The sequence below is a fragment of the Dendrobium catenatum genome, unplaced genomic scaffold (genome assembly GCF_001605985.2).
Source record: "Dendrobium catenatum unplaced genomic scaffold, ASM160598v2 fragScaff_scaffold_822, whole genome shotgun sequence".
Taxonomy (NCBI): Eukaryota; Viridiplantae; Streptophyta; class Magnoliopsida; order Asparagales; family Orchidaceae; genus Dendrobium; species Dendrobium catenatum.
Window position 1 is genome coordinate 4,887 of NW_021319284.1, and position 115,537 is coordinate 120,423.

Here is a 115,537-nt window from a genome sequence, read left to right on the forward strand (position 1 = left end):
GTACTCCTTTGGTATCATGCCGCTTACCAGAGAAACTATTAATAGGGTTTGTAGTGGGGGTGATGTGAAACAACATGCGGTGAAACATGAATTGCACGTTAGAGATTAATGAGAGTTTAACTTTGCAATGTTAACGATAAAATCTAGCTTACTCAAGTTGGATTCAAGAAAATTTTTGATAGATTAAGTTAACGGCAGTGATTACATTTAAGAATTACAAGAGTCTTGCAAAAGATAACCAAAAGAAAACTAAATATGCAAATAGCTGCTACTAAAGCCACACGTTTAAAATTTAGACCATTCACCTTGAGGTCCGAAAATCTCTCTTTGAAGTGGAGGTTAACGGAAGAGGGTTGCAAGAAACTTAGCGATACCACTAAGACACATGTGATGCCGAGAGGACTCTTCGCCGGGAAAGAAGCCGGATTTGGAGAAGCCGGTGGATGTCCGCGGATGATCCAATTGTAGTTTTCAAATTTCTCATCTACGACATCCACGAGCGTAGGGAGGATGCGGTTCAAATAGTCTTCGACAGTGTCGTCGGGTCCAAACCCAACGTCGAAGAACGACGAGCGAGCTATATGTATACTTCCGTAGACGTCAAGTACTAAACCAGTGTCCACCTCAGGATCCGCCATGCATCTTGCTTGAGTGCTTGATGTGGTTTCTTAGAGAAAGGCTCCCAAGGAAACAAAAACTGAAATCTGAAGTAATTTCAGTTTTGGAAGAGGGGGAAGGGAATTAATTTGATGAATTCAAAATAATTCTGAAGGGGAATTGATGGGGGCGGTGATGGGAGGAGATTGGGCTGATTTATTGATGTAATTATGTCATTTGGAGGAGAGAGAAGGCCAATGAAGGGGGGCCGACCATATGAGGAGAGGAAGAGGAATTGGAGTTAAGAAGGTGGGGCCCAAGTTTAAGTAAGTAATTGAATTAAATCTGAAATTTTAATTTCAGATTTAATTATGGCTTAAGTAACTTCCCAAAACTTGAAATGAGAGGGAATTCAAATTTGAAAATTGAATTTGGCTTTAATCTCATTAATGGGCTTGTTAATGAATGAGCACCAATTAGGAAGGTGTTTATTCAAAGAAATTAATGGGAATTTCTGGAATTCAAAGTGGGGAGGCGGCAGGAAGGGGCGGATGGGATGACCGGCGGGGATCTGGCCGGCGGGAGGCTGGCCGGTGGTGGCTGCTTTTCTGGCCGGCGAAAATAGGGGGAAAACACAAGGTGGCCGGCGGCTTTGCTGCTTGGATTGGACGGCGGCAAGGGCAAGGGACAAAGGAGATGGAATTTTATGGGGATTGGATGACTACGAATCTACTAACCTCAAGTGTCTTCTCCTTGAGTTTCCGCAAGATTAACTAGCACGAAAACTAGAATTCACAAAGAGATCTAGCATTCTCCGGCGAACTCACTAAGAGAACTTGGAGGGAGGAACTCACAAAGAGAACAAGTAGGAAATTTCATTTCTTCATCAATGCTCTACTATTACAAGAGAAGGACCATATAAATAGGCCTCACAATGACAAAGAAAAACAAAAGACTAAAATGCCCCTTGGGCTACAATAGCTATCAAATACCCATAAGGGCAAAAACGGAAAAACATAAAATAAAATTAAACTATTACATAAAATGATAAAAGTAAAGATCATGATCGTGGCCGTCGATCTCCGTCATCTCCTGAAGGCACATGTGTCAAAATCTGATGTCTCCATCAGGGGGTATGCTTGTTGAGAAGCAAATTCATTTTTATCAAGGATAGATTTTAAAATAATATTTACTGAACTTTTTGTGTTATTCAAAATGTTGTCGATCTGATAGTTGACGATTAGTACAATGATAACCACTACGTCATTGTGGCGGTTCCCTCAACTTGGTTTATCTTCTTCACAAAAGGTGATGGGCGCGTTGCCCATTACGACAGCTCGAGAGGGCCATGCTTGAGTTTGCGCGTTCTTTGCCCATGATGGAGGGCACCACTCTGGCTACGTGTATCGAGTGATCAGGTACCTGCTCATTTACACGGCCCTCAATAAGGGCTTTTCTTGGTCGCCGTCCTGGATTGTCGAGCATAAATTCCTTTAATTTCCAGCTTTGATCAATTCTTCAACTAAACCACGGAGGAAACGACAGTCCTCCGTATCATGGCTGTGTTTTTTGTGGAAAGCACAATACTTAGAGGTATTGTGGGTGTTTGCGATGGCCTTTATTAGTGGTGGGTGCCTGTAGTACTCCTTGTTTTGAATAGCTTCTACAAACTTGATCATTGACACTGTTAGCGGAGGTTAAGTGGGGTAAGTGGGCGGTTGATAGACGACCTTTTCATGATGAGGTCGAGTGGCGTGAGGAAGTTATTCAGCTGTCGATTCTAGTCTCCTTGCTATCCTCAAGGGCCTTTGTTGCGCAGGCACCGGTTGCTACTTAGGATGTCATGGTCGTGTGACAAATTCTGACTTTTGTTTCTCCTTGGGATGAGTCCTTTCGCTCTATTCCTCGATAGGGTTCCTGATGGTGGGTAGCTGTGAGAAATTTTGATGCTCGATTGTACTCTTTAGCCTTCACATGATTATTGGCAAGCTCCAACAGTTTGACAAGAGTCCTCGGTTGCTATCAGTCGAGTGCGTATTTGAAAAGACCTTCCCTTACTCCTTGGATCAGGCAACCGTAGTAATTATGGGCTCCAGATCTTTGACGTTCTATTAAGAATCTTACTTTGAAGTTCATCAGTCATTCCACAAGCTCCTACCTCATCTTCAAAAGTGCGTGTGAATTCTTTTGGTGTATCTGGGTGCTAGCGAATTTTATCACGAACATTTGCTTCAATTCAAGAAATGAGGTGATCACTCCCAAGGGCAGGCGAGTGAACCACATGAACGCTAATTCATTGAGTGTCGGGAATAAAAGGTGACAATTAAGAGTTGTTTATATCTAACAAGGGGGGTCATAGACTCGAAAGTGTCCACATGATTAGTGGTATCAGTCTTGCTACGATATTACTCTAAGTGGGTGATGTAGAACAAAAACGCCGGCTTTGCTACGGAGAGAATCTCCTCTCCAAAATCTGAAATTGTTCCTTGCAAAAACTGAAAGAAATCTGGATTTATTCCAGCTCACAAAATCAGAAAATTTCCTTCAGATTTTTGTTCCAAAACCTGAGAAAATTCTCAGGTTTCAAACTCCCTCTCGTGCAGGACAGCAATTTAAATAAAACAACCTGAGAGAATTCGGCTTTGTGAAGAGGAAAGCTGAGAGGAAAATTCTGGAATTAATTCCAAAGAGAAAAAAAAAAAAACTGTGAGCTGGGAAAGAATTAAATGAGTTCCTAATCCTGAAATCAGCTTTTATGAAAGAATTAGGGATGTGAAGTACTTTCCACGTGAGGGAGAGGGGCCGGCTGAAATGTGGGGAGGGGATTAAGGGATTGATTAGAGGGTTAAATGGGGAATTAATTAGGTAGGAGATATAGGGAGAGGATGAAGTGTGGAATCTGAAATCACGCTCAGATTTTACCTTTATGATTTCAATTGAGCACTTTCCAAAAATAGGTGAGCTAAATTAGGAAAAAAATTTGAATTTCAAATTTTGAACAATTTGAATTTCAAATTAATTCCTAAAATCATGCACTCCTAATTAGGAAATCCAAGGAGAGAGGGGAAAGGATGAGGCCGGCGGCTAGGGAGCCATGGCCGGCGGTTTGTGGTGGATCTTCGGGTGAGGTGGCTGGCGGTTTTTGGTGGAAATGGGGACGACGTTGGTGGACGGAGGTAGAGGATGACACAACAAGAAGGAACCAAGAAAAGTAAAGATAGAAACGAAAGCTAGAAAATAAGAACCGCGAGCCTCGGACTCTTCCGAAGACTGACGGGTGATCCGTTGCCCTTCTCCAAGGGACTTCAAATCACGAGCTCGGACCCATCCTGTGGCTGGTGACATCTTCGATTCCTTCCCATAGGAATTTCACTCTCGTTCTCTCCCAAGAAGAACACAAAAGTGGAAAACACAAAATTTTTCATATCAAATTAACCATCCTTTTACAATAGCTTAAGGCCCTATATATAGGCCATAACATGATAAAATAAAAAATACAAAAGTGCCCCTTGGGCCATAACACTCATATAAAATATCCTAGGGGTACAACAGGAAAATACATTAATTAAGAACTAAAATGCAAAAAAATAAATCATAATTGAAGGTTTAAATCATGGCCGTCGATTTGCGACGCCTCCTGTGATAGATGCGCCAAATCTTTATACCGATGTCCGCATCAGTGGGGCTTTTTAAACCTGAGAGGCAGCCTCGCCTCGACGACCGCCCTTTTAAAGGCATTGGTCAACCATGGCTCCTCTTTCCTTCCTCGCTTGATCGGTGGGCTATAGTCATCATTACTTTTCTAGGTGTGAGTGTGGTCAACAATAGGTACAGTGGCGACTGGCCTTTGAGAGTGTCTCTGGCGAGCTCTCGAGTCAGATGATCACTCGTGCATACCTTTAGCCTGCGCTCTTCTTGCAGGTCTGCCTAAGGCTTCCTGATTGTCTTCATAATTTGCTCTTCCATCTCTTGTAGATCCCGACAAGTGGTGTATTCCATGTTGTCCATGATTCTTGCGAAGGTTGCTCGTCAAGTAAAGTCTATCTTCTGGTCTTTTGCATCAATCCACATCACCACACTTAAGAGCATATTGAATCAATATTTGTTTGGTGGATGATACCAGACTTTACTTGCATATTCACTAAGTGAGCTTGAGAACCTATTAGTGAGAATGGAGGATGGAGAAGAGTAGAGAATAGAGAATGGAGGAGAAATATGCTAGTGTAATCTTAACTATCTCAGTTATGCATACAAGAACAAGCTCAGAGCTAAAAAAGATCTACGAACCCCAAAAAATTGAAGTCCAAAAGTTCTTCAGCCGTTCCTCCTCATCCTTTATTTATAAGCATTTTAAGGGCTACAGGAAATACTATATAGAAAAAAGACAAATAATGTGGGCTACATATAGTTACTCGTACAGTGCTACATGCTAATCTAGGATACTTGGTGCCTTTTGTTTGACCCTAAGAAGGTGAAGTCAATGAGTCAGTAAACTTTCTGCTGTCAGGCGAGCTCCAGAGAGGGCGATAATCCTAAGAGGAGGTTGACACATAGCCAGAAAGTTGTCCGACATTATTTGGTGAGTGACATAAGAGGCTCAGAGTCGCCCAATTGATGAAGGTGAGTTAACTTGAGGCTGGCATGGGTTGCAACTAAATGAGTGAAGGTTCAATGCAGTAGGCGCTTTCTTGTGAATAAGTTTAGCAGACTCAGCGGGATTAAAGGGTAATAACTTGACTGAGATGAATGATGATTTGTTTCCTTGGTGAGGAAACATCTTGTCTTCTAAGTGGATGTGGGTGAGTGACGCCCTCTTTTTGGGCGATTTCTTCTGGTCCATGGGGAGTCCTTGAAGGCACCTATTCCTGAGGAGTATTTTGTCACGACTCACGACCTAGTTGTTACCTGCAATGATACTTGAAGGCAATTAATGGTGTATAGGAACCTATAACCAGATCTTGGAAACCTTGCTAAATAAAGCGAAGTCTCTAGGTAGTGGTTTATTTACAATACAGTTTACCTTTTTAAAATTTGCTCAAGACCATAGCTCTCATATATGAGCTAGGTGTGAATTTTCACATGCCAAATGTCTGACAAATTTGGGAGAGAATGGAAGCAGGAGAGTGACATATTCGAGTGGAGTAGGAAACTGTTGACCAATTGAGCGTGAATGGGAAGTAGTAAGCGAGAGTGGGATTGATTGCGTGGTTGAGTGCTAAGCGCTAGAACAAAGTTATGCAAGCGCAGGAGGATGCACATGAGAGAGATAAAAAGACAAGCGCTTGAGTCTTAGATTTGTGTCAGAGTGCTGGCTTCTTAGCTTGACGCTTGCAGGGGACCAGGGCATTGATGGCATAGGGTAAGTGATGCAAGCAAAAATTTGGGAGAGGGCCCCAAATTTTTGCAAGCAAATGAGACTTCCTATAAATTAAAAGATAACAGAAGATATAGAAAATACTACAAACAAATACAAAATACGATAAACCACAACTTTATATAATAAAAAGACTTACAAACTTAGACACTTACAAACTTTCGAAAATAAAATGACACCTTACAACTCTTGACGCGTAGAAACATAAACATAAACATAAACAAAGATTCCTAAAGTTGCATTTCTTTGAGAAGAAAGATACAGGTGGAGTGGAAACTTGCGGGTAGAAGAAGAGATTAGAAGCCGAGATGAAGATAGGAGGACAAGCTCACAAGCTTTCCTAGGAGAAGGGAGGAATGGAACAAGCTCGCAAGCTTTTCCACGAAGAAACCCGCAGGTTCTATCAAAAAATTAGCCACATAACCATCTCTTTTTATCCCAAAACATCTCCTATATATAGGGAAAAGAGGGCAGCCTAACAGCCACCTAAAAGCAATATTTAAATCCATTAAAATAGGGAAATAGAAGGCCATAAGTCACCAAGAAGAAGGCCAAGAGACAATCCAGATTTCTGTCCAGAAATCACAACAAAACATCACCCAAACATCCCTGCATTCATGCCAAAACAGCCCCCAAAAAGCCACCAATGAGGGCCAGCTGGCTACCCAAAATCAGCAGCCAAAAAGCCCAAAACAGCAGCTGAAAAGGCAGAAAAAACTGCTGCAGATTTTCTGCACAAAAAAACAGAGAAACTCCCATGGAATCCCCCCCCTCTCCCAAACAGCCACTGAAATCAGCCAGCAAGGGGCCCGAAAACAGCACAGGCGACAAAGGGACAGAGCACGTTAAACCAGGCAGCTAGGGGTCCAAGAAACCAGCACAGGAGACAAAGGGACAGAACACGGGAAACCAGCCAGCAAGGGGAAAACCGAGAAGTCAGCACAGGAGACAAAGGGGTCAGGCACGGGATCTCCAGTCAGCCACAGGAACCAAAGGGCAAAGATCCACAATAATGAGCTTCCACTAAACTTACATAAATGAGCTAAACTTTTTACTTCAATAAATGAACTAAAAAACAGCTCATAATGAGCTAAATTTCAGCTCAAAGAATTAATGAGCTAGCAAGCCCAAGAGTAGTCAAAAACCAAAATTTAGGATTTGATTTGATCCCCCCTGCCTATATCAGTAAGTGAGAGAGCAGGTGGTTTGCGTAAATGTGGAAGAGTTTTTAGTGCGAGAAAAAGAGTGCTGGTGGGAAGTTAGGCCAGGAAGGAGAAACAAACATGCGAGAGAGGCATGAAGAGTGGGAGATACTTGCATGTCTTTGTGGACTTCAACATGTGTTAAGACAGCTCTTGCCTTGTTCTTATGTCTATCGTGGAAATGCACTGCAAATTTGAGCTGAATGACTGTTGCAGTTTTAGGCTCACACGACTAGGAGATAAAAACATGGCTCTGAAGTCAACGAGGAGATGAAAGAAGAATCAAAACGGATATGGAGATTGCTGCATGAGCAGTTGAAAAACATAACGTATTTTCTTAAAAAATAGTGGTGCTTGTCCATGGGATTCGAGGAAAATAAAGAATTGAGTTGAAAAACTTGGGAACATGACTTTGAAGAGGCAGTCTAGAGATATGAACAGCATGATAGATGAAATCAGTAATATGATATGGATGAGGGACAACAAAAACAATAATTAATGTATATCTGAAGAGGATACCTTCATGATGAGAGATATTAACTGGCAAATACGTTATGCAAAAGCAATACAAAAAATACAAATATGACTATGGCCATCAAACTTCTAGCAAATTAATTAATTTTCCAATTAATTAGTTATTATTATAGGAAAATAGGTAGCATGTATATTGTAATAAATTATATTAATTCCACTTCATTTTTTAGCCACTTTTTCATTTTAGTTTATCTTTTTTTTTTTTTTTTCATTCACAGTATTCTGTTTTGATATGGCTCCAGAAATTAATTGTTTCTGGAGATGTACTTTTGCACTTGGAGCTAACTAAGTTTCAACTCTGCTGTCACAGGAGGTCACTGATTTGAAAATAAAGTTAGAAAAATGTGAAGCTGAACTTGAAAAAACCAGGAAAGCTAATGAATCGAGCCTTCTTCCATTGTCAATTTTATCTGTTGGCTCACACGTGGAAGCGCTGTACGTTCATGCCTTATTTATTTTTGTCTGTGAATTTGGATTTGCTTTTTGATAGTTTTTTTGTGGAAGAAATTCGTTTTGTGGGAACGTCTGTTAAAGCTGTTGAAGAAAAGAAGGGTGCATTTGGTTGCATCTTTTGTTTTCCAAATATGTTTAGATTTAAAAACAATTTAGAGTGGGAGTATACTAATAGCAAAGCATAATTTTTAAATGGCTGCTTGTGTTGACGAGGTAGTTATTATGATCATTCAACGTTATTACGTGCACTAGTTATGCTTAGTAGGTCAATTTTTTTAATGAACTAACATTGAACTATTGAATTCATGCACATGACTTAGCGTATGACTGAATGGATTAGATACAAAAATATGTTTTGTATAGATTAATAATAATGCAGGGAGGTTAGCTTTCCAGGTATAAGCTGTTTGCAAGAGGGAGTTGATGTTTCTAGTTATACAAGTATTTTTGCATGGCGGTGAAATGTCATACTATCAAGTTTCTTGCAGGGGGGAGGAATCCAGGAGGATTCCAAGATGCTTTTATAAGATTTCCAATTCTTATTTTTCCCAGGAGTTCTGGGAGGATTCCAATGAAGATATACCTTCAGTTTAGTCCAACCATGGGAGGCATTTATGCATTGGATTCCAAAATTGGAACTGCTATACAAGAGGTGTAAAATGGGTCTATAACAAACCTGCAGCTCGTCCTTCTACAAGCTTTGGAACATTTCAAGGGGCTGTTATTTGAAGGAATTAGTTTTCTAAGTCAATGGTTTCTGTGTATTTAAATGTTTATTTTTTGATAGTTCTCAATTGTTACAAATAGGAATTGTTGTGATTGATTGTAAGGAAGTTAGGTTTTATGAATTAGTAATTCCATATTTCTATCTCCCCTCAAACCCCTCTCCATCGCTAGCTTACTTTTCCTGTCTGCTCTTATGGTTATCATCACAGAAGACTTTCTCCAACTCTCTCTACTCTCAAGTTTTGGTCCAATTGCATTAGTGAACTCTCAGCTTGATCTTCTTTTTAACTGTTTCAGATTTCTTCATGCTGCCATTTAGACATCAGGTTCAAAGTCATCTTGTCCAATGAATGTTCCTTTTCTCTGTTTAACGTCTTCCTTTCGAAATGACAATAATTAACACACTAAATAAGACACAAAGTCTAACAATAACAAATAAAAAGGACACAACATGAAACACATGCACGACATCTTACAACTTGAAATAAAAGGACATAACAACACTTAAAAACTTTTATATATTTTAGAACGAACAACACATATAACTCACACGACAAACTATATTTCAGAACATAAAAACACCTAAAAGGTTTTCATTGATTGAGAAGAAAGATATGGGGTGGAAACTTGCGAAGAGAAGAAGTAGATAAGAAGCCTAAGACGAAGTTATAAAGAGGAGAGGAGAAAGGGGGACATAGCTCGCAAGCTATCAAAGAAGAACCTTTAGGATTTCATGCTACAAAAATCATCCATAATCTCTCTTTTAAATGCTACAAAAAAACCCCAATATATAGGTGAAGGGAACTAAATAGCAAAACAGCCGCCTATGATGCACAGACACGGGACACGGCGACACAGACATGACACGACACGGACACGGGACACGGCTTTTTTTGAAAATATATGACACCGGTACGGCGCGGACATGGCAATACATTTTTTTATATGGTGTATATATGTTAATGTAATATCATATTAAAAATGACAAACAATAATAAATGAGTGACACGATAACTTGTCTAGCTTATAATATAAAATATTTCGTACAAAATATCTAGTACAACCACAAAAATATAAACAAATAATCACTTACTACAACATCAAGCATTCAATATTCAACTAATAGGATTAGCTTTAGAGATTTATTTTTGACCTTCAATATCATCATCATTGAATATCACTGCTTTCAACTCTAGTTTAACAAGAGAAAGATTTGTATTTGTGCAAAAAGAGAGGAGATGAAAATACCTTCACTGCCAAAGAGAAATGAAAATGAGAATATTTGATGAATGGGTATTAATTGCAGACGTTGATTTGGTGTTGTGGATAAGAAATTTAGTTTAAATCTCACAAAATATAAGAAATTATATTTAAAAAAAAATTATAAAATATTTAAGATATGCGTGTGGGACATGCGTGTCCAATTTGTTTTAAATATTTTTTTTTAATCGGACACGTTTTTGGTGTGTTCGACAAGTGTCGGAGGAGTGTCGGACGAGTGTCGTGTCGGACATGGTGTCAGACACTGCACGCCTCTTTGAGGAGAAGTGTCGGTGCATCTTAGACAGCCGCCCACTTAAACAATTAAGGCAGAGGGAGGTAAAAAGCCAAAAGACCACCGTCTGGAGCAACACACAAAGGGGCATGCGGGAAACAACCAAAGAACGAACATCGCCGGGGGAAGAATCGGGACAGGCAGAGTAATCAAACAACCCAAAGCAAAGGAACCAGGAAAGCCATGCAGGGACCGAACAACCACAAGGGGAATCGGGAATGCTTGGGGCTTTGCCTACATCAAATCTCCCCTGGTTTAGAGTTGTCATCTCTTGATGAGATGACTTTAGAACTTCCATGACGTGTCGAAGGCGCCACATCCAACACTTGAATTAAGGCCGCATATTTTCTCTGAATCATTTCTCTTTCTTGCTTAAATTGGGCTTGAAGAAGTTTCTTTCTCTTCTCGAATTTTTCTATTCACAAGTACATTTGATATTGAGTTTTATACAACTCGTTCTGGATGGAATCGGTAGAGCTTCCCTGGGATGGGATCCATCTGTTCTAAGGAATAGATTCTTCAAGATCACTTGGTTAATTTTCACCAACTTCAGAGTCGATTTCTTCTTGCTTTGGATCCTCCAATTATCGATGAGGGTTCATAATATATATTTTTTTTAATTTTTTTGAAATAGAAAGGAAGACATCAAAACCTAGGCTCTGGTACCAAAATGATGCAACCAAAATTTATAGGAAGCTATGGTTGCAAAAGCTAAACGTCTTCCTTTCGGAATGACAATAATTAACACAAAATAACACATGAAACCTAACAATAACAAATAAAAAGGACACAACATGAAACACACGCATGATACCTTACAACTTGAAATAAAAGGACTTAACAATACTTAAAAACTTTTATATATTTTCGAATGGACAACACATACAACTCACATGACAAACAATATCTCAGAACATAAAAACACCTAAAAGCTTTTCATTGATTGAAAAGAAAGATACAAATGACGTGGAAACTTGTGGAGAGAATAAGTAGATAAGAAGCCCGAGACGAAGTTATAGAGAGGGGAGAAGAAAGGGGGACATAGCTCGCAAGCTATCAAAGAAGAACCCTCAGGTTTTCATGCTCAAAAAATCATCCATAATCTCTCTTTTAAATGCCACAAAACAGCCCCAATATATATATGTAAAGAAAGGGAACTAAACATCTGCACACTTAAACCAATAAGGCAGAGGGAGGTAAAAAGCCAAAAGACCACCACTTGGAGCAGCATACGAAAGGGCACGCGGGAAACAACCAATGAACGGACAATGTTGGGGGAAGAATCGGGACAGGCAGAGGAACCAAACAGCCCAAAGCAAAGGAACTGGGAAAGCCATGCAAGGACCGAACAACCACAATGGGAATCGGGAATGCAGGGGGGCTTTGCCTACATCAATTTATTCACTGATTTGAGATATAGATGCGGAGTAAAACCCACAAACAATGAGATAAAGATGGGGAAGTCTTGACAAAAGGAGGGGAAGTTAATGGGGATAGTTTCTATATAAACCCTAGCTTCAATATGGTAGTGTTCTTTTAGTTTTATTGAAAAACTCTAGCAAGTATGCTCGGGAAATTAGCTATCCTATCAATTTTATGAAAATCCTAGTTGATTTCATTTTTTTGACCACTTTACCATAATATCCGTATAGTAAGTTGGTGAAAGAATTGTGATAAAGTCTCATTAGACCTTAAAATTTTCATTTGGTAGTTAGGTTGGGAAGCACCAATCCCTCAACCCTTTGGACACTTTTTTGAACACAGAAAGATTTTTGATGCTATTCTTATCCATGAAGGTTTTGAATCATTTTGTTATCCATATGATGTTTGCAAGAGGAGAGAAGGTAGATGAAATTGAAGTTCGGGGGAAGAGTTGAAGGTGAGGTTTTGGATGGAGTTGAAATTTTTAGTTATACACTCAAATTAATTACAGGAGAGAGAGAGGGGGGGGTCTTAAGGTCTTTGATCATGCACTCAAGTTGTATGCAAGAGGGATATTAGCCCTAGCCCGAAATTTTTAGTGACAACTGAGATTCCACCAAAAAAGAATATTTTGACAGATTTCGAATGAAAATCAATGGAACTTGTAGTGAAAAAAGTGATGGAAATGCAACTTCAAAATATATGGATGGGCTAATCAACGGATTTGATGATGCGGACATCCAACCGTCCATGCCAATCCGAGGAGGAGCTGAAGATCGACGACCGAGATCACTTTGCTTTATTTTCGTTTATTAAGTGCATTTTAATTTAGTTTTGCAATTTTCCATTTTACCCTCTTGTTTTATGTAAGCCCAAGAGGCGAATGTGTCTTTTAATTTCTCTTGAGGCCTATATATAGAGGCTCCTTCTCTTGTATTTGGAAGATGGATTATTGATAATGGAAAATTTTATTTTCATGTTGATCTCTTAGTGAGTTCAGAAGGATCTCTTTGTGAGTTCCGACTTTCCCAAGATCTCTTTGTGAGTTCCTGAGGAGAGTTTCGCGGATCTCTTTGTGAGTTCCGAGATTCTCAAGATCTCTTTGTGAGTTCTTGAGGAGAGTTTCGTGGATCTCTGTGTGAGTTCCGATATCCCTACAATCTCCTTTGAGATCTTGAAGTTTAAGAGCGTGAGGTTAGAAATTCCTAGATTTCCCCAAACTTCTCATCCTCTACCAAGCTCGGGCTTTTCCTCCCCAAGTTCTTCTTGCCGCCGGCCCTGTTGGCCCGTCCAGAAATTCACCCGCCGGCCATCCCTCAGGCCGACATCCACCAACCCCCACCTCCCCCTCTCTTCCTCCTTGGAATAAAGAAATTTCTTAATTAGGAGAGGCTCACAATTAATGACAATTCAAATTCAAAATTTGAATTTGAATTAGCATTAATTACTCCTTAAATTCGTCCCTCCAATTAAGCCAATAACCATTAATTTAAATCTGAAATTTAATTTCAGATTTAAATCAATTAATCATTTAATTCTCACAATTAATGACAATTCAAATTCAAAATTTGAATTTGAATTAGCATTAATTACTTCTTAAATTCGTCCCTCCAATTAAGCCAATAATCATTAATTTAAATTTGAAATTTAATTTCAGATTTAAATTAATTAATCCTCCCAATTAATGACAATTCAAATTCAAAATTTGAATTTGAATTATTTTTAATTACTCCTTAATTTCAGATTTCCATTCTCTCTCCCCAAATTGATTTGGGCTTTAATTAATCTTGCCACCTAGGCAAGTATATGGCATTTATGTTTCACATCATTTGATCTGTCAAAATTTTTGACCGGGAAAATTGCCAGTTAGCCCCCTCCCCCTAAGTTATTTTGGCTCTTTTCTGTTGCTTTTCTCATTGCAATCATTCGTATTCTAGCTGAAAATCCTTGAGAAACCTGAAGGAATTTTTTTTTTTTAAATGATAAATTTAGTTAGCACCTCCTCAAAAAGTTCAATCGTCCATACCCAGATACCTCACATTATTGATGATCATTTTGTGTAACTAGCTAAATGACAATAAAATTGAACAAATTTGAATGTATGAAATATCTCATCTTAAACACTATACATTAAAGGTAAAACAAATGTTGCATTAAAGTTTAAAAAGCATAAAAATAGAATGTTTGCTTTACTTCTCTTACTTTTCTTCCGTGTCTTTGGTATCTTCTGTTGCTACTTATTGCTGGCTTTTCGGTATTCACTGAAAAATGTCCATAAATCTTATATGCACATCTAGTAAAGAAATCATTCATATAACAGTAGAGAAAACATGGATCTAACAATTAAAAAAAAAAGAAAAAATAGAGAAAGCAGAAAAATCCTTGATTTAACTGTGAAATCGATGCTTGTTGGAGGTCGAGAACTTGCTAAACCTGTAGTTCTAAGGGGGAGAAGAGTCGATGGGAGCTAATCAGGCTGAATAGGGTGGTTGCTACTTGCTAGAAGATGATAGGGTGGAGCGAATCGAGAGTGCTGCAACTGCTAGGGAAAGAAAAAAGAAAAGAAATGAGAGAAATAAGGAAAGGGATCAGGAAAGATCGGGGAAATTAAAATATACTGATCTCACAAATTCTACTGGAAATCCTAGCAAAAGATTCCGGTGGTGTGGCTGTTAATAGATGTGTGTGGTGAGAAAAACTAATTGTTTAGACTTGGTGCTCGTTACTGCTGCTTTAGAAACAGAGATCAATTTAGAATGTAATAAGCAAGATTGAGACATAGTGTTATTGATCTAGAAGTTACTGGAAATACTTTTTGATGCATCTTTACTTAGCAATTTTTTTTCCAGTTATTGATTTGTTTATCACTAGAGAGGGAGTTTAAGGTAAACTTGAATTATGATGGTCAACCATAGAGTCTATCAAGGCTTTCGTTTGAGTAGATCTAAAACTGAATATATGGAATGTAATTTTAGTAATAATAGATCTAGTGGGGGGATTGTAACTTTTTTGGGCGATCAAGTCATCAATAAGAGCTCATGTTTTAAATATCTTGGGTCTATTGTTCAGAGTGATGCTGAAATAGATGCGGATATTATTAGTAGAATTAAAGTTGAATGGTTGAAGTGGAGGGGAATGCATTGGGCTTGTTATGTGTTAGAAAAGTCCCTCTCAAACTTAAGAGAAAATTCTATAAGATGGTAGTGAGATTTGCAATGATTTATGGTGCAGAATATTAGCCATTAAAAGATAAGCATAAAAGATGAGGATGCTCAGGTGGATGAGTGGCTTTACTCTTAAAGACATGATACGAAATGAGCATATACATGAAAAGGTTGGAGTAGCACCAGTGGAAAATAAGATTAGAGAGAGTCGCTTTAGATGGTTTGGTCATATAAAATGGTGGCCTTCCGATGACCCTGTTAGAAAAGTAGATGTATTAGATTTGACTAATATTAAGATAGGTAGAGATAGAACTAAAAAGACTTGGTTAGAAAATATTATAAATGACCTTTCTTTATTTGATTTAAATGAGAATTTGACCCTTAATATGACACAATGGAGAAAAAAGATTCATCTAACTGACCCCACATAGTGGGATAAACGCTTGTTGTTGTTGTGTTGATTTGTTTGTCGGTTATTCTAAGTTGCTGATTAATTTCTTGCCTTCTCATGCATGGGAAGTCCTTGCGTCTTTTTTGTTGTATAGCACTTATTTCTTGCGGCTGGTTGATATATCCTTCTTATATCTTACTTGTGTTATCTAGTTATGTTGGTTCTTCTCTTTGTTGATTGCTATCCTATGTTTTCATGTGTCTTTGATTTACAGGGTAACCAGTGAAGCTGGATGTGATGTCAGCCAGATGCTTGTCCCTAGGATAGCAGCAGGTGTTTCTGGAACTGCATTGGCTGCTTCATTGCTTCGTGATGGTTGGAGTGTAGGTGTCAATATATATTTTGTTTTATTATAATCTGGACTTTTTAGCCCTTTTATAAGTTTTAGTTTTCTTGACCTTGTTTTTAAATGTCCTCCCCTGAGAATAGCTTACTAAAATGTATGAGAAATATCAAGAAGCTTCAGATGCTCTACGACATGAGAAATGGGGTCGAAAACATGCAGAAGCAATATTGGATCGGGTAATTATTGGTTTATAAATCTTTCAGCATGGTTTGCTTCTTGAAATTTGTCTCTTGTATGAAATCACATTCTGCTGCCAGTTTGCCCATACCTGCACTCACGTTTCAATATCTTTATATACAGATACTGTATTGCTAATTGCATTCCTTATGCACATGCACTTATTGGACTCATTCGTTAATCAAGAGCAGTGTTTAATTGTTCATCTTTTTTTTTTTTTTTCATTTTGTATTGTTAACACTTTCATCTTGTTCTTGCATCGAGTTCTTCAAAACATTAATTTACTTACCTCAATATATGATTGCTTTGTATACTTTAAACCTTCGTCTACTGCAAATATCCATTCATCTAGTTAATGGATTGGAATTTTGTAGGCTATAACTTGGTAGGATCTTATCTGCTGGTTCACTTGGTAGTCTAAGTGCAGAGTTTGGCATCTTTAGTCCATGTATTGAAAAGTGGCCATTGCAAACAGAAAATTTATCAGTTTTTGGTTATTCTTGTTGATTTTCTACCCATATTTAACTTGGTTAGGTCATTGAGTTATTGATGTTTGAGGCATTAAATTATGCTATTTAGCCCTTTTTGCTGAACACTTTAAATAGCTTAGTTCAAGCTTATTATTAGGGATGGTTATTTGTTTGACTTTAGACAGCCCAGTTTGATTTCTAAAATTGGTGGCTAATCCTTCAAATAAATACTCTACCTGCCATTTGAATGGAATTAGAAAACCCTCGATTAGTAGGTACCATCTTCTTCAATGTTAAATAAATTTGGATGAACTACTTTCTATGTCCAATGTCTGTCAGTAATAGGGTTAGATTAGGTTCATCTAACTAGGCAAACTTCCCATCTTCACTGATGTTTGACAGACATCCACTTTATCCAACCTAAGTGGGGATTACGCTGTCACACTTCACGACGCCCCTCACCAAATCACGTAGGGTGCAGCAGAGAAAAACATACAATTCCTCAAATGACCAAAGCTCATAACATAACCATTCCATTTAACATTTAGATCACATTTCACCATATTAATCTATAAAATGGAATTATTCAAAATCATTTACTTCATATGTATATAATTACTATGTAACTAACCACCCAATTTTTTTTTTCATAAGAATAGTTCACATACCTTTGTGTTCAAGACTCATCTTATATCACTATAAAATAAAACATAATTTGAAATTGACTTGAGTCTACTCAGCTTTCACCTTATCCTTGCCCTTTCTATATAAACAGCCGAAATAAAATCTTATAAATTATGAGGCTTAGAAAGATATTCAATTCTAATACAATATTCAAGTATATGAAACACAATACTTACCTGTGTATCAACAAACACTTCTAAGAAAAGAAATATGTCTATAATCTTTTAATAGTAATGATACAAAGGAGGGTATAACATAACAAGTGAAAATGTTTGTACATGTGACAGTTATGCGGATTGTTATTTTAATATCATTCCATATGGTAGTACTATGTTAGCATGAAACCCGCAAGTTTTTGGCTCCAAAAATTCTTCACATTATCTCTCTTTTTTCTCTTCAAAACATCACATATTTATACGAGAAAAGGGGAAGCCAAACAGCCTAAAATACCACCAACCGAACCAATCAGGAAAGGAGAAACAGAAGGCCAGCAGGCAGCCTGGAACAACAGCCAAAGGAACCACATGGGGAAGAGGAACAGGGAACCACAGGGAATAGCACCAGGCAACCATGGGATAGGAGCTAGGCGGAAACCGAAAGGCCAACACAATGTGTGTGTGTGGGGGGGGAGGGGGAATGAACCAAAACTTGCATTTATGAGCTAAAAAGGAGGAGAACTACAAGTAGTAATGAGCTGAAAAAGAAGCAGTAACTAAACATTAATGAGCTAGAAAACAACAAAAACCGAACAGCCAAGCCCAAACCGAGAAGACAACATCAACCCAAGAGCCAAGGCAAATAAATTGCTCCCCCTGCCTACATCAAGGCTTCATATCATACCCTCTCGACAAAATTTTATCCGCTCATAAACCTATAGAGCGAGCTACTTTACTTGATCTAAATGATTGAAAGAAAGGAAAAAGGTTAGCGTGTTGAACATAAATACTAAATATCCAAAGATACTACAACGAATTCATTGTGTGAAATTCACACAATAAATTTGTTGGGAGGCAATTTATTTACTAAATAAAAATGAAAATAAAAATTTGAACAGGTGCCGAAACAATACACCTGCCTCCGAGCCGGCCCCACTTCGCGTGATCTCCCTAACAACGCAAAGCTTCGCTTCTCTAATTTCCCTCACAACATAAAACCACCCTAGTCATCCGCTCTCAGCATTCAAACTCCTCCCTCGCTCATCTCTCTGTATTGCACGCAAACAGAAGCTGAAGCCCCCAACTGCTTCGCCTAGTCCGCCGCCGCTCTTCACTGGCCTCCGCTTGCTCTTCCAACGCCCAAATCCCACCTGAATCAAGCCAACACCGGCCTACCTATGTGCCACCAAACCAGTCTACACAAAGCCTCCTCTTGCTTCCGCCTATTTTGTTTGGATAGTTCTAGCGCTTAACGCATCTGACCGAATACCTGTGCGCTTGAGCCCCTCTCCTCGTCCGACTCAAAGCCATCACTCACGTGCTCAAGTCTCCTCCTGCAACCTAATCCCGTCGTGCGTGAAGCCTCCTTGTGTAAATTCACAGTGCAAAGTTTCTAATTATAACTCCTCAATCCCAACCGAGTATAATATCATGATTGTGTGCAAGTGCTCAAGAAATGGTATATTGCTCTGGTTTATTAGTCTCTAATACAAAGACAACAACGATTATTATTTATAATTTTATCTGTGTATAAGTTAGCGATGACAGCTAGTAGTGAGAGTAATTAAATTAATATTCTTGTATAATTAATCAAATGAAAAGCATGGACAATAAAATCAAGACTCGTTCCGTCGACTCTAAGTCCGACCGAAATGGTTTCAAAATGAAGACCTCGCCGTCGACTTTAAGTCTGGCCGAATGCCTCAGAAATGTACAGGGTAATTAAATTTAACCGTTAATTAATTCAATTAAAATGGTAAAATTGATTTTTAATATTAATTAACTTATTTAATTAATTAATATTTAATAGAAATTAATTAAATAAATTAATCAAAATAATTGATTAATTCAGATTTTTAAAGTTTTCTATATTTACAAATGCATGAGAGTTGAGAAGCTACAAACACTCATCTTCTTCCATACTCTCTTCTCTAAATATTTCCTTCTTTTTAATGATGGTTGCAATCATCATTGCAATTAAATTCATTTGAGTTACTAAAAAGCTTACTACCGAACATGTTCTTCCATTTACTTTTATCCTGCTTCTCATCATTCTCCTAAATATTATCCGGCATAAATTAGAACTTTTTGGAGATCATTTCAATCCAAAGACTATTTTGAAGTGCTTCAAACGTCTCTAAATGAGACATCTCTTTAAGAGATTTCAACATAGATAACATTAAGTGGAAGACTTTGAATTATTGTGGCATTTTATATGTTATTTTCCTTTGAAATATTAGAAGTATCTGGCATTCTCCTTTTGAAATATTACGGCCTATGGCTGTCAAAACATTATCTCTCTTTCTCTAGTTAATGAAATAGCTAAATCAAAATTAATTGACTAGTCAAAGTTAATTAGTCAATTAAATTTAATTGATTAATTTTAAATCAAAGAGCATTTGAAATTCACAAAATTAATTGACTAGCCAAAGTTAATTAATCAATTAATTTAATTGTTTAATTTTAAATCCAAAAGTATTTGAAGTCCGAGGGTTTTAAAATATGATAACATTTTAAATTTGAGAGTTTTAAAATATAAGAGCAATTTAAAATTTGAGAAAAAAATTATATTGAAGAACTCTCATTTAAAATTTGAGAGTAATTAAATTTAAATTGATTAATTGGCTAATTAATTAATTGTTCAATTGAGTTATTTTAAATAAAATACAATAAATAAAAGGGTGGGGGAGGAATCTTTTCCACTAATTGACATATTCAACTCTACTCAAAACAACACAAAACTCAACCAACACTAACAACTCTTAACATAGCTCTCAAACTCAACATATTAAGTCTCTCTAACATAACAACAGCTCTCAAATAACTCACAAAATAAAAGCTCTCATACTCTCCAAACAGAGCAACTCTCAAACTCTCCAATAAACAAAACATTCTGCATGCTCTCCAAAGTTTCTCTTGTATGAGCTCCTGCAAACAAGTAAATAAAGTCAATTAACTTTTGAAAGAACAAGTGCTACGATAAACTTCTAGTATATCGGTGCAAGAAAAGTAATGTACAAAAATAGGAAAAGAAACTATTGTAGCAAGAAATACTAGTGTCGCAACATCTGCAAACTAGTAAGTGTCAAACTAGTAAATAAATTGTTAGTAAACAACTAAAAATCATGGTCTGGTTTCGAACAACTGCTGTTCACTCAAACAACCAATTTCAAACTAATGGGTGGGCATATTTGTTTATAGGTCTAAGTTTTAATACTCTCCAATGAGCAACTTATAAGTGAAGTGATAAGATGAGATGAGAAGAAGAAGGTGGACAAAGCTCGCAAGCTCCTCCAAGAAAATCCCAAGGATTTCTTTTCAAAAATTCATATATCACTCTCTCTAAAACATTACAAAATCCCTCATATTTATAGGTATAAAAGGGGAATACAGACAGCCATAAGCATTAATTAAAAGCTTATTAAATAGGGAATATGAAAAAAACAACAGTCAACTCCAAGAAACAAAGCACCAAAGCAATGGAAAAGCCCCCCAAAAGCCACGGGAAGCAGCCCAGCCAGGAACCGAAGAGGCAGCCGCGGAAACCCAAGAGGCCCGCATGGAACCGAGGCACCAGGCACGGAAAAAGCCACCCAACATGGAAGACCAGCAGCCCACCGTGGGAACCAAGGAGCCAAGGCACGGAAACAGCCAACCCGTGGAAGCCAAGGAGCCAAGCACGGGAAACAAACATCCTAGGGATCCCAAAAGCCATTTTGGAATCCCAAGGGACAAACTAATATTTAAGATATAAAAACTATTATATAATTAAGATAACTAATGAACTAAAACCTAGCTAATAAATGTGCTAACCTTTAGTTCAATAAATGAACTAAAAACCAGCTCATAAATGAGCTAAATTCCAGCTCAAAATTTATTGAGCTAGTAAGCCCAAGGGAAACCAAAACCAACTTATTTTGGGTTTGAGTTGACCCCCCCTCCCTTGCCTACATCAAACTCCCCTTTTTGAGAACTCATCTACGGATGAGTTAGCTTTTGCTTTATTTAGAGGAGGTGAAGGCGGAGCATCCAACTCTTTGATCTTTTCTCCAAACTTTTTCAAAATGTCTTCTTGCTCTTTCTCGAAATGTCTTTGGAGAAATGTCTTCCACTTCTCGAATTTCTGATCACATAAGAACATGTGATATTGAAGCTTGTATAATCGGTCTTGAAGCGGATCTGTAGAATCACCTTCTGCAGGAATCCATCTGTCCAACGGAAGAGGTACATCAGGATTATCTGGATTGATTTCCTCCTTGAATGAAGCCATATTTTTGTCTTTTTCCATTTTTAAAAGAAAGACTCAACAAACAAGACTCAAAAGACTCAACCTAAAAAACTTAGACTCACAAGATTGACAAAACTTACAACAAGACTTGACTTGACAAACCAAAACAAGATTTGACAAACCAACCTAGGACTTCCTAACTTGCTCTGATACCAAAAATGATGCGAGCAAAAATCTCTCCGGGGAGAAGGGCCCCAAGAAAGGATTCTCTATCACAAAAAACAATAACAACAACAAGACAAAACATTTACTTGGTAATAGGGAAGTACAAACTCTTACAATTCAAATTTAAAAAAAAAAACACTTACGAACTCGACTCAACCAAGACACCCTAAACTTGCTTTACTTAAGAAGAAGGATGCAGGTGGGGTGTAAACTTGCGGAGAGACGAAAGAGGTTAGAAGCCAAGAAGAAGGGTGGAAAGCACTCGCAAGTCTTTCCTCGAGAAGATGAGAAGAAGGTGGACAAAGCTCGCAAGCTCCTCCAAGAAAATCCTAAGGATTTCTTTTCAAAAATTCAGATATCACTCTCTCTAAAACATTACAAAACCCCTCATATTTATAGGTATGAAAGGGGAATACAAATAGCCATAAACATTAATTAAAAGCTTATTAAATAGGGAATATGAAAAACCACAATAGTCAACTCCAAGAAACAAAGAACCAAAGCCATGGAAAAGCCCCTCAAAAGCCACAGGAAGCAGCCCAGCCAGGAACCGAAGAGGCAGCCGCGGAAACCCAAGAGGCCCCCATGGAACCGAGGCACCAGGCACGGAAAAAGCCACCCAGCACGGAAGACCAGCAGCCCACCGTGGGATACAAGGAGCCAAGGCACGGAAACAGCCAACCCGTTGAAGCCAAGGAGCCAAGTACGGGAAACAAACATCCTAGGATCCCAAAAGCCATTTTGGAATCCCAAGGGACAAACTAATATTTAAGATATAAAAATTATTACATAATTAAGATAATTAATGAACTAAAACCTAGCTAATAAATGAGCTAACCTTTAGTTCAATAAATGAACTAAAAACCAGCTCATAAATGAGCTAAATTCCAGCTCAAAATTTATTGAGCTAGTAAGCCCAAGGGAAATCAAAACCAACTTATTTTGGGTTTGAGTTGACCCCTCCTTTACCTACATCAGGTTGTAAGACACATCTTTGAACAACTCATAAAGTAGAGTCATAAGTCCCACTTCAAATTAAACCTATGGGCTACTTTCAATTAAAGCCGTAAGTCCAAACCAAAATTTAAAACACTTGGGATACTTTTAAGAGAAGTTGTTAGACCCGCTTCAATTCAAACTCTTGGGACACTTCTAAATGAAGTCATAAATCCCAAACTAAATTAACTTATGGGTATTCAAATAGATGTAAATCCCAAAACACCCAATAAAATTAAAATTCACATCTAACCATCTCTGTCAGCTCGGGATGCTTAAGAGGAGGCAACTAATGATTGCTAATCAGTTTCCCTAAACACTACGATCAATGATTGTGTAACAGCTCAAATGCTTAACTATTGATTTATTGTATTTTTTGGCCTAAGAGCCTCACAGTTTTGTCCTGTTAGTGTAACTTCCCAATAAGTTACCCATCTTAGAATTGCTCTGGGATGAGCACACTTAACTACGAAATTTCTTACGAAAATTTCGGCCATTACACGGAAAGGCGCCTCAATGTTTAAGAGTTAGCTTTCTTTTACTTAAGGGGTTTCATAATCTTCCCCACTTAAGTAACTGACTTCCTCGTCTAAATCTATATCCCAGAATCATCCACCAGGCAGATAGGACTCTAGAGGTGGCCCCTACAAGTTCAAGTGGTGGCTCCTGTTATGTAGCACATTGTCTCATACAGGGTTCAAGATGTGGTTCCAATGGCGTAGCACTTTGTCTTGCATGGCACTTAGCTTACATATTCCGGCTGGTGTATTGATCTGATACCATTTGTAATAGCCCAAACTCTTAGCTATTGAGATATTGTCCGCTTTGGTCTAAGAGTCTCACGATTTTGCCTTGTTAGTTTAACTTCCCAGTAGGTTACTCATCCCATAATTGCTCTGGGATGAACACACTTAACTGCGGAGTTTCTTATAGAAATATCGGCCATTACACCAAAAGGCGCCTTGATGTTTAAGAGTTAACTTTCTTTTACTTAAAGGGTTTCACATATTGTTAGTGTTGGTAGATTGAAACCTACGATATACCCGAGCTGATGGAACCATGGGATCTTCATTGGGTGTACCTCCATTTTCTCTGCAATTGAAACTAAGCACCTAAAAATTTTTCATCCTTAATCGAGAGTTTTTTCTTATGTGTTAAGAGGGGTAATTAATTATGAGTGCTTGCGCTCTTGGGAAGTAAGAACTCCATATCCAATTAAACTCTGATACTACCTGATTAATTATAATTTGACTTAAGTGAAATGGAATCTTACAGCTACAAAGCGGGATTCATGCATTCGTGTCATTTTTCTTGAGCAAAAAAAAAAAAGATAAATAATAATATGGTTGTTAGGTGCATCAACATATAAGTATGTATGACTATATAAATCATATAATACAAATCCTTATATGAAAGATAAATAGCAGTATCATATAACAAAATCACTTATTACAAGAAGTTACTCGTGGAATGGTTTATTGACTCATAATTTCACAGCAGGCAAGAGTATAAAATATATATCACCTACAACTAGTTTAAATGCATTTATACTGATAATATTCAGTCAACTTGCATATTGTTCTAAAAATATATATCTTACCACCGCGGCAAGTTATTTCTTCACTTCTGACACTCCGCAATTTCTTTCACTTATAATTTACCTACACAATAAAAAATTCAAATCCTTCAATTTATTTTTCTAATTATATAATTAAAATCAATTTATTCTAAAATAATATTTTTACCTCAAAACTTCCCCTCATAAACCTGTTGAAATGCTAAATAACAATAGGATACAATCAAAATTAGACATTTTGTCTAAAAATTTTGGGTATTACATACACTACATATCAGTTAGCTAAAAATACATTGTACCTAGTTTATATAGGGTACACTATGGACAATTTTGCCAATATTGGAACAATTTTGCAATTTATGCACTTCATTCTGCAATATTATAGTGGGTGCAAAATAGAAATCCCAAAAGTTTCAACCCCATCGCATTTGATGTTGTCCTCTCCACTCCTATGACCTATCTTTTGCTTGTAGAAAATGACTAGCAAACTTAGAAGATGCGGTGCACTTATATTTATACTTTCTTGACGTGATTGTTTTTTGTGTACTATGTGGATGCTGAATGAACTTCCCAAATTCCCCTTTTTAATTAAAAATGGCAATTTAGTTGTATGTACAGTATCTTTTTCATTCTCCCAGTCAAAATCTTGTTGAGGTGCTAAATATTTAAAGGCTGTTTAACCCTTACGATATGCTTAATTGTTATTAAATTGATTACCATTATTATGTTTTTCAGTAACTTTTTTTATCTATTTAGTGAAGATTCTTATTTTCTGCTTGCATTCAACCTCCGACATCATATCAGTTTTGTTTATGTTTTTTGCACTCTCTTCATTTTTCTTAGTTGACTAATGCAGGTTCTACATGAGATTGAGCAGAAGGCTGAAATGATTTTAGAAGAGCGAGGTGGCTGCTATCTGCAATACTGTTCTATTTGTTTTGTCATCTTTTTTATTTCATGCACTGAAACATGAAATTTTGTTTTTTTATTCTTTTTGAATTTTTATTTATGGATTATTCTACTGCAAAATAGTTTTCATGGAATTTATTCTGTTAGTTTATTTAATCTCTTATTTATGCATCCTAATGTAAAAAGTGAAAATTTTAGTTTTGAAAACCTTATTTTGTTCTGGTGATCTTTATGACATGAATCATTTATGAAATTGTGTTAATGCTAGGCGTCCCTTGGAAGCGACGCACTGTATGACCTGAATACAGTGACAAGTGTGCAAGGGCCGCTGCACCAGCGCCCGGGTGCAGTATTAAATAGGCAAGGGTTCCCACATCAAGGACGAATGTGGGCAAAGACGCTAGTCTATGATACCAAAAAATATGAAACTAAAATTAGGATAGGAACTTGGAATATAGGTTCTCTTACAGGAAAATTAATGGAATTAATAGATATTATGATTCATAGGAAGTTAAATATTTTGTGCATTCATGAAACTAAATGGGTTGAAGAGAATGCTAAGGAAATTGATGATATTGGATTTAAACTTTGGTATTCGGGTAAGAGTCGTACTAGAAATGGTGTAGATGCTATTATAGATAAGAGTTTGAAGGATAATATTATAAAAATTAATAAGATTGGAGATAGAATTATAGATTTAAAGATTGTTGTTGATATTAAAATTGTTAATATTATAAGTGCTATTATTAGTCATGGATATGTATGCAGGAGCTATCAAATCATTAAAGATATGTATGCAGGAGCTATCAAACCACCTTGGTAAGAAAGGAGTTAATAACACTTATATTCAAATCATTAAAGATATGTATGCAGGAGCTATTACTTGTGTTAAAAAACAAGGTGGTTTGATCAAGTATTTTCCTATTTCAGTTGGGTTACATCAAGGATCAGCCTTAAGCCCATATCTTTTTTCTTTAGTCATGGATGTTCTCACTAGACATTTGCAAGTGGATGTACCTTGGTGTATGCTTTTTGCTGATGATATTCTTCTTGTTGATAAGACTGGAGAGGGAGTTGGAGGTAAACTTGAATTATGGAGGCCAACCTTAGAGTCTAAAGGTTTTCACTTGATTAGATCTAAAACGGAATATATGGAGTGTAATTATAGTAGTAATAGACCTAGTGAGGGGATTGTGACTTGGGCGATCAAGTCATTAATAAGAGTACACATTTTAGATATCTTGGATCTATTGTTCAGAGTGATGGTGAAATAGATGGAGATATTATCAGCATAATTCAAGTTGGATGGTTGAAGTGGAGGAATGCATTAGGCTTGTTGTGTGATAGAAAAGTACCCCTCAAACTTAAGGGAAAATTCTATAAGATGGTGGTGAGGCCTGCAATGCTTTATGGGGCCGAATGTTGGCCATTAAAAGAGAAGCATAATACTAAGTTAAGTGTGACAGAGATGAGGATGCTCAGGTGGATGAGCGGCTTTACCCTTAGAGATATGATACGAAATTAGCATATCCGTGAAAAGGTTGGAGTAGCTCCAGTAGAAGATAAGATTTGAGAGAGTCGCCTTAGATGGTTTGATCGCCATAAAATGGCGGCCTTTCGATGACCCGTTTAGGAGAGTAGAGGTATTATATTTGACTTATGTTAAGAAAGGTAGAGGCAGACCTAAAAAGGCTTGGTTAGAAAATATTAGGAATGACCTTTCTTTATTAGATTTAAACGAGATTTGACTTTTAATAGGACACAATAGAGGAAAGGGATTCATGTAGCCGACCCCACGTAGTGGGATAAAGGCTTGATGTTGTTGTTGATCATTTTGCAACTTTTATGTTTAATGAAACACTTGTTTTACTGAATATTTTGTAACATCGATTAAATTTCCTAGTTCACTTATATTAAGATTAGTTAGCTGTCCTGATTTGTTGGAGTAGATACTGTATCCAAAGATTGTTTTGTGAAATTTTCTGAATGGGTTTGAGCTGTACTAGGTTCTCACTTTGCTTTATAAAGCAAGGCGAAATTTTTTTAATATCCTTGGTAGCTTCTTATTTTTGTTAATTTAATTAGATTTATGTTCCTAAACAGTGCTCTAGCATTCTGGTTATCTGTTAATGACTATGGGGCATGCAGCCATGTATATTGTGATCTAGCAAGCTATCGACACTTTTGTGAGTTTTAGAGTTAAAACTCACTAAAATTACTAGCGCTATTATTTAAATTTGATCAGATACGGCTATGCCGTGTCCAATTAAAATATTATTTAAATTTGACCGGACACGCATATCTGGTACGCGTGTCCTATTAAAAAAAATAGAACCGCAATTTGCCCTATTCATTTCGACCATCCGTTCGATATCCATATTCTTTTATGCGGCTTAAAAATTTCGGCGAGCTAGGTTTTTCGTTTTCGCACAGGTGTTCGTCTTCTTCATTATAGTCGAAGGAGCCATTCGACGACGCGAGCATAGAAGCGGACAGGATCATCCTTCATTGACAAAGAGGCTTGAAGACGCGAGCATTAAAGCCGACAGAATCCTTCGTCTACGGAGCGACTCGACAACACGAACACTGAAGGCGACGTGAGCATTGAGGGTTCGTTTTCTTCATTCTTCATTTTCGTTATCGTAGGCTCGGTACCGGAACTCTGTACCGCTCTGTATTCGGCACCGCTCAGTACTCGGTACCGCTCGATACTGCTCGGTACTGCTCGATATTGCTCAATACTGCTCGATACTTGGTACTGCTCGGTACTCTGTACTTCTCGGTACTCGGTATTGCTTAGTACTGCTCGGTACAGGAACTCGGTACTGCTCGGTCGGGCAGCGCCCCCTTGGACTCCCAGCAGAGGCGCAACATATCTACACTTTTAATTAAAAATTTTCATGTTTCAAATTCATGTGGATTAATTTGTGTCGATCCTTCGTAGGATAATGAGCTCTGGTGGTGTGGGAATTGGGTCTATTGATGGTCCTTCAGAGACAATTATTGAAGATAACAAATCTGTGGGGTTATGTGACAAAAATAGGTAAAACGTCATAAGGGGGTGAAAATATTGCATTCAAATGCAATTTTTGTAATGCCACATACGAAAGATCATATTATAGAGTGAAAACTCATTTGTTGAAGATTAGTGGTCATGGAATTAAAGTATGCCTGAATATAAGCTCATCACAAATGACTGAATTGCAAAGAAAAATCAGTGAAGCTGAGCAAACGAGTAAAAAAGAGTTTTCAAAATATATTCTACTTCCAAGTACTCATGCTTTATATTCTTCATCATCTTCTTCAGTTAGAAGTGATGACAATACTGTTAATAAGGGGCCTTTTCGGATGGAGGGATTTGAACCAAAAACAAGAAAGCATGTTGTAGATAGTGCTTTGGAGAAAGCATTTAATTTACAAATGAGAGAACAACTAGATGGAGAGATAGCTAGAGTGTTTTACTCAGTTGGACTTCCTTTTAACCTAGCAAGAAATCCACATTAAAAGAATGTCTTTACCTATGCATGCAATAATAATCTTGCAGGATATGTGCCACATGGATATAATGTCATTAGAACGAAGTTGTTGCAAAGAGAGATGGATAATATTGAGAAGTTGCTCGAGCCTACTAGAGGAGTATGAAAGGAAAAGGAGTTACTTTGGTTTGTGATGGATGGACAGATCCACAAAGAAGACCACTTATCAACTTCATGGCTGTAACAGAGAGCTATTTTATGTTTATCAAAGATGTAAACTGTAAAGGACAGTACAAGGATAAGTTCTTCATTTCTAATTTAATCAAAGAAGTTATAATGATGGTGGGGCCTTCAAACATCATCCAAGTCATTACTGATAATGCACCTATTTGTAGAGTTGCAGGTCTACTTGTAGAGCAAGCCTATCCTCATATTTTCATGACACCATATGTTGTGCGTACGCTTAATCTTACGTTGAAGAATATTTGCGCAGTTAAGAATACCGAGGCAAATGAAATCACCTACAATGAATGTCATTGGATAACAATGATTGCTGGAGATGCAGTTGTAATTATGAATTTTATTATGAATCACTCCATGAGACTCTCTATGTTCAATGATTTCTCTAATTTGAAAATGCTTGCAGTTGCTGAAGCTCTGTTTGCCTCGGTTATAGTGATGTTGAGAAGATTAAAAAAAATAATAAATGTTCTTCAAGCTATGGTGATCAGTGACAAATGGTCATGTTATGAGAAAGATGATGTTGTAAATGCTAGATGTATAAAGGAGAAGCTTTTAGATGATTTATGGTGGGATGAGATTGAATACATCATAAATTTCATAGATCCAATTTATGAGATATTGAGAGTAGCTGATACTGATAAGTCTTATTTACATCTCATTTATGTGATGAGGGATTCAATGCTTGCCAAACTAAAAGAAATTATATATATACATGAGAGGAAGGCACTTCATGAAGACTCAAGCTTTTGGGATGTTATTTATGCTATTCTAGAAGATAGGTGGAGCAAACGTAATACACCTTTCCATTGCTTGGCTCACTCACTCACTAAATCCTAGGTCAACATTTTTTATTATTAATTACAATTTGTTGTTTAGTAATTTCAACATTTTTCATTATTTCATTTTAATATTTTTTGAAAATATTCAACTAAAGAATGGCTTCAAGAGGATCCTCAAGGAGTTTATCCACGAAAAGATTTAGAAATTTCAAATATGAGGAAGACATGTTTGAAGTGTTATTTTCCAAATGAGGAGAGAAGAAGTGTCAATATTAGGCTTGCTAAATTTTTTGGTTATTTAGAGGACTTTGGTGACCTAGAGTCATTGTGTGATAGGTGGAGAATTGATCTGAAAATGTGGTGGATTATACATGGAGCTTCAGCACCTCTACTTCAAACAATCGCCATAAAATTACTTGGCCAAGTTTTATCCTCATCTTGTTGTAAAAGAAATTGGAGCACATACTCGTTCATCTAATCAATGAAGAGAAATAAAATTACTCCACAACAAACTGAAGATTTAGTTTATGTGCATACAAACCTTCGACTTCTCTCAAGGAAAACTCCAACTTATATGGAAGGAGACAACAGGATGTGGGATGTTGCTGGAGATGGATTTGAATCTCTTGAGGATATGAGAATATTAGAAATTGCTAATTTTTCACTTGATGAGCCTGAGTTAGAAGCTATGATATTTATTGAAGATGATATAGAAACTCAAAGAAAAACCACTGAATAAGCTAATCTTATCATTCCTTCTATTGAATAGTTGAAATTTCATGTGTTGGACAATTTTTCTTCTTGTTTTTGTTGTTGTACTAGACATTTAAATATTTAATGCGTACTTTTATTTCAATTTTTTTGTCATTTCAAATATTGCACTTTGATTACTTTCATAATTTTTATGTATTATTTATATATTATAATGCCGTATCCGCGCCGTATTCGTATCCTGTATTTTTAAGAATTGACGTGTCCTGTATCCGTATCGTGTCGTATCCGTATCGTCGTATCCGTATCGGTGTAACATAGTAGTTTACCCAAAGACAAGAGAGATACGAACTCCGGTAAGGTCATTTGAATGTTGGAAAAGAAGTGGATAGCAACCACAAGCATTCATGATATTGTTGGACAACAATTTGGAGCTCATAGGTGGCGGGACATCGATAATAAACTACGAAAATTATTGGATAGCAGATTTGAGCATTTAAAACAATTATGGGCAGCCTCCTATAGGGCCTAGGAAGACCTTGGACAGTTGCTGTGGGACATCTGGAGCTTTTGTAAGCAATTAGTGATGTTCCAGGATGCAGGGCAGCGAGTTGTTTGCTGAAAACTGCTGTCTGAGAGCAGGAATTTCTTGGGTTGGAGAGGGACGCGTGATGGGGAGGTAAAGGCTGGCAGGGGCAGCTGTTTTAGGAGAGATTTAAGGAGTATTAAATGGGATGGGGGGTTTAATAGGAGAGAGAAAATCCAAGGGAGGAGGGGCCGGCCATAGGGGGAGGGGTGAATATGTCTAGATGCGATGTATGTGGTTCCCAATGGAGTTAATGTGATTTAAATCAAATCAAATTTTAAATTCAGATTTGATTTAAATTGAGGTAACTTCCTAATGAGGGGTTATTTTCAAAGGAAGGTGTTTGAAATTCAAAAATAGATTGAATCCCAATAATGAATATTTCCTAAATAGCATGGATGTATTTTAGGAAAGTAATTATGAGTAATTTGAAATTTGAAATTCAAATTTAGGGGAGTATGGGGAAGATTTGAATAAGTTTCCAAATGAGGTTTGCCACATAGGAAAGAGAATAAACAACCCTTTTTAATTTAAAATTAAATCGGATTGAAATTTAAAAAACTTCCTTATTTGCAAAGTTCTAAATAAGGAAAGTATTCGAAATTTGAATTTCAAATTTCAAACAAGGGTCATTACTTTCTTTTTTCCATGAAGCCAATTAGGAAGGACATTATGACAATTGAAATCATCATAATTGAGGTGGATCCAATGGGGAGGCCAGTGGCAATGGGGGCTTGGGGGGATGACGTCGGGTGTGAGGAGGGGAGGGTTGATCCGCCGGTTGGAGAGGGGAATTTGGTGCTTCTAGAAGGTAGGATTGGAGTCGAGGCGGTAGGAGCGTGGTTGTTGGCCAGTAAGTATGGAGAGGAAGGTGGGTAGAGAAGATGGAAACTAAAATAAAGAACCAAAAACTCACAAAGAGATCGTAAAACCGTGAACCTTTGACTCCTCCAAAGTTTGACGGGTATTGCTTTCACTTACCTAAGGTCTCTCCTCCCATGAACTCACTTAGAGATCAAGCAAAGAAAACAAAATTTCATTCAATATTCATTATCTCCCAATACAAGAAAGCTAACCTATAAATAGGCCTCATGAAATGAAAATAACAAAGACTAAAATGCCCTTCGAGCTACAACACCACATAATCACTCCTAAGGATAAAATGGAAAAAACAGTAATATAAGATAAACTAATACATAAGACATCAAAAAATAAAATAAAATAAAATAAACTCATGATCGCAGCCGTTGATCTTCTGATGTCCTCATCAGATGAATGGGGAAATTGTTGAGGATCACAGGACACACAAGCCAATCAATCTTGGTAAGAATTTTTTAGCACATTTATTTAGAGTTATAACTATTGGATCGTTCTTCTTATGACCTTTAGATTGTAAGCTGCGTGCCTTTTTTTTCCTATTCTGATGTAGGCAAAAAAACAATTCTGTGGGTAATTATTGTTGGGCTGAAATTCATCTAAATGGGCTTGGCCCATGTTACTTTAGCTGTTTGGTGTTTGGAGAGTTGTGGCTGATTGGGGGTAGTTTTTTTGAGCAATTGGGTACTTGGTTCCTAAGCTATCGTGCTCCTTTCTCGGTGTCTGTTCGGGTTATGGCTATTCTGATTCTGGCTGGTCTTTTAAGGGGGCCTAGCTGCTCGGTTTGTGGTTCTGCCGTGCCTTTTCTCTTGAGTCTTTCCTCTGTTCTGGTTGGTTGAATGGGGCGGCTGCTTTGGGTGTCTTTTGAGCTCCTTTTCCCTATTTAAATGAGATGTTGGCTGCTATTGGGAGGTTGTTGAAGTTTGATATTTGTTTCTAAAAATCCGTGGGTTTCGTCCTAAGCTTGGGAGCTTCTTCTTCTAGTTTTATCCTCTATGACTTCTATCTATTTCTTCTCTCCACAAGTTTCCCTTCCATTTTATCCTTCTTCTTAAGTTTTTATAAGTTGTAGTGTGCCTTTGTTTTAATATTATTGTTATCTTGTTTATGTTTGTCTATGTTTTAAGAAAGGAAGGTTGTGTTTTGCCTGTGTTTTGCTCTTTGTTGTCTTCTATTCTTTATTTATTCTTTATAAAAATATGGATAATCAGCAAGCTGAATGGCAACGTATATTTATGCAATAACTGGTTAACCTATACTAACAAATGGAAGCAATGACTAATACACTGGTTGCACTAAGTCCAAAAGGCAAACTTATTTTGAAACAAAATGCGGGATCCAATAAGGTGAAATCTACATTCCAATGAGCAGATTCTAGTTGTCTGCAAAACCCACTTTGGAGAACGCCTATTGATGAAGGTGGTTCTTCAATTAATCCTGATTCAGTTCATAATCTTGGTAGTAAGTTGCCGTGTTTTCCTCCTACGAAGCAACATCCTAAAAAAAGACGAAGAAATGCAACCAGGTTATGCTATTTAAGATGCTCAGTTTACTATTTAACCAATCAATGATGTTGTGAATAAATTTGATACTCAAACAATAGACAGTTGAAGTCATGGATGGATTGGTAGCATGCGAGGAACAATGTATTAAAAAATGATGCAAAACCATGAAAGACAAAATGGAGAAACTGTTATTCTTGAAAGTCAATCTGCTGAAGCAACGTTGCAGTATGTTTATCAACCTGTCTGCTGAATGAAGTAAATATGGAAGAAGAGAAGGTGAGGCAGCCAGAAGAACTGCAATCGGGAACAACAACCATGGAGGAAGTTGTTGATAAAGTCTTTATAGCTCATTAAAATATTAAAGGAAACATGCAACTTATAGAGGATGAACAACTTGAATTGATGAATCTAGCTGCATCAAGTAAAAGTTTATCATCCATTATTTTTCTTGACAAGTATACTTTGGTTAGCAGTATTTTATCAAAAGATGTTGAGCTTTTTGAAAGAGTTGGTTCAAACATATATCATGAAAAATCTTATTTTGAGAAAAATTCTTCAATTGTTGAAAAGATATTAACAGGTAATGCTAAAAGCAAACAGTTGTTGCCCCTTAATATTCCTATTGATGCTGTGGATATCTGTACAGCCCAAGAAAACATGGAGTGCACCAACGACTTTTTGTTGGATGGAATGGATGCCCCCTAGCTGATTTTTGAAGATGGGGAGTTGCAGCTTCATCATCCTGATATCTCTCAGCAAATGATTGAAGCGTTCTCATCAAGAGATGAGATTCTCCACCTGGGGAGAATTGATGTAGGCCAAAAAACAATTCCTTGGGTAATTATTGTTGGGCTGAAATTCATCTAAATGGGCTTGACCCATGTTTCTTTTGCTGTTTGGTGTTTGGAGAGTTGTGGCTGATTGGGGGCTATTTTTTTGAGCAATTGGCTGCTTGGTTCCTGAGCTGCCGTTCTCCTTTCTTGGTGTCTGTTCGGGTCCTGGCTTTTCCGATTCTGGCTGGTCTTTTGAGGGGGCTTGGCTGCTTGGTTTGTGGTTATGGCGTGCCTTTTCTCTTTGGTTTTTCCTCTGTTCTGGTTGGCTACATGGGGCGGCTGCTTTGTGTGTCTTTTGAGCTCCTTTCCGCTATTTAAATGAGATGTTGGCTGCTGTTGGGAGGTTATTGAAGTTTGATATTTGTCTCTAAGAACATGACGGTTTCTTCCTAAGCTTGAGAGTTTCTTCATCTACTTCTTTCTTCCTCTAAGACTTCTATCTATTTCTTCTCTCCACAAGTTTCCCTTCCATTGTATCATTCTTCTTAAGTTTTTATAAGTTGTAGTGTGCCTTTATTTTAATATTATTGTTATCTTGTTTATGTTTGTTTATGTTTTAAGAAAGGAAGGTTGTGTCTTTGCGCTATTATTTTGTCGCATCATATTCTTTCCACCTGCCCTCTTGGGGAATATTTCATTTTTTTAAATAGCTTTGATTTATTTTTATTATAATTTTTCTGGAGAAATCTATAAATACTTTCACATTTTGTATAAAATCAAGGAATAAAATTTAAAGTAATTAATTTCTACTTTTCTATCATTTTAAATTTTATTTGAGTGAGTTTAAGATTTTCATCTCTTTATGTTTGTTCTTTTTTGTCTTTCTTATCATGATGAAAATTAGATTAAAGGAGAACTCTTAGATATTGCAAGTCACATATAGTCTAAATGGTGTAAATAACCTATAAGATGATACCAAATTATGAAGACCTTTATGAAAGTAATGGGAAAGATCCATTATCTTATTGATCCTTTTTCAAAATTGAAATATCAATTTTTTTTTGAGATGAAGCAAATTACATGATTAGCGCATGATCGTGGAATATCATGATGCCTTATATTAATAGGCTATATATAATTGTTCTTTTGTGAAAGAAGTTTGGGACACTGTCAAATAAACATGCTACACTTATCTATGAGATCAATACTAATATTTCTACAATCAAGTAATGTAACATTTCTATTATTAAGTGCTTTAATGCAATAATTGTTTATTGATTTGAACTTGATTATTAAAACGATCTCAAGTTGATATGTTGTGATGATATAATAATTCTCATGTAATTTGTAGGAGAAAAGGTTGTTTGAGTTCAATGTATGACTTTACAATGATTTTGATCATGTTCGTGTCTAAATCTTAATTAGAGAAAATCTACTTTCACCAAATAAGATTTTTTCTCTTATACAAGGAATGACAATATTGCTCGACTCCCCGATTTCTCAGCATCTGACATGAAAACCATTTAACCTGAAGGTAAGGAACTTATTGCTAAAGACATTTTTCTTAAATAAAGGAAAAGCTTTCTTTCGAAGGCAATCCATTGTGTTACTACTACAAAGAAGAAATAATACATAAAAAAAACTTTGACACAAGGTTATGGTGGAAATAAAGAAAGTCACCCAAAAGATAGCTATTTTTGTTAAGTCAGAAGGGCTTGTTTCAAAAGAAATTGATAAATATAAGATAGATTACTGTAGTAAGATTGAAAAGATCTTAATTGTAAAGTCCAGTTGTTGATTTGAGATAAACTTTTGTTTAGAAAAGAAAATTACACTACTAAAGGAAGTTAGAGGAAAGGAAATAATCAATGGTGTTTCCCCCTTTAATTGATTTTTGAGATGTCAATCTTTTGATTTATAAATTTCCAAAATAAAAAACAAGGCACAAAATATCAATTCGGTAGTGATCTTAAAAACAAAAAAGTGCTAAATCTTATTCAACTTTTTGTAAGAATCATATCGATGATGCTTTCTTTTGCTCAAAATAGTATGACTTCTACCTCTTATATTTTTTGTGCCATAAACAATTTCTCTCACTCTTGAATCCCATATCAACTAGCCACTGATCAATCTTGTCAATCTTTTTTCAAACAAATAAACCTTGCCTCAACAATAGGAAGTAAGTGGCTGATGGTTCTCTAAAAATTATCACAAGTCAATAAAATGCTTCAATTTCCTCCACATTTATCCTCAATAGTGTATTGCATGCTCCTCAGTTTTTTTAAATTTTCTATCAATTCATAAAATCATATAGACAAGGACTGCAATGTAATATTTTTTATTAATCATTGTGTATTCCATGATCGCACTATGAGGAAGATGGTCAGGCAAAGTTGAGAAAAGGATGCACTATTTCTTCTTGAAGACAAAAATCACTTGTCATGTTCACAACAACTTTTGGATACATCATTATAAGCCACTTCTTGTTCAGAACAACTGTTTGGATTCATCATTATAGGCTAGGACATTTCTCTTTCAAAACCCTAGAATGTATGTTTCTTTTTTTTTTGGATGTAAATATTAAAAAAAAATTATTATAAGATTTACGAAATTATCAAATATCATTGTATTATTCTTTTTGAAAGTGATTCTAAATCCTATATTCCTTTTATGATTCTTTATTTTGATGTTTGGGGACCTTTCAAAATCCCCCTCATTTATGGAGTTATAGGGTTTGCTAACTTCATTCATGATCGAACATGGAGTTATAGATATATCAAACCATTCCATTGATAACATCAATATGTTTTAACTAAGAATGCTTATGATTATTTTGACGACACATTATCATTTTCTTCCAGAAAGAAGGTATCATCCATTAATCCTCCCTTAATTTCACTTACCAATAAAATGGTGTGGCAAAAAGGAAAGATCTTCTTATTCTAAAATCACTAGGACTCTTTTGTTTCAAAATCAAGTGCTAAAAAGATATTGAGAAATCCTAACTTTCATATTTTTAATCAAAGAATACGTTTAAGGGCAATTTACTTAAAAGTACTATAAATTATCTTGCTGAATTCCTTCTTACAAATAACATCTTCTAAAAATTCTTCCAATAATCTTTTGGTGCATTGCCTATATCTGCATCCTCAAATAACACGGGTAAACTTAATCCAAGAGCCCTCAATGTGTCTTTACTGGATATTCCTTCACTCAGAAAGGGTTAAGTGTTATTAACCTATCATAAAAAATTTATTTGCTTCAAATATACTCTGTTAATTGTATTAGAAATAGTTTAGAAAATTCAATTTTAGGAAGAGATGGATGAATTAATGTAACCGTATACCTGATAAAGAAAGTATAATTATTGAAGGTGTAGTAAGTGCTCTAAGAAGATATATGATGGATATGGAATAAGAGATGTAGAGGTGTGATAGGTGAAGCTCTGGTTAATTTGATTGAAGCAGATGACCTTGCAATAATGAGTATATATTTTAATAAATGAGAAAATTTATAAATACACTTTAAAATATGGTTATCTTACAAATGGACCTTTTCTTTCTAAGAAGGAATGGGAAAAAAATTCCTTTGAAAAAGGTTCTAAGGTGATGTTAAGGGAATGTTTTATTGGAATGGTTGAAGTGGAGGAATGCATCGGGCCTGTTGTGTAATAGAAAAATACCCCCCTCAAACTTAAGGGAAAATTCTATAAGATGGCGGTGAGACTTGCATTGCTCTATGGAACAATATGTTGGCCATTAAAAGACAAGCCTAAAATTAAATCAACTATTGTAGAGATGAGGATGCTTAGGTGGATGAGCGGCTTAACTCTTAAGAGACATAATGCAAAACGAGTATATAATTGAAAAAGTTTGAGTAACTTCAGTGGCAGATAAAATTTGAGAGAGTTGCCTTAAATGGTTTGGTCACGTAAAACGTCGGCCTTCCGATGATTCGGTTAGGAGAGTAGTTGTATTAGATTTTGTCTTTGTTAATAAAAGTAAATGTAGAACTAAAAAGACTTGGAAAATATTAGAAACTATATTTTTTTATTAGATTTAAATTAGAATTTAACTCTTAATAAGACACAATGGAGAAAAATAATTTATGTAGCTGACCTCACATAGTGTGATAAAGCCTTGATATTATTATTGTTGTTGTTGTATAGTCTTAATATATTATTTCACCTGATCTTATAATCTTTTTTATGACCTATGATGTTTTTATATTTTATTCTATCACTTATCCGTCTAGGATTTCTAAGCAGAATCATTTTCTAGATTATCATTAGCTTGATCTAATAATGCGTGGAACTGCATATATTAGTAATTTGTATGGATAAGTTAATCGTATTTATGGTAATATGCAAAAGTAAAATGTCTTATTTCATTTAATTCTCTTCAAATGATTTCTCGCTTACTTTTACTATGAAATTTGTGTAAAAGTGTGCTTTATCGAAGTGGATATTAGTTTGAGCATAATTATTTATTTTTTTGTGTATTTTGTCTTAATAGCTGAGCATGAGAGAATGATAGAAGCATATACTGCAATGAATGAAAAATTGCAGCAGGCGCTTGTGGAGCATGATAGTTATGAAAACACTACAAAGAAATTGATGGTAAATGACCTATTCACTCATTTTTACTTGTATCCACAATAATGGTTTCTACTTTATTTTAAAGGCTGATTTGAGGCGGCATGAGCGAGAATGTTCTATTGCGCAAAAAGAAATAAATGATCTCCAAAAGCAAGTATGTTCCTTCACAACTGATTTCCTACTCTCTTATTATGGTTCTACTGGAGGTTATTTTTTTGTTATGAACATTTATTTGAATTTAGCCCTTCTGAAAGTTAGCGGTGTTTTAAAATAGCGATCGGAACCATATATCTCCTGATTTGTCTTATGTACAATTATTACAGTTTTTTTTTTTCTTTTCAACTTTTTGGCACAGTTATATTATAATTCATGAAGTTAGATTTTTAATGCAGGTAACGGTTTTACTTAAGGAATGCCAAGATATTCAACTTCGCTGCGGAGGTAATCCACCGATACCGATGGAAGATGCTTTGACCACTATTTCTGCAGTTACCGGTGATCTAATTAGTGTTGACACGGTTATTTCTGAACACATTGTTAGTTATGCTTCTTTTCAAGTTTTCATACATCTTAAACTGGAGTAACCCCTTTGTGCTCATACTTTCCTTTTCACAACTTGATGCAGTTGACTTTCAAGGACATAAATGAACTAGTTGAACAAAATGTTAAACTTCGAAGCCTTGTGCATAGACTTTCTACTGATGAGGAGAAAAAGGAAGCAGAATTGAGGGTCAGTTTTAAGCCTTTTAAACAAGTCTCTTTTTAAAAGTTAATTCCATCTGTTTGTTTAAAATATAATATTCTATGAACTTGCTCCTCTCTTTCTCCCCATTCTCTATTCATCCCTTACTCTATATTCCTTGTGTATGCACCATGGAAAACTTTATCCATTGTCATATCTTTTTTGTGAAAAAGACCAATTTAGGGAGAGTTCCTTTATAGACTCTGGAGTAGGGGAAACTGCATTGCAATGCTCTTTAAGCATGCTTGGTGTGGGGCGGGGGATATATTTTTTTTAAGTTTTATTGCTAGGATCTTGTTTAATAAAGTCATAGTGTTGACTAATTTCTCGATACTCTCTTAGAAATGGTGTTATTTCATTTCCGCTTCCTCTTTCCATCATTTTATTTTGATTTGCATATGTTAGTGATGAAATTTTGTTTGTTTATGTTTTGACTATCTTTCTGGTGGATGCTATTAGTATAATTTCCAAGTTGAACTTCAAAGAGTGGCTGATGACGCATCAACTAAGGTTGAGGTTGTCCTAAAAAGATCTGAGGAACAAGCAAGCATGATAGAGTCTCTTCATAGTTCAGTAAGTCTATTTTTCAATGTTCTTTTCTTAAGGCCCTTTTTGCAGTAAGAGCCACCTGGCATTCTCACTATCTTGGAAGGATAACTAAATATCGAGAATCTTTTTTGTTGCTCTAAAGGAATTCTCCTGATCTCTGCAGGTTGCGATGTATAAAAGATTGTATGAAGAGGAACATAAATTCCGGACTTCAAGCTATGCATCTACGACAGCTGTTTCAGGTATGTTTATGGTACTTATTTTAGCAGTTATCAGCTTTTGATCTGTATTTTCTAGTACTTCGAAGTTTTTTATGAAAAATTACACTAGCAGATGTGCAGGGTGTTACATTTGTTTTGTTTTGGGTGAGGTCTTGCTTGGATACTTACAATTACTTTGTCTTTGCATTTCTAATTGAATGTCTTCGATTCTGCTGCACTTTCTATTATAGATGAGGTTGCTTATCTTCCTGTATCTTGATTTCTGAATATCTTGCTCCTTTACTTAGTTTGTTATAATTTTCTTTTTGCTTTTTTAGCTTAATCATATCTGTCTATTTGGTAAAGTTGAATTCATCATTTTTGAAGTCATCATATCGTAAGTTCATTTTGATTTCTATTTGATTAATGCTATCAACATAATTATTTATCTAATTACATGTTGATCCAGTTCTTCTAATTCTAGTTTATAAGATGAATGCTTTTACCTTTTTAATTTTTTTAACCTTTTTAGCTTTAGTGCAAATATTGTCCAATGAAATCTAAGGAATTTTGTGAAGGTTGCACCAGTTTATAGTGCTAAATGAATAATAATAACGTATTGGTAGAACTGGTTTGCAATGCAACATTTTTTTTTATGGTGATGATTTGGTCTTATATACTTTATGGCCATGGTGATAATAAGCAAAGGAGAACTTGACCTTGGACATCTCTGTGAGATTAATGGAGACTTTATTTTTCATAATACAGGACGATATGAGGTTACCCAACTAATCTTTTGATGAACTTTGGTATTTAAAATTTTTTCTTGGTGATGACCAATAACAGCATAGCATGGTACAACCAAACGGAGCCTTAACTTTGGTATTTATAGTATGGCACTACCAAACCAAGCCTTAATCAACTTTGTGTAGGAGAAGATTGATTACAGCACTACATAATGGGCACTAGACATCACTAAACAAATCTTTATTCAGGTTTGGCATTTAAGAATTTGTCTTGGAGAAGACTGGCTACAGCATAGCTTGAAACTAAGGCTTCGTTTGGGACGGCTTTTTTATTTCTTCTTGAAGTAGCTTTTTAGTATAAAAATTAAATTTTTTGTATTAGAAAGTTGCTTCAAGAAGCAAGAAAAAAACTGTCCCAAAAGAAGCCTAAATGAGGCCTAATCCATCTTGGCTTTTATGAATTTATCTTGATGGAGACTAATCAATTTACCAACTCATGATTATTTCCTTGTTTTATGAGGCCATCTGTAAATTTTGTAGATAATCAATTATTGATTTTCGTACCATTTTAGTCCATTTTATGCCAAGTCTTTGAAATTTGTAAATTAAATGAAATCTATTTAGCACATCAGCTCAGCTAAGAGAGTTTTTATTTTTTTGAATCAAAATTTCAGAAGACTGATAATGTTGCAGTAAGGCACTAAACAATTTCACCATTATGTAGCAGGGACTCCTAGATATGATTCCAGGATTCTCATAGGTGCAAACTTCTATAGTTAATTATCTCTCATGATAAGAGAGAACTTTTGATTAGGGCTAGTTGTTTAATTCTAAATACTTAGTGTGTAGTAGTACCAATTTGGCTTTAGATTAAGATATTATACCACTGCAACTTAAAATGGATGATGAGAAATGATGACGAATTAAATTAAGATCCCATGATTCCATTATCCATTTTTGTTATGAACTATATTCTTTTAGTCAGAGGAGGTTGCCGATCGTCTAAAGGTTCGTTGTCAACGCTAATGTGTTATGTCGTTCAAGTGAACCTTATAGACCTGAGGTAAATGTTTATCTAAAGGGATGCATTTATGTTTATCTTATCTTACGAAATGCATTGTATAGCTCAAGGGTTTTAAAGCTATTGAGAACTTATGGGCTTTGTTTGTGATCATAATTTAATGATGTCATTTTCCTGTGAAATCACTCGGTTAGTAACCCTAGGTCATAGTTATTTACTTGTGGTACTTTTGGCATTAAAATTCCCTTTAGAGGACACATGACATGTCCGTATAGCAAGAGGTTGTTTGAGAGTGAATATTGTGATACACTTGATAAGATGTCGACTCTTTATAACTTGAGATTACTTTTTAAATTTATCATGCGCGACAAATGATTAGGGAGGGTGGATAATTATTGCTTTAAATTTATGGCTAGAAATTTAACTTTGTAATATTTTTATGATTTTTTTTGAATTTTTATATTATTGTTTGGATGTGACATTGTAATAACTTGCATTTAGATTTGGGGGTATTTTGAAAGTACCAATTGATATTTGCTTTCTGCACGACCATCATCGGGGTGAAATTGAAGTCAATTAATGTTTGCAGTTTGAAAATTTGATTTTTGAGAATAAGCCCTTCGATTAAGATTTTCTATCAATGTAGCCATTTTCAGTATTTTAAATACAGTCGGATTGAGTTTCTCACTCATGTATCATTCAATTTTACTCGAACACTTTTTGCACTATTCTTATCGATTCTAGTTCTTAAGATGGAGGATCCAAATTGAAATGTGTCTTACAACCTTGTCTTTTTGATAGGGTGGCTCACTCAAGAACATTGCACATCATATGGAGGATTTTTCTTTTAAAAAGAAAGATTTCACAATTTCGAAAGAATGATTGCTTGATTTGTCAAAGCATTTATGTGATTTTTGGAGTGGGTTGAACTTGCCCTAATATTATTTTTAGTCTATGACTCTACGAGCATTCTTAGACGTTAAATTTGAGCACTTAGCATGTTCGCTTTAGCAAATGTGTGTGATGAGGTCATCGCTCTGATATTCCGACATGTGTACCAGTGACGAAATCGTAGATCGACAGCTACGATTCAGAGTCTTTACTTTTGATGTATTTTTATGTTTTATTTATTTTAGCATTTTCAGTTTTCCTAGTTTATCCCTTTGGGTAGTGAGTTCTTATTGTAGCCCTGAGGGCATTTGAGTCCTTTTTTTCTTTTCTTTTTGATTGAGACCTATATATAACAGTTTTGTGCTTTGTAAGAGTTTTAATGAATGATTCAATAGAAATTTGATGTTTGTCTTCTTCATCTTGTGTGTGCATTATAGAGAAGAGAGAGCCCGTGGAGAGGGTGAGCGCAATACCCATCCATCATTGGAAGAGTTCATGGCTTATTTCCTTTCTTCCTTGTTCTTTTTCCCCAACCATCCACCCCTACACCTCCCCCATCCACCAGCCGCAATCTCCTCTGGCCCCCACCACCGGCCACTTCTACACCCCATTCCAACCCCTTGATCCCTAGCTCCCTCCATCCCCACCCGCCGGCCACCCTTGATGTAGAACGGATGTGGGGGGACGGATCATTTGAAAAATTAAAATCTGAATTTAATTTCAGATTTAAAAAAAAGGTGAAGTGGAGGGAAAATTTGAATTTCAAATAACCTTAATTAGGGATGGATTAATTGGGATTTGATGAGGGATGGGGGCCGGCTGTTACTAGGGGTGATTAGAGTTGATTAAGGGCCTTAATGGAGAGGCATTAATTAGAGGGGAGGTGAGAGAGGGGGCCGACCATATGGAGAGGGAGGAGAAGTGTCCACATACAATGTATATGGATCGAGCATTAAATGGGATTGGTGGAATTAAATATGAAATTAATTTCAGATTGAGAGTAATTGGAGGAGGCTCCCTAATGTAGAATTTATTAAATTGGAAATATTTTGAAATTCAAATTTATTTGAATTCAAAATTGAAAGACTTTCCAAATTAAAAAAATCTATTTAGGAAGGTAATCAAGAGGGGGGAATAGGGATGTCTAGGTTCAATGTATTTGGGTTAGGGATTAATTAACCAATCAATTTCAAAATTGATTGATTAATTGAATGAATGAAGTTTTCAAAATTAATGTAATTAATACGAATGGATTTGAAATTCAAATTAGATTAATTTGAATTTGCAATCACTCCAAATTAATGACAACTTAAATAAGGAAACTACGGTTCCCTCCATAGGGAATCTCACTAACATTCTCCCAAAGAACAAAAGTGCAGAAACAATTTTGTTTATTAATAATCCGTTATTTCTAATACAAGAGACGGGGCCTCTATATATAGGCCTCAAAAGAAAATAAACGACAAATTTGCCCCTTAGGCTTACATAAGACAAAACTCTTAAATAAAAGGGTAAAAAGGAAAAATTGCAAAATTTAATCAAGATACAGTTAATAAACTAAAATAAAACAGAGTGATCTCGGTTGTCGATCTTCGATTCTTCCGTTGAATATTGTCCACCGTCGGATGTCCGCATCACCCCTCTTCCCAAGCTCCACCACCGGCCGTAAAACCCCCTTTTTTCCCTTTAATGATGAATTCAATCATCATTATCACTTGCCTAAAATTGTCTAAATAATTTGGGAAACAAATGTCCTTAATTTAAAATTGAATTTGATTGTTTTATCTTTTTCCTAAATTAGAGAGCTCAATTAGGAAGCTCTTAATTTTCCTCCCAAAACCTCCTCACTCTCCCTTAATGCCGCCGGCTCCTTCTATTTCCCACCGCCATTAATTTTTCCCCTTTATGCCTTAATCCTAATTTGAATTTGAAATTAAATTTCAAATTAAATTCCCTCCCAATTTGCTTAAATCTGAAATTAATTTCAGATTTATTGATAGCCCCTCACCTAAACCCTTAACTTAGCCCACAAGCTTCCCCTCCTCCTTGGCCGCCCTCTTCCTCTCCACTTATCCCTCTTGGAAAACCTAGATCTCTCATGAGTTTTGGAGCCAAGGAAAGAAGTCAAACTCCTCCTTCCCTTCTACTATTGGTGCATGGCCGACCCTGAGGTTGACCACAGATTCACCTACAATGCTCAAGGAGAAATCTTCATCTTGCTCTCTCCTTTCTTTGATCCGGATTGGGACTACGAGGATTCAGTGGAAAGCTACATCAAATGCATACTCTATTACCTCGCATAGATGATTGACGAGCAACGACCCACGAGACATTGCCAAATCGTTGGCCGACCAACAACCTCCCTTCCTCTTGCTACTTCTCCGGCAAACAAGACCCTACGCATCATGTGTCTTGTGGTGGCAGCACTTGGGTTGCTCCTGCCCTTTCTCCGCTAAGCCCCAACTTCAAGAGCGAAGTGAAGGAACTCATGGTGAACACTTCTTGATGTTACGCAGTGGATTTTTTTTTTTTGCCATTAGTTTTACTTTTATTTTGTTGCTACTTGCAAGTATTTTGTTAATCTCAAATTGTAATTGCTTGCTATTACTTGATCTTTTGTTGAAAGTTCTAAGAAATCTAACTTGTTGAAACATAAGTTATGATTAGCTAAGTTAAAGTTTAAAGTATTGTTAATTTCCAAAGGCAATCCTTGTTCACTTACATGTTTCACATTAGCGTGGAAGTTTGATTTTTGGTACTCTAAGTATATTTTTCATTGCATATGCATTACACAATTGCATATTATTCGTTTTGATTGTGCACTTGTTTGATACACTTGCATGCTTGCATGATGTTTGATGCTTTTGCATAAGTGTACTAGCACGCTTCACGAGATGAGTCAAATTTAAGGTTGTTTGTATTTTAGTCCAGGCAAAATTCATATTACTTAAAATTAAGAAATTTTATGTATTTGTAAGAGTAATTATGTGTAATTAAATTTTGGCGATTCAACGTGCATTTTGGATGACATGTACACTTGTGGATGTGCTTACAATGTTTCACTTATCTGTTTTTTGATGCATTTGCATAATGTACTTACATGCATTTCAGTGTTCCTACACAATGTACTTCTATGCTTTTTGATTGATAGTATACTTTTATGCTTCACAATCTACTTGCGTGTTTTTGATACATTTGCATGATTTTTGATGCATTTACACAATTTTACTTGCATTTGATTTTAAAAATAGCGACACACTTCTTAGAGTAATTACATACTTCTCAAGGCATCCATGTGCTTCTTGAGGTAATTGTGTATTTTTTGTAGTAGTTTCATGCTTCTTGAGGTATAAAAATATGGTGAGATGCGTGTACAATTTCTAGATATCTAGAGTTTAATCATTTATGTGAACATTTATTGTTGAAATATGTGCAAATTTTCATATTGAAGTTTTAAAGAATGCCTTCTATTGGCTTGCATGTACATTTTGTAGATCTGGTGCTTGGAAGGTTAATATGATTCTTTTCATGCATTTTAAACAATTTCATGTATTTTTATCTTAGCGAGGTTGGCCTTGTAATAATTCATTCCACCTCCTATAAATAAGTGGGGCATTACCTTGCTTATTTTCATATTCATTTGAATTCATTTGTCCATTATGTGGTTGAAAAATTCTTAGTATTTAAGAGGGTTCTTAGAGTGCGGCGATGTTCTAGTTCTTCATGTAGCCAAGTTGTGGCTTTTATTAAAAGTCCCTTATAAGTCTATTTTCAATTCTGTATTAGTGACATTTTTTCTCATTTTGATTTTTTTTCTTTCATTTTATAATATTTTATTTTTATTTTTTCTTTTTTAATTTTAGTTGCATTCATATCCATAAGTCCCTTATTTATTATATTTTTTCAAATTTGTTTAGTCTATACTTCGATAGCCTTACAACATCTCCTTCACATAAATGGCATTTATGAGGAGTCTGGGCCTACATACTACTCCAATGAAGGCGTGCATGGTCAGTGTCAAAAGACACTTTGATTGAAAATTTTAAAACATACCGTGCTAAGAAAGACGTGTAGAGTATGCTCGAGAGATATTCGTAATATGTATTTTCTCTATCATGCTTTGAAAATCGTGCACATGGCGCACTCAATGCATTGTGAGTTTTACATGAGTTTCTCTCAACGTGTTAAGAAAAATATGCATTGTTTTTGCTAGTCATATAAAACTCATCACAATTGGGAATTTAAGAGTTTTTAATGCTTTATGAGTTTGTACCTTTGCACTCAAGCTGGTTGATGATGATAAGGTGATGTGGCGAGATAAAAATATAATTTTTTCTCTTTTATTTGTTTGCCTTTTTTTTTTTGCTTCCTTTCTTTAGTATTAGAGAGGAAAATAGAGGGCAAGAGAATTAGAGAAAAAATGAGAGGGAGAGATAGAAGGTATTTTTTGGTGTTCTCTTTGTGTAGAGAAAGTGATGCGGACATCGGCATGAAGATCTGGCGCATCTATCATAGGAGGCATCGTAAATCGACTGCTCTAATTTAAATTGTTATTTAAAATTTATTTTATGAATTTTAGCTATTATTTCATGTTATTTCCTATTTTACCCCTAGTTTAGTTTATTTGAGTGTTATGGCCCAAGGGGCATTTTTGTAATTTTATTTTATCATGTTTTATGGCCTATATATATTGCGTTCCCGTTGGAATACTTCAAGGGAATTAAAGCCACAAGACTTCTCCCTCTAATCCCCCTAGTTATTTTAAAATTCTGAGAACTTCCTTCAGATATTGGAAATAAAAATCTGGAACTGCTCTCAGATTTTGGAGAAGTGACCCTTTCTAGCAAATCCTTCCTACCCGTTCTGCATCAGAAAGAGGGGTAGAGAGGGTAGGATACAGATAACAAGGGAGTGGGAGAGATTGAAAAGAGAACTAGCAGAGAGTTTTTTCTTTCTCTATCTATAGAGGGAAAAGGGGGTGATTTAGGGAGAGGAAGAGAGGGAGAAGGAGAGTGAGAGAGCAAGCAAAAGAGAGGAGAGAGATTTCTCTCTTTGTTTAAAAATAAAAAAAATGAGGGAAAGAGAGAGTGATAGGAGGGTGACAGATAGATTGAGTCAGACAGAGAAGAGATAACAAGAAAAGGAGTGAGGTGGAGAGAGGAGGTGAGGAGAGAGAGAGAGAGAGAGAGAGAGAGAGAGAGTGTTGTCGTTAGAGTTCGATGTAGGGGTGCTGCGGTGACGAAACTCAATGATGTTAGGATATAGGTGGTGGATTGTGGCTGTGTGGATAGAAAAGAGGGAGTGATCGAGAGAGGAGTGCGGTTGCTGTTACAAGTTGGTCAGCAGCAGCTGGACCTAGGTGGGAAGAGAAGGTAGGTTACATACAAGGAGTTATGGTGGGTAACACTATAGTGTGTATGAGTTCAGATTTTTGGTATTTTAACGTGGGGAAACTAGGAGAGGGAGTGCTATAATCATTCCTCACATTTCTTGAATTTCATGTTGTCGCCTCGCATGCGGATAAATCTTGTGTTTCACTTTTGTGCGGCAATCCTTATAATATGACTGTCTTTTTCTAGGTAAGTTCGATGTTCCATACGTGCTGGTGTAGTTCTTTTTGTGAACATGCAACGTTAGAGTTACTTTTGCATGATATTGTGTCTGATGTTTGACATTTTTGTTGCATCTAATTGAATTGAATGCAAGAGATGCTTCTTTAGTGATTTGACTATTCGGAGATGTTAGCATAATTTTTTCATGAATGAATGATGTTTGAGCGAATTCAATTGTGATTGAGGTATTTTGGGCTTTTTTTCAGGTGACATCATGTTAGTTGGGCGTCGTTCTCATAATGTTCACTCAAATTGGTTGAGAAACGCATAAGTATGTCAACAATTAAATATAAGATAATGGTAAACTGGGTGCAAATGAGTGAATTTGACATTATACTTCTTTCATTCTTTTACTAATTATTGCGTGCCTAGTTTGGAATTTGTCCTTTTTGTTTTTTCAAGTGGTATAAACAAATGAATGTCCGTTTGTAGTAAACAAGCACTTGTATTCTGAGAAGTTGCCACAATTCTGAGAAGTTGCCACATTTAGTTATATTGCGGAATTTTTTGGAAATTGAGCGGCGTGATAGGCCTTGATTGCTGCAGTTTCATGACTTTTTACTGCTTTCTTATCAGACGGAGCTCTCTCAGAATTTCATTGCCTAATTGTTTTTGCCATTTAATTTTTCCAGATGAAGGCAAGAAAGAGCTCATGCTTTTATTTGAAGGTTCACAGGTGAGCTGCTAAGGGTCTGGAAAAGAGAGTTAAGGTTATCAATCTATATTCTATTTAGCCCCGTTCGTTTGCCTTCTTTCAGGAAATTTCCAAGAAAGCATATGAGCAACTCTCTAGTCGTGCCAGAATACTGGAAGAAGATGTAGCAAGATTGAGGTATTATAACTTTTAGCCTATTATCCCTTCTCTGTCCTTCGGATTATACAATCCTCCTTGAAATATTTCTATAAATTTATGCGCTTAGTTTATTTCTACTTTCATTCTAAGCATGCAGTGTATTTCTTTTTTAACGTAATTTTGTTTTCCCTTCTTTAAACATTGAGTTTGAAAATAGTTATCAAACAGGAATTAAACTAACTTGCTCATACTGATTATAAAAAAAAGCAATTTTCCAACTTCGGTGGGCATTGGATTGTCCAGTCAGCCAAGGCTAATGGGGTCTTTGATTATAATATTAGTAAAACTGTTTTGTGTTTGTGTTTGTGATGATGTGCATGGTTATATATTTTTATTGATAAACAGGTGAACTTGTCAGCAGATTGTAGAGTCGCACCTTGATACTTGTATACATGCGTACGTGCATGAGCAAGAAGGCTTTTCTTTTCTTTGTTTAGTTTATAGTTTTCAAGTTGGTTATCCAACGAAAATGAAAACTACTTTAAGTGATTCATGCAGAGATCTTGTTTGTCTTATGAGTCAAATGGATTAGGCTGTAAACCTCTTTAGAAACTTCAAGTTATTTTTTAATGTCAGGTTATGAGATGTCCTTGAGTGAAAGTTAATTGGCATTTATGCTTTTTCTCTCTCCAAAATAATAATAATAATGGAGATCCTCAGATATAGGTTTGACAAACTTAGAAAGGGTTTGTCTTTAACCCTATGAAGTAAGTAAATGGATAGGGCATTATGAACTCTATATATCCTTACGGTGACATGACATGATTGCAAAAAGTAGGGAATGCCATGCAATGATGAAATGTTATATTTATGATTGTCTTATAGAAAATATATAACTTATTTTATTTTCTATTAAAGGCATCGTCCAATGAAGTATAGTTACACTGATATTGCCAGGTCACAAATCTTGGATAAGAAATGTGGAGGGTTGCGTTTTGTAGTTGACAACCAACGTAAAACTTGATAATTATGACATGAATCCTTGAATCCTTTGTGTTAATGCTAGGGCGCTCCCTAGAAGCGACACGTTGTATGACCTAGATACAACGAGAAGTGTGAAAGAGCCGCTGTATCAGTGCCTGTGTGCAATGTTAAATAGTCAAGAGTTCCAACATTATGGACGGATGTGGCCAAAGAAGCTAGTCCTTGAAACTTTTATATTATGGTAGAAGTTGTATTAGAAATGGTGTATGTGTTATTATAGATAAAAATTTAAAGGATAATTGATGAGGACATCAGAGATCAACGGCTACGATTTTTTTTTTAGTTATTTATTTATATGTTTTTGTACTAGTTTATTTTATATTGTTGTTTTTCCATTTATACCCTTATGGGTGGTCATGTAGTGTCGTAGCCCGAAGGGCATTTTAGTCTTTGTTATTTCAAATTTAAAGGATAATGCTATAAAAATTGATAGAATTGGAGACAATTATTGCTTTGAAGATTATTATTGATGCTAAGATTATTAATATTTTAAGTGCTTATGCTCCTCAAGTAGATTTGGATGTATGTTTAAAATAATAATTTTGGAATGACTTAGAGAAATTAAATTAAAAGATTCCTCTTAAAGAAAAAAATTTTATTGGAGGAGATGTAAATGGAGATGTTGGTAGAGAGATAAAGGATTTTAAAAGTATTCATGGTGGCTATGAGTTTGGAGTGACTAATGATGGTGGTAAGACTTTATTAGATTTTGCTCTAACTTATGATTTTTAATTGCTAATACCTTATGTAAGAAAAGAGATGAACATCTTATCACTTATAAGAATGGATATGGTAAAACTCATATTGATTATTTTCTTATAAGAAAAATTGATCGTTTAGATTGCAAAGATTGTGAAGTTATTCCGAGTGAAAGTTTATATACCCAACACCGCTTATTAGTTTTAGATTTTAAGATGAAGGGGCAAAATAGGAAAAAATTTAGTAAAATGTTTTTCTAAGATTATATTGGGCCTTTTAAAAAACACTAACAAAAATATTTTTGAAAGTAAGATTCGAGATCTTAAGATTTTGTCTGTGCATAAAAAATTAAATGTTATGTGGGATAAAATAGCTAGTAATATTAAGAATTTGCAAAGGATGTACTTGAAATTTCAAAAGGAAAAGCTCATAATATTAAAAATAGTTGATGGTGGAATCAAAATATGCAAGGCAAGTTAAAAAAATAAAAAGCTTTATTATAATAATTGGTTTAGATTTAAAGACTCTAAAAATTGGGAAAGATATAAAGAGGCTCGTAAACTGTCTAGAATTGTAATCTGCGATGCAAAGATTTTAGATTTTAATGATTTATATAATAGATTAGATTCTAAAGAGGGGAAAATATATATGTAGAAGTTAGCCAAACAAAGAGATAGGAGTAGTAAGGATTTAGTTCAAGTGAAGTGCATTAAGGATGAAGATCTAAAGATGAAAAAGTGTTTTTTTAGAAGAGGATATTCAACAAAGGTAGATGAGATATTTTGTTGAGCTTTTCATTGAAGATTGTGATAATATGACTAACTTTAATGACCTTAACACTCCAAATGAAAATAGAGATATTTATTTTTATGGGCATACTAGTAAAACTGAAGTTAGAGAGGCTTTAAAGAAAATAAAGTGTTGAAAAACTAGTGGACCTGATGATATATTCTAATAGAGGTGTGGAAATGCTTATGAAATAAAATAATTTTTTGGCTTTCTAAACTTTTTAATATTATTTTGAAGACTAAAAAGATTCAAGATTAGTGGAGACTGAGTGTGTTGATTCCTATATTTAAGAATAAGATGCACAAGATTAGGCGAATTATAGAGGAATTAAGTTGATGTGTCATACTTTAAAACTTTGGGAGCTAGTAATGGAGCATAGTTTGCGGTGTGAAACTAATCTCGAAATCAATTTGGATTAATGCCTGGTAGGTCTACTATGGAAGTTATTCATTTGTTGATAGGGTTGATGGAGAAGTTTAGAGAGACTAAGGAGGATCTGCATTTGATATTTATTGATTTAGAGAAAACATATGATAAAGTTCCAAGAGAAGTGCTATGGAGAGTTCTAGGAAAGAATGGGGTTAATAATGCTTATAGTCAAGTCATTATGGATATGTATGCAGGAGTTGTTACTTGTGTTCAAACACAAAGTGGTTTGACCAAGTATTTTCCTGTTTCAATTGGATTACATCGAGGATCAGCCTTAAGCCCTTATCGTTTTGCTTTAGTCTTAGATATTCTTACCAAACATTTGCAAGAGGATGTACCTTGGTGTATGTTTTTGCTTATTATATTCTTCTTGTGATAAAACTAGAGATGGAGTTGAAGGTAAACTCAAATTGTGAAGGTCAACCTTAGAGTCTAAAGGTTTTTGTTTCAGTGGATCTAAAATCGAATACATTGAGTGTAATTTTAGTAGTAATAGTTCTAGTGGGGGGTTTGTGACTTTGTGCGATCAAGTCATTGATAAGTGTGCTTGTTTTAGATATCTGGAGTCTATTGTTCATAGTGATGATTAAATAGATGGGGATATTTGTAGAATTCATGTTGGATGGTTGAAGTGGAGGAATGCTTTGGGTTTGTTGTGTGATGGAAAAGTACCACTGAATCTTAAAGGAAAATTTATAAGATGGTGGTGAGACGTGCAATGCTTTATGGCCCAGAATGTTGGCCTTAAAAGAGAAGCATAATGTTAAGGTAAGTGTTGCTGAGATGAGGATGCTCAAGTGTGTGAGTGGACTTACTCTTAGAGAAAGGATATGAAACGAGCATATTCGGGAAAAGGTTAGAGTAGGTCCAATGATAGATAAGATTAGAGAGAGTCGCCTTAGATGGTTTGGTCATGTAAAGCTTCAGCCTTCTGATGATCCTGTTAGGAGAGTATATGTATTAGATTTGGCCAATGTTAAGAAAGGTAGAGGCAGACCTAAAAAGACTTGGTTAAAAAATATTAGAAATGACATTTCTTTATTAGATTTAAATGCGAATTTGATTCTTAACAAGTCATAATGGAGAAAAAGGATTTATGCAGCCGACCCCACGTAGTGGGATAAAGGCTTGATGTTGTTTTTGTTGTATAAGAAACATAACAATAATAAAGGAAAAAAATACTATTAATACTAAAAAAATCTTTTGGAGATGTCTGTGTTTGACAAGATGGAAGGAATTTGGAGATTTCTTTCTAGCTTTTAGCTTGCTTCCATGTGTAGAAATTCTTAATAACCCTTCTCTGGCTCCTCCAAGCAACATTCGTTCTCTGGTTCTTCACTTGAGTGCCTGACCCAATGCAAGTTAGTTTGTTGATCCATGTGCTCATGCGTGTTTTTGGCAAAAACCGAATGCAAGTTAGTTTGTATGCATTGGGGGTGTGTTCTTTGCACATATGTGTGGTGCACCTTGTTTTAAATAAAAGTTCTACTATTTGTGTGACCATGCGTTCCTTTATAATGGCTTGTGCCCATTGATTTTGTTAGAAAGTATAGGAGCAGAATATAGGTGTTGGAGTGACTATGATACATGACCGCATTTGTGATGTATTGTGGGGGGGAAAGGTGGTGGGAGCTGGGGTGCAAAGTAGGTGGGCAGCAATTGTGATTGCAGTTTTGGAGATGATGGAGAGAGAGTTATGTGGTGGTGGTAGTGGACAACTAGGGATAATTCTAACCCTGCTTTGTTACCTTGTTAGAGTTGAAGTCATGAAAAATAAAGAGGAGCTCACTGGACGTATGTAACTTGGAACGATTCTCATACTCAATTTAAATCTAATATTATCCAACAAAAGATAAATGAACTTAATATAATAAATTAAATAAAAAAATCAAAGAAATTAAACTATGAAAAGAAATATATAAAAAGCTTCAAAATGGTTTTGTTTCAATTTTGTTATGATCTAGTTTGATTCATTCTAATTGGCTAATGGCAAGTTGGGCTTTTACAAATGATTTGTCCTGGTTATAGTGGCCTAAATTGCATCAACTTCACTGGAGTGCAAAGAACTCTACTCGAGAGATTAAATATTCATATAGTCATACAAGAGATTAGGGATAACTTCTTTAGTTCATCCTTGGTCATTGAAGTATCATAAATGAGATCTGTAGTCTTACTGATGTAAAACGCACATGCAAGGTTGACTAGATTAAGGAAATTGCACACTTAATTTTAGGAGCCACAATAATTATATCATTTATGTTGATTTTAAATGACAAGATAAAATACAAGAGCGGTAAAACAAGATTAGGCTAAATTATATGCATATGAGTTAAGATCATAAAATAGCCAATTTAATCTAACATTGCATACGTGAATGATTTTCAACAATAAATTTCAATGCTAACAATAAGATTTGGCACTATGCAATAATCCCTCACTCAACTCTCTAGTTATCTAAGCTTTAGCGGGGAAGAGTTAGCATGATCGTTGTGAATCAAAATATAACCACGATTGAGAAATAAACCAAGAAGATAAGTGAATTGGGGGAAGAGTTTACCCAAAGAAGGGGAGTTATGATGTTCCGGTGTGGTCGATTATGAGCTTGGGGAAGAGCGGACAACAATTTCTGGACTGGAAGCCTTCATGATGCGGATCAGAGACCTTCTGGACAGCGGGAAAGCCATATAAGGTCACCAAAATGGCTGAACAGCAGCTAGGGACGTCTTAGACAGCAGCAATGAAGGTCAGGACAGCCATTTGACACATGAAATGATTATGAACAGCAACTTTGCAGACCTGGACAGCTGTTCGAGCACTTGAAAATTCTGGACAGCCAAGTTTATGGCTTGGTTTGGCCGTGGGTGGGAAGGGGAAAGGTGGACCGTATTAGGAGAGGGTGAAGTAGAGAGGCCTAGGTTAAAAATCTGAAGTTAATTCTCGAATTTAGAGGGAGGGAAACTTTAATTTGAAATTTAAATTAATTCCCAAATGATGACTTGATTGGGGTGGCATCCAAGGGAGGTTTGATGGGGATTTAATGAGGGTCTAGGTGGCGAATTGAAGAGAGAAAGGGGCTAGAGAGGAGGCCGGCCACCTAGGATGAAGTTTGAGGTGTTTTCATTTAATGCGTGGGCCCGAGAAGGATTTACTTGAGGATTGTTATTAATTTTGAAATTGATTTCAGATTTTATTGTATTTAGGAGGTTTCCTAATATACATTATTAATATGGAAAGCTTTAGAATTCAAATTTGAATTTGAATCTAAATGAAACAACTTTCCAAATTAATAGGGACGTAATTGATGCATTCATGTTTAATCTGTTTTTATTTTGATGTAATTGAACAATATATAGTTGTGTTTTTTTTTAATATTTTTAGCTATCCAATGATGGTGGGCCTCCAATGATCATGGTAGCAATGTGCTTGGCATGGCAAACCATGGGTTTGTTAGTTTTTTGGGTCCACTTCGTCCTTGGGCTTCTTGCTGTTCACGGTTTGCTGCTTGTTGTGCTCTCGGGTTGATCTTGGCTGCTTGGTGATGAGCTGAAATTTTTGGTTACTACTTGGTGTTTGCTCATAAATGCTTGAGCTGAAGTTTAGCTCGATGATTGGTGATTAAATGCACTTCCTAGCTCATTAAATCATAAAGGTATGCTTTTAGTTCAAGCTCATTATTGAAGGATTTATTGGAGTGGACTTGTGTCTCTTCTCCTCTTTTTTGTCTTCTCGGTTTTCTCCTGTTAGTTGGTTTCCCGTGCCTTGCCCCTTGTCTTCTATGTTGGCTGTTCGGGTTCCTCCTGCTAGTTGGTTTCCCGTGCCTTGCCCTCTTGTCTCTTGTGCTGGCTGTTTGGGTTCCTCTTGCTGGTTGGTTTCCCGTGCCCTCTTGTCTCCTGTGTTGGGTGTTCTGGTTCCTCCTGCTGGTTGGTTTCCCGTGCCTTGGCATTGTCTCCTGTGCTGGCTGTTCGGGTTCCTGGCTGGCTAGATTCCCGTGGATATTTGGGGGGGGGATTCGGTGGTTGTCTCTCTGTTTTCTGTGCAGAAAATCTGCTGCTGTTTGGCCTTTCATTTCCCCAATTCCTATTGGATTTGGTTGGAGGTGCTATGGCTATTTGTCTACCCTCTTATGCCTATAAATATGAGCTATTTGGGGATGAAAAGTAGTGTTGAATATTGGAGAAAGTTCTCTACCAAAAACCTGAGGGTTTCTTATCTCTTGGAAAAGCTTGAGAGCTTGTTCCCCCTTTCTTCCTCTCTATTTCGTCTCGGCTTCTTACCTCTTCTTCTCTACGCAAGTTCCACTCCACCTGTATCCTTCTTCTTGAGCTTTGGAAGTGTTTGTTGGCTGAATTTTGGAGACATTTGCTGGAGGAGTTTGATAGGGCGTTGGACTCAGATTGTAGTGGTGGACCCTCGGTTTGCATGTGAGGAAACTTGTTGGACGAGTTTACTGAGGATAGAGTTTTTATTTTTATTTTTTTTCTTCTGTTTCGTTTGATCGCACTTCTCGTTTATCTGTCGGGTTTATGTTTTTTAGATGATTGCTACTATTTGAATCGAGTTTGGTTTAATTTTGTCTGGGTGTTCTCCAATTGGTCTCTTCTTTCTAGTCTTTGCATGCATCTGTAATTTAGGAAAGTAATTAAGGGTGATTTTGAAATTTGAAATTCAAAATCCATGGGTTGGGGATTGATGGCCGGCGGTTGGTGGGGCTTGGGGGAGGCCGGCGGGGAGGGCTAGTTAGGGATTTCGGTGGTGGTCGGGTGAGGGGCAGGTTGGTGGCACAAGGAGAGGCGGTTTGGGTGGGGTTTGATTTCGGGAGGAGGGAAGGGGATGGGGTTTTGGGAGGACGGCGAGTAGGGGCTAGGAGGGGAGATGAAAGTAGAAAAGAACAATTAGAAGAGAAAAGAATGGAGCCGCGAACATTGGAATCCAACAAGATTAACGGGTATTGCTCTCACCCACTTAGGGTTGCTCCTCTCAAGAACTCACCAAGAGATCATGCAAGAAAGTGAAAATTTTCATTCATAAGCATCATTAACCCTCAAGGAAGGAGGGGGGGCTTTAAATAGCCAATACAATGTGACAAATAAACTAAAATGCCCCTTGGGCCTACACATGACTAAACCCTCAAGTAAGGGCAAAAGTGGAAAAGACAACAAAATCATAAACAAAACTAATACATCAAATAATGAAAAATGAACATAGAACAAAGTAGAGAGGCTGTCCTCATCACTTACCTAACTTGAAACTTATGCTCAATATATTTTTTCCAAGTATCACTTCATCTGACACTTTCAACATCTAGTTGATAGGCATAACTGCAATTATGGGATCTATAGGCGCAATAATTATTAGACAAATATCTCATTTAAAAGAATGAATAGGAAATTCTTGAGATTCAAACGTTATTCGATGAGACAATATTTCTTAAATGCTAGAATAAGACTAATAAGCATATTAGAAGACAAGTCCAAAGCATATGCCTGAGAATTGATTTTTTATAAATTTTTGAAGGACCACAAACTCTTATATGCATACTTGATATGCTTCAAAGCATTTGAAATTTTTACAAAACATGATTATGTAAGTCTTCGCTATACTCTTGAGCAGTTCTTTTAATATTCTTAACTTCCACATGATTCTCATTATGCAATTTAATCTTCTTTCTAATCTCATCATGTTAATGAAGTAGATGATTAGAATTTGCTTGCAGTTGGTAAAGATACAAGATTTATAAGCTTTTTAGAGCTAAATCTCTAAATAATCTCAAATGGTGCCTTGTTTGTAGATTTGTATTTAGGGCTATTATCTGAAAATTCATCATAGGAAGATGCATATCTCATTTAGACTTTTCCAGCCAAACGGCTTAATAGATTTTCTAGATTCCTATTTGTTACCTTAGTCTGACCATTAATTTAATGGTCAAATATTGATGAAAACTTAAACTTATTATATAACGTTTTTTCTTCAAGTTCTTTCAGAAATAAGAAACAAAATTTTAAATTTATTTGAAATAAGAAGCAAATCTTATACATTTATTAGAAACTATGCTGTTTTTGGCAACCCATATAAGCTATTTCCGTAAATTGTGTCATTAATACATATGATGCATAAGTAGTCTTTCAGCATAGAACCTCTCTCCTTCTCTTCTTGTTTTCTTCTTTTTGTCACAGCTTGCTCTACCCTCCTTTCTCTGCTTCCGCCTCCAGGTAAATTACGGGAAAGGAAATTGAGAAATGAATGCCAAGTATTAGTGCTTTGGTTTTTTATGTTTATATAAATCAGTTTAATATACTTTTGAATCCTAATTTCATCTCAGTCATCTGTTTTATATCCAGCCGTTCCATGCTGTGTCTAATGGAATTAGGAACCTAGGTACATGACATTATTTTCGATATTCCGTAAAAGCATTGCTAATTACTTAGGGTAATTAATTTATAACATTTTATTTAATAATATTTTATTCATGCATCTATTTATCAAAATGATCATAATAAAATGGAAAATTTTTATAAAAATAATTTTAGTTTTCGGGATGTGGAAAAGTTGGTATAATTTGTAAGAACAAATCTCAATATTAACTTTTCAACATTACACATTGGATGATGATTGATTTGTGGATGGCAAAAATGAAGCTACTCCGCATAATTATAAGGAGATCTCAATGCTAACCTCTTTGATAGAGTAAGTAACCTGATTAGTAGAGTTAATAAAAAGTTACAATCTTAGTTTAAAACTTTATGTAATAGAAATTATTATCTTTAATATTTTCATTATTTTAAATTTAATAAATATAACTATTTATTTTATTGATTAGGGAAAGGGAAGATGGTTGAGATTGAAGATGATGAGGAAAATTGAGATAATGTTGATACAACTAAGGATAAGGGAGAAAAAATAATTAATTATGATGATGATTTTAATGATGGCCCTCTAAATGATGAAGGTGGTGTTTCCTTTTGATTTCATACTTTTTGATCTTATACTTGTTTAAGTTGAATTGGGAGTGTAAGAGACTTTAATTTTAAACTTCTTGTTTATATTTACTTGTTTATCGTAGACTTCATGCTTATTATTTAATGTCCATAGCCTTTTATTACTTATAATTTTACTCTAACCTCTTACTTTGATGTTAGTTGGTACTTATTATTTATTGATTTTTATTAAGATAATGGTGTTATTTTGAGGTTTAAGCCTTGTCTCATTAAAAAGAATCATTAATGCTCGATTACACAATGTCAAATCTATTTTCCATGGGTTCATTTTGATTATCAGATTTATGTTTTAGTACAAAGGTGTAATCCTAAAATTACTCAATTCACCTGATATATGTACTACTCAATTTCTTTTAGGGATTTTTATATTTTAAGACATGATAGTCATAAATGATAGTAAATTTCTTTGGTAGCAAATAATATCACTAATATCTTAATGGTTAAATGCGTGTGCAAAATTTTTAATCATAAGTAAAGTATTTCTTTTCAACCTCATTTAGCTCTAGCTAAAGTCGGCAATTAGGTGGCCAACACCATATTCATCAAATGATACCTAAAAATGTTTTTCAAATTTAGTTTGTCATAGTAAAGTGATGTAATCATCCATATCTTTATTTGTTCAAAAGCTTTGGTAGTAAATAGTGCTTATAATCTTATACCTTTTAAAATATCCATCAATGAAGTAGTGTTGGAATTAAGGCTCTTAATGAACCATCTTTAAAATGCAATTAACCTATGTAAATTTCTAACACTAGAGATTAAAGTGGCGACCAACCAGTCATGGTTTGTCTTAAATTTTTAAGGGATCTTATTCAAGAACCTTAGAAGACACCATAAAGCTAAGAAATGTGCCTTTGACTTCATAGATGTGCACTTTCGGCAATTGATATAGAACTTCTTTTCTTTTAAATTAGACAAAATAATTACCAATGATTATGTTTCTTAATGTCAGTAAAGTTTTAAATCAATATATCATCAAAGTATATCACCATGGATTTGCCAATGAATTGGCAAGTTGCTGATTCGCAAATGTCATGAAGGTACATGGTGCATTAGAATTCGGATATGATGGTACCCTGCCATGTAAATTAAAATTTAAGAAGTATAACAACCCATACATAATGTTATGCTTATGATGTGAAACGGGTAGGAGGCTTTGCGTGGAAGAGGATCTCTCAGCAGCTTTGGGGTTTTCAAACTCTTGGACAGCAGCTCTTCTTGTTGTATTGTTGAAATTCGGCCTTCTTGCAAGCTGGGATAGTCGTTGGGACTGCAGGACAGCAGTTTTGCTAGCTGAAATTTCCTGGACAGCAGCCTGGCGATGTGCAGGAAATCTGGACAGCAACCAACGGAGGAGGAAATGAAACTCAGGTGTGATCGTTGTGGTTGTCGACAAAGAGAGGACAGCAGATTGAAGCCAGGAGAGGTTTTGGGCAGCAGTTTTCTGCTTCCTTGCAATCTAGACAGCAACTTGCAATGTTGGGGAACACCCTGGACAGCTTCTATAAAGCATTGGGAACTTTGGACCACCACGTATGGAGGCTGGGAGCCCTTGGGCAGCAGGTAGGGGCCTTCAAACGCTTAGGATGCAAGCCAATGGCAGAGAATTTCGGCTGCAGTTTTAGGGAGCAAGAGAGTTCATGATTTGTGATCTGTTGGAGACATTAGTAGAGAACCAACAGCAAGGGAAACTTGGGAGAATTTCGGCCAGCAGAGAATACAGGAAGGAAATTTTGCCAAAAGTAATACGTTGCAAATCTGGATAGATTTCAAAGGTAATTTAATAAGGAGATGGGGCCGGTGGCAGTAATGGGAAATATGGGTTTAATGCACTCAATTGTGGTGGGGAATTAATTGGTTGGGGAAAATAGGAAATTCAGTTAATTAAAATCCATTTGAATTTGAAAATCCAAATTGATTTAATTACATTAACTGGCTCTTAATTAAGCAAAGGAAGGAGGAAGAGGGGTTCTACTCAAAGCTACATATCATCTCTTAGTAGTTGGTTGAATGGCAGGAAAAATATGTAGTCTATAATGAAGTGCTTGACTTGGTGTATTCTTTGTATCTGATTTAGGATTGTGTGATTGCTTAGATGAGGACTTGATGCTCATAGCATGAAATGAATAAGTAGAGATGCCATTGAACTTAAATTGATGTTTTCCGCCCATGGTGTATAATATTCATGTTATAAAGCCTAGAGTGATGAGGATATATGCAATATCCATTGCATGCTACTAATAATATGCCAAGCAAAGGATTTGTTGATTTCACATTCCTAATCAATGTTAGCATCGGGTCCATGTAGAGTGCCAAATGTTGAAAAAACATTTTCCCTGATCATTTTGGTAGGATCAATAGGTCGTCATTGGGACAATCATGGCACCTATATTGGTTGTCCTTGTTGAGAATGGATTTGATCAGGAATCTTGCGATGTGCATCACATTAATAAGTCAAGGTAGGACTTTCGACTTGGGTAGGCTCGATGTATTGTTTTGGATGGTTTAAATCCTTAAATAGTTTGCTAGAGATTTTCTAGTATCACGTGAAAGATTTTGTGGCAGCCGTTGGTATTCTAATGGATTCCCCATTTGTAGCTATTTGTGCAAGCAATTTTTTTTTTAGATGGCCTTTTTTAGTTTTGTGCTTATTATTGCTTTCTCTAGGTTCATTTTCTACAGTTGAGTTGCTTATATTTACCAATAAGACTATTAGTGACATGCTTTAAGCCGATCATTTTATACAAGATACTCATTGAAATTAATTTTGACTTATTCAGCAGTAGTATGTAAGTGCAATCTTATATGATATTTTATTTAAGGTTTATAAAGGTGAAATCAAGAATTTAGGCATTTTTGCCTTAGTGAGGTGTGGCGTAAGCCTCGGAAAAAAAAAAACACATAAGATTAAGAATAATTAATAAACATGGCACAGACTATCGGCATATTTACTTAGTTCATCGTCATAAAGACAAACTAAAAATCACATAATAAGAAATAGAAAACATATCCCAATATTATTTGCTAATGTAAAATGAAAGTTAGAATCAAGATTCAAGATATGTGCGCACTTGAAATTTAAATACACTTGAGTGTCAGGATCCACATTGGTTTATCCTAACTTTGAACATCTTTAAAATCTGTCATTATTTGTAATAATTTTATCATCCTTTTATTTAGTCTCATCGGCATAATCAAAATTTTCAAGCAATATTTTTGTAGGATTAGCTTACAATAAAGGTGTGTATGCACACGAGGTGTGGAAATGCTTAGAAATTTTTTGGAAATGAAGGAATTTATTGGTTTACTAAAATTTTTAATATTATTTTGAAAACTAAAAAGATGCCAGATGAGTGAAGATTGAGTGTGTTGATTCCTATTTTTAAGAATAAAGGTGATGCACAAGATTGTGCAAATTATAGAGGAATTAAGTTAATGTGTCATACTTTAAAACTATAAGAGAGAGTTATGGAGTATAGGTTGTGGCGTGACACTAACTTTTCTCAAAATCAATTTGGATTCATGCCAGGTAGGTCTGGGGAAGCTATATATTTATTGAGAAGTTTGAGGGAGAAATATAGAGAGAATGAGGAGAATCTACATATGATTTTTATTCATTTAGTGAAAGCATATGATAAAGTTTCAAGAGAAGTGTTATGGAGAGTTCTACCTGAGAAAGAGGTTAATAATGCTTATATTCAAGTTATTAAAGATATGTGATTTGACCAAGTGTTTTCCTATTTCAGTTGGATTCCATTAAGGATCATCCTTAATCCCATATCTTTTCGTTTTAGTCATGGATGTTCTCACTAGACATTTGCAAGAGGTTGTACCCTGATGTATGATTTGTTTGCTAATGATATTCTTCTTGTTTATAAGACTAGAGAGGGAGTTGACAATAAACTAGAATTATGGAGGTCAACCTTAAAGTCAAAAGGCTCTCTCATTTGAGTGAATCTAAACTTGAATATATGGATTATAATTTTAGTAATAATAGATTTAGTGGCGGGATTATGACTTTGGGTGATCAAGTCATTAATAAGAGTACATGTTTTAGATATATTGGGTCTATTGTTTAGAGTGATAGTAAAATAGATGGAGAGATCATTAGTAGATTTCAAGTTGGATGGTAGAAGTGAAGGAATGCATCAGACTTGTTGTTTGATAGAAAAGTCCCTCTCAAACTTAATGGAAAATTCTAGAAGATGGCAGTGAGACCTGCAATGCTTTATGGTGTAGAATGCTAGCCGTTAAAAGATAAGCATAATATTAAGTTAAAGTGTTGCAGAGATGAGGATGCTCTGGTTTATGAGTGGCTTTACTCATAGAGAAGATACAAAATGAGCATATATGTGAAAATGTTGTAGTAGCTCCTGTGGAAGATAAGATTAGAGAGAGACGCCTTAGATGGTTTGGTCACATAAAAATGCGGCCTTCCGATGACCTCGTTAGGAAACTAGATGTATTAGATTTGACTTGTGTTTATAAATGTTGAGGTAGACCTAAAAAGGCTTGGTTAGTAAATATTAGAAATGACCTTTCTTTATTAGATATAGATGAGAATTTTACTCTTAACAAGATACAATGGAGAAAAAAGATTTATGTAGTTGACCCCACATAATGGTATAAAAGCTTGTTGTTGTAGCTTACATACATGTTTCAAAACTCATTCTCATTAGTATTATGGCAAACTCTAATTAACATATTATATATATCCTAAAATTTTTAAAATGAAACATATATAAAAAATCTCAGTATATTATTATTTTTTTTCTTTTACTTCAAGATATATAAATGCATCGAGATGAGATACTCGACCTAAATCGAGAGAGTCAAATGGGGACGGCTAACTTAAAGGATTTTATATTATATATAAGGTAAGATATATAAGTATAATATAATTTTAAAGATTTAATATAAGATGTATTAGATATATAATATGCTATTATAAATTATTTTTATATTAACTCTTTAAGGTGCACACTCAAATGCATTGTGGTATACACTTCAATTAAAAAAATGCTTAGGCCTTATTGGAGACATTCAAGGGTATGCCTCAATGCAATTTTTTGTACAACTTAGATCGATGCGCCCTTCAAGGCTTGTGCCACGATTGCTTTTTTTTATCATGTTTAAATGACAAACACAAATTTATTTGAAGTATTTATTAGCAAATATTTATCCATAATAATCAAATTTATTCCATTTGAATATCAAGTTTAATGCTTTAAAGTATGTTAAAAATAACAAAATTCAAAATTGTATGTTGATAAGTAGGATAATTTAAGTAGCACTTAGTTTACTCACTCAGTCACATAAAAATATTTAAGGTGGTGTAAGTTTTAGGATTATGACTGGGCTAAATTTTAGTTGAGACTAACTAATCAATTATAGGTGGGGTAAAATGGACCACTTGAGAGGCAAAATGGACATTTATGAAATTCAATGGTGATAATATTAGGTTTACATTTGCTCCTTTGAATATGTTGATGGAAGTATATCTACATCTTTTAAAAGACTAAATATTCAGTTTCTAACTCAGAAGGCCCTAAGAATGTTTCCAATATGATTTTATAATATTTTGCAAACAGTGGTAAGTTAACTTAATGACTAGGTCAATGTTATAAGTCATTATAATATTGCATTTGTAATTATTATTTAATTAGCATAATTTATTAAGTTTCATAGCTAACCATTATTTTTTTTACTAGCTATTGTTATAGGAAAATAAAAAGAAAAGATCAAAGAAGACTTAGTGCAAGTACTTAAATTTTATTTGTTAGCTTTAAAATTGTTTGTAAGACTAAATTAAGGTATGTGAACATTTTAATGAAGTATTACTTTGAATTTCTGTAGTGGTAATGCAATTTTATCTTATTGATGTTTTAAATTATTAACTACTTCCTATATGTGATGAATAAAAATTGTTGGATCTTTTCTAAATAATTTCAAATGTTCAAAAGTATCATGTGAGTGATTGATGAAAATATTATCTTTATGTTAGTAATACTCTCAGTACTCTTAAGGGGTATTGTGGGGTGTTACAAAAGTAGCATCAGTGCAATACACCAGCCGAAGTGCCATACAAGGTAAAGTGCTACGTCATTGTATCCAACTCTTGAACCCTGTATGGGACAAAGTGCTATATGACAGGAGCAACCAGTTGAACTTGTAGGGGCCACCTCTAGAGTCATATCTGCCTGGTGGATGATTCTGGGATACAGATGCTGACGAGGACGTCAGTTACTTAAATAGGGAAGATTGTGGAATCCCTTAAGTAAAAAAGAGAACCAACTCTTAAACATCAATGCGCCTTGGTATAGTGGCTAGAATTTTTGTAAGAAACTCTGCAATTAAGCGTGCTCATCCCAGAGCAATTCTGGGATGTGTGGTGATGTAGAACTATATGCTTAGAAATGAATGTAAAAGAATTTGCACAAATTCTTTAAATAAGCAAGTAAGATTAAAAAACTATTAGCAATTCAAACGATAAAATAAAACAAGAGAGGGGTGCCTACGTTTAGGCTAAGCTGCTTTGCCAAACACTTGAAAAATTCAAAACAAGTTAGAAATTCAACAATCATGCTAAGTAAATAGCTTTCAACAAAAATCCCTAATCTAACAATAAGATTAGAAGCAAATAAAGTGCACTAAATCCTACGTTTACTAAGCTTTGACAATGGCGAAACAAAATCCTACGTTTACTAAGCTTTGACAATGGCGAAACAAAATCCTATCATTTTTAAGTCACCTTAGTCAAAGTCCAGAAACAAGTAGTCGAGATGTTGAAGAAGTTTGTTGTAGGAGAGGCCGTGTTCTGTTTCCGGGTCAGCCATCCATGCGAGAAGTCACTGTCTTTGATGTTGGGAAGTGCTGGATGGTAAGGAGAAGCTTCCCCGATGGAGCTGCGGTGAAAGGAGCTGGCAGGAACTATTGGACAGCAAGCTGTCCCCTTTAAGACAGCAGTTTTGAAGCCCCTAGCCAATGAAAATCTGAGAATAGTTGCAGGAATTTTTTGGCAGCAGTCTTGGAGCCCCACGTGGGATGGGGTTTGGGAGGTATTTGTGGAGGGACAACAGTACAGGAGCCTTGGGGAATTTTCGGCCAGCAGGGGAGAGGAACTTGAGGCTTAATTCCAACTTGGGAGGAGTGGTTTTGGAAAGATTTAAGGAGGTGGCGAGCAAGGGGAATTTCAGCCACAGGAAAAGGAGATATTTTGGAATTGTTTCCAAAAGGGTGAAGTGACTTTAGGAAACAATCTCAAAGGAGATCTCTATGGGGCTGGTGACATAGGGAGGAGGAGAAGATTGGGGAGGCATTCAATGCTTACTTAAATTAAGAAATTAAATTTGGAATGAAAGATTTCATCCAATTTAATTTGAAATTTAAATAGGTTATGAATTAGGAAGTTACCAAAAATAGGATTATAATTTAGGTAACTATTTTAAATTCAAATAGATTTGAATTTACTCATGAATAGAGTTACCTAATAAGGTTTAATGGCAAGTTGGTGATGGAGGGAAAGACCAAGGGGAGGAAAATTTTGAAAACTTCCCTAAAATATATTTTATAATTTAAGAAAGAAATTGAATTTCAAATTTGGGGGAATTTGAATTTCAAATTTGGGGAAATTTGAATTCAAAGACCAACTAAATTATGACAATCCAAAATTAGGAAGTATCCAAATTAGGCAATGGGGGATGGGAGAGGGCTAGGCCGGCAGTTTGAATGGGGGAGGGTAAGGGGCTGGCGGCAAGGTGGAGATGTTGGCGGTGTTTTGGTGGGTGGAAGGAAACGACTAAGGAGAAGTAAGATCGTGAAGAAAAAGGTGGGATATAGAGTTAACGGAAATCAAAGATATGAAACCATGAACCCGGCCGTCTCCAAGGTTGGTGGGTGATGCGCTAATCTCCCTCTCCAAGGGATCTCTCTCTGATCTCTCAAGCTCTCTCAAGAACTCCAAGCAAGAAAACAAAGTTCTCAAATAATCATTCATTAATTTTCAAAGAGAACATAGGGGCTATAAATGGCCTCGTACATAAGACTCAATATAAAAAGACAATAATGCCCTCAGGGCTTACATACGACATCCCTTTAAGTAAGGGATAAAAACGAAAAACAATTACAACATAACTAATAATAAAATACAAATAACATAATAAAACAAATACATGAAATAATCTCAAAATACATCGACGTGATCGTGGCCGTAGATCGTCGGCCACGCCTCTGATATACTATTCATGCTCTGATGTCCCCATCATTCTCCCGAGGTGGGAGGAAAACTCGACTCCGTCGAGTAAACATCTATGGTGCTCTCGTGGATCTCCAATATGTCGGGGTCAATCTGCTGCAGCTCATCACGATCCAGCCATGTATCCTCTGACTTGGGCTTCCCTTTCTACCTGATCAAGTACCTCCGTCGTCCACCTTCTCTTGTGGAGATGATGTCATCACATAGAATCGAGTCCACCTTTTCTGCCATGGGTGACTGGGGAATATTTGGTAGTAGAGGTGGGCTTGGGTTCTCACGCAGTGGGGTCATACAAGACTGCAGTATGTGTGGATTTGGTGGGTTGAATTCAGTACCTTCATATGCAACTAGATCTTTTATGTTAAAAGAGAGATTGAAGTTGAATTCTATGGGCAGAACTATTTTATAAGCATTATCATGGAATTGCTTAGTCATTTTGAATGGTCCAGCACTCTTAGCATGTAGCTCCTTAACTATTCCCCTTGGGAACTGTTCCGGACGAATCCGCACCATCACGAAGTCACCAACCTCAAAAGTTTTAATTTTTTGTTTCATATCGGCATATAGTTTCTAATCGTTATTGCTATTTTCAAGTTGTCGTGCAATATGTTTATGAAACTCATGTATATATGAGATGAAATGATGATGTAGACTGAAAATTCCTATACCTAGAACACATGGATATAAGGTCTAGTGGCGGTCTAGGTTTGAACTCGTAAACAATTTTTGAAGAACTTAAACCAAGAGTACTAGTCACTGACTCATGGTAGTCGAGTCCAACTGGGATGTGATCGGATGGGGAGGCTCCAGGGCCTAGATTTAGAACATAGGAAATTCCTCAAATCGGGGATAATGGATCGGGAAGACCATCAGGACGGATCTCAACAAGTCTAATAGGTTTGAGCTGACTCTCATGAGAGCCTAATTCGTCAGACTCAGTGGGAGTCTCATGATCAACTAAGGTGTGTAAAGGCACGCTCTGGGCTATGGCGGCTATCAGGTTCTGTCCCTTCTTGGCTTTGATAGGGTTGGATTCAGGATCATTCGAAACTCGAGACTGTGATGGAAAAAGCTTGATCTTTTTACCCTCATGTTCAAACACGCAGTGTTTGAACGACCATAGATGTGGACGTCGTTGTCAAATAGCCAGGGGTGACCTAAAAGGATTTATCCAACATTCATGATCAACACATCACACCAAACATTCTCCTTATAGTCAGCGAAGGAGATAAGTATGAAGCTATGTTCCTTTACCTCCAAGGCAGTGGTGTTGACCCAAGCTACCTTATAGGGGTTGGACTGGGGAACGACAGACAGGCCAAGCTTAGACACCATGTTGGAGGAGACAACATTGATGCAGCTGCCACTATCCACGACGACCTTACAGTTTTTATCCTTGATCTTGGTGTTGGTGTGAAAGATCGTAGTCCTACGCCAGTCGTCGTCGGTAACAGATTCTGACAGTGCACATCTCACCACGCAAGTGGGAGAAGTGTCAATTTTCTGGATGTACTGGATGATAGCAGTGTCATCATCCTCCTCAAAGAATTCACCATCGTTGTCTACTTGGTGAATCTGATCGACTTCAGGCTCGAATTCCGCTTCAGTGATCTCTTCGATAATCGTGACTTTATAGGGACTAGAGCATTGAGAGGTGATATGCCCATACCCCTGACATCTAAAGCATTTAGTCCCGGGGTTAGATCGAGGGATATCCTGAGTGGGAGGCTTACTTCTAACATCAGGACAAGGAGTGGGGGGACCAGACGAGGGTCGGGTAGTGCTCCTTGGGGTCGGCTGGGCAGTGGGGCTGTGAGGGGTGGAACTACCAGAGGCTCTGTAGGAGGGCCTAAAGTAGTGGTGTCGACTAGGGTGTTGGGAACGGGTTTCCTCTAAATCAAGTACTAGGTTGTAGGCATTCTTCAGGGTAGTGATGTTCCGAGCAAACAACTCGTTGCGAAGATCCTTTCGCAACCCGGTACGAAACATTGACAAGATCTGTGCAGGGGTGGTAGAGGTCTCCCCTTTGCAGCGAATCAAGAAGTCATCGAAAGAGTCGATGTACTCCTTCACTGGTTTGTTGCCTTGGGTTATTCTATTTCACCTGTCCAATAGTCGGGGGAAGTACGACGGAGGCAAGTACTTCTGCTTGAGTTCCCGCTTCATGGACGACCAATCGGTAATGGGGTATTCGTTTCTAGCTTCCCTAAGGCTCTCTAAGTTGGACCAACACTGACTCGCCCTACCCGTGAGTTTCATTTCCGCAAAACTAACCTTCCTAGCCTCAGAGATATTGTATCACTTAAAGAAACTGTCCATACCTTTGACCCAGTCCAGGAAGAGCTGATGATCGAGTGTGCCATCGAAGGTAGGAGCGTCAACTTTAATATTCTTCATGAGTGGCAGATCGGGACCATGACGTGGATCATGCTCGTGGTAAGGTACTCAATGATTGGCACGATGCTGCCTCTCATCCAAATCTGGATCATGACGTGGGTCATGTCTATGGTAAGGAGCTCGATGATTGGCACAATGTTGCCTCTCATCTGGGTAGGTCTCATCCCTATACATAGAAGGTGGTCTAGATGGGGTGTAGAGAGTCCGGTGCTCTCTAGCTTACTCAGGTGTGTCAAATCTCTCAGTGGTGTTCCTACGAAGTTCAGTTAGGTCGGCTTGGTTCTCCTTGAGTTGCTGGCTAATGTTGTTCATTTGGCCTACCAACAAGTCTAAAGTCCTTCCTAGTTGTTCCGGGTCCATGGTTAGACACTAGGGGAAACTTGGGGGCGAATCTAGGTAGAGGACAACACCTAAATGCAATGAGAAACTCTCTAGAATGACACTAAATGATGCAGATAATGTTTGGACAGCAAACTACAACAAGGCGTTAAGTATCCTAGGTGGACTAGGGAAGTTGTTATATTGAGGGCAGCAGCTAGATACTTAAGAAACAACCTTAAAACTCACTAAATGAGTGCAGAAAATTTCTGGACAGTAAGTACAACTAAGATTTAGAATGATTTAAGAGATGGTATGTAGCCTAGGATGAATTCTAGCACATGTAATGCAATCTAGCCATGCTCTGATACCAAATGATGTAGAACTATATGCTTAGAAATGAATGTAAAAGAATTTGCACGAATTCTTGAAATAAGAAAGTAAGATTAAGAAACTATTAGCAATCCAAACGATAAAATAAAACAAGAGAGGGGTGCCTACGTTTAGGCTAAGCCGCTTTGCCAAACACTTGGAAAATTCAAAACAAGTTAGAAATTCAACAATCATGCTAAGTAAATAGCTTTCAATAAAAATTCCTAATCTAACAATAAGATTAGGAGCAAATAAAGTGCGCTTAATCCTACATTTACTAAGCTTTGGCAATGGTGAAATAAAACCCTACGTTTACTAAGTTTTGGAAAAGCTCGAGAGCTTGTTCCATTTCTTTCTTCCTCTCTACAATTTCGTCTTGGGCTTCTTACCTCTTTCTTCTCTCCGCAAGTTCCACTCCACTTGTATCTTTCTTCTTGAGCTATTGGAGGTGTTGTTTGGTAGCATTTGCTGGAGGAGTTTTGGTGGACGTCGGCTCAAGTAGTTGTGGTGGATCCTTGGTTTGCATGCCCTTAAGAACTTCTTTTATATTGCCTATTATTTTGTTGCATGTGAGGAAACCGCTTGGCAGTTGTTCTGCGGTAGTTTTTTATATATTTTTTTCATTTTCGATTGTTTGACTTTCGTTTGTTTTGATGTTTGTTTGGATGTTGGCATTCTAATTTTTGAATCAAGTAATGTTCTACTTGTCCTGGTATTCTCCCCTCTTGGTTCTTTCTATCTAGTTGTCCGCATCAAGTTTGATATCAGAGCTTAGGTGGTGGGGGCAAGAAATATAGGGAGCCTATACCCCTCGCCCACACGAGAGATCTAGCCTTAACCGTAAATCACGAAAGACGCGACTAAGGTGAGGAAGAACAAACTCTTACATTTCAAATTAAACTAAAAAGAAGAAATAAAAAAAAAAACTTTACAAACGACGACGGATTACAACTTTTGACTCGAAATCAAAGACACCCTAAAGTTGCTTTACTTAGAGACGAAAGATACAGATTGAGTGGCACTTGCGGAGAGACGAAAGAGATTAGAAGCCGAGACGAAAGGTTGGAAAGAGCTCGCAAGATTTTCTCTCCTCCTTGCCTACATCACTAGGTTAGCATATCATAGGTTGGTGTGTGTGTCTTTTCTTAAAAACATAAATGGCTAATCAAAATAATGGAGGGGATTGATAACAAATGATGCAACAATTAGCGGATTTGCAACATCAAATAAACAAAATGACTAATACTCTTGCAAATTTGAATTTCAACAATCGTAGCGTTCAAACTTCTGAAAGTGAAGAGGAAGTCCCTAGAAATCAAAATAGCGTCAAAGAAATTGAGATTTATTCTATCTTTGGTTTGTGATGGTGCTCTACGTTAAGTTTGCAAATTTCGAGGGCTGCCTAGGAGACTAAAATATATATTAAGCAATTGACCTTTGTAAGAAGTTATATCCATTAGATGATTAGTCCGCTGTATTGATTTTATTGTGTTCCTTTTAAAACTTCACAAATCAATTTATTTGAAGATCTGTATTGTTTTCTTTTAGCTTCTGTTTGGTAGTTATTTCTTGATACCAGTTTGTCTTGCTGAGTTTGTTATAACTTGTTTTGTTGCATGAGCTGTAAGCCAACTTTTTTTTTTTTCTTTCTACTTTAGCTGTAAGCCAACTTCTGCTTTGTCAAATATGCTCATTGCTATGATATGCTTTTTGGGTTATTACAATTGGATTTCCACTAAATACTTTCTGGCATATGAACCAATTAGTGTCTTGATTGAATATTTCAGGATTTTAGCGGCACATTCTGAAGCAGTATCCTATAGAGTTGACTATAAACATTTTTGTGCGTTTTGATCACATTTTAGGTTGCCTTTTTTTTAGTAAGTTAAGAATCACATCAGTTTTAGAAAGTTTTGTGATTAACTGCCTTCCCGTAATGTCACCCATGGAATTTCTCATCTGTGATTGGAATGGGTGATAGTGATTTGGAGAAAGGCGCACAAAAACATGCTCATGGTAGTGTAAATGCGAATATTTAGATGGGTGTGCAATAAAAGCTTGGAAGGATAAAGTGGGAAATATATATATATATATACACAAAACATGATAACATGATAAATAGAGTCGCAACATCTATTTACTGTATTTGAAATTTCATTGGATATTTCTTGGGCACACATAACAGAGTTGGCCATCTATAATTAGAGGATGAAAAATCAGTTTGTAAGGTTAACAAAAAGGTGTAACCAAAGCCATCATGTTTATAAGCAGGAAAAGATAAAAGCTGGCCTGATATGCAAGTCCAGGTATTTGTTGACTGCTGAAGAAGATTTTCTTAACGTGCCCTATAGAATTTGTGCTGTTGATAATGATGAATATGAAATTGATTTCTATTACTTAATGGAAATATGTTTGCTATTTCCAATTAAGTTTTTTAAAATGTGTAAGTTTTCCAATCTTAATATTTTCTTTCCTAATGCTTTCTCATGGCTTGTTTCATTGTTAAATCAGTACAGAGCTTATTTCAGCACGAGCAGAGCGTGATAAAATGTCTCTAGAAGCTAATTTTTCTAAGGAGAGGCTAGATAGCTTCATGAAGGAATTTGACAATCAGGTTGCTTTTTTTTCTTTCTTTCTTTCTTTCTTTTTTTTTTGTAGTAGTAGTACCCCATATGACGTTTTTCTTACGAGAGCTTCCAATATTTGGTCTGCATTATATAGCTTCCTTTTTCTACAGTGGTTGTTCTATATTACATCATGTATTCGTATTTGAATACTGACATCCTTGAAAAATAAACTAATGCTATCTTTATTTGCTCGTGTGTTGCCATAGAATGTTGAAGAACTGCATGTGGTCCATTTTTCAATTTTTTCCTACATTAAACTTTAATTTATTATTACAGAGAGTGGAAACCAATGGAGTTTCTGCTAGAAATATGGAACTGACACACTTGCTCATTGATTATCAAAAGAGACTTCGTGAAAGTTCAGCTTCTTTGCAAGCCTCTGAAGAGAATTCACGGAAGCTATCTATGGAGGTGAGCCAAACATCTGTGTAAGGAGAAACTATCTGTAAGTGATTGTTATCTCATTATTATATCAAAACAGGTATCAATTTTAAAACATGAAAGAGAAATATTGGCGAGTTCTGAGAAAAGAACTTCTGAAGAGATTCAGACTTTTATGGAAAGAGTGCATCGCCTTCAGGTGCCTTCCTTCTTCTTCATGTAATCTCATTCAGTATATGTTCAATAGTATCTTAATGGCGTTGTCGTGGCTGTGGTCTCTTTCTGCAAATGACTGTTTTTTTTTGCCTTTAACATCATTTTTCGCACTAGTTTTTGGTGTGTTCTTTTCTTTGAAAAATAGTTGAGTGCTGTATTTTTCACATGTCTATTTTGTGTCTCATAATTCTTGATAGGATTTTTGTTGCTGAAATTTCATAAATGTTTTATATGTGTTGCTGCAGACAAGTCTGGATACCATTCAAAGTGCTGAAGAAATTCGTGAGGTATGATTGTCATAGTTCCTGAAACCTTTTGCTCCAAGTTGAAGTTTCCATCCATTACAGGTGATGCTATGCATGCAGTGTAATTGCAAGTGGAGCACACCTGTCTTACTTAAAATGGATGTTGGCTGATTATTCTTTGTATAGCTAAAGTATTTTCCTAACCTAAACAATAATTTTATCAATTTTCTTACTAGTTTCATTTTTCTTCCACGTGCATTAATCTTTTCAGATTGCTAGAGTTACTGAGAGGAGGAAACAAGATGATTATTTCAAACGACTTGAAGTAAGCATAATTCTAATTTAATATTTCCTTTTCTAAGTTGTTACTCATCATCCTTCTTACAGTTAGTGAGTTTGCAATGTATTAATGGCAAAAGAAGTTGGTCTGCTATTGGGCTGGCCTGGTTTGAGCTCAATTCAATCGACTCACAAAAGTTCAAATTGAAAGAAAGTAGAGAGGAGAGCGAAAGGAGATTCTTTTTCATTCAACTAGAATTTCTCTCAGCAGAAAAGCGGAGATTTGTTGCAAATAGACCCAACCAGCATTATGGAAGATTATAATTGTATTCACTCTCTAATCAAGGAAGTGATGAAATAGGAAACATTATTATTACCATAATAAACATGAAAGACAAATAGCTATAATATAACTAGTAGGCAAGGAAATTGTATTCTCATTTTATTTAACTTACATATCAATGACTTTTTTTGTCCAATATTGAGATCCCCACAACATTGTGAGCTTAATTACTATTTATATAGTTTAAATTTTAAGCATTCATGATATCCTCTTATCATATAGAACTATCGAGAAACTTCTCCATTTTAATCATCCAACATAATTATAGAAGTTATGTTATCTTTATTTTAATTCTTTTATAAAGTAGATCTAAAATATTTAAAGCTATATCATTGATATATTATCTTATCTTCTAAGAATATTGAATGATAATTATTAGCATCATACCACTAAAATTATATGTCATGTAATAAATCTTTGTTCTACTAATTCTAAGTACTTACTCTTCTAAATACTTACTTTTCTATTTTTTATTTTAGAAAAGTTGTTGGATCTTATGATATTTCAATAAAGGTGTGAAAATGCTTAGGAGATAAAGAATTTCTTGGCTTAATAAAATTTTTAATATTATTTTAAAGACTAAAAAGATGTCAGATGAGTGGATTGTTGGTTTTTTAATAGTAAATATAATGCACAATAGTCTGCGAATTATAGAAGAATTAAGTTAATGTATCATACATTAAAATTATGGGAGAGAGTAATTGAACATAAGTTACGACATGATACTAATGTTTCTCAAAATTAATTTGGGTTCATGTCGGGTAGGTCTCCTGTGGAAGGTAGACATTTATTGAGAGGTTTGATGAAGAAGTATAGTGAGAATAAGGAGGATCTATATATGATATTTATTGATTTATAGAAAGCATATGATAAAGTTTTAAAAGAAGTGCTTTAGAGAGTTTTAGATAAGAAAGGAATTAATAATCCTTATAGTAAAGTGATGAGGACATTTGACCGTGAAAGTTTAATTGAGGAGCCGAAGATCAACGACCATGATTGTATTACTTTATTTTGAGTTATTATTTGTATTTTGATTTCTTTTTTCATTTTTCTGTTTTTACCCTCACTTGAGGAATGCATCGGTCCTATTGTGTAGAAAAATACCTTTAAATTTAAGGAAAATTTCTATAAGATGGCGGTGAGATATGCAATGCTTTATGGTGTAGAATGTTTGCCATTAAAAGAGAAGCATAAAATTAAGTTAATTGTTGCAGAGATGAGGATGCCTAGGTGGATGCGTGACTTTACTCTTAGAGATAGAATGAGAAACGAGTATATGCAAGAAAAGTTTTGTAGCTCCAATGGCAGATAAGATTAGAGGGAGTCCCTTTAGATTGTTTGGTCACCTAAAACGTCAGACTTATGATTACCCAATTAGGAGAGTAGATATATTAGATTTGGCCTATCTTAAGAAAGGTAGAGATAAATCTAAAAAGACTTGGTTAGAAAGTATTAGAAATAATTTTTTTTTTATTTATTTGATTTAAATGAGAATTTGACTCTTTGTAGCACACAATAGAGAAAAAGAATTCATGTTGCCGGCTCCACGAAATGGGATAGAGGCTTGAGGTTGCTGTAGCTCTACTTTAAAAACCTGTTTTTTTTTTTTTTCTGGCTCATTTTTTTGAACTACTGTATTATGAATAGCATAATTGTATATTTATTGTTCTAATATCAACTTTGAAATTTTGTGTAATTATTGTTAAAAGAAGAGAATTTTTTGTCATCAATTTTATTCCTACCTCTTTGCATATATAGTTCAAATCTGTAACAACTTCAATGTCATATCGGTTTGCTACTAATTTTGTTGTCGCTGCATGTACAATATGTCTTTTATTTCTGTTATTTGTATTTTTATAAAGCTTGATTTCAATAACTAAGGGGCTGGTTCTGATAGCTTTGCTTTTTATTAATAAATTTATCTGATTGCTCCCATGTTTTGTTTCAATTTGGAATGGCTTTACATTGTTAATTGGTAGTTTTTTTCCTAATGTTGTTTAACTTTGCTAATTTTCTTCTTCTTATTTTTTTTATTACATTTATTCTGCTTCTAGATTCGTGCTTAATTTAAAGTCTTTTTTTTTTTTGGTCAATCTATTTGTCCTTTTAGTAACTTTGGAGCATATCCTTCTTTGTTTTCTTGATGTCTTCCTCACTTCTTTTATATGTTTTTTATTTACTTATTTTTCCTAGAACTGAATGCCCCTTCAATATACGTTCATCCTATTCTGCTGGTTCTTTCGTGCTCAACTTTGTTCTTGTTATTTTTTGGGAAAATCTATTTTGATCCAAATTTCTGAGATTTGCTAGCTGTTTATTGCTTTAACTTGCTTCTCGTTTAATTTCAAGCTGTATTCTATGAATTACTGATTGGAATTGATTACAGTTTGCACGTTTTTGTATATACTTGTATTCTTATGTTGATATTTACAGAGTGATTGGGCAGAAGCTAAGAGAGAACTTCAGGAGGAGAGGGATCGTGTTCGTATTCTGACAGTTGAGAAGGAAAGAGCACTTGAAACTTCCATGAGCCAAGTGGAAGATATAAGAAAAGAGCTAGCCAATGCTTGGTTTTCTGTTTCTACTGCTGAATCTAGAGCAGCAGTGGCTGAGGTTTGCTTCACTTTCATTTTTACCACGAATATGTTTTTATATTTTTGTGTTCATGTGCATATACTTCTTATGTTTCCTTTAGGCTCGATGTTCTGATCTTGAGGCAAAAATCAAAAGTACTGGAAAACAGGTGATTGCTAATTCTCTTATAACCCAGATTTTGCTGCATGCTTGAATAAACTTCTATCTCATACTACTTACGAATGTATTTTTCCCCATTTTTTCATGTTATAGATGTACTTTTTTCCATTGTTTTTATAAGACTGTTTCAATATGGCCATTTGATGTTTGTATCTCTACGTAATATTGTATTTCTTTTCTATATCATTTTCTTCTTCATTCTTTGGTCTTTTTAGTTCTTGTATTGATCGAACTCTTGGTGAGCTGTTTATTTGGATTTGGTAATTCAATATAAAAAGATAGTGAGAAATTGAAGTCTAAATTTTTTCCCCATGTTTTCTTCTTAATGATGGTGAAAGAGATGCACCAGCCTGAAGATATGCTAGCAAACCAATCTTGAGATACAGCTTAAGCACTTGAAGAAGTCAGTACTTGGCCTTTTTTCCCTCAAACGCATTAGATCTTTTTATTTCTCTTAAGCTTTTCATTTGAACCATTGAACTATACTTAATAATTTATGATGTGAATCAATCATGCGATGAATTGAGAATTGCACTAAAAATTAATAGAAATATTGATTCATAACTTGCTACCACAAACTCTATGCTTAATCAAGTGAAGTTCAAGAATTAGAAGACGAATGATTAAGTAACAACAAGAAATCACATCTAGAGATTAGAAGGCTTTTCAAAATAACATCAAAACTTTAAGTAATGCGAATAGCTAAGAATAACAAAGCCCCAAATTTAAGATTTAGATCTTTCACCTTAGGATCCGTCACTCAATTTAAAGTGGAGGCTAGTGGAAAAGGACCTTAAGTAGGCTTAGCGACGCCACGAGTAGACAAGTGATCTTGAGGGGACTCGTCGTCGGGGAGGGAGCCGGATTCGGAGGAGTGGGTGGACGTCCTTCAATGATCCACGTGTAGACGGAGAAGTGGTCGTCGATGGACTCCACTAGTGGTGGTAGAATCCTCTCCAAGTATTCCTCGACGGTATCGTCAAAGTCGAAACCGACGTCGAAGAAAGGTGACCGGAGAATATTGACCCTTCCGCGGTTGTCGTACTCAAACCCGTAATTCCATTCGGGTTCCTCCATACATTCTTGGCGGCAAGGGTGAGCGGTCATCGCGGGACGTTCTCAAGTGGATGAGAGAGGCGGCTCGGGCGTTGGAGGAGAAACGGCCAAGAGTAAGGTGGTGAGAGAGGTTGGGCCAAGGGTGGAATCCAAAAGAGAGGTGCAGGAATTTCTGCAGGAAATTTAAGTTTGGAGGGGTTAATGGGATGGATTTAATTTGAAATCCAAATTAAATCTAGGGGGAATTATGGGCGGTCAAGGGAGGGGATTTGGGGGCTGATTTTGGGGGATTAATGAGGTGATTAGGAGAGAGAAGGGGGCCCAATTAAGGGGCCGGCCATAGAGAGAAAAGAGGGAGGAGTTTAATTTAGGCGGGTGGGGACCACAAAAATCAATTTCAGATTTAAAACAAAATCTGAAATTAAAATTTCAGATTTAATATTAGTAGGAGGTTTCTCAATTAAAGCAATTAATTGAATTGAATTTGAATTTCGAATTCAAACTCAATTCTAATTTATGGGATTGCAATAATCAAGGGAGCAATTTTAGGAAATCTTTAATGGCAATAGGGCTCCAAAATTTCAAGAATTTTGAATTGACAGATGGGGGGAAAAGGAGAGGGGGCGGCGGCAATGGGGAAGGCACCGGCGGCTGAGGGTGGGCCGGCGGTTGCTGGCCGGAGGAAGGGTTGACGGGTGGAGCTGGGCAGGCCGGCGGGTGGGATTTGGCAGGCCGGCGGGAGGCCCCTGCAGGAACTAGGAAAACTAAGAAAAGAATACATGACATAAGCTGTAAATAACTCAAAAGTAGAGGCTCTGGATCGTTGTCGTCGATCTGCGCCGTCGGCGATGGTACACGTGTCGAAATCTGATGTCCCCATCAATTTACCTATGAAAATCCTCTACTCAATTACCTAATCATCCCTTGTTAGTTGAGAAAGAATCTAGCCAAATAACTAAAGAATAGTCTATAAATTTGTTCCTTTCATCACATTACTGTTTCTATTTGCTAAATTTAGCTTGCTTAGTTAAAATCTGTATATAAAGGTAAAGACACAGATTATGCCTATGATATGATGGCAAGGCCTGCTCTGTTTTTTATTTTTTTTACATGAAACCTTCTGATTTTATGAATTAATTTTGCATAAGTAACAGAAGTCTTTTTAATTTTGATTCTTAATGTAGGCAAGCACTGAGGTTGGCAATCATGAACACTCAGGGTTTTCTACGAATGAGGTATGCAATTGCTCAGTCTTTTACAAATCGGTAATTTTGAAGTGTTACACTGGGTTGCTGGTTGAGCGAATGCTCTTCATGTGATTAAGGAAAAACCTTCGTGAGCTGCATGTGCTGGGGAAAAACACAGAATTCCTGAACATATGCATGAGTCGACTTATCTGATCTTTTGTTTTGTGCGGATGGTCAAAGAGTAGTTGTTGAGGGGGAGTGGATGAAGAGGGGTGATTGTGGAGATGAAGTTAGATTGGGTCAAACGGTAAAGGGACCGTATTCATTGATAACGAGATGTTGTAGGGGGAAGATAGCTGTCATGTTGGTGTTGGAGAACCCTAGTATATGTGATTGAATAAGCACCCTGTGCAAGAGCTTGAAAAATTTGTGGCGGTAACCTTGCCCTCCTAGTTGAATTTCTCCTTAATTAGATGATTGCTGTTGTGCACTTCTTACTTTATAGTGTTTGACCAACAATTCATTTATAAAATTTATTAAGATTCAATCTGATGCAGGACAAATTAAAATGATATGCTTGTGACTTTATTTTAGACTTTGCACAACTCGTCGATTAGGATAAATTCCGAATAAAATTATTAGCAAATATCCACGGCGAATAAAACAATTAAGGAGTTAATCATGCATAGGTTAAATTACATGCGCCAAATTTTGAACGTTCAAGGTAATCAAGAAATAAAAACCATGCAAATTAGTAGGCTTCAAGTTAATCTCTCATTTAACAATGAGACGTAGGATGCATAGAAGATTACACTCAATCCTACAAATGACTAGGCTTGGCAAGAGCAATTGAAAGAGCTTTCATGATTACAACCAACCAATCGAGAATTTAGAGTTAGAAGAAATTGATTACAAGTAAGAAGTAGAAAACCTTTGTTTAAGGATGTGTGGAGATCCGTCAATCAATACCTTCAACGTCTTCGTCCATGACTTCCTTTGAATCAATTGGATACGTCTCTCTTATCTTGCAATCTGAAAACAGTTTCAGCTTTTCAATCCAGAAAATCTGAGAAGATTTCTCAGATTTTATTGGGCTAGGATGTGGAAAAATTGGAGAAGAACCTAGCCTTAATTGAGACTAGTGAGCATGAGAGCAAATCTCCTTACAGGTTTTTGGAAGAGAAGTTTTAATCCATGCAAACAAGAGAGATAAGGGTTGGTGACGGGAAGGAGGGGCCAACGGCTGGATGTAGGGGGAGATTAAATTATTTCCTAAAGCAATGGATTCACTTAGGAAATAATTTAAAACAAGGGAGGTGGGGAGTTTCGGCTGTGGAGGTGGAGGGAAGAAAGCATAAATTTTTTCCAAAGGGGATTAGGAGATAATTAGGAAACAATTTCTAATTTGGTTCCCAAAGGGGTAGGCGGCATGCTGGGTGATGGGAAATTAATTGAGAGCAATTGTGGAATTCCTAATTTAGGATTTAGAATTAGGAAATAACTAATTCAAATCCTCTTGAATTTAAAATTAAAAATAGGTTTGATTCACATACTTTCCTAAAATAGAAGAGCTAATTTAGGAAACATTTTGAATTCAAATTTTGGTGTATTTGAATTTCAAATTACCCAAATTAATCTTAATCTTGAATTAGGAAAAATAGTAAAACAGCAAGGGGATGGGAGGCCGGTGATTACTGCCTTGGCCGGCGGCAATGGGGTGGGGGTTGTTTGGCCGTGGGTGTGGGGAGGAGGATGAGGAGGGGAAATTTGGGTGCTAGAGAATCTGGTGGCTAGGTGATGAGAGAGGGGTATGCGGGGATCAACGGGGAAAAGAAAAGAATGAGATAAATAACGAAACCACGAACCCGACTTATCTAGGTTGATGGGTAATGCGCCAAACTTCTTCCTCTCCTAGGAAGCTCGCCCCATTAGAACTCTCAAGCTCTCAATGCTCATACAAGAAGGAATTTTCATAAGTAATCATTCATTCCCCTTGAAAATAAAACAAAGGGGCCTTAAATAGCCTCATACAAAAGACTCCAAATAAAATGACACCATTGCCCTTAGGCTAACACATGACAACTCCCATAAAAAGGGGTACGACGGGAAATACTAAAATACACATAAGCAAATAATAAAATGCATGAAAATAAAATACATCGACTCAAAAATATAAAGACTCGATCGTGGTCGTAGATCGACGGCCGCGTCTCTGGTAAACTCTCCAAGAAGATCTGATGTCCCCATCACAATCACTATGTAGTTTGCATACAATTATTTATAAGATATGGTTTGCTATTTATATTAATGCTAAAATGCATAACAGTTTGCACGATCATCCACCTTGGCGTTTTTTTTTTTTTTTTTTTTTTTTGGGGGGGGGGGGGGGAATTGGTTTACTTTGCTTTATAGTTTGTTAATTATTGTTTTTCTGTTTAACTAGATATCTGAAGAGTTATGGAAAGCAAGGGAGGAGCTGGAGAAAGTTAAAGATGAAGCTCGTGCTAGCAAAGAGTACATGATGCAGGTTTATGTGATTTTCATCTCGTGTCAATTATTACTTGTTTAAAATCTTTTTAAACATTCTTTGATCTATCTTGTATTGTAGTACAAAGAAATGGCTCGCACAAATGAAATTGCGTTAAAGCAATTAGAATTGGCACATGAAGGTTACAAGTCCGAGGTATGGCAAAATGTTTTATGCGATTTTGTGCTTAGGGCAATTGGTATTGGTTTTGTAACCTCTCCTTTCATTTTTTTTAATTCATGGGGTTTTTGTGTCACTTACTGCAGACTGTCAAAATGAGGAAGGTGCTTGAGGATGAAGTTCAATCTCTAAAAAACCAGGTTTCTGAGCTTGAAAGAAAGTATATGTTGAAATGTGAAGAAGCTGCCTCTGCCACTGAAGCCAAAGAAAAAGCTCTTTCTTCTGCAATGGTTGAAACTTCAAGATTGAGGGATGAAGTTGCTGAAAAATTGTTAGTAATTTTTATGGGGGACCATGGTTATGTTTAGTTTTCCTGATGTATTCTTACTATTTATATGATTCTTCTATAGAACGAAGTTCAGAGAGTTGGAAATTCAAGTATCTTCACTGCAAGATCATTTGGATAAAGAACAAAAGCGGTGGCGTATTGCCCAGGACAACTATGAAAGACAGGTTTTATTCTTGTGGCGCCATTTTGCTGTTGTATCTTTATTCCTTAAGTGTAAATTGCATCTTATCGAAGTATCACTTTTTATTTGTAATTCTTGTATAAATGAGTTGAATTAACAGTTTCTCTTGAACTTATTATTTGAACTATTTGACATTATGATTGCTAAGTGAAACATGGAACTTTGTTCTAGATATTTGGATTACAAGTGTGATTGTTTCTCATGTGCACCCTCTGAGGACTATTTTATATGATTAATCGACCTTATATGCCTAGCATATTGATGTTGATCTGTTTTCTACTTATACTGGAGGAAATAAGTTTTCCCTAAATTTGAGCGTGTTAGGTAAAAAAACATATATGCCAGAGGCTTATCACCTTCGTAGATTAATGTAATTTCTTCTGTCCTTTAAAATTTTTTAGGCGTGCAAAGATTTTTGTTTTATGAAGTTGGCACTTGTATTTGTCATCTGAAATTAATGGTTTTATTCATTTGTAATGTTTTTAACCAAGTTATGCATTTGTCATTTGTTACAAAGATTGCATGCTAAAATTTTTATTATCCAAATTCTCACTGCTATTATTGGTTTGTTGAAAGATGTTCTTTCTTTCTACCTTCGATCAGCTATGAGTACGGGAGTTTAATTTTTCCAATTTTTTACTTACTCATCATTGTAAAATTAAGCTTATGTGAATCATTTTGCAGTCTTTTTTTTTCTGTTAATCCTGTTATTTCACTAAATCATTAATGCTATACAGGTAATCCTTCAATCTGAGACCATTCAGGAATTGACAAATACTTCGAGGGAACTTTCTCTTAAGCAAGCAGAAATCTCAACGTTACGTGAGCTACTGGATGCTCAAAAATCTGAAAATGTAACCACACTTGCTTTCTTACATCCGGTGGAATTTTTTTTAAGGTTAAAATTTTTTGTTCTTCGACATTGCAAGATTCATTATTTGTGAATTCTGCTTGCTGTTCCGATACAGCTTGGACAATTTGTGCATTCATTCCTTTATTGTTTGTATATGTTGGAATTTCTTACTGATGAGTGTTGACATTCTTTTGTGTCGACCATAGTTGTATCGGTTTCGATTCGACCCGATCTACTTGAATGAACATCGACGAAGCAAAATATACCAAAATTGAGCCCTAATTTTATTAAATTAAGCTGAATTTTATCAAATTAAGCAAGCCGACCCAAAATCTGTCCAAATCGAATCCAATCGAGCTTCGTCGAGCCTCGTCGAGTCAAATTCGACGCAATTTGGCACTATTGGAGCCCAATTTTGCATAATTTGCTCGATCAGACCCAATCAGATCCAAATTGACCCAAATTGGTTTGAGTCGAGCTGGATTTGGACTCAATTCCCGCCCTAATTGATCAAATCCTAGTTTAGTTGACTTCCCAAATATGGTATTCGAATAAAACGGTTCAGATCTTCTTCAAAGTCTCATTCTGCCGCATGTCAATTCCCTTAGCGGGATATTCGTTCCTCGGATACGCGAAAAAGCCCACAACAGGAGCCTCGTTTAACATATAGACAGGCAGGAGATGGAAGATGGCTGGATTCGGCCCTATCTGCTTCGTCTGTCCCATTTAGAGCAAGAGAGAGATCCCTCCTTCGGTTCTTCCATCCAGCCGACCCAACCTGAGCAGGAGAAAGAGCTAGAGAAAAAAACTTTCAAGGATCCCGCCTACTCGTGCGATCTGTCCAGCCAGAAAGGTCGAGATAGAGAGGAAAAAGGAATCAGAGGCTAGCGTGTGTGAGCCCTGGTCGGATCAAGGATCTTTCCTCTATGTTTCTCGGTTGAGTCAAGCGACAACAAGTAAAAAGGAGTAAAGTGTGGGGTTGTGGAAGCATCCGGAGGCCGACCTGTCGTAGGAGCTTCTCCTTCTTCTTCCGTCATTCGTGAAATCGGCCTCTAGGAGCTTTCAAGCAGTGAGGACAGCATTCATAGCATGTTGTACCGCAATTTTCTCTTATGTTTTCCGTCTCTTTCTTACCTTTGCAAGGCGAGTGGAGTGTGTTTGGCGCTGTGACAACTTAGCAAGGTAAAATCCTTTAAAAACTCAGTGAAACTTTGGTCTTTAAGCCCCCTGATGCGTGGTTGGCGCTTCCCAAGTCATAGGTCCCTTGGAAACTTTGATTTTTGCCTCCCCAAAACCCAAATGAAGCTTAGGCTTGCTGTACTCTCCGCAAAACAGCAGAAATCTTGCGATTTCCCCTTTTTTGCTCTTATGTGGGAGACCGATGAGGACATTGACGCGTGTAGGTGGCCGAATTTGTGTCCGGCAACCCCCAGATGTATGATTTTGCACTCATGTTGCATGCTTAGCCTTCACCTACGAATGGACTATAGGTTTTGGTGATCTCTTCTCACCTCGACATTATGTCGAGGTGTAGGTTTTCACACATTGCAAGATATGCTCCTTTTTCCCCAAATCAAGTGTCATTACAAAATTGACATAGGATTTAAGAGTTTGCATATGGTAAAGCTTGCAAATTTCGTTATAACTTGACTATATATTCAAAATGCATTTGATAACTTGTTGGAGGGTCTCATGTGAACCCCCAAAGGTTCATTTTGTAAATCCTAGAACAAGTAATGTTGGTCAAACTGTTTTTTGGGTATATTACATAGCCTAGAGGAAAATAACAATGACTAATTACTCTTTAATGAAACTCTCTAAGATTGGAAACTCTCCTCCACATTTTTAATGAATCAAATCTTGCGAAAATTAATTTGATATCTTCTTAAAAGCTTTAGATGTATGTTTCCTATCATATCATGAATCAAAATCATGTGTCATAGATCTCTTGCTAAGATCACCATGTCTCCTAATTTACAAATTTATCTAAATATGCTCATTTAATCTTAAGTGTTTGTGAAGCTAATTTGGAGTGTTTCATCGGCTCCAAAGGCCCATAATTAATACCCCATCACACTTAGAGATTACTTAAGCTTATTTTGTCTAATTTGCAAATTAACATTACCAAATACAAACTTTCAAAAGCTTCCAAATTTCTTAATCATGACAGAATTAATTTAGAAAGCTCTCCAAATCTTGAGGAATCCATATCTTCTTTTCCAATGAATCCAAAACATTTGTAGAAGAATAGGGTACTTTCTTTCACATGCATATTTCTTTCATGCATTATGTTTGGAGTTTCCTCAAGGCTCAAAAGGCTTCATTACATGAATCTTTAGCATCCCTTAAGAGCTATCGTCGCTCTTCCTTGTGCATGGTGTTCTGGATTTTCTCAAAATACTCAACGTAACATAGCACATATTTGGAGTTGTCACCTATCATCCTTCATGTATGATATTTTGGAGTCTTCCTAAAGCTCTAAATATTCTATCATATGAATCATCATGACTTTGGGACCAAATCCTAAGTCACCTTTTCATTTTCTAATTACACAAAATTAGCAAATGAACATTTCTCTCTTCTCATGAATAATGATTTGAGGTTCCTCAAGCCTTCGAGCATATCGTTACATGAATCCCTCAAACTTGGGGCCAAATCCTAAGTTTCCTCTCATTTTTGGAAACATAAAATTAACAAATGAATAATATTCCTCTCATGCATGACAATTTGGAGCATCCCATTGTTCCAAACACTTCACTGTATGAATCATATAATCTTATGTTCAAAGTCGTAGATTCATTTTCCCTTGTTTGTTGAAACAACAAATCAACGAACAATCAATCATCCCACTCGTGCTTGATATTTAGAACCTTCTTAAGGCTCCAAATATATCATTGCATGACTCCTAGCATTCCATAGGAGTTACCACCAATCTTCATGTTTGATATTATGGATTTTCCCTAAAGGCCTAAATATATGCTATGGGCTCTTGAACTTGAAACCAAAATTTAAGTTCTTCCATAAATCCTGATTTGCCTATCGTTAAAAAAAATAAGCATCATTGAATTTAGTGTTTTCTTAAGCTGCTAGTTGTTTGGCAGGCAACAAACAGAGTGACTGTGTTAAGTTTTAAATAAAGTTTTAGAGTTGTCTTCCTTACTGATTGAGTATTTTGATTTTGGAAAAATTATTAGAATTTGAGTTTTCAAATACGCTTAAATTATGTTTTGTAGAAGGCTTTTAATGATGCTTACAAAATTTGTTTTGTGAATTTTTTTATTTTATTTTAAATTTAGCGTGCTGTTGTTAATTGCTTTTCTACCATTCCATATTGTTATGTTTTATTACATGACCTTCATTTGGAATCATGTTTAGGATCTTATGAAGTTATCATGGGAAACAGAAAAGTCTGAACTACAACAGACGAAGAGTGTGGCAGAAAGGAAATTCAATGAAATGCATGAACAGGTTAGTAGTTGGACTCTGTTATTTTTTTCTTTTCTTTTGTTTGGCGGCTTGGGTGTAATGGTTGAAAACAGATGCACCAAGTGCTTGGCGGATTTTTTTTTCTTTGTGAGACTTGTTTGTCTAATGCTGAAATTGCCACTTTGTCATCTTTAAGGGGGATCATCAAATATCCAAATTTAAGAAGATTAATAAAGACTAAAATCTTCAATTTCATGTTCCTAAGAACTATTGATATAAAAACTAGCTATTGTGGCAAGAATGTTCTTGATTTTAGCATTGTGGAGTTGATGGGGACATCAGATCAGCGTGGAAGGTTTATCAGTGACGTGGCCGCCGATCTACGGCCACGATCGAGTCCTTGTATTTCTGAGTCATGATTGTATTTTATTTTATTTATGCATTTTCTTATTTGCTTAGGTGTCGTTATTATTTCCCTTTGTACCCCTTTCATGGGAGTGGTCGCATGTAAGCCCAAAGGGCAAGTTGGTCTTTTATTTTCTTGAGTCTTTGTACCCGGCTATTTATAGCCTCATTTCCTTTGTTTTGAGCTAATGAATGATTATCCTCTTTTTTTTTTTTTCTTTTTCTCCAAACCCCACGGCCTCCCTCTACCCAAGCCTCTTCCCCCCCACAAAACCGCCGGTCACCACTTCAAAACCGCCGGCCACCTCCACTCCATGCTACCCTGGAAGTTTCCTAATTTATGATTGGTCAAATTTGGGAGGAATTTGAAATTCAAATTCACTTGATTTGAAATTCAAATAAACTTTCCTTATTCTCTAACTCTATTTTAGGAAACTTTTTGAATTCATGCCTAATTAAATTTAATTAAGAAAGGATTGAATTAAATCTTTCCAATCTTATGAATTTAAATTAGGAAGCTTTCTAAACCAATCCCAAAATCCCCTCCATCACCCATGCATGCCACTGACCCCATGCTCTCACCCACTAATGCCTTATTCAATTATTTCCTAATCTCAAAATCATACTTAGGAAATAATTCAAAAACCCTTAATTTCCTCTTGACCGAATTCCCTTCATCCTGCTTTGATTAATTAGTTTCCAAAGAGGTACCCTCACTTTTGGAAATAGATCAAAGCATTCCCTTTTTCCCCCTCTGCTTTGCCGCCACCCGTTACCCTTCTCTCTGCCCATACCCGAACCCCCTCTCCCTCCCAAATTCTCCCTCCATCCATAATTCTCAACCTGGCATCTAAGTAGTATTTCTCCCGCCTCTATCTCTATTTCCTAAATCCAAAAGTCTGAGATTTTCTCTCAGATTTTGGGAGGAAATCTGAGATTGCTTCGCCATCACAAATTGAAGAAAACTCCTTCCAAGGAAAATCCTGAGAACAATTCAGGCTTTGCACTCCTCCCTTTTCCAAAACTGAGATTGAATTCTCTGCCTAAAACTTTCTTCCAAAGAGTTCTCTCTTCTCATAGTAAAAGCTGAAACCTTCCCTAAGGTTTTAACTAGAAAATCTGAAATCTTTTCAGATTTTAGGCAAGGATTGGAGTTGTTTCTTCAGCGCACATTGACGAGAATTTCTTGTCTCCTCACCTTGGATAAGTTTCAAGAATGCCACTACCATGGGAGAAGTTTCAACCATTCCTCCTTGAATGACGGAAGCCATTGATGAATACTTCAAGAGCCTCGAGTGGAGGATCTCCACCCCTTCCTAACGACGGTTTTCTCTTCCCCTTGCATCTAATTTCGTTAAGTCTAAATTCTTATTGGTATGATCGTAATCACGAAAGTCTCCTCCAACTGCTCCTGCTTGCTTTCTATGCATCCTAACTCTCGTTGTTAGATTAGGGATTACATTGAAAACTACTATTTTGCATTGTTTATTTGTCTTACTTATCTTGACAATTTCAAAGCTTGGAGTATGTGATTTAGCCTACGCAAAGCACCTCTTTGATTGTTTTAATTGACGTGGAGAATTGTTAATAATTTTAATCCAAAATTATTCTAGTCAACGAATTGTGCAATGCTTAAAATGAAACTCATAAACATTGCATCTAAGTAGTCCTGCATCAGGAGTCCTTGAAAACTCCACCCAACAAAACTGCCTAATGTTCCAGAAATTTCCATTTGTTTCGATCTCTAGCTTATTGCATGTAGAAGTTATTATAATTTCCTGAATCTCATTAACATATTTTAGCAGCCTTTTTGTGGCGGTGAAATACACTGGGGAGTTTATTTGGATTGCACTATGCCTTGGTAAATCACTTTGTTCAGTACTTGGAAGAAATAAATGCCGCTGGAAATAATTGTTAAGTCATAATTTTTCACCGAAAGTTGGGGACAATCCCCTATAAAAGTTAAAAGTGCTGTGGAACTTTGGATTGGAAACCAGTAGATAAGGATGCGATGTCGGATTTCAGGTTGCAGCGTTGCTAGTGGTATGCATGAAACTTTAGAAAGAAAATTATCAATCTAGCATTCACGTAAGATGGCTTGGCTTACTAGAACGGCATGCTGTGAATGCTTGATGCGCTGCAAAGTAACATAAAAAATTGCTGCTGCTTTACATACGGAGCCTCTGGTTAGGAGTTTATGTTGTTAGAATGTGAATGGTTTACAAACACCATCTAAGATATGACGATTAATAGAGTTTATTATAGCAGTCTACCCATTGTATGCAATCAAGTCAGGCATGAAACTTCAATGTAAATATCATGATCCTGATACCACGTTAAAAAGACTGGGAAACACTGTTTTATACAACTGAAGGTTTTCAAAGTGAACATTCTTATCGGTCTGGTTGAAAACTGATAATGATCATAGTTTTTAGTGTAATTTCCATTCCATTTTGTTACATACTCATAATTTTAATTCTTATTTAAATGCATTATCAAGATTGGAAATTCTTTCAATTCACATTGGGTATAAATCAATTGGTTAAAAAATTGATATCATTATGTTTCAATGATATATAGGATACTTTTCATGGGAAGTTCCTCATTTCCTGTTTCTTTGATTGCGAACATTTATCTGTTATTCAGTTAAAATCGTTTTATCTTCTCACGAGAAGAACTTTTATGCATTTGATTTTTGATTTCTTGTGTCTATTTACATGCTTCGTGGTTTGCTATATATATGTTATAATGTCTAATTTTACACTGTTATAATTCACCTGTAATTTTGCCACCCATGTTGATTGCAAATGATCTTTTGTTTAGTAAATTGGTTCTAAATCCTCTTTTACTAGTATTTATTCGCTTTTTCCTGTTAAATTAACTGTTTCTTCAGAATAAAATTTTGCACAACCGATTGGAAGCATTGCATGTTAGGCTGGCTGAGAAAGAGCATAATTCTGTTGGGCTTTCGGCAGTTAGTTCACAAGGAGATGGTGACCTCCAGACGGTTATAAGTTATCTGAGAAGGTCCAAAGAAATAGTAAGTAGGCGCCTTTGAGTTGTTATTTTAATATATGAATAATTTTCTTGTGATAATTCGGTTTTTCTTAACAATTATGCAGGCTGAAACTGAAATAACCTTGCTGAAACAAGAAAAACTGAGGCTGCAATCCAAAGTAATTACCTCGTTTATTTTTTGATTAGTGATTTGTGCTTGTCTTCAGTTTTGCACATCTTTAGCCAGCTTTTGGTTTTGGAAGAATTTTTATGTTAATTCAAGACAGGGAAAATGAATTTTCATGTTGTTGGTTTCTGCTTTTGAGATTTTTTTTGGTGATGTTGATCTCATATCTGCAGCTTATTATTTACAGTTTCTTTCTTGGTATTTTTAGACTTATTCATGGCATTTTTTTTTTTACTTGGTCCATATGAGTTTAATTGGTGCTTTCAGCTTCATGATTTTTTGTCTCTTTTTGCAGAATTGTTTGAAAGCCAATATTATGTATAACAATATTAGCACAAACAGGCTTTAACATGATGGACCATCAAACTAGAACATTGAATATTTAGTAATTAAAATACTAGTGTGCTTAAGAATTGTTTTAGCATCATCATTATTTTTATTGTATTTATTTAGAAATGGATTTATAAATTTTCATTTTCCTCATTTCAATAACTGCAATGAGATATTTTAATATTTACTTGTATAGATCAAACATGCATTTTAATAATATTTGTGAAGATCCTTCAACTCACAGTTGATGTTTTAAAATGGTAAGCTTTTGTATAGGACTATCTAAAGCATTTGAATGATGTTGTTAGGGGTGTTATCGAGTCTAGTTTAAGTGAGTTCGACTCAACTTAAAGGAAACTTCTTAGGTGAGGATGCTGGACATATCTCTATGTCCGGACATCCACTTAAAATTTGACATGTGGAGTGGACACGTTGGATTTATTTTTTACTTTATATATTTAATGTGTCCCGCGGAACTTTAAGCCAAGCGCTCCAAAATGCAGTCAAAGCGCAGGTAAAGCACAGTAGAAAAGCGCAACAAATGAGCAGTAAAAACGTAGATAAAACGCAGTCAAAAAGCGCAACGAAAGAGCAGTTAAAGTGCAACTAAAGGGCAGATAAAATGCAAAAAAAGCGCAACCAAAGTGCACTCCTTGTCAAATTTTAAGTGGATGTCCAGACGTAGAGATATGTCCGGTGTCCGAACCTAATAATTTTCCAACTTAAAGTTGAAAATTTCCATTTTAATTTGACTCAAATAAAAAGGAGTGATTATGAATTAATTTTTTGACTAATTCAAATAAATTATTTTAATTTTAGAATAAATACATATACACATGGTTTAAAATTGCGCAATATGAGGCTCGCCTTTACGCAATTCCAGTAAAAAACACCTCGATGCTTACGCCTCGAGTTTTTTTTATGAGGCTTGCGCCTCAACTTGGTTGAGGCCCGCCTCGTCTCACTGGCATGAGGCTTACGCCTCACGCTATATATATTAAAACTTACATAAATCTTGAAGTAAATGCCCGACATTGGACTCTCTAGGAGAGGAGGAAGGGGAGAGAGTAGTTCACCATAATGATGATTTAAATGAAGAACCCCTTAGTGATGACAGTGCTGATGACTTATTAGCTCTTATGTGATATGTTATTGCTATTTATTTTTGGAAATCGGAATTATATATTAATAAAAAGAATATTGGGATTTTGGAAAGATAGAATTTTGAGTTGAACTATATTTCATGTTGTCTTATTATTGAAATATTTTGATTTCTCTTCATATCTTATGCTTTTTTATGTTTTATATTATTCACTCATTAGTATATAACAAATTTATCATTTTATGTTTACGCAATCTTTTGATTTTGAGGCTTACGCCTCGCCTCACGAATGAAAAACGCCTCAATACCCGAATACGCAATTTTAAACATTGCATATATATATATATATATATATATGTGTGTGTGTGTGTGCGCGCGCGCGCGCGCCCACTAAGACACTCATATTCATGTCTACCTACTTTACATGCTCAAGTAGATTTCAAGTTTAGTTTAATCAATTTAGCCATCAATTTAGTTCAAGTAATTCAATTTTGGTTTTTATTTGATTTAATTTTTAGTGATTATCGAGCAAGTTTCAAATTTCAGAAGTCCTAGATGTTATTGACTTGAATGTGTTTGGCATGAATATGGTACTTATTTGGAAGTAAATGCGCTTCCTAGTATAAAACTGACCACAGTTGAATTTAACAACTAATTGATTTCACATAGATAAAGAATTCCCAGTCTTTGTTTGTGCCTGTTGAATTTCCTACATTTAGCTTGATTTTTTTTGTACTTTCTTGTTGTATTCAGGAGTTTTTATGGATTATTTACCGTTTTTATCGCAGTATTATCTTTCCTTCTTAAGAACTAACTCAAATTTACTTGTTGAATATTTTTTTTGTTTTAAGCTCTTTAGGTTTTACCAGTCGTGCATCCTTTATATCTGATCATTCTTGTCTTATTATTGGATGTTTTCTTAACATCTATATCCTTTGCTTGGATTCAGGTAGATGGTGCTCTAAAGGCCTCTGAATCTGCACAAGCTTTGCTTCATTCTCAGCTTGAGAATTCCAGAGAACTTATGTTAAAAGATGAGGAATTCAAGTCTCTTCAGCTTCAGGTAACCCTTGCTACTGGGGTTGCATTGAACTTCTTTGTGTATAACAACTAAATTATATGTTTTAGCTTATTTGCTATATTTCGACTTTGCAAGTGTTAAATGGTTTCTTAATCTTTGCAGGTGAGAGAAATTAATTTGCTCCGGGAAAGTAATGTACAGCTTCGGGAAGAGAGCAAGCATAACTTTGAAGAATGTCAGGTTTGGCGTGCATCATATTATAGGCTGCATTTAAAGCTGTAACTTGTTGCAATATGCTTCTCTGTTTTAAGGGGATAGGTGGAAAGAGAAAGTTTAATGAAACTTTATTACCTTGCTTTGTTACTAGAAACTCCGTGAAGAGGCTCAGAAAGCTAAAGCAGATGCTGATAAATTGGAAAATCTTTTAAAGCAGAAGCAAATTGAAGTTGACGGCTTTCAAAAAGATGCGGAGTTTCTGAAGATTGACATCAATAAACTGAACAATAGAAATGCTGAGGTACTTCTGCGCTTACAGTGAAAACTGATCTGCTAAGATAAATTGAGACTCTTATTTGTTTTAATTCTCTGGTGCAGATGCTTGAAAGTTGCAAGAATATAAACATTAATGAGCACGAAAAGATTAAGGATGAGCTCGAACAAGTTAAGGTGAACTCACTTCATATGCTTTTATTTTGCCGTGTTTAAATGTTTGATGTACATTTTTTTCAACCAGGGCTGGGTTCAGTTTTCTAGAATAATTATATCTACGTTACGTTGCACTAATACGGATATGGCGACACGGATAAGTTATGATACATATATGGGCCACGTCAATTATTAAAAGTACAGGATTTGGGTACGGCGTAGACACGTCATTATAATTTATAAAACATACATTAAAATTAAGAAAACAATTATAGCATAATATTTAAAATGACAAAAAAAAATAAAGTAACATCATATTTAGTTGTGTAGCTTATAATATCAAAATAAAAGTAAGCATAAAATGTTCTTACAAATTCATAAACATAAGCATAAACTATCTAGTGCATGAAGTTTCAACTATTCAGTGGAAGTAATGGTAGGATTAGCTTCTTCAGGGATTTGTCTTTGGACTTCTGTATTATCTTCAATAAATATCATTGCTTCCAATTCATGCTCATCAAGTGAAAGATTATCAATCCCAATATTCTCATATCATCAAAGGACTCAAATCCATCTCAAGCAACATCCCAAATCTTAGTATCTCCTATCATATAAGTTGGAGATTTTCTTGATAGAACCGAAGGTTTGTATGCACATGAACCAAATCTTCAACCTGTTGTGGAGTAATTTTGTTCATCTTCATTGATTGATGGAGTATGTGCTCCGTTTTTTTTTTTTTTATGAAAACTGACCGAGAAATTCTATGGCGATTGTTTTCTGTGTGTTTTTCATATTTTTAGTTTTGAATTTATAATAGATGATAACTCGTTTTATTTGTTGATCTTATTGCTGCAAATTTTTCATCTGGTTTGTGTGATTTCATACATCACATCATCTACTTGCACTAGAAATCTAGGCCTAAGATCTCCCTACCCTTGACTGATTTATACTTTTAAGGATATAATTTAAATAGGCTTTCATCATTATGTTTTTTTTCTAATCATGGTTAGCAGACATCCCAGACAAATTTGGTTTCTATATCTGTGCAAATTGAGGCCCATCTTTCATCATCCTGATTATTTTCAACATTTTTTTGGGCGTGCTTGTTTTCAGAAGCCTTGTATTATAAGTTGAGCATAATTTGATTATTGATTTTTAAATTTTAGCAATGTTGGTCTTTTTGCTTCTACCTGCTTTAAAATTTGTAACGACCGTGATGGATGCTGTGGTCAAGAGTTCTTTTATTTCCATGAATTTAACCAAGAAAAAATTTCCTTCGATTTATTTTTCTTTTAAACTTTAGAATTTTCCATTTTGTATGATTATATATGTTAATCTCTCGTCAATCTGCGATTCCCTTTTTGAACATTTATCTCTTTGTTTTACGTTCTGTTTGTTTTTTTTAACTCATTTAATTATTATATTTCTCTAGATTAATTGGTTGTTTTTGTGCTTAAAGAATACTTTAGTTCAGAAGCAGGAATTAATAATGAAGTTGGAGCAAGACCTTACTAATTGCCACGAGGAATTATCTGAAAGAGAGAAAAAGTTTAATGATGCTCAAAATGTTGAGGTACTTGTCCGTGTTGACTTTATTTTTGTTTTATATATTTGTATCCCGTGCTATTGTTAAGATATATTGCTGTATTCAGGCAAACCTTAAACTGGAATTTGATAAACAAAAAAAGCTTCTACATGGTTCGAAGGTCTATTGCGTACTCCTAGCTTTGATATTCTAGGCAATGTATAACTTTTCTTCTTGGCGATAAGCTTAATGCATCTTGATTTGATTTTCAGAGCAAAAATCTTTTAATATCGAAGGAGAAGGAGGAACTGAACTCTAAGAAACAAGCACTGACAAAGGAGATTGAGGATCTGAAAATCATAAACCAATCAATAATGAAAGAGAAGGAGGAACTGAACTCTAGAAACCAAGTATTGACCAAGGAAAAGGAGGATTTCAGCAGTAAAACTCAAGCCACAGCAAAGGAGAAGGATGAGTTCATGTCCAAAATCCAAGCGTTAGCAAAGGAGAAAGAGGAGCTGAACTCCAAAAATCAAGCAATTCTGAAGCAAATTGAAGACTTTAAATCTGGTACTTTCTCCATGAATATAAATCAATGATACTGTTGTTTTCTGACATTATATGTTTTGACAGGAAGGAATGTTTTTGGTGAGAGTGAGCAAGCCAAACAATTACAAGAAAAGGACACCAGGATACAGGTTGGCTCTAGTATTTTAACGACTTCATTTGTTGTTATTGTGGACTGCCTATTTACTTCGAAGCTGTGTTTCATGGCATCAGAGTTTATGCCTATAATCTTTAGAATTGCATTTACTACTTAAATTTAAAGCATTAAATTTCATGTGTTTTTTTTTTTCCGGAAACCTCAAGCAACCTTTCGGATTCCCCTGAATGACATTGCTGCCTTTTCCTTCATTACTATTGCTAACAATGTCTTTTTTCTTTCTTGCTGCAATTCCTAAAAAAAACATTTTGAATGTTTATGGTTGTTGCTTTTTATTTTGTTAATCTTAATATTTTTTTACGTTTGTTGATTAATATATACTTATTTTGTTTGGAATATGCATGAAAAACTTCTAGTACTAGAAAAAATTTGAAACTTTTATCCCATTTAATTGACATTTGGGTACTCTTCTCTTTGCAAAGCATTCATTTGATTAAAGACTGATTATATTATGATAATTTTTAGTGGGTGTGGGCTCTTTTCAAATTATTTAATGTGAAGTTCCCTCTAAATTCAGTTGATGCTAGATTATCGTAATCATATTGTTGCGCTAAAGTTTTGTTCTATTATTTTGTAAATACTCATCAACTCAACTATTTTCTCGTATATATGTAAATGAATTCATCATGTTTATTCTATATTTTGTTTTGCACGTTATGGATTTTTTTTTTTTGTTGTATCTTTCTTAATAATTATTGACTAAAGAATGATTCTGTGGTTTTATGCCTCATTTTGATTGGCAGTGAAGAGCTTGACTTCTTACTAAAAAAATTTATGATATTGGATTGTGTGGTGCTTTGGTTACTTTTGAATTCTTATAACTGCCTGAAACCAGACCTTGGAGAAAACTTTGGAGCGGCTGAGGGATGACAATCGGAATGAGCGGCTAACAAGGAGGAAGAATGAGACAATGATGGTAGATATTACCAACAAAATTAACATGGTATTGGTTCATTTTTTTTATATGTTTTCTTATTGATTTCCTTTCAGTTGTGATTGGCTTGTTAAAATTATATGCTCTTGTTTATTTAACTTTGGTGTTCAGTCTCTCGGCCTTTGTGAAATACTTATATAATGACTTGCTCCATTTTTTAGACCCTTAGGGCCTCTTAGACCACCAATAGGGCTAATCTTTTTAGATTTGACCACAATACAAGTTTTGCAGTAAAAGCTATTTGTTGCCTTAATTATATTTGTATGCATCATGAGATAGAGAATCCATTGAAAATTTTTACTTTGTCTACTAATCAGATTGAGTAGATGCCTAAAATAGTCCCTTGACTATTAGTAAATACCCAATTTAATCTCAGACTTTCATAACGACTCAATATAGTATTCTGAATATTAGAGAATATCTCAATTTGATCACAATACCAAAAGTAATAATTAAAGATAACCCCACCAGTTTAATAAGAGGGCATTTTTGAAGTCATTCATTTAATGCTAGTCAAACAAAAAGCTTATTGGGGTTAAACCTCATCAAAAGTAGGCGTTTTAACTTTAAGTCTCCTAGAAGTATTATTAGAGTCATTGATATTGTGTTGGTGGTGCTCAGCTCTCTAATCTTACGTCTTTTTCTAGGGTCCCTCCTGTGGGGTTAACATCCTCATTTGTGTGTTATCTCGTAGATAGATTGGATGGTTGGCAGGGGCAAGGTTGGATTTTGATGGAGCTGTTGAACAAGATGATTTAATGTTGCTTATGTTTCAACCATTTGAAAATTTGGCTTGCCCATGAAATTCATAGGAAGCCCAATGGTATTTTCCAAATTATTGAACCTAGCACCATGTTCCTCTAGTATTTTAGCTAGTATTTTAGAACTTATTTCATTAATATATGGATGAGATTGCCTGAGAGTCATGATGACTTCTGCAATTAAATGCTATGCAAAGAAGATAATTTATTTTTTAATATTTTTATAGATTTAAAAAAATTTCAAAAGAGTCTAAGAAATAATAGAAAATTAGGTTGCCAAACTGCTTAATATGATTAATCCTATTTAATCTAAAAAGAACTAATTTAAGGTTTTAATGTAGAGCTGTACTCCAGTAAAGATTTTAATTGTGAAAATAATCAATTCAAGGTTCTTTTATTTGAGTGAAAATGATGTATAAATTCCTTCTTGTTATAACTCTGGTGATTGGCCCATGTGCCGTAAGAATTGGTGATAAATCAATTTTGCATCCCTTTGTTGATTTTTAATCCAAGCCTAGGGAGAGATTCCTTCTTTGTTTTAGTGTCATCAGTACATTCAATATTACTTTCTACTCAGCGGAAGGGATTGAATGTTATTATTGTCCTATTTAGCAGGATAAGAGAAAGAAATAAGACAAACAAATAATAACTTTTTGAACAGTGTAAAAAAATATACGTGAGACATCATTTGAAGACCTTGTGTTCATCTATCTTTGATACAACTAAGACCTAAAGCAACCCTCCTCTTCTATTGAGCTTTAATTTGATCGCAATTTGAAGACCTTTGCATTTATTGAATCCGTAAACTTCCTATAGTTTTAACTCCCTCATTTAATCTTTGATCTTGGTTCAAAGAGAGAAATACTCAGCATCGACAAGTATATTTTATCAAAACTTAGTGGTTGCTTTGTTATTGTTGGTAATGATACATATGGACATTATACGGTTTCAATATTTTTGACATACTTGTCATGTCCCAATGGAGGTAGGCGGGTGTTGTTGTTAGTGTTGAAACCATTAATGAGACTTTGTAAACAAAAAAAAAGATATTAAGCATTTGTAATGAAGGAGTTTAAATAAGGATTCATTGCATTAATTATTAAGATTTTCCCATAAAGATAAACAAATAAAATTTTGTTGCAGACTTCAGTCTATGATTAACAAAGTAGATAAGAGATATTTTATAAATAGATTAGCTCATCTATGATGCACGGCGACATGGACACTACACGACACGGACACGGCTTTTTTTGAAAATATAGGACACGGGTATGGCGCGGATACGACAATACATTTTTTTTATATAGTGTATATATATTAATGTAATATCATATTAAAAATGACAAACAATAATAAATGAATGACATGATAACTTGTCTAGCTTATAATATAAAATATTTAGTACAAAATATCTAGTACAACCATAAAAATATAAGCAAATAATCACTTACTACAACATCAAGCATTCCAGCTTAAACTACTAGGATTAGCTTTAGAGGTTTATTTTTGGCCTTCAATATCATCATCATTGAATATCACTGATTTCAACTCTGGTTCAACAAGAGAAAGATTTGTAATTGTGCAAAAAGAAAGGAGATGAAAATACCTTCACTGCCAAAGAGAACTGAAAATGAGAATATTCATTGAATGGGTATTAAATGCAGACATTGATTTGGTGTTGTGGATAGGAAATAAGAAATTTAGTTTAAATCTCGCTAAATATAAGAAATTATATTTTAAAAAATTATAAAATATTTAAGATACGCATGTCGGACATGCATGTCCAATTTATTTTTAATATTTTTTTAATCGGACACGTTTTCGGCGTGTCTGACACGTGTCAGAGTGTCGGACGAGTGTCGTGTCGGACACGGTGTCGGACACTGCACGCCTCTTTGAGAAGAAGTGTCGGTGCATCATAGTAGCTCATCAATCAAGCAATGACCACCCCATTTTCTCTTATTGCAAGTTATATCCTTCACAAAAATTTCTAATTACGAAATAGCATATGATTGTAAATATAAATTTATATAAGTATTTTGTTGAGTTAATTCATGCTTTAATTTAGTGATGGCTTGGCTTTAATATATTATTTGATGTGTTTAAATATGCCTCCAATTATGAAATATTAATTCTAGTCTTAAGTTTTGAAAAACTTAAGGTTTTGTGAGAGTTTATATTGACTATTTCCTACTCACTTGGTCCTGATAAAAGTATTTTAGGATAGGTGTTAGTAAGAGATAAGTCTATTTTGATTCTCTCTCTCTTTGTTACACTTTAGATTGGTTATAGAGGGTCAAAATGGGATGTGCCATAATATGTTTGGTTTGATTTGTGAAATAGCTTTGCGGTCAAATCTTTCGATCACTCGCAATTTTCGGAATTGTATGTAAAGAAAAAAGAATATAACTCTTTTGATATTTAATAGACATAATGATATGGAGTTATATTCTATTTTCTTTACATACAATTCCGAAAATTGCGAGTGATCGAAAGATTATACATTTTCATAAGTGGTTTAAAAGAAATTTGTAATCATATAGGGCTGAATATTGACACTCGCTTACTTAGTTGTGTCCTTTAGTTGTCACCAGCAACTTTTGCATATAGAAGTCTTTTTTGGGATTGATTATTTATAATTAATAATATCTACCTCCTGTTTTTTATTACTTCTGCTTAAGATGTGCTCATACTGAATGCTACAACAATTTGCCACTTTATTTTTATCAGCCAGCTCATGCTTCTCAGAATTTTAAACTGTTGAGTTTTTCTGAAATTTGATGCTAGAATAAACAAAAAGTCGAAGATGAACTACAGAAGCACAAGAGTGCCATTTCTATTGTATTAGAGGTATGTTCTCCCATATTCCCCATGCTTATGGTCATTTATTTGTGATTTGGTCATTGTGATCCTTTGAGGAGTGTGTACCTTTATTAAAATATATGCCAACTGATATATAAGGCATGAGAAATGATAATCTTCTTTGATAGAATTATATTTTTGATAAATGATAATAAATTCGATATCTTTTATTATACTATAAAAAATTAGGTTTTAGTAATGTTAATTGCTATTTGATTAGCACGTTAAAAAATCATGAATAATGCAACACTAATTCAAATTCTTTTTTTAGATCTTCGTCTGCCTCACTTCACATACATGATATGCCGTAACATTGTATTCAACTTAAGCATTATATCTAGCACTAGTAGTTTGCTTTTTCCTTCTCTACGGAATAAGATATCCTCCACAAAAAGTTAATATCCAAGCTTATAATTTCGATCTTAATCTATCATACTAGAAAGACATTGTTGATATCCATTTAGAGTTAGGTCCATATTTGATTAATGGAGAAAGAGAGTTGGCTAAAAAAAGATGAATTGAGCAATCAGGAAATATTGGGATAAACTTCAAAATAGTGCCACCAACTATTTCGTTATGATCAATCAAGTCTCAAAGTATCATATTGCTTCAATTTGGACTCTCAACTATACAAAATTGATCATAAAGGATCCCTTTGTGACTAAATTGGGATCAATTTTATGTCAAAATTATAAATTGAGGGTTCATTTTAGATCAATTTTGTTTAATCCAAGGATTAAATTAGAGCAATGTGATACTTTGGAACTAAATTGGCCGCACATGAAGAATCTAGGGACTATTTGAGATTTTTTTGGGAAAACATATCTCAAAATAGTTCTTAAATAGTTAATATCATGAAACTATGGCATCTTCTAGCCATCAATCAAGTTTTGTTGAGGTTAATAGTTCCATATGGATGAACTTGACTGTGAAGCCATTGCACAGGAATATTTTGGGGACTCTTTGGGATTTTTCTAGGAGAACATGTCTCCAAATTGTTCTTAAATAGTCAGTACCATGGATCTATGGCATCATTTAGCCATTGATCATGTTTTGTAGAGGTTAATAGTTCCTTCTGAATGAACTTAACTGTGAAGCCATTGACATGAAGTATTGTCTACAACAAGGGGTAATTACGTTTCTTGTTTTATGATGAGGGAGATTCCTCATTTAAGCATCCATTTTATTCTTCCAGTTAATATTGAGTAATGCTTCCTGATAAGTCTTAGAGAATAGAGACAGCTAAAAAAGACGATAAAAAAATGACAAAGAAGGGGATAAATGATCCAAGTCGTAAAATATTGTATTGGGTAATTGGTACATTGTCATATTCTTTTTTCGGAAAGTAATTATGAAATAGTGATTTGAGGTTACAAATATAGATGAATGGTCAACTATAGTAGACGGGATTGATAGAGGTGCAAGAGGAGGCAAACAAAGTCAATGATTATAAACCGACAGTTGAGGCATAAGCATTGAAACAAGAAGTGAACCGTAGAAGAATTAAAGAAATTTTTTGTAGTTGCAGAGGATGGTAGGAATATGTGTGAGCAAATGCAGGAAGGAGAGATGGATCATAACAATGATAACCTTTATGGGAAAGTGAATAACCTAAGAATATACATTTAATTGCATGAGGAAATAGTTTTACGTCTAAGATGAAAAGACTGAATAAAACAAGCACAATCGAAAGCATGAAATATTGTGAGAAAAAATAATTTGTGGATTAAGAAAGGGAAATGGATAAGTAGCCCTACTCAAAGTATGAAATAATTGATTTGGAAATAGGTTGTGAGAATGGCATTTTGCCGAAATAATCTTGTATACTTATGTGAAACGTTTAAGGTACAAGTAACATTGGGGAGTGTTGGTGCTTTTAACTATACCATTTTGTTGGGAAGTATAAGGGCAAGGAGATTGATTTGTAATATTATTTTTAGCACACAAGTGAATAGTAGATTATCTATATTATAGTATATTATCTGAGCAAAAAAATTAAGAGAAGTAAAAATTAAACTTTTCTTCTTGATAAAGTAATTTGAAAACAAAAAAGACTTCAGACCTACATTTTAACAAGTATACTCAAGTAAAAATCTTATAGTCTTCATTACAATAAATGAACTACTTTAGACATGGATGGGTTGCATTGGGATTTGAACCCCAAATAATAGAGTGGACTGAGGTAAAAGGAGTATTATTATAAGATGTTGACCTATGATGCACAAGCACGAACATGACGACACAGACACGACAAAGACACGGGATATATAAATTATTGAAAATATAGGACACGGTATTATAACTTTTATATTTTAAAAAGTGTATAAAAATTAAATAAGTGAAATATTAAGAATAATTAAAAAATAATAAGTAATTTGATTAGGATTTGTGTATAAAAGAATTAAGATTAGGATAGTCTGATGGGCATCAAAGAGTTGGAGAAGGTTAATATTAAGTTGTGTTGTACTGATACACCTATTTATAAAGGCGTGTGTTGCAGCGATGCACTGATACACCTATTTAATATTAAGGCAATTTTAAACCTTGAAATTGTGTAAATATGCCTCGAGGTGTTTTCCGTCTGTGAGGCGAGGCGTAAGCCTCGAGGCGGTGTGAGGCATAAGCCTAATGGACGTAGAATTGCATAAATAAGAATTTAAGGATTTTAGCAGGTAAATAATAGTAAGATTCTATCATACAATAAAAATATTTAAATGACAAGTAAAATTAGTGGAAAGTAAGAAAATATATGCAATAAAATCATGTTCCAAAGTACGAAACCACAAAATATTAGTCTATCAAAACTCCAAAAGTACAAATAAGAAAGACATAAAATTCAATCATGCCCAATCATTAAATGGGTCTTTAAGAGAATCTTCTTCTCCAATTATATCTATAAGTGTCATATCTTCATCATCTTCAATGTGACTCACTTTTCTCTTTCATATTCAATAAGAATGATCATTATCATATTAATTGCCCACTTGATATAAATATAATGTAATAGCATATAAGAAGTTATGGAATACCTTTAGTTAGTTGTTATGCTGCAGAACTATTGGATGTGTGTGGTGTGGTACTAGTCGATGTGTCCACTTGATCTGCTTCGTCCCTCAAGACATCCACACTTAGATCCTCTAGCTGTAGGTTTGATAATGGCAAATATGTCTCATCATTTATGAACTACTCATTATCAGATGTCACATCATCACACACCAATTGGTCCTCATCATCCTTCAACCCCTTGTTCCTCATCCTCCTATCTCTCAACCTCTTGTTGTGCATAATATACACAAGAGAGTTCATTCTGAGTGTTGAAAGTCGATTTCTTCTCTTTGTTTGCACTTGACTATATGTACTCCAGTTTCGCTCATACTCAGAAGAAGAACAAGCGAGACCCAAAACTCCAATAGCAAAACTCTATAACTGATGTAGACACACAAGAAAGAAACTGACGTAATGGATAGATCTTAAAACAAACTTTATTAAAATAAAAGCAGACAACTAAAACTTGACAAACACAGCAAGAAATACTATGAGATTTTAAGAAATAAAGAAAATTAAAAAGGTGCTATCCTCAGACAACCGTCAGAGCGGGTTTCTCACATGCATCAAATTGTAGGTTAAATAAGAAAAGTGTATAGAACTAGCAAACCGAAGGTCCACCACTGCAAGATTATCCAATCTCTTCAACAGATGCTCCAAATCAACCCAGATACGACACCCTAAAGTTGCTTTACTTTTGAGAAGAATGGTACATATGGAGTGGAACTTGCGGAGAGACGAAAGAGGTTAGAAGCCCGAGAAGAAGGGTGGAAAGAGCCCGCAGGATTTCCGGAGAGGATGAGAAAGAAGGGTGGAAAGAGCCCGCAGGATTTCCAAGCAACCCGCAGGTTAATAGCAATTTTGCTCACAAATATCAACTGATTTCCTTCTCAATATCATCTCATATTTATAGGTAAAGTAGGGGAATGCCAAAAGCCACTTTAATAAATCTTCACAGGATTCTAAGCAATATAAGCATTGAAATCTTCCTCAAGTGTTTCGGAAATCATCCCAAACTAGAAATCGAAGAAGCATTTAGGGGAACCAAGCCTCACGCATGGAACCAAGGAGTCATGGTCACGGGAAGAGCCCAAGCACGGAAAAAACAGCAGCTGGCCAGAATTTTAAGAGGCATAGCACGAAAAAACAGCAACCCCCACTTTAGTTTAATGCATAGAATTCAGCCACCATTAAAGAAGAGGTCACAGGTTCCCAAGAGACAAGAAAAAAGGGGAAGGAGAAGAGACAAGTCCACCCATCATTAAATCCTTCATAATGAGCCACCTTTTTGGACATTAATGAGCTACTAAACTTCAGCTCAAGCAACTAAGAGAATGAGCTCCGACCAAACCTCCTCCAACCAACCCGTGAACCAACAGTAGCAAATGGACCAATTAAGCCAGCAAATCAAAGGTCTACCAAGCTCAATGCACAACCTACCATGATCATTGGATGCTTTCTCATCATTGGATAGCTAAAAAAAGAAAAGAAACAAAATAGAAAACAAAATATATTATTGTGCAAATAAAATAAAAAGTACAGAAATTCTTGATAGCATCAATAACTCAGGGGTGGAATCACCTAATTGGATTCACCATTCAACTATTTTCAAGAAGAAAAATGATAATCATAATATATTAAAGTGTTATGCATTTACAAAAATAAGTATACCTGGAGACCATTTGACAATATAGTTGATTTTGCTACTTGCAGACCAAAAAATCCCTTCTTTTTCCGAAATAAAACAAGTTGTAAATCTGCAAGCTCCCTGACGATCTGATCCAGTATTAGTCGTTACATGCAATGATACAAGCCATGCTTCACCTCAGGGTTTGAGAATTTCCTCTCTGAATATTGAAATTGAGGATTGAGATAATACGCCGCTGCATGTAGATAACGATGTAATTGGACCTCCCACCGAGCATCAATGATATCCCAAATATCTCTATAACTTGCCTCCTCTCTTCCTAAGTTATGTGCAATCAACTCCTTCGTCTCATCCATAGCATTATAAATAAAACCCATGTCTGATTTCTTCTTGGCATCCACTAAACGTAGAACTTGTACCAAGGATCTCGTGCTTAATATGACATAAGTCACAATAGACCAAAATTTATTATTTAGAATTAGCCTTCGTATTTCCTTCCCCTCGTTTTTCTTCCCCCACGTAGAATTAAGCCATTGTGTTGATGTAAATATTGCTTCAAGAGGTTGTCTCATATCCAGCAAGCTCTGCAGTGTTAAATAAGATGTGGCAAACCTGTAGAATAAACTTACATAAGGAATTGAAAATGATTTGTAGTGCATAAATGTAATAACAAACCTAGTGGTTGTAGGGCGAATGATTTCCTTCTTTGAAAACTTTCTCATTAAGGCTAAAGACCCATGAATGGTTATAGATGAACTTTGTGATCTTCTTCGCCCTAGAAAGAGCGCTCTTGTGTTGAGGTAAATTACCAAGTTCCTCCAATATGAGATCGATACAGTGTGCTGCGCAGAGGGTCCAATACAGGTGTTTCCTCTTCTCCATCAACATCTGACCAGCTGCTTTGTATGCACTGGCATTGTCTGTCACCACCTGAACAACCAATTGCTCCCCAATCTCCTCAACAACCCCAACTAGTAAACTAAAAATGAATTCAGCATTTTTAACCTCATCTGAAGCTTCAACAGATCGTAAAAACACCGTGTCGTAGGGATTGTTGACAAGTATAATAATCAAGCTCCTGCTCTTCATGTCAGACCATCCATCTGATATAATGATAACACCAGTCTCAATTCATGTCCGTTTAATCTCATCAATGCTCTGCTCTGTGTTCTACAGCTCATCCTTCAAAGTCCATGTTCGCAACTCATATATGGAAGGTGCCTTCAACCCTCTCCCATACAACCCTACAGACCGCAGCATATTGAAGTAGACCGGCGTGAGGTGGCGCCGGCGGGAGAGGCGGCAGAAAGAAAACCCAAGCGGAGCCGAGCGGAAGCTTTGCGAACGGAAGAGGGCTTGCGGGAGATTTTCGTTCGGTTCAATTAGAGCCGAATGGAAGAATAGAATAAATAAGTAATTTTAAGTAGGTGGGACCCGGTTTTAAGAGGCGTGCGCCTCACATATAATTGCGCAATAGCGTCTTAGAGGCGCGTCTCTTAGCCCGTGAGGCGTAAGCCTCACATGAACCCAAAATTGTTTAGGCAATGAGGCTCTTGGGGGCTAAATTGCGCAAGGCGCGCCTCTAATTGTGCAATTTTAAACTATGCTCTTGACAAGGCACAATGTAGAAAAAAAAATTCATGTAGCTGACCCCACGTAGTGGTATAAATGCTTGATGTTGTTGTTCTTGTATGCTTTTTTTTATTTTGTTTCATTTATTATATTGTTATTTTAAACAGTAATGGACCTTGGGGCATGAGGACTATATTTTAACAATTAGTTGCATCCACTCTCCTAAAATCATGTATATACTTTAGTAGCTGTTTATCATGAAGATATTATTTTAAAATGGAAGTTCTTAACTTTTTTTTTTCTTTTAATTGTGATTTTGTACTTACTGTAACACTGCAGAAGTTCTTGGTAAATGATTAAGAACTGGACATATGCACACTTTAGACTTCAGAATTCAGGGTTAAGTAGACCCAACTTAAACGATTGCTCTAATATACATATTTAATTTAGGTCATTCTAATGTTCACAGAATAATCTCCGAATTTTCAAAGATTTTGCTGGCTTAATGGTTTCAATCAACATCTACTGTTTTGTGAGACTTTTAGGAGGGTAATATGCTCATCCGATTCTGAATGTTTGCACTAGGATAAAATTGTGTTATGATATGGTTACTTTATTGCACAACCTTCATTGAGAGACATTTCAAAAACACATGCAAGTTTATAGTTCTGTAAAATGTTGGCCCTTTTTTTTTGTGGTATCCTCTCATTATTTCAGTAATTTTTTTGAATTTCTTAGTGTATTAAGTTATAGAAGGATCTATAGGCTAATATTGGAGCAAGTTAATTATATATTATTTACTTTTGCAACAATTAATTCACATAACCTTTTTCCTAATTATTTACAGAAAACTGGAATGTTAGCTTCCCAGCTTCCTTCAGGGAGTTCCTTGGATGAACTAACTGTAGCATACTTTCAGTCTGTTAGTTCTTTTGAAGCAGCAAAAAATTCATTCCTTAATGATGTTGAGGGACCCCAATGCTCCCCTGCAATTGCATCAACTTCAGATAATTCTGCTGCTCCTACAGGTTAATAATGCTCTTTCTTTTAATAGCACAATGAAAGATTCGTAAGCCTTCATAACCCATCAGTCTGTACCGTGGCGTTTGGCAGGTCAGAAGGCTCAAACTCAGCAAACTAAACTGCCAAGACCCAAGTCCAAATTTACTGAAGAAAGAGAAAAAGAATCAACTGTAGGCAAAACAAATGTTGAAGCGCGCAAGCTAGGCAGAAGGTTTGTGCGTCCTAGTCTTGAAAAGCCCGAAGAACTGACAACTGATACTGAAGTCACTGTAATGGAAACTTCTAGCGCTTCCGAGGGGAAACATAATTCATCTATTGAAAATGAAGTAATTGGGGACATTTCTATTGCCCAACCAACAATTGTTCGGAAACGTCATGCCCCTTCTGAGCCAGAGATACTGGAAGGATCTACGGTACAAGATGAAATTAATATTGCTGCTCCACCTCCCTATAAGAGGACAAAAGAATCAGAGATATCTGAGATCTCTGAAGCTTACGATATTCCCCAGTCATCTGAAAATCCCGACACAACACCACTGGAAAGAATGCCACCATCTGAAGTTCCTGAATTTCAAATATCACAAACTAAGGAAGAGTTGGAACTTGATAATTTGCCTTCATCCTCAAATGAGGGTAATCTCAACATGGGAAAGGAAGATGAGGATAACGTCCCTGTGAATGAAGAAGCAGAAGAGCAGCAAAAGGAATACTTTGATGTTGCAAATCCAGAAGAGCTTCAATTTGAAGGTGATATAATAATTGAGGAGTTGTCAGACGCCCTTGATCAAGCCCCAAAGAACGAAGACATAAAGGACATTTTGTATTCTGCAACTGAAGGTGAAGGGGGGGACAAGGAGGAAGGTGAGTTAATGGCGGATGAACCTGAGCAACAGCCAGATGACCTTTTATCTGATGAAGGCCAGCATGGTTTCAGTATTGGGGAAGGAGCTGGCAGCGGTGATGAAGCCGACGATGCTGTCGAGATTGCGTCTCCAAACAATGAGCAAGGTGCTCATGATTCTGTTGATACAAGCCTGGTAACTGATGCTGAAGATGTTGCTGAAGATCCTGAGAAGCGTAATAGTAGTAGCATCATTGATCAAGCCACACTTGGTTCCGAACAAAGCGCGGAAATATCAACAGGAGTACGTGATGAGACCCCAACCACTTTTCAACCATTGGCCCTGAACGCTTCTGCTGAGACAGGAGAATCTCAGCAGGCAAGAAGTTCGAGAACCATATCAATTTCTGAGGCCGCAAAGAAGAATGCTCAAATTAGACAAGCAAGATTGGCAGTGCCGCAACAACAGCAACCGCAACAGCAGCAACAGCAAAAACCACCATCCAGAGGACGATCTACCTACAGGGTACTAGTTTCTATCTTGATTTCGAGCTACAAGTTAGTCCCTGGTATTACAGTCTGTTGTTTTTAATTTGATTGAAGAATTTTTATCTGCTGCAGAGAGACAGAGGCCGCGGACGTGGAGGACGTTGATAGTCTTTTGCAGGGCTTTCGTAGAAAGGAAAATCGTGTGCTCTCAAAAATGACGAAGTAATAACTTACCCAGTATTGCCATAAGTGTACTCTCTAAATATATTTAGCTTTCACATTATTATGCTAGATTGTTTTAAGATTACAAGTAATTTTAACGTTTAAAGCATTATACTATTCCGTGAATGCAGTCGATGGATACTTGCTTCTCTGTTTTGTTTTGTTAACTTTGTTCACAGGCAAAAATTTAGCTGTCAACAAGCTTCTCATTCCTAGGAGAGATTATTACGTGTTAAGTCCGGACGGTTCTAGTCCGGACGGCATAACCGTCCGGATTCAGTGAGTGTGATGCAGTAAAAGCGCCGGTCCGGACTTTCTACCGTCCGGATTCAATGAGTGTGATGCAGTAAAAGCGCCGGTCCAGGCTCCTCACGTAATAATCTCTCCATTCCAAGAGGTTCTGCTAAAATTATTGTAAACTGTTTCAAGTGTCCATATGAATATCATGCATCACTTTGTCTAGAATTTTTGTTTTATGAAAATGCGTTTACTTACATAGATGTTTGAGTGTCGGCGAAATTCATTTCCTAAATAAAAAATTAGTTTGGAGGCAGGATTGGGTCTGCCACTCGATCCAACTCATTTGATTAAAGTTATTAAGAAGATGTATTTGCATCTGCACATCTCAGGCCAAGTATATTAATGACTTCAAAAGAGTCTTATATAGATAAGAAATCTGTTAGTGGACACAACACAACTTAGTTTGTTTGTTGGGAGTTATGGCTACTAATTAAGAGATCTTGTATTTGAGTTTTGTGTATGTTATGTGTGTGAGTTTGATTTAATTGCCTTAGGCTAACTTCAATACAGTATATCTTCATGAACACTGATCCAAGAATTCTCAATCACTTGAAAATTTTAAGAGAAAAGTGTATAGTTTTAATGTATATTTATTCATAATTTTTGAAGCGGTTTAGTTCTTTTTGGGATTTTATAAGTGACTTGGCCCAATAATTCCTAGTCTTGCTGATTTTGCTTGCGAGGGATTGACAAAGGAATGGTAGTAGGATATATTAAGATGTGTTATTGTATTTTTCAAAATTTTTAGAAGGGTATAAGATCACTAATTCTAAATTGAAACCACATAAGGTCATAGAGATGGGTATTAGTAGGGATTATCATGAAACAATTTTAGAGAATTAAGGAGATAACAAAACTAATCAACCTACCAAAGATGATTGGATGAGAGAGATCACCGAACCTCTCGAGATCCTTTGGTTGACCATCTAACCAAGCCATCGCTTGGAATTCACTCTAAATTCATAACCAAATGTTCTAATCACTTATTTCCATAGCAAATAAGGTTTAAATTAACTTAGAACAAGAGAAATTGAAATTTGAAGACGTTAAAGGGATGGGGGGGTTACTTATCTCTCAATCTCACAAGAAACTTATGATTTCTTGAATGGTCTACTTCAGTTGTGATGATGTGATCCACAACATAAAACTACTCCCTCCCTTCTTGGCCATCCAATCTACTCAAGGCTAGCTACTTGCTTGGTCGACTACTTCACTCCATGAATTAATAACTTAATGAAACTAATTAGGTGCCTTTAACTACTCATTTACCACATAAAATCCACAACACAAACACAATTACAATCAAAATTTCATATAAAGCTTTCATACACATAATATCTTCATAATAATGAAGTAGAATAAAAAAGAAAATAATTTAGCTTAGAATTTTCAACTTTCTCCCGTTGATGGGTCTATTATACTCGTAGCAACTTTCCTAGATTAAGCTCTGTTGGTTGGATGATTTTTTGAAATTTTGTGGTTTTGTTGCTCCTATTGCTATAGATCTTAAAGAACTCTTTTATTAAGTGTTCAAGTTTAGGTAGTCAATTGCAAGCTATTGTGCAAGTTTCTCCAAATCATCTCTAATAAGCCATGTGTCCTCAATGGATTGCTTATCTTTCCATCTCATAAGAAATATTTTTTCTCTTGTATTGTCTACTTCACTTGTGATGATGTGATCTACAATACAAAACTACATTCTCCTCCCTGCCTGGCCATCCAATCCACTTAAGCCTAGTTACTTGCTTGGCCGACCACTTTACTGCTTGACTTAACAACTTAATGAAACAAATTAAGTGCCTTTAACTAGTCCTTTATCACATATAATCCATAACACAAACACCCAAGGCACACACATTGACACTCGCATTTTTATATGAAGTTTTCATACACATAATATATTCATAATAACTAAGTAGAATAAAAATTAAAATTACTTAGCTTAGGGTCTTCAACTTGCTCCTAGTAATGGATCCATTATACTCAACCGCAATTTTCTGGATTAAGCCTTGGTGGTTGAACCATTTTTTGCAACACCAATTTTCTTAGACCTTAAAGATCTCTTCTCTAAAGTGTTGAAGTCTAGGTAATCAGTTGCAAACCATAGTGCAAGTGTCTTCAAATCATCTCTTATAAACCATGTGTCTTGATTGGGTTGCTTATCTGTCCATCTCACAATAAACCTTTGATATCTTGTATGGTCTACTTCACTTTTGATGATGTGATCCACCTCAAAGAATGAATGCGCTGGTTTGGCACTTGTAAACAGTGATTTTGTGTTTCTACAAAGGAATCATCCTATGCATTTAGAGATTGGCTAGCTCTTTTATATGATATAAGATCTTATCACAAATTGGATTGATAAATATGGCATTTTTTCATTCAATAGCATATGCAATCATGCTAGTTTTCCTAATAAGCTCAAATGGCACACATTCCTCAACTTGTAATTTTTGAAATAGACTAGAAGTATACCTCGTAGGATGGATTATTATTAACATATGATCCCTTACATTAAATTATTAAATTATTTTATTTTTTTCTTAATTTTAATGTATTTTGAAATAATGATTACCAATTTTTATTTTACATTTTCATAAAGGCTTTGAAAAATCTTGTGCAAATGTAAATGTAGAATTAGAAAATTCTTGTGAGAGATGCTAGCAAGATCAATCGGCTTTCTAGAGTTGTAACCATAGACTTTTTCAAAGGGTATTTTGTTGGTGGACATAAAAATTGTATTGTTATAATCAAACTCAATTGTAGGTAAGTGAATATCCCAATTGCCTAAACTTTTACTTGCTAGACTTTGAAGAAGGTTTCCTAAAGATATATTGATGACCTCAATTGGCCATCAGCTTGTGGGTGAAAGGGTGAAAGGCTAAAGAAAAATTAACTTTAGTACCCATTAACTTCCATAGTATTTTTTAAAAAATAGGATACAAACTTAACATCTCTATCACAAACAATTATGGAAGGAATTTCATGTATTCTAACAATTTCTTAAAGAATAACTTTGTTATATGAGATGCATCATTGGATTTAAAGCTAAGGTAAGAAATAAGTCATTATGGAGAACCTATCTCCACCACAAAAATAACATCTTGAGCCCTAGGAGGCCTAGAAAGACCTAATATAAAATCTAGGGAAATCTTCCCAAGGTATAAAAGAAACTCGTGAAGCATAACATTGTCCCAATATTTTGTTTTGTGCTTTTGTCTTTCATACATGTAAAGCATTGGGTCACTATTCTTTCTACATCTCTTTTTTATTAATGTAGCTCTAAGATAAAAAAATATATATCCTCATTGAAGTCCTAGGGATTCATTCTCTCTAAAGATAACCATCAATAAAGGAATAGTCGCCACTTAAACTAATTAATGATGAATCTTTCTTGGCATGCTCATGACATATCAAATGGAAATCATGTTAGACATAATATTCTTCTTTAGGTCTTTCATATCCGATCATTTGAAATTTCATAGATGAAACTACCAAATTCATCCTAAAAAGTGCATATTCAAGTTTACTTTCTACCCCAGACTTATGTTTTAGAATAAAAGTGATCTTGATGGTATTCTACCCATTTTTCATGCTTGTGCAACTTACCTTTCATTGGGAATTTATAAATTTTAGGGCATGATGATTAGTATTGAGGATAAACTCTCTTTGCAATGGATAATATCTTAAGGCCTTAGAATCTAAACAATGGCATAAAATTCTCTATTATAAGTAGAATATATTTTCATGTCATCATTTAATTCTTCATTATAAAAGGCTACTAGGTGATTCTCTTGACTGGGAACTCTTATAACAACAATAGAGGCATCACATGTGATCTCATATATCTTGTTGAAGTTTGGAAGCTCAAGAATAGGAGGCAAGAACATATTGAATTTAATTTATTTCATAGCTTGTTGTGCATAAGTAGTTCAGTTAAACTTGTCTTTTTGAAGGATGGTAGTTATTAGAGTTACTATTGTACTAATATTTTGAATAAAGCTTCTTTAGAAAGCTGCTACAACAACATCAAGCATTTATCCCACTACATGGAGCTGACTACATGAATCCTTTTTTCTCCATTATATCTTGTTAAGAGTCAAATTCTCATTTAAATTTAATTAAAAAAAGTGATTTCTAATATTTTTAAGCAAAGTCTTTTTAGGTATACCTCTACCTTTCTTAAAAGATTTCAAATCTAATACATCTACTCTCCGAATTGGGTCATCGAAAGGCCAATATTTTATGTGACAAAAACACCTAAGATGACTCTCTCCAATCTTATCTTCCACTAGAGCTACTCCAACCTTTTCACATGCATACTCATTTTGCATTTTGTCTCAAAGAGTGAAGCCACTCATCCACCTAAGGATTTCATATTTACAACACTTTATGCTTCTTTTTTAACGGCCAACATTCTATGCCATAAAGCATTGCAGGTCTAACCGCCATCTTATAGAATTTTTCTTAAGTTTGAGATGTACTTTTCTATTCCACAATAGGCTTGATTCATTCCTCCACTTCAACCGTCCAACTTGAATTCTTCTAATAATATCCTTATCCATTTCACCATCACTTTGAATAAGAGACCTAATATATCTAAAACATGTATTCTTATTAATGACTTGATCACCCAAAAGTCACAATCTTCCCACTAGATCAGTTACTACTAAAATTATATTCAATGTATTTGATTTTAGATCTACTCAAATGAAAACCTTTAGACTAAGGATGACCTTATACTAGTGCCCGAAAATTATGAAAAAAAAACTTAGTTAATATAAAACATAATAATATCTATACTATGATGAAGACAGTTTATGATTTGAACTTATAATGACTCCTGAAATAATTTTTAACTCTTGCAGGTAAAAATATCTTTTTAAAAATTTTAAGATATAACAATTTAACCACCTTAAAAAAAATATGATGCTCGATACTTTCAGACTAAAATAAGTCAGAATAAATACGGATATTGCTATCTCATCTCATTTTCCTTCTCCCAAGTAGTCTCTATAGCAGTCATGTTCTCCCACTGCGCCTTGATTATCATAATTTGTTTACTCCTTAATTTTCTAACATTGTTTGCCAAAATTTTATGTAGCTCTTCCATATAGTCCAGGTTCAGATGAACCTCAACATCATCAGTAGATAATCTCTTTCCATAATCAAAAGCCGACTTTCTTAAAGAAGATGCATGAAATATACTATGTATATCTAACATATAATCAGAAAATAATAATTTTAAGCAGAACTACTAATCCTCAAAGATCTCAAAAGGTCCAATGTACCTTGGACTCAGCTTACTAATTTTTCCAAATCGGCTAACACCTTTAATCGGGCTGACATGACATAAATAAAATCACCAACCTGAAATTCTACTCCATGTATTTTTAATCATAGTATTTATTTTGCTTATCTTGTGCAGTTCTCAATCTTTCTTTGATCAAATGAATTTTTTTTGTAGTGTCATCCATAAAAGATGATCCTATCACATGTCTGCCATCCACCTCTGTCAAAGATAAAGGGGTTCTACACTTCCTATCATATAGGGCTTCGTAAGGATCCATACTTATGCTGGATTGATAGTTATTGTTATATGCAAACTCTATCAGTAGGACATGATCCTCCCAACTACTGTCAAAGTCCACAACATAGAGTTTTTTTTTTCTTTCTTTTTTGCAAGCTCTAATATGTGTTGTGTGTATATTTGTGTTAG

The 115,537-nt window shown here is 35.6% G+C and overlaps 1 protein-coding gene across 1 annotated transcript; it reads left to right on the forward strand.

The window, feature by feature from the left end:
• Positions 1-4,264: 4,264 nt before the first annotated feature.
• Positions 4,265-109,669, forward strand: LOC110100106 (nuclear-pore anchor). Its single transcript, XM_020827508.2, has 43 exons — positions 4,265-4,471; positions 4,573-4,630; positions 7,998-8,142; positions 15,693-15,801; positions 15,908-16,000; positions 25,192-25,240; positions 38,708-38,811; positions 38,876-38,944; positions 39,183-39,326; positions 39,416-39,520; positions 39,992-40,105; positions 40,245-40,323; positions 49,184-49,227; positions 49,310-49,383; positions 73,153-73,255; positions 73,545-73,679; positions 73,750-73,848; positions 74,111-74,152; positions 74,382-74,435; positions 77,166-77,345; positions 77,428-77,475; positions 79,727-79,777; positions 82,173-82,256; positions 82,338-82,412; positions 82,523-82,707; positions 82,787-82,889; positions 83,644-83,760; positions 87,135-87,227; positions 90,484-90,630; positions 90,713-90,766; positions 93,156-93,269; positions 93,390-93,467; positions 93,595-93,744; positions 93,822-93,893; positions 95,332-95,445; positions 95,525-95,578; positions 95,670-95,967; positions 96,031-96,095; positions 96,957-97,064; positions 100,604-100,666; positions 107,791-107,971; positions 108,057-109,333; positions 109,429-109,669. Exons 1-43 carry the CDS (start codon positions 4,265-4,267, stop codon positions 109,459-109,461), a joined length of 5,571 nt encoding a protein of 1,856 aa, XP_020683167.1. The 3' UTR covers positions 109,462-109,669.
• The last annotated feature ends 5,868 nt before the right edge of the window (positions 109,670-115,537 follow it).

Coding starts and splice junctions, on each gene's coding strand:
- LOC110100106 (XM_020827508.2), top strand. CDS start 4,265: ATGTCCGCATCAGTGGGGCTTTTTAAACCTGAGAGGCAGCCTCGCCTC. Junction 15,802..15,907: donor TGCTTCGTGATGGTTGGAGT/GTAGGTGTCAAT, acceptor CCCTGAGAATAG/CTTACTAAAATGTATGAGAA. Junction 25,241..38,707: donor AATGATTTTAGAAGAGCGAG/GTGGCTGCTATC, acceptor TTGTCTTAATAG/CTGAGCATGAGAGAATGATA.